This window comes from Lygodium microphyllum, chromosome 24, assembly GCF_053477565.2.
Source record: "Lygodium microphyllum isolate KBCC chromosome 24, Lygodium_microphyllum_v1.1.10, whole genome shotgun sequence".
NCBI classification, from domain to species: Eukaryota; Viridiplantae; Streptophyta; class Polypodiopsida; order Schizaeales; family Lygodiaceae; genus Lygodium; species Lygodium microphyllum.
The window spans coordinates 123,968,364-124,112,542 of record NC_141158.1 but is presented as its reverse complement, the minus strand read 5'-3'; the positions used below and the strand labels follow the sequence as shown (position 1 = coordinate 124,112,542).

Here is a 144,179-nt window from a genome sequence, read left to right as displayed (position 1 = left end):
AAGATGCGTTCACATGGAAAATCATCCCATTTACGAGAATTGTTTCAAAAATTAATAACTTGAGACCCGTCTGTCGGAACAGGGGTTGGTAAGAAGGAAAAATAGGTAGTTCGAAGAGACGAACAGGAGTGTAAGGTTGTATTGGGATTTGAGTGAACATAGGGTACGTTCACATGAAAAGAAGTGCAAAACCAAGAATAAGGACAACCGGTCAAGAAACAACCCCGAGGATAGGGTAAAATAGAACGAAAGGATTGTGAAGGGACCCCATCAGGGTAAAATGAAATGATGGCATGGATGCATGATCAGAACAGGGTATATGCATGGGGGTATGCAACATAGACGCGCATGGACGCGTCCCTACACTTAAGACCTTAGCAAGAAAGGTAAGCCAAACTTCAAGAACCTAGTACCTTACATCAGACCAACTACAGCATCCCCACACTTAAGACATAACCGGTACTGAGAAACAGAACTTGTAGGGTTAGAAAAACTTGGCCCATATTGTCGAGGAGGAATGTCGACTATCGAGGTTGCGTCTGGTGGCGTCGTCGACTGCAGGAGATAACAAGGTATCTTCACAGTACTCGTCCAACATCCATTGTGGCAGGGACCAAGCAGCAGCACCTAGGAAGGTAGCTGGTTGAAGGAATCAGGAAATTCGGCAATGGCGAGGGATATTGCACTCAACTCACAATCTCGCAAATGGAATGAAAGAACAATCACTCACCCCATTACTAGCATCACTCGAGGAAATAATAATGAAAACCTAGAGCTCACACCCGGTTCAGGAATCAACAAGGGGATGGTGTGAAGAGAGTATGCCAAGGTGCATAATTGATGGTGCATTAGTGTGTCCAACCCGTCTAGCATAGGTGCAAGGAGAAAGGCCAGGGCGCCTTGTAGTGTAGTGTATAGAACAGAATGACGTGTCATGTGTTAATAGCAGAGACCCAACCCGTAGGTGCATAGGGAAACGAGAATGTACCTGACTCCAAAGGTCGTAACGTCTCTCAATCCTCACCTCTCGGTAAGTCACACTCAGCCCACCCTCTGTCCCACTCTCTATTGATAGATACAGAAGGCAGCCCATTCCTGAAACCCATTGATGTAATCCTCACGGTCACTTGTGCAGAGGTTGTATGCCTTGTGCGCATTTGATGGTGCAACAGTGCATCCCACCCTGTGTCGGCATACAGTGCAAGGAGGAAGGCTAGTGAGCCTTATGGTGAGTGCACACAAATAGATTGTGCTTTGTGCATTGAGAGGCCCATCCCGTGCGTGCAACACTCCATTCACACATCTCACCTTTCATTTGTTTGGAAGGAAAAAACTGGTCACTCCCCCCACCCTTTATCTCACTCTCAGATGGATACAGAGGGCAGCCCATGCTCACATCCCCATCCTGTTAGGATGAAAGCTCGCATCACTCCAGGTGTTGGTGATGAAGATCATGTCGACTGTTGTTGTCATCAGGATCTTGAGGAGGAGGCGTACCCAGGAAGGGCAGACGAACTGATATTACAGAGACAGCGCACCAAGAGAGGTAGATTCAAATTACTTGTTGAAGAGGTTCTGCTGGTGAGGCAACTATCCTGAACTGTGGGGTGTTACCACCTTTTCCACAATCAACTTCCCGCCAAGGATGTTTCCACCTTTTCTTGGATCGAGGCCTATTATGACAGGGAATTTCTTCCTTTTCTCCCATAACTGTTTTGCTTGTTTTTTCTTTTTCTTTTTCTCTTTTTCCTTTTCTTTTTTTCCTTTTTTTTTCTTTTGTTTTTTTTTAATTAAGAAAGAGAATGGTAGAAATACCATATATCAGGACCAACCTCGCCATCGTTGTTGGATCAGACGAGAAGAGAACAATGTCGGGTTGAGATGTTTCTGTGAGGCGGTAGTAGAACGAGACCGCCTCATGAGGAGACTCATAAGGGCTATTAAAAGCACGACAAGAAGGACGGTGCGACACCCAAAAGGAAAGGGGTAGATCGACTGTGAATGTCAAGATTCCCAGGGAGGGAAGTACTTCTTCACGTGATAGCCATTGATGAGGAAAGGATCATCAGAGGCATCAACGGTCTGCACCTAAACATAGCCATTAGGATTGACAACAAGTACCTTGTATAGGCCCATCCACCATTGCTGAAGCTTGCCAGGAAACTTGTCAAATCTCGAATCATAGGCTAGAACAAGATCACCTTCTTTGAACTCCTTGTGCTTGATGAAAATGTCATGATAGGCCTTGCGTCATGCTTGAATGGTTTCCATGCACTGTAGGGCCATCTGTCGTATCTCATCCAAGCATTCTAAGAACAAGAGACAACGTTGCAATGACTCACTATCTCCCAAGGGTTCTTTAACTGCCACTCGCAAAGAGGGTAATTCCAGTTCAACAGGGAAGACAGGTTCTGTACCATACACTAGCTGGAAAGGGGTTTGTCATGTTGCTACCTTATGGAAGATTCTGTACGCCCAGAGGGCCTCTGTAAGTCAATCATCCTAGTCGCGACGATGTGTGGCAATCGTTCTTGTCAGAATCGAGCAAAGGATGCGATTGGTGACTTCAACTTGGACGTTAGCTCTAGAATAATAGGGAATGGACTTGCGATGACGGATCTTATATAGTTCCGTTAGCTCTTCCATAATTTTGCTAAAGAAATGAGTACCTCTGTCACTTACCAGCTCAAGGGGACCACCAAAACGGGTGATAATATTCTCGTACATGAACAGGGCTACATTGTTACCATTGTCCCGCTTCAGGGATTTAGCTTCACACCACTTTGTGACATAATCTGTACATACTAAGATGTATCTATTCTGCTTCCGTCTGGTGGGTGGATCAATGGGACCCACAAAATCAATCCCCCACTTCTCGAATGGCTTTAGGGGAAGAATGGGTTGCAGTGGCATGGCACTTGTTTTGGTGGGTTTCCCCATTCACTGACAAGCATCACATCTCTTACAGTAATCATATGCATCCTTATGGAGGGTCGGGCATCAGTATCCTACTAACAAAGCCTTCTTGGCTATCGCTTCTCCTGCGAAGTGTCCACCACATGGTTCGTCATGGCATGCTTTCAATACTATGCCGATTTCATCCCCTGCAACACATCTTCGCAACACTTCATCTTTGCCTCTCTTGTATAAGGCATCGTCTAGCAAGGTGTAGGGGGTTGATTCTAGCAGAAGCTTCTTCTTCTCATGGCTTGAGATGCCAGGAGGATATTGTTGAGTTGCTAGGAGATTGGCTATGTCTGCATACCAGGGAGTAATTGTTTCAACTAGAAACAAAGAAGCATCAGGAAGGTCTGGATCATCCTGTTCCTCTTCTTTCGTTTGAGGTATCCATGACTGATGATCAGCTAGGACATGGGAACGGCCAGGCTTAGTGACCACTTCAAAGTCGAACTCCTGGAATAAGAGCAACCATCTCATCAGTCGTCCTTTAACATCTGCTTTGTTCATCAGGAAGGACAGGGCCTCATGATCCACATAGAACTTGAAGCGCGTTGACAATAGATAGTGTCGAAACTTCTCCAGTGCAAACACCATTGCCAAGCACTCAAGTTCTGTCACTGTATAGTTACGTTCCCAATTAGTGACCTTTTGGCTTGCATAATATATTGGTTGATCTAATTTAGAGGGGTCCTTTTGACATAGGATAGCACCTAGCCCTTCAACAGATGCATGATGTGCACATGGAACTTCTTCGTCCAATCAGGAGGTTGTAAAATTGGTGCTTAGATCAGGCACTGTTTTAGGGCATTAAAGGCTTCTTCACAGACATCAGTCCAAAGGAAATCAACTTCTTTCCTTAGGAGCTTGTGCAGAGGGGCTGCCTTGGTTGCAAAATGTGCAATAAATCTTCTGTAGTAGCCCACATGGCCAAGAAATCCTCTCAATTGCTTGAGGTTTGTTGGTGCTGTTAAGGCGGCAATCTTTTCTATCTTTGCCAGGTCTATTGCAATCCCTTGTGTAGAGACAATATGGCCCAATAGAACTCCTGAGGAGACGCCAAAGACACATTTGTCGAGATTGAGAGAAATTGCATACTCACGGCATCTGTCAAAACATTGCTCTAGGTATAGACACAGAAGTCATCAAGATACACCTCGATGAAATCATGCAGATGATTCTGGAAGGTAGCCATCATTACTCATTGGAAGGTGGCAAGAGCATTACAGAGCCCAAATGGCATCACTCTGTACGCATAGGTCCCCCATTCTGTGGTGAAGGTTGTTTTAGATTGGTCCTCTTCTGCGATTTGGACTTGGTTATATCCACTGAATCCATCCAAGAGGGAATACAGCTCATGGCCTGCCACTATGTCCAACAGTTGGTCTGTAAAAGGGATAGGAAAATGATCCTTCTTCATCTTCGAATTGAGCTTTTGAAAGTCGACACATATTCAAAGTTTCCCGTTCTTCTTAGGTACTACCAGAATGGGCGAAACCCATTACAGGATAAATGAACTCTGCTTCAAGAAGTTTCAAAAATTCGGCCTTCACCAGAGCGGAGTAATTAGGATTCATACGCCTTTGTCTTTGCCTTACAGGTTTGGCGTCGGGCTCTAGGTTAATGCGATGCTGGCATACTGTGGGGTCAATCCCTTTTAGATCTTTATATGACCAACCAACCACGTCTAAGTTCTCTTTGAGTAGGTCTCGCATGACCACTAATTCTTCTTCTAGAAGATTGAGACCCACTTTCAGATGATGTTCAGTACCATTAGTATCCAAGAACGTTACTTTCCTTTCACCTTTCACTTCACGGATTGCTTCTGGATAGAGGTCTGACTCTTTCACGAGAGTAGTATCCTCATCTGATGTTCTGCTAGAACCAGTGTCCTCCTTCTGAATAGATGACTCATTTGTCTGTTTAGGTTTGCTGGAAAGGTATTAGAGCTTTGTTTGCTTCTGTGTTGGTAGTGATTTCTTCTGGACTTAGGGATTCGTCTTCCAAGGATGCGTCTAGGAATGTCACATAGCATGGACCTTCTAGAGGTCATGACTCTGGGGGCTTTGGCTTCTGTTGACAAGGGGCATCATCATCATCTTTTCTCTGGACTGAACGGTAAGGGTGACAGGAGCCACTGGTGAACTTAATTTTTATGCCTTTAATCCATTGCTTATACAGTACTTTGTGGTCCATTGATCAACCCGAGCGGCACCATGGTCATTCCATCCAGTACCCTGAGATATTCGGCCTCTAAGGTCTCTATAGGGACATCAACAAGATCATCCTCTATCAAAGGGAATTCTTTATATGCACTTTTATAACGTGCTTCATTTTCTTCCTCATCATTTTCATTCTCTTCCTCTGGAGGCTCTGTCTCTACTTCTGTAGAGGCTCTGCAGGAGAAGAACAGATCTTCTTCCTCTGCATTTGCTTCTGCTTCTGTTACAACTTCTGACTCTGCTTCTGGCTCTGGCTCTGGCTCTCTTACTATCTCTATAACTGTCTCTGTATCCGCTCTGTCTCTGCTCTATAGCCGCTCTATATCTGCTCTGCCTCTGTACTGTCTCTACTCTGTAATTGTGACTATCATGTAACAGGGAGAATAGGACATCCATGCTTCTATTTCACTATCAGAGGTGATTTTCAAAGTTAATTCTAGTTGAGGCAGGAGATATTCACACATGGACAAGGATTTTACATCCCGTAGCAGTTGGCTTACAGTGCCCACCGTTAGGGATTGTGCATCTATTTTCTTATGAAAGATCTGCTTAACAGCCTCTTCCTCTCCTGATGTACCATATGTTACCTTGTTAGAGGAGTCAGTTATGACTTCAATGGATGTGGATCCATTGCCTTTTTGCGATCCATACAACTTTAACACCGCTTTGTTGGGTCCTCTGCCTAGGGTTAGGGTTCCTTTGAACCAGTCCGTCCAGGCTCTTGCTTCAAAAAGCCAAGGTCTTCCCAATAGCAGAGGGTATGAGGTCCCATAAGAATTTGGTTTGACCACCAGGTATGTTAGTCAATAGTCTCTTCTTGCAAGGGTTTTTTTAACGTATGGGAGGATGCCCAACGGTTTGACTCTGCTTTGGTCTACCGATCTGATAAGCCACTCTGTAGGTTGAATTCCTTGCAACCCTAAATCCTTCATTGTGACATCCGTCATTATGTTTACTGATGAGCCTCCATCAATCAATGCATCTGAAATAAAGCATCCTTCTATCCATACACTAATCTCTGGGGTTCCGGGATCTAGGAAGGCATTTGCCACATCTACTTCCTTTACAGGCTCTGGGGCCTTATTGGTCTTGGTCGCTGTTGAAGGAGCGATCCTTAGTCCACGCCTTCTTGTCAAGATGCTTTTGAATCTCTTTCGACAACTGGGAGACAGCATCAACAACTGTTGGAATGTTAAGTTTGGTTTGAAAGTGTCTAGGTCTTTGACCAAGTCATAATCTTTGATAGGATCCACAGGCTTCTCCAGCCGGCTGGGGAATGGGACTGCACCCATTTTCATCTTTCCTTTTAATTCTAATAATTGCAACATCAGCACTTCTTCTATTTCTAGAAGTGCTTTTGTATCTTCTATCTCCTAGGCGTCTGATCCTGTCTCTAGGACTGTCTCTGTAACTCTTTGTGGCACTGTAGTGCTCTGTACTGCTCTATCCCTCTGTAGGTAGGTTAAACTTCACAGTCTTGGCAGGAGAATCATTTTCATTCTGAACCACTGGTTCTTTCTTCTTGGTGCGCATAACAGCAGCAACTTCCAACTCTACCAAATTGGAAGCACACTCTTGTACCTTCTGTTGGCTATCAGTGGCATTGGCCTTTAAAGGGGCTGGACTTGGACAGTCCTTTGCAGTGTGGCCTTCACCTTTGCATCGGCTGCATAAGGGCTTGTAATCCATAGATCATCTAGGGTTTGGACAATTTGGGGAGATATGTCACTTTTCTCCACACATATAACATTCCACCTCTGATCTCTGATCACCGCCAGATTGTCGTCCTCTGTAACTTTGAGAGGGAAACCTCCTTGGACCAAAATTAGGACCAAACTCCCTAGGCTTTGGTCCAATATCCTGTGTTGTCATTTTGGATTCTAGCAAGTTGAATCTTGCATTTTCATCCTTCTGTCTTCATTTATGCATCTCTTTCAGAGAGCAAATATCCTCTGTATGGTTCTTCCACAAACAGTAGGAACAGAAGGCTTCATGAATGGTTGGTTTTCGGGTACATTCAGTGGCTAAATGTCCTGCTTGATGACACTTTTTGCACCATCTATTAGAGTGCGTCACATCTCTTCCAGCTCCTGCAAGAGTGGATATATTGGCGGTATTCACCTTCAGCGTCTGTAGTTGCTCTGTAATCACATCCAAAAGCTCTTTCTTGATACTTGCAACTGAGTTGGATAAGTAGTCCTTCAGATTTTCACCTCCTGAAGTACTTGTAGTGGGATTTTGAAAAGCATCTATAATTACTGCATACACTCGTTGGGTCGATCTAGAAGTTCCTCTGTTCCTGGCTCTGATTCAGAGCTCCTGTTGAGGCTTGGGGTTGTTGATTCCAGTTGGTAGGATTCCACTGTTGTTGAGTTGCCATTGGAGGAATTGGTTGAGGCCACTCTTGTTGTGGTTGAACCATCATTTGAGGCACTGTCATCTCTGCGGTGACCACACTGGATTAGGTGCATTATACTGCGGCACTATTTGCATCTGGGGATAAAGGTAGGGAACTGTCCATGGGACTGCATTTGGTGGGTATACCATTCTAGGCATGGGAGGAGGTAAGTCTCCTCTTCATGGAGTCATTGACAGTCTTGCTTCAACTTCTGGTTGTAGGTCCCTGAGAAACACTCCTTTCTGGATACCTTCATCCAAATGATGGTTAGTCCAGGATGGATTCCATTCGCAAGTCATAAGCTTCTACTCTTTCTCCAGAGAACTGACTTAGGTTCATGAACTCCTCTCGCATCCGCTCTTCAAAACCTTCACGCCTGAATTTAGTGAGGAAAGCCAACTTCAGGTCATTCCATGTGCCAAAAGTTCCTGCTGCTTGTCTCTCATACCATCGAAACGCCGTGCCCTTGAAAGTGGCAGGGAATATTGCTAACCAATGCTCAAGGGTTCTGGCATTGTTAGCCACACATGCTACCATAAACTCTGCTACATGAAGATCAAGGTCTTCATTATACTCTCCCTTAAAAACTGGCAATGGGACTACATTTGCTGGCCTGTCATCAATATTTCCAGGACGAATCTAACTAGGAAGGGGACCTTGATTTGCCATGGGGACTTCTGTAAAGAGTGCTTTTAGGGCATCAAAGGAGGCTTCTGTTACAAGCTCGTTCTCAGCTTTGATTTTTTCCTTCTCTCTTCTCACGTACCTCTAGACTCGTTCTAACACTTGCCTCTTTATTGCGTCATTCACATCAGGGGATTGGCTTCAACCAATTGGTTTGGACTCAACAGGATAGTATCAAAGAGGACTTCAGTCTCTGGAGGATTCTCTGGCCAACATATCTTCTACTTCCTTCTTTTCAATGTCTTTGAATTCGGCTTTCAAACCCCTATAGAGGGGAAGATATTTTGTTATGAAAGTATTAAAACTCATTTTTCTTAGGATCGTTGTTGCGTCATTATAATAATGCCAGCTTCTAAGGGTTTCAACAGTGTATGTTGTGAAAAACACTCTATCTACCAACTTCTAGTGGATTGCTAATTGGACAAATAGAAGATTATCAGTGCACCAAGCATCCCATGTATCTTGCTATGCTGTTGAGCATCCATGAACAGATTCCAACTTTTTTCCTTCTTGTCTTCGTGAACCTCCACAGACCAAGACTGCTGAAGCTTCTTCACAATCTCCCACTTGATGATGTTTGGAAACTTCTCAATGAATGCCAAATCTTCCATGGATGGTCATTCTCTCTGTTTATGCTCTTTAGTTTGTTTCCAAACAGTTTTCCACCAAGATGCAAGTTTCTGCTGCATCAACAGGAAGAGGAAACAGTCCACCATATAGAGCATGCATCATGATGGTGATATGTTTCCGCCATTGTGGGATGAACTTCTTGTGGAAAGTGGCTTTGATTACGAGAAATTTCAACTCTTCAGTGGAAGAATGAACTTTGCAAACATCCATTGAATTCTCCTCTTCTTGGCAATGCCATTTTCTTCATTTTCAACCTCTTCAGATGCTTGTTGATGGCAAGTTTCCCCGGCTGTGCACCAAAAACATGGAGCCCCAAGAGGAACACCAAGGAAAAGGGAATTCTCTTGCAAGAAAATCTAGAGAGCCCGAATTATAGACACCTTTCAAAACACAACCTGAGATGCTGCAAATGATCTGCTTTCATGTGAAACACACATAAATCATCAAGGAAAACTCTCATAAAAGAAGTTAGGTAAGGGTCAAAAGTTCGTTGTGTAGCTTCCTAAAACTCAAAATGACCATTTTTCAAGCCAAAATTCATAACAATGTTGAGAAAAGCATCCCATTTAGTAATAAATGCTATTTTGTCCATATCAATAAGATGCATACATATTTTATTATATCCTAAAAATCCATCAATGAGACTATACATCTAGTCACCTGCTACATCATCCAATAAAGAGTCTATAAAAGGAAGTGGAAATGAATCTACAATTGTAGCAACATTGAGCTTCTTGTAATCCACACATGCCCAAATTTTACCACTATGGTCAAATCCCCACATATTGGTGTATTCCCAAGCAAATATATCTAGAAATTCCATGCATAATGCAAACAGCTACTCCTTCAAATCAAAATTCACAAAAATGTTGAGCTTAATGGGTTTGGGAATTTTAGTGAAACACAAATCTACTTCTTCCACTTCATCTTCTATAACACAGGCTAAATGCCACATCGTATGCTTTCCTATACTTCAATGATAGCCTTCTAAACCAATTCCTCTTGTTCATCAGCAATGGGGGACTGCTCTACAATCTGACTCTGTACATCATATTCCTGTAGTACAAATTTTTGTAGTTTTGGGGCCAATTCTTGAATGTTTTGATTAGTAGGGGATGCATGTACTTCAGGAATAGCAGTGTATTCACAAACTATCCTATCCACATCAATTTTAAAAACATGAACTATTGCAGGATTAGCTTGGAGTTCCTCATCATCTTCAACCTTAAGAGGTAAATTAATTGTTTGAGCACCCATGAGCTAGCAACTATACTAAACCAACATCTTGCCTTGCATACAAAGGTTAATTCCTTTACCATGGGGAATAATCACAAATCATGAACTCTAATCTTGTTTCATCTTGGCCACTTGAACCATGGTCTTGCAAGCATCATTTGATAAGAATCCTCAAAATCATCCATGCGCAAAACCACAAAACTCACCTTGAACTTCAGCCTTACAACCCTGATTATTTGATTCTTTAGGATGTCTAATGGTTGCAATCTCCATTGATGAGCCATCTTCACTTGAACTGGTGTTGGAGCAAACTCTACACATTTAGTAGATAAGTAGACTACTTCTGGAAGAATATCAATTAAGGATCCACCATCCAAAAGAACTTCATTAGACATCTTTTCCATATACTCAGCTTGAATCATAGGACCATATAGGTGAAAAAATCACATCAAGGGTGTATATCTAGAATACTATCCACATGCTACTCTAATGCCAACCTGATCTTTTGAACTTTAAAGGATTCTTGTTATAATTTTGTATCTACATTTTCCTCAAAGCTTGGCATCACTCTGCCTACTTGTTGAGGCGGATGGGCTATAGATAAGGTGCTCCTATGGACTGTCCTTCATTGCGATTCTTTGCTATTGGCATTCCTCTCTTAGCTCTATGCCTAAGCCATAGCTCACATTGCAACCCTATGAAATCCATGTGGACTCCACAATAGTGGCAAGCTCCTTGCTACCCCTTCCATTGGTGTTGAGCTCCAGGCCCACCATGCGGGTGTGTTTGAAAATCTTCGAGGTCCTCCAAACCCCCTCTACATCCTATTGTCTGGAGCAACTTGATGAACCACTACTGGTTTATGTACTCTGGCAGGTGGCTATGGATTTCTCATATTGGGATTATACCAACAAGTCTTGGCTTCATGGCCAACTTTGTTGCAAATCTAACAAACTTTCGTATATTTTTCTATTCCCAAAGACTCCTAAAGCTTTCAATTTCTTAGCTATCTTTTGATCCAATTCACTAATAAATTTCTTTTTGGAAGGAAATTTTGATTTAGAGGTTTTATGGGAGGATGTCTTACCTTTCGATTTCTTAGTATGCCTCTTTTTCTTTTTTGTTACATCTTCATCATCAGACTTTAAATCAAAATTGGAATATAAATCCCCACTTTTTGAATCAAACTCTACATCTCTATGTTTGTGGGAATTTCCAAGACCAAGCCAGTTTTCCACCCGTGTGGCTACCTAAATCAAAACATCTAATGTCTGATGTACTCCAATCTCCACATTGGCAATTGCCCCAAAAATATTTCTATTCATCCCCTTCAAAAAATAACGAGTTTGCATATCCAGAGGTAATTTGTTATTCTAATCTAACCTATTTGACCATTTTTAAACTGCTACACATAATCTTCCACGAGCATATTTTTTTGCTTGATTGATTTGATTTTTTCCAACACATCGCCTAGGGTTTTATCCCTACAAAACCATAATAGAAATTTACTTTTTAACTCATCATAAGATAATGGCTCAGACCATATACACTAAACCAATCCATAACTTTGCCTTGTAAGGTGGCTACCAATTGAGTTTTCTTTATTTGATCATTGAACAATGCATCACAACCACTTGATTTGATTTTTTCCAACACATCATCTGGGGTTTTATCCCTACGAAATCGTAATAGAAAAGTAGTTTTTAACTCATCATAAGATAATGATTCAAACCATATACACTAAGCCAATCCATAACTTTGCCTTGCAAGGTGGCTACCAATTGAGTTTTCTTTATTTGATCATTGAACAATGCATCACAACCACTTGCAACCCAACTAGTTTCAAACTTGCTACATGCCAATTTGGAACCTCCTTCTTTTGACCATAAAACTTGGTTTGCTTAACTACAAGATTTGGTTGAGCCATAGTATGAGGAACAAGTTTCTTAGGAGGTGGGGCTGGTAATGGGTTAATTTATAATCATCTCCTTGGATTAACAATTTGATTAAGAATGAGAGTGTTTAGGACAAGCTATTGAAGGCAAAATACATCAAGAGGTGTATGCATAAAAGAATTAACTAAATCCTCCAAACTTGGACCCTCTCCTGACAAACTTACATCTTCTACTTGCACCTCAGAATCTCATCGATGATTACTTCTTCCTATTGAGAATCCTCGAGCACGTTGTAATTCTTCCCAAGTTAGCCTGAGCACGGATCCATCTTACTCTGGAGTGTGTGAGGTTGACATTTGTTGTAAAGGGGAATTTCTCCATCATACACACACGCCAAGCGCACCCCTTGATGGGCTACAATTTCCATAACCACTAGTATTGTGCCCATGCACAATAGGACATTGTATGAGACTACATCAATGTGACAGAAATGCTCAGCATGTATCTATCCAATGCAAACAGAATAGGGTAGGATCGCCAAGTGTTTCTAGTCCTAGTACATCACTAACAAAATGTACATTGTAAAACTACAACAGAATAGAGAACTCTAAAACATCATGAACTACAAAATTCGAACAAGAATAGCAAAATCCTCACTTTCAACACAAGAAAACAATAGAAAAGATGGCACAGATTCTTTCTCTCATGATCCACCCAAAAACAAATGATATGATGTTTGAATAATTGATACTGTGTAGATACTAACAAACATCGAAGTTCATAGGACATCTAAAGTGCATTTATACCAAAAAGTACTAAGCTACAAGTCATGCATGTCTCGCCTAGATAGGCCAATGGTCAACAATCTTCTAAAGCCATGATGGATGAGATGCATATGCATCTAATGCTATTGCTGCTTGGGGGTGTGTTTCAGCCCATAGATGGCCTTATGTAGAAGGCATGCACGTGATTGTTAATGACTATCACAAGAAATAATGGTAGTCGGCTCTATAAGAAAGATAGTTTCTCATAGCCAAGAAAACACTCAAGAAATATTGAAAAGTCATTATCAAAGCAACCATAGCTAAAGAATATGTGAGTCATACCCCATATCCTTCATCTCAAAGCTCTTCTTGAGCTAAGTTTTCAAAGCATCCAACTCATCATGAGCTCTTCCAATAATCAACTTATCATCCACATAAAATACCAAGATAATAATGCTACCTTCACAAGGCTTCTTCGTGTAGAGACACAAATCCATATCATTGCGGGAGTAAAACTATGACTACATAAATGCATCAAACTTATGATACCATTCTCTAAGTGCCTACTTAAGACCATAAAGGCTCTTTCTCAACTTGCACACTAGGTGTTCCTTGTCGTTTTCCTAATAGCCCTTAGGCTGATGTATATAAGTCTCATCATGCAAGTCTCCATGTAAGAAATGCATCTTAATGTCCATCTACTAGAGATACAGATCTAAGTGAGCAACCAAGGGCCAACACCAAGTGTAGAGTAGTCATCTTGACTATAGGAAAAAGTACCTCATCAAAGTCAACACCATGCTCCTACTTAAAACCCTTAGCAACCAATCTAGCCTTATATGCTAGCTTGGGGCATCCAAGTTTACTCTTTAACTTGTAAACCCATTTGCATGGCAATGTATATTTTCCATTAGACAAAGGAATCAAATCCCATGTATGGTTTTTTTGTAATGAGTCATATTTGCATTTCCCTCTACCAAGAGTGACTATCACCTCTATGCATGGCCTTCTCATAAGTAAGGCGCTCACTAGAATCTATCACCATAACATAGTCCATGGAGGGCTCAATTTGATTAGGCTGACATCTATCTCTAGTACATCTAAAACAAGATGTGGGGCGTGTACATCCTGTCCAACATTATGATCATGGGCCACTAGAACACCAACAAGCTATCTAGCTAGCTGTAAAAAGAGACTCCTCCTAAAATATCACCTTGCATATCTCAACTACCTATTCGAGCTGCATATGCATCTTTTTCTCACGAAAGCCAACATCATGGCTACAAATGACATTTCTAGCCTACAAATCCCATAGGCAATAGCCCATCTCACCTACATCCCCATAACCAAGAAAGATGCATTTCACTAATTTAGAACAACGTATTGCATTTGTCCTTGGAAACATGGCAAAAAGCCTCACATCCAAAGATACAAAAATGAGCATATGAGAGAGGTTTTCTAGACCATATTTCCTCTACAACATTATAACCAATAGCACTGTATGGGGATCTATTTATAAAGTATACGACAATACTAGCTACCTTAGCCGTCCAAAAATACTGTGGTAAGCCTGCCTAACTAAGCATCTACCGACTCTCTCCTGAATCATCTTGTTCATGCACTTGGCAACACATTTTCGGAAAGGCTAGAAGGGGCAGTCAACTAATGCTTAATTCCCCTCTCATTGCAAAACAACTCAAAACCCTTAGAGATATTTTCAACTCCACTATCAAATCTTAGGCATTTCAACATATACCTAGATTAGCTCTCAACAAGAGAAAACCAACGCTAAAAGGTAGCCAATACATCTGATTTCTACTTTGTGGGATATACCTAGACCTTATGCAAATAATCATCAATGAAAGTCACAAAATATTTTGCATTACTTAGTGATTGATAGGACATGGGACCACATACATCAGAATGAAAAAGAGCTAGAGGCTCACTCATGCAACTAATGCCATACTTCTTATAAAAACTACACCCATAAAAATAATGATCACATGAATCAAAACATTTATAGTCAAGGGGTGGAAGATACTCCAAACGAGAAAGCATTTTTATTCCTTTTAAGGACATCTACCCAAGGCAATGGTGCCATAAAGATACATATGATATATCAACCATAGCCAAAGCATGGTCAATAGATGCAAATACAAGCAAGGGATAAAGGTTCTGATCTTGGCACCTTGGGCAAAGATAAGATTCCCATGGGTAATGTTTCACACAAAATCACCATAAGATACATGATATCTTGTATCATCCAACTATCCAACAAAGAGTAGGCTTTTGGTCAAATCTAAAGCATGGCATACATCATGCAAAACAAAATTGCTGCATGAAGTAAACTACAATCTAACATCACCAATGCCAATAATATCTAATGCTAAGTTATTTTCTAGTCTCGTAGAACTTATTATGTTGCAATAGGAATGAAACCAAACTCTATGCAAAGTAACATGGAAAGCTCTTGAATCAAGTAGCCAACATTGAGAAAAAGTGGATGAAGCATCAATCAACTCATAGTATCAAGAGAAGAAGCTGCCAATATGTAATTATCATCAAACTCAAGCTTCAAGTCATTTGTCTCCTCAATTTTCATGATGGACTTACTAGGATCATTGTTGTGATCATCAAACTTATCTTGCACTTTGCCCTTGCCTTTCTCATTACACATCATCACATGTCTTATCGTACTATGGCCTAATATGACCCTGCTTCTCATAGTAATGACATGTAAGAGAGGCCTGCTATGAGACTTACTACAAGATTGCCCCCGAGAGACTGAGACTTCTATGAGTCTCTACCACATTAGTCATTACCACTACATCATGTCTACCCCTAATAGTCAATGCATAAGAAGTATGGGATGTATCCACATTCTTTTGGGTTTATCTCTTTTATAGGTAAGGTACCCTCAACAACTTGGAGTTTCAAACCATCCTTAGGTATATTAGCATAGATGGGAGTATGAAAAGTGTCCCATGACTTGAGAAGTGTCAAAAGCAAGAACAAGAGAGGAAGATTATCCTTAAGCTCAATGCCCTACAAAGTCAACTAGCCAAAAATCAAGTGAAACTCAATCAAATGTGTAGATATACTAGTCCCTTCCTTCAAATGTGTAGATATACTAGTCCCTTCCTTCATGTGAAGAGCCATGAGTTGTTTCAACCAATACATATGTAAAACAAGACTTTGCTTGTTAAAGATTGCATATCTTTTTCCATAACTACCAAGAATTATCCTCATGTCCCACAATATTAAAATATTATACTCTTGGTTTTTAAAGACCTAACCTGCTTCTTTTGAACCAATCCCTACCATATCTGTATCTTCCAATAGGTGAAATTTGTGTCATCAAGCTTTTCAATATTGAAAACAATACTATCATTTGAAGAAACAACCATACTGACAATATATCAATGTAAAATCCAAGAGAATGTGTTGCTATAAGTGACTGCAAATCAATCCCTAAAACTCAACATAAACAAGGGCAAAATTGGAGGAAATACCAAAGAATAAAGTTGTCCATACCAACAACGGCAAGCAATAGATTGCCAAGTACAATGGCTACTCTCCAAGACAATGCTAAAATTTGTAATTACAACAATGCTAAAATAATGACAACAGTATATATCAATCCAATTGTGGGAAAATATCCAAGCAAGAAAGCTCCCACTACCAAGGATATTCGAGTAGCAACAACTAGGATACAAAGAACACAACTAGCAATGACAGTACCAAAGACTTTCATGAACTCAAATTGTCAATAAACTATATATCCCATAAGCATATACATTATTAACAAACTATTAATAGAGGTAAGTGCCAATTTTTAAAGCATGTGGAATCAAATCAACCCACAAGCATAGATAACTACATTCAATAGCATATAGCTATATAATAGCTTGCTCAATGATGTATTCTTCTTGTTTGAAGTGGATATGAGCTTATCTTCATCCTCTTTGGAAAGAAGAAAAGGGAATACACAAGACTTAGCATTGATCTCTCTCTTTAACTTCTTCATAGGGATGAGCTCCATTTGTTTATGATCCACCCCATGCAAAGTTACTTGTTGTCCACCTCAAGAAAATTCAATTAGCATTGAATTCAAATCCATGGTGAACCTTTCAACTATCTTCAACCAATAACAACATTGACTATGTTAATGGATACCATTTCTAAGGCTACAAGAATAGCTGGAATAGGACATGATAATGACAACTCAATAGGAGGGCATGGGCACACCATGACTAGCTTCAAAAGCTCCATTGGCAACTTGTACCCTTAATGGCACCTCCATATCCTTAAGCAGTAGATTTAGTCCATCTAAAGATTTTGTATTTACAAAACTATGTGTGTTGCCCATATCTACAAGAATCTGTGCAACTCTACCATTCACAAGGCAATTGAACCTAAGAGTATTTCAATCTCTACTACTTACCCATACATCATGAGAAATGATACACAATATAGAAGACCACCCAAATCAAAATGAAACCTATCCATAGGATCATAAAACTTGTCACTTGTAGCTTCTTTATCGACAAGACATCCAATTTCTATTATACGAGTAATCATCAATGAAGATGACAAAGAACTTGGCATCACCTAGCATGACTAACGGAACGTGAATTCATAGATATCCGAATGAACAAGAGCCAAATACTCACCTATGTGCTTCATGCGAGACTTCTTATGTATGCTATGGGGTTGCTTATCATATAAATAATGATCACAAGTCCCAAAATACTTATAGTTTAGGGATGGAAGATACTACAAACTAGTAAGCATTTTCATTCATTTCAAAGACATGTCCCCAAGGCGACGATACCAAAGAGATACATGTGACTTGCACCACATGTAACAACAAGATTCCTACATGTAATCATCTATGAGGAATCACAAAAGGAAATAGCATAACCTATATTATCCAAGGTACCAATAGAGATAATGCTCTTCGTGAGAGCTACTACTACCTATTGTAGATCATGAAGAGTAAACATGGCACCTGAACCAAAACTACAGTTGGACATCACCAATACCAACTATCTCCAATGCTAGGTCATTGCCTAAACTTACAAATCCAATCATACTACAATAGGAGTGAAACCACTCTCTATGAGGAGTCACATGAAAGGAAGCTCCTGGATCTATTATAACCAACACTGAGTTTATCCTAACAAATCGTCACTCAATTGTGAAGCATTCAAGGAAGAGCCTGCCAATATGAGATCATATGATACATTAAATTGCACCACCTTAATCTCCTCAATCTTGATGCTAGACTTGCTAGGCACAATGCTACAATCATCATTCTTGTCCTATACTTTACCCTTTCTCTTTTCCTTGTACTTGTCTTCGTGCACTCTATGGCATTGTGATCGAATATGACTTGGTTTCCCCACAATAATGACAAGTAAGATTAGACTTATGTGGCCATAAGACATTGCGAGACTGTCCATGTGTCCTAGACTAAGACCTTTGAGAGTCTCTACCATGGCCATTTCCATCCTACTGGCCTCTTGCAATCAATGTATGTGACATATGGGAAGCATTCACGTTCTTTCTATTCACCCCTTCTATCAAGAGGATACTCTCAACATCTTGCAATTTTATCCCGTCCTTAGTATATAGAGCTGTACAAAAAGTACCCCACAATTAAGGTAGAGTACTAAGTAGAAATAAAGGATGCAAAGTATCCTTGAACTCAATCTCTTGGAAGCTAAATGATTGATGATGGACTAAAACTCATTCAGGTGTGTAGACATAGAAGCCCCTTCCTTCATGCAAAGGTCCATCAAGTGTTTCAATCAATACATTTGAGATACAGGACTCTGCTTGTCATAAAGTTTACTAACCTGTGTCCAAAGCTCATATGCAATCTGATTTTCAGTACAAGATTGTAGTGAATCTACTTAAAGAGTGATAAAATGATTGTGGACTTGCATAGCTCGTCCAATTCGTCCCAATCCTCAATCACAATGTTTTTAGGTTTGGCACTCCCATTTTTGCACCTGCAATTTCTACACTAAAACCTACCACATCTAGGTCTTCCAATAGCTATAGTTGGTCCCATCTAGTTTCTAAATATTGAAGATAGCACTATCATGAGAACCACCAACCGTAATGAGGCCAAACAAGTACATAGAAGAGCAAAATAGGCTGCTAAAATATCCTGCAAATTAACCCCAATACCACTACTAAATCAAGCTAGAAACAAGAGGTACTGAAAAAATAATGAGCTGTCCACAAACTATGGTCAAGAAACTGTCAAGACAAGGTAACTGCTCTCATAAACAAAGTAGAGAACTGCAATTACATCATGCTGAAAATAGAGTAATGCAATAAGAAATCAAATCCAAGTATGACCTATCACTGATAAACTACAAGCTAGAATTACCAAAGATATCTTGGACAATGCAGAGTATGTACGAACAACTAGCAATCAGCAAACATGTGACAAGTATCCAAAGCTGTCAACCTCAAAGTGTTATTTTTGCTTTTAATTTTTATTGTCTTGCAATGAGAAATGTATCAAATGATTGAGGCAGTGGAGGTCGAGGGTATATCAAGTGGATGATGAGGCCTCTTAGGTCAGTGGTTTGTCGCCTTTGTATTTACCTGAAAGGAAAAGAAAAGTGCGCTACCTAGGGGGTGTGTCTACTTTACCGTGCAGTGTAATGTGCTCATGCTAGTGGAGCTAGGAGCTCGGTGAGCTTGGCTATTGTCCCACACTTGAGGACCCAGTTCATACATAAGGGAGATGCGATGGGTAAAGCTTAGGGAGACAAGTCTAACCATAGGCAAGTGTGACCTCCCTAGGTATGCCGTGCACTTGATGTGCCCTACGCATGAAGTGGGGAATCAAAATGGGGCTAGGGGGTTAGGGATGGAGCCGCCCGACCGAGGCCACCAGATGCACCTAACTTGAGGACCCCTAGGTGCAATGACTGTGGTGTTCATGTAGTGAGTTTCTTGCTTTCTCTTGTGATTTTCTTCTCTGTTTTCTTACTCTTTTCTTTTCCTCCTTTTTTTTAAAATTTTCTTTTTTCTTTTTCTTTTCTTTTCTTCTTCTTTTTTTAGTAACTAAGAAGTAATATTCATCATCATGGTCATGAGAAGAAGTTGGGGGCTTAAGGGACTTGCTAAGGAAGCCTTTTCCCTACATATATCCTTTTAGGTTCATTCTAACTTGGAGAGGAGTTGTGGACAAAAATCGGTGGTTGTACCTAGTGAAGTGGCTGTCGTTCGTCCTCTAAGAGGGCCATGCAAAAGGATGGTAAGAGGGCAACTTGCATCATCAACCTAGCCATGGCACAACTATCTATGCCAACATTAAGATCATAAAATAGGGGCAGGAGGCATTATTCTTGTGGTGTAGGATCCTATTTAAGTAGTACCCTAAGTAATCTAAGACAGTTACAAGTAGTGATAAAGGCGAGATCTAGGCAATAAGTAAACTCATTAAGAAAATGGGCAATCAAGTCCCGTAAGTCGTTCTCAGAGAAGGTCAGGGCGTCCTCTAGCTTGGTAGCATTTACATTGTATATTTTTGAGAAATCATATCTACCCTAGATGTCAAGGTTGAAGTCCACATGTACCCTTCTCGTATATGGCATGTGTGTGGGGTTATTTCTCTCGAAGGGTAGTGTCTTGCAAAATGACATCCAAGCATCCATGGTGCCATCCCAAACTCTCCTCCTCCACTTTGGTTGGGACTCATAGCTTAGGTTTAAAACTAAAGCCGATGGCTCATGGGGATCGTAATGATCATCAATATTGACAATATGAAATTGTAATGTCTAACAACAACCATTATGATAGATTACAAAGGCTCAAGTCCAAGCAAAATCAAATCATGATGTAGGAGATGAAGAGAACTAACCTTAGACGTAGGGCAGACTATATTGATCAAATGTAGCCACATTTTCATCTTCAAGCTCACCAAAAGGGTAGTCCACATGCTCAAAAGTTGCCAAGAATAAGAATCAAGTGGTCAATGAAGGGGGAAAAGCCATGTCAAGGAGGTAGGAGGCAAATACTTCCATGGAAGTTGAAGGAAAGCTTGGAGAAGAAGGGGAAAGTAAGGTTTCTTGAAAACTAGTCACATTTTTGTCTTTTCCAAACTTTGTCCAAGAACCACCAAAAATGAGCTTAAGAAAGGTCACAACCTACGGAAATGGCAGCATGACGACCACTTCTTCAAGTCTTCTTCTAGGAAGTTCCAAAGTAGTCATGCTTTACTCCAAGTCCCTGACTAGTCACAATTTGAATGAAACCAAACCCTCTAACTAAACCCTCAACTCCACTTACCTTTCTTTAATGTCCATGACTGAATTTCAACTAGAAAATGACCTTGTAATAAGATCAAAGCCATGCTTTAATACCAATGTAAGGAAGAGTGTTTCACATAGCCAAAAAATACTCAAGAAATATTGAAAAGCCATGATCAAAGCAACCATAGCTAATACTCAGGTTATTGTGCTGAAGAAATACAACAAGTAAAATGATATCTATGGTAGCAAGATACATGTCTCTTGTAATGGTGGAGCAAGATACTCACCCCTTAGCTATGGTGGGAGATCCAAGAATAGGAGTCCTCAAGAAGATGGTTTGATTAATGGCAAAAAGATAATGAGCCATGTTTTATCTCGGCTTTTTATACTATTTCCTAAGCACATGCCTTACAAGCTCATACATACTTCTTCTTTAGGGAAACCGCACAAGGATGTAGTCTTAATGTCTCCATGATGGAGATGTCATAAGAGATGAGTGTCCATCCAGTGAAGTCATTGATAGCATTGGGGAAAGGTTGAAGTATCATCTTGATCTAGAATTTCTTGGAAGCCTCTTGCTATAAGCCTTACCTTGTATTTCTCAACTATATTATCAATATTTAGTTTCTTCCTTAAGAACCAAGGCAAAAGAGGTATAAGACTCCATGTTTGGTTTTGAGTGAGAGATTTAACTTGTCACCCATGGCTACCTTCCAATGCTTAGCTTTAGGTCCTCTAAGTGCTTATTCAAAAGTAGGATTGTCTGCTACCTTTGCTAGAATATTGGCTTTCTCAAATCACAATATCTCAAAAAAAAGTTTAATCACACTAATAGTACTTCTAGGGAATTGTAACAAGGATGCAAGGTTGGCAAGATTGCATCTTCATATGTTTTGATGCTAAAAACATGGTGAGTAGCTCTTATGACAAAAAAGGGGAGTGCCGAGATCGGGGAATATCCCGACCCAAAGCACCAATTGGAAGTAGTGGATAAGGTCAAAGAGTGAGTGAGAGAAGCCCAAGAGTACCTCAAGGATTCCGAACCCATCATGGAAGACGAGATCGATGGGCTCTCTAGCATGAGCACATCAGTCTTGCCTACACGATTAAGATTGAGAGACACATCAGCACCCCATGTAGCATCGCAAGGACAAAGCCTAGGCACCACATGTAGATAAACCAGTTGAAGTCACTAGCAAAGGGGTGTAGAGCCTAACGAAAAGCAAGCAATTGGCAACCTGCTCATGACATTGATATCAGCCCCCTCTGTGACCCTACCTCTAGGAGAGCTGCTTAGGTAGAACTTGACGTTATGGCAAGGGTTGAAGTAGTGGGTAGAATGACATGACGAGCTTGGGGTGATTGACTTGCCTTACCATGACACAATAACACACATACCTCGTGAGCTTAACCTTGAACGCAGTGCCTAAGTCTTTGCATGTAAATGCTTTTTGGGAGGGCATAGAGATGCACATAGTCTTGCTTGTCAATGCATTAGGAGATGCTACAAGGAAGGGAATCGTAGATACGAGAGCTAGAGTCAGTGTGCTCAACCATGCAGTCAAGCTTGGAGTAACCAACTTGTGGAGATCGCCAGATTTAACGTGACACTGGCTAATGGAATGAAGGTTAGACCATTTGGAGTACTAGAAGATTGGCCCTTGAAGATAGAGGGAGTCCAGTTCTCAATGAACTTCGTAGTCATGAAGGGAGTGGACTATGACATCTTACTAGGCCAACCTTGGATGCGAAATGCACGAGTACAAGAATATTGGGGCAACGATCTAATATTCTTGGACAATAAATTGGAAGCCATGAGAGTTGAGATGGATACTTGGAAAACCATGCTAGTCGACCTAGATCCCATCTCTGATATTTTAAAAGAAGATTCACGAGTCAGTGAGTCGTACAGGCAACTAACAAAGTATATCCTTTGCCTCGAGGACGAGCGAGATTGGATATATGTGCTAGCTGGCATTGATCTACCATTCTCAGATGAAGAGGAGGATTATAAGCAAGCTGCCAAGGCAACCGGTGAGCCCCACAAAGTCACGCCATCTCAGCTGCCAAAGAGTAGGACCCCACCATCAGTACCACTCTGCATGATTTCCAGGAGCTCTGGTAATCAACCAACACTTATCCCCTTCCACATCCCATCTAACAGACTCAAACTCCAAGGCATTCTTGTATACTTGATGAGAGAGCTAGCTCGCAACACACCTACCAATCTCAAACCTCTCAAGGATCTCATGGACGAGCCAAAGTGGCAATGGACAAAAGTGCACGACTTGAACCTATTGTCATACAATTGGACACTAATCATGGATGAGAAAACGACTGAAAGCAAAAGCCTAAGAGATGAGAAGCAGTAAGAATACGATGATTTGGATGATGAGTACAAAGACTACTACTCTACTAATGAGGAAACTAATGTGTGAGTTACTCCACGATGGAGAGGGAAGGCCTGGCTATGGTGTTCGCTATGAAGAAGCTCCATCATTATCTTTTAACTACGCCCTTCACCTTCTTCGTTGACCATCAGGCTTTGCTTTATTTAGTCAAAAAACCTTGTGCTACAAGATACAAACTTCTTAAACTTGAGCAATCTATCTTTATAGTGATTCTTCAACAAATCACAATGTCTTACTCAATGAGGGCTTATTACTCTTGGTTACATGTACACCCACGAGTCTTTCTTGAACATTGCTCCTATCCATTGTCCATGAGTATCCTTTGTATTATGAACTTAGAAAGCCGCAATGGAATCCCAAGGATGCCATTGATGACTTGTAGATGCCATCATAATGATTCATCAAGAAGAAACTTGTAGTTATTGGGAGAAAGAAGGCATGGAGTTGATTGCAGGAAAGGGAGAAATGGTGGCTATGGAACACCAATTGACAATGGTGCTTTTGTGGCTATCACTATAGTTGTGGAATGAAAAAGGCATGGAAATATTTGATGGACGGATTCACAGAATGGAGAGAAGGAAGGCCAAAACAAGAAGCAGTTCTCAAAGGAACACACAAAAAAAGCTTGTCTCACCACATGAAATGAGTTTTTTTAGGAAAAGGGGGACCTTTTGGGAGAGGAGGGAAAAATTTCAACTTTTGCTCCCCTGGTTTTGGACACCCTATGGGTCCCATCTAGTATGGGGGATAAAGTTATCAAAGGTAAAAGTTGGGGGGAGGGGGAGGGGGAGTGGAGGTAGGGGAACAAGGCTATTTGTGGTGGGTCCAAGGGGAAAAAGGGAGTGGGTAAAATGTGCACACCACCCTCTCTCGATTTGGTCCATCCCAAATCTCTTATCATTAGGAGAGTCATTAATTATTAAGCTAAATGGCCCTTTTATAGTCCATATTTTCCCTAACATTTGTTCATAATATTAATAAAAATATATTAAACATCAATGACATCACCTCTTAATCCTCAGTCATCACAACCCACGTCTTCAAAGATCATTGTAGTCTATGGCTTCTCTCACTACCTCTCAAACTCACTTGTTCTAAGCTTGGTAGCTTACATATATCAAGTTACTCTAATTTTTTATTCTTCCCCAACAAATGCATTCACTAATCCTACATTTATGCTCTCCTTTGGCACTTTAGACCATGCCTTCCAACATCTCTTCCAAGAATTTACATGTAGAAAACTTGTCCTAAGCATCTCATCTAGCTTCTCTCATCCACTATTTTGCTAAGCCACTCACCTTCCTTACTCGGAGTCGTACTCGTCAACTTTTCAACCTCTTCAACTCAGTCACTCAAATATTTATGGCCCTATTAATTCCTCATCACTCATAACAAATAAATATGAAGTCTTCTCAAGGTTTTTTGAATGCAAGGAAGTGGTGGAAAATAGACCTGAGCCTACAAATCAAGGCCCTAAGGATTGATGATGGAGAAGAATACACCTCAAATTATTTGTCCAAGGACTATTGCAAGACTTTTGATATTTATCAAGAACTAAAAATTGATTATCGTCCACAATAGAATGGGATAATAGTAAGAAAGAATAGAACTCTTTTAAACATAGCAAGAGCAATTTTGTTAATGGCTTGTCTTAAATATTTTTGGGAAGAAGCTATAGCTAGTATTACCTATCTACAAAAGAGGTTTTGTTCTACTTCTCTTCATCATCCTATGAGTTATGGTTTGGCCACCCTCCTAATTTGTCTTATCATACAAATATTTAGGTCCGTAGCTTCTCTCAACAACACCAACTACAAATCCAAGTTTATCCCTAGAGCCACTCACTTTATTTTCTGGGATATGGGAAACCTTATATAGTCATACAATATATAGGTTGTTTGATCCCATGAGAAAAATCTTCATTTATGGTAGGAATGAAGTCTTTTATAGAGTAGATAACTTTTCTAGCTCATCTCAATCAATATGTTCTCATTCTTTCACCCTCTTTCCCATGACACCTTGGAATCTTCTTCATTTACCTCATCACCACTCTCTTCTCTCCACTACATGCAAAACCTTAGAGACATTCACATTATAGCCATCCCATGATATTATATCTAACCTTAAGGTTTCCAATAGCTCTTCATCATCCTTATTTACACAACAACAAGGGGTACCTATCTGCTTCCTACCATTTTCCAAGCTTGCATGGTATTGACCCCACAAGTCCCTCAACCATCGTCACTCTTGTCCTATGTAGCATGATGCAACATGCATTGGAAACCATCCCCGCCTCTCATGCAACATCCATCCCAGTCATGAGCAACTCCACACCTATAGTTAAATTGCAATAATAGCAACTCCACCTACATTTATGACTATTTTAGGGTCTCAATTTATTCCTTCTATGTTTAAGAAAGTTTCCTCCATCATGAGAGCAATACCATAGTACCGCACCATCTATTGCTTTGATTGTCAACAACATGTGTCCTTCATCATTGCCATTAACTTTTGTAGGAGCAAACGTTTCCGCTTCTTCTGCCTTCGTAACTTACTTCCCCTTGGGCATTGTGGCGGCACTATCTGTCTTGAGCATTATCTTCATTTCTACCCTTTTGTTCCTTCTCATACGGCTCTTCTTCCCTATTGAAGCTGTGTCAAGATTGTTAGACCTTAGTAATGAGATATCAGCCTGCTTCGTTTATGCTCGAGTTGTGACATTTAATGGGATTGGTGTGGCCTCACCATCGAGTGTCTCGACTCCAAATAGCCCCACAAGTACAGATGGCACAACTGCTGAACTAGTGGAAGGTTTTCGCCTAGGGCAATTGGCATACAAGTGTGTAATCCCAGACTCTGGACATCTCAAGTTGCCTTTGTCTCGATTGGCTTGCTCCCTTTCAGGGTAGTGAGATGAGATATGCCTTGGGTGACCGCAAGTCCCAGCATGCGATGGATTCTTGCTTTTGAGCTCCTAGACCTCTACCCCTTCCCCTGCCTAATGCCATCACTGGCACCAGCTTGAAATCCATCGAGTTGGGATTCCCCTCTTTCTCATATGAGATGTAAGGGTTCACGTTTGCTTCATCCTCATTCGGCTCCTCCATGTAATGTATCGAAGCATCACTCTCAGTGGATGGGTCACGATGGGTCCATGTGGTCTAGGGATGCATGTAGGATTGATGTCCATCCTTGGGACAACATCTGGCCTTGAGTCATTGTGGTTGTTGGGAGAGCTAATGGAGCTTCCATTCCGAAGTTAGCTATCTATTTCCTAGGTAGTGTGGATGATTGTATGATTGTAGGTACGAAGATCATCTTGGTAATCTGCAATACATCATACCGTGTCCAAATCTCCACAATTAGTGCATGGTCTTGACCTAGGATCCAAGCATTCAGTAAGGAGGTGGTTTTTTTCGCAATGCATGTAATGCATGTGAGGTCATGTGGGCCTTCTCCTCATCTCTTGAAGCTTAGCCAATTCTAGCTTCATGTCCACCAACTCTTAGCTCTCTGGTTGACGCCCTTTCCCTTGTCTTATGTGTTTTGGCTAGATCTAGGGTCGTGGTTCTAAAGCTTCTCTCCTTGAGCAGGTCATCCACACATATGGCTTCTTCAAAGACCCTAGCTAGCACTTCCCTTAGCAGGTTCGAGTTGCTCACCAAGGCCTTATAGAGCTCTTTGCTTCGGATTCCATTCATAAGTACGATGGAGACTGCTTGTTCATTAGGTCACTCTACTGTTGGGATTCTCTTGAAGAGACTCCGCACATGGGTGACGTAGTCTCAAAGATCCTCCTTATCCTTCTGACTGATATTCATCAACCTAACGATGAGGTTGTCGAAGTATCCTGCTTTAGAGAATCTCTTGATGAAGAGACTCGAGGTTATTAAAATCATTCCATTCGGCATTATCTAGGAGGCTAGTAAACCACGTCTATCCTTTGTCTCCTAAGCAAAGTCCAGCTTGTGCTTGGTTGAGCTAGGTCTATGAAGCCGTTCGCCTCACATACTTGCTCGAATTGCTCCACAAAGCCATGCAGGTCATTGCCAGGTGCCAGGTGATACTTGTTGAGTTGCTTGGCAACTGCATGTATTTTTATCTAGCTTTTAGAGTTTGGTGTGATTCCCAGTCCTGCTAGCAACATAGTCACCATGGCTTCTCTACTTTGCTCCACAACTATATTGTCTAAGAATCTCTTTGTGAGAAGCTTGCTCAGTATAAGATCAACCTCTCTCTCCCTCTTAGAATTTGGTCCTACCCTAGTTCTATTAGCAAGAGCTAAGATGCATTAGACCTCTCAGATTTCTATGTCTTGTCCTATAGCTAGGGCTTGGTTTCTATAGGGTATGGGGAGGTCAGAATTTGCCAAAAAGTGATGTTAGGTCTTCTTGTCCGATTTGCACATTTTTTTAATCTAATTTTCAGATTCGGATGTTCGATTTTGGGCTATCCGGTTCTTGATTGTCCAACTCCGATTCATCCAAATCGGACGGTCATACTTATAATTTTTTTGGGTTTTTTGATCCTAGATTGGTCAGGGTGCATTTGATTTTAAAAATCAGATGTCTTCAGGGTAGTCAAACAGTCTAATTATTTAGGAATCATACAATCCAAACGCGACAACAAAAACTAATGCAAACGTGTCAAAAATCTAGCGCGTTGCTCGTGATGCCTCGTCCTAGTCCCTAGCAAGCTCCATGATCAAACAACAAGGTGTCAGTGATCAAAACAATTGTTCTATGGAATACTTATTAGCCTTGACCATAACAATCAATTGATTTGATTACATGCCCATCAATAACAAAATGTAGTAATATTTTGTTACAACTTGCTATTTAGGTCTTCTCTGCACAACTGAGTCTAGGCTTGCTTTTTTATTTGATGATGAAATCTAGAATTTTGGTTGTTGCAAGTTCAATTTACTAACACTTACTAACCAACTAATTAGTCGTATTGTATGCAAATATTCAATGTAGAGTCTTTGCCATATGTAAAGGGCATACTTGAAAGACAAGACACAAAGGATAATATTTTGCATTACATGTAAATGAGTTTTATAAACATAGCAACATCGATGAAAGCATAATGAAATAATAGCACAACAATGGAACCCTAGGGGATGCACCTTATAAAACATGTAAGATACCCTTGAGTTCAAAAGAAAATGTATTTTATTTAGTAAAATTTACAATATTATATTTTACAAATTGGTTTTTTAATTACAATTTAAAAAAATTGTAAGTTTAATAAAGTTAAAGGCGTTATTTTATGGTCTTAGAGCATGTAAAGAAATGGTATTTCTTAATACCCTTTAAATGTATGTTATATCGTTGATTTCTTATAAGCGCACCCTCCGAGAATGGAACTAACACATATGTAGGTATTTTTGAGAGTTATGTTGATGAATCTTTTAGAGTTAGCAGCATGGGATGGTGGGACGATAAGAATATGGATAAGCAGTAACTACAAAATTGCACTCAACATATAACATTACAAGCGAGTAAATGGTGGAGCACTTATGCATGTGCATATTTATAGTAAGGACTTGCTATGATGAGAGCAATTTAAAGTCTTTGACATATATTAACTAATGGCACACTCAAAAGAAAAGACACGAATAATGATTAACCCTATTCCACAAATGAGTTTTAAAGACATAGCAACAAGGATGGAATATATAACCCTATGCCACATATGAGTTTTAAATATATAGCAACATGATAGGAGGCACAGTCAAAGCAAAGAGGTATAGTGATTTCTCTTTTGGACTTGGCAATGCATGTTCGAGCACTTTACGATTACTTATGATAGAATGTGAGTAGACAATAGACTCTATAAGTAACAAAAATCTTAAATTTTTACAATTGCTTATAAAGAAATATATGTTGAAATATGTTTACTATTCCTGGTGGAAAATTATTTGCATAGTTGCATGTAAGGATCTCCTATGGTGTATCTAATTTATTTCATGCATGTAGAAGTCGTACAAGTTGCATCTTTTAAGTGTTTTTGCAAAAATAAGCGAGTGTTGCTATGAGAAGGTGGGATGCTACTCCTACGAGGTGGGAGACAATACTTGAACACCATACTTCTACAGGCAAGTTGCACAAGTGTGGTATTCTTGCTTTCACTTATAGTAGCAACCATAAGTACTTTGATGGAGGGCTTGAGGACCATGCATAGATGTAGCTAGGTGTCAATAAGGGAGCCAAAGGTTGTTGCAACTTGGCATCAATGGGCTTATCATGGTGGATTAGATAGAAACTTGGTATCATTGTCCAATGTGAATTTTCTTTTTTCTTGAATATATAGGATGAGATAATATATTTAATCGTTTAACATGTTTATGCAATGCATATATACTCTACAACCACACACAAATGTACATAGACTATAAAAACACATGAACAATACATACACACATACACGTGTATACATGCACATGTATGTATATATACATGCATACATGCTTGTACACACATAAACATATATGAGTGAGAGAAAAAACTGAGAGAGAGCAAAGAGCAGAGGAGAGAGAATTGATATACACCTATAAAACATGCACACATACATACACTCATACACACACAGAGCATACGAAAAACAAGAAGAAAGAAAAAGAAAAAAAAAGTGTGCTTGTGTATCTATCATATATACGTGTGTATGACATAGAGAGAGAGAAAGAGAGAGAGAGAGAGAGAGAGGAAGAAGGATAATAAAATATAATTAATTTAGTATTCATATTAATTATAATATAATTATGAATATATACATAATAATTAGTATATGTGTATATTATTATAAATATATATATTATCATATTTAATAATAATAATAATATGATTAAATTATATATTAATCCAATAATATACGTATTAATTATAGTTATTTATATGTTAATATAATCGATTGTGTATTAATCAGTAGGCCATTAAATATTATATTATATATTTATAGTTAATATTTACATTGTGTTACATGTTAATACTTTATTATTATATATAAATATAATTTATTTACTCTATAAGTGTGTACGTGTGTGTGTGTGTGTGCGCGCGCTCATATTCATATGTGTATAATAATCAATATATGCTACAATATTATTATATGTATACATAGATACATAATAATTACTTTATATAATAATAATAAATATGTAAATAATTATACATATATTAACTCAATAATATATGTACTAATTAAAGTTACTAATTTATTAACATAATCGATGATATATTAATCATTAACTATTAATACTTTTATTAGTTATTAGTAAAAGATGTACACTTGTATTTCAATTAATATGTTATGCACATATATTTATGTATATATGTTATTAATTGAGAGAGAGAGAGAGAGAGAGAGAGAGAGAGAGAGAGAGAGAGAGAGAGAGAGAATAAGAATTAGAAGAAAAAGGTTGTCAAATTTATACATCATAGGCTCAATGTGTGAGGATATTATCCATGTCATGATAAGCTCAATGTGAATAGAAATCACCATTAAATGTGTTTGTCTTTGAGAAATGGTCATAAGGGTTCTTTGGAGATATAGTTTAGGCTTTATTGTATTAATGTTGGTCTTGCACTTCCCATATAACTATGAGTGCCACATCCATATATATTGCATTTTTGTGTATTGAACATTGTATTAGTCTAAGTTACCAAAGCTTTTGAAGTTCAGATTATGTTTTTTACATCAATCTTCCATGAACCCTCTTACCACTTGAAACGTGTTTTCAAGCTCCGTTGAGAACATAACACAAAGCATGGGAAGAATCTAGGCACAAAGCTTCTACTTTCCTTTAAGATATGAAATTCCCTCGAGTAATTAGTACACAATTGAAATCCTATCAATTTTGATTAAGCCTTTACTATAAAGATATGCATTGAAATGGCTTATAGGTTGCATCATGCTCTTCTTTTATAATGGACACATATAATATAGATGATACTTATGTGTACACATCGAAAAGATCCACAAGCACACTTGCACATGAATAGCATTCACATGTCCAAACACCTCTACATGCACACGTGCGTGCGCGCGCGCGCACACACAGAGCAACATCCACATGTGTACACAAGATACTATCGCATGCATATACAAAATACACATTTAAGCGACGTGAAATGTGAAATGTGCCCTTCTTATTTTTTGTGAGCATGACTGCTTCCCCTTGCTCTCAAATGTGAAGCGAGTGAGGCATAGCCTCACAAGCTTCACAAAGATTGCAAAATGCACAACACTCGATTAGTTGGCTTGAGTAACCTAAGAAAGAGCAAACGTAGTACTCACATCTAATGTTTACGAAAATTGAAGGTTTAATGTAAAATAAATTTCAAAATTTTCAAAAAAGCCTTTAAAATTTAAACAAAAATATTAAAAACTTTATCTTTTACAAATTTTGTAGTTATAAGAATAACAAATACATATAATTTGGTTTTGAAATTCCTCCGAAATTTTAAGTCAAAGGTTCTCTCGTATGTTATAAAAAATATTTTTCTTGAACGATGGTTGTCAAATGAGGCCCGATTTCCAAAAGCCAGGAGCTAGGGAATTTGGAAACTCTCGAGTCTCGACTCTCCAGCCTTTTAACTACTGAAGTTTGAGCCGTTTGGTAAACATGTTCCTTCTCCGTCGGTTTAAAAGAAGAGCACAAAAAAGTATATAATTGAAAAAGGAAAGTGGAAAATATTAATGTGATAAAAAGAAGAGAAATGCGGGCGGTGTGAAAGGAAAAGACCCATCAGCACGAGATTGAAATGCAACCTGAAGTTAAGGCACGTTGTACGAACTGCCCAGTCATTGCCACGTGGACGTTCAACGATGTGCACCCGCCACATCAAACCGGCGAGCTCTCGTCTCTCGAGTCTCGCTGTTGGTTGACTCAAGTGCCGAATCCCACGCTCGTCGCTAACACTCAATCTTAGTACATTGCAGCCGACAGCGAATTGGTCCATTCCCCAATCCCCAACTCACTTTCGCCCCGGCCCCCCGCGACCGACCCCCAATAAAAATATAAAAAGCAAAACGGGGGAAAAAGCACGTTTACGAAGCAAAAGAGGGGACCAGCCTTCCCTAAGCAAATAAGCTTGAAAAGATTGAGAGAGAGAGAGAAAAGTGAAGGAGAGAGGTCGCTCCTGCTGACTCGCACATATCATCTACATGGGCCGAGTGTAGTGGTGCCAGTGGCCAGGTACTAGTAATGTTGGGAGCAATGACTTGCTTACGTCTCCTCACCCATTAATGCCTGAGTCAAGTTGTAAACACAAGGACATGCGACTTTGGACTTGTGCCATGTCAATTAGCCTATGTCTATTGATGTATGCATGTCCCACCTCTTAGGTAATGGCTCTCAACAACCCACCCCGACTTAGTGACAATATCGTACAAAAGCTAAATCTCTTTTAGCCACTTAAACTTATGATACAAAAAAATTGAACCATATAAACCTTTTTATATGTTGGATTTTAAAAGACCTTGAAGCAATCTATCCTTCACTTCGAGAGTGTCACTCTATTGGCCCCTCATTTGTTGCTCTTTTGTGAGCCCCTTCATTTAGAACTAATTCTACCTAATAGAATTATCAAAATATACTTATTTTTAAACTTCTCACCATTCATTTTGGTCGTGCATTTGTAACCCTTCTTTTGGTGGGTGTTGCAACCCTCAAAATTTGTCTAATGTGAGATTGCATTAAAAGTAAAATGCAAAGGTGAGAAACCTCAGTCATCTTCAATAGCTATGCTTGTCTAAAGTTCTAGAAAATGCTTTGTAGACCTAAGCTTTTTCTTTGCTACTTTTAGAGCACACAAAACTAGGATTTCGAAATTCTCAAAAGAGATGGTTAGGGTGACATACAAAGTTGCGGCTCTAAAAGTCCGAAGTTCTTAAAAACCCAAATATGTTTGATGAAACGAGCTTGGATGATATGTCAAACTCAAAAAGACTCCTTGTTTATAGTACCATGATCTCCAAAAAGGGCAAGGTGTGATGGATTTGGTTTGAGAAGCTTACATTTCTTACCTAATGTCTAACCTTAATCCAAAGAGCTTTTGATTCTAGACAATACCAAAAAAGGTGTCAACATGTTCTTCCTTGCAATTGCACAAAGGGTGTAGGGGGAACTAGGTAATATCTTAGCCAACCTACCTCAAGCGAAAGCTTCTAGTCACAAAATGCCCAAGAACAATATTTAACTTGGTTAAGGGTGTGGCCTTCCAAGAATTTAGAACCCTCCTTCTTTATATTGCTTATGTTCCTAGTGGGAAGCACTTTTTCCACTTCTCCATAGGGTAAAAGAAAAAGGATGTCTTGAAATGCCACTGTCCTTGCTTTTCTTGCAAAACCACAACTTTTTCATTGATTTGTACCATAAGAATTGGGCGATGTGTTGCTCATTGTTGCAAACCAAAGAAGTGGGCTAGGAAAATTTTTTACTCTTTGGGACTTCATTTAGCCATTGGCACTCATTTGGCAATGAGATCCAATGTGTCTTTTAGTATGATAAGTCCTCTACCTTTCTTGAGTTAGCATACATAACATCTACCCAAATCCAATGACCCATATTGGTTGCTAGAACAAGTTTGGGTTTTTCTAAGCCTAGTCAAAGGCTTTTGAGTAGAACCGAATGCTTTTCTGCATGAAAGAGCCTCTATGGTAGTCAATCAGTCTTGCCCTTTTAGCCATATCAAAGAATCTCTTCAAAGTCACTACTAGCAAGTTAGTGAGATTAAAGTCCTTGAGGCTTAGTTTACACTTCTTTAAATGCTGGAGACCCTCCCACTTAAGGTACTTGCCAAATGGAGTTGAGGCAATTATCTAGCACTTAAGAATGATTGCCCAAGGTTGGGGGCACCCAACCTCTTCATTAAGGAGAAGATGAGGTGATCAACACATTCATTTAACTCCCCCAAGCCCAATTTACAATTAGAGGGTTCGGACTTGACTTATATCCCATTAGGTGCAATGCCAATTTAGCTTAGGGCTAGAGAAAATCACACAATTGGAGCAATGCTTAGACTAGCCTTTAGAACCATTAATTTGCTAATGAAGTTGATAGCCAAGTGGGTATCGGTACAAAACTTTTTCTTCAATTTGTAATTTTAGTGACTTGAAATGTCGCTTTGAGGAAACAACAACCCGAAGAGGGAATTCAAGATAACAAAGTACATAGCATGTTACTTTCTCTCTCTCCCCCCCCCCCCCCCCCCGCGGCCAAAAAAAAAATCCTCTCTCAAGAAAGTGATAATGATTCAGTGAAAGGTCCTCAACTTGAGAGATAGAGATATCTTATCGTATGTCTTATCGTATGTTGCTATATATTTTTGTATGGACATCTACGGATACCATACTTTTCCTTTATAGAAATAGCCATTTCAGGTAATCAAATCTCAAATTTTGTGCCAAATTTTCCAATATTAGGTGATCATTATGATTTTGGGGGCTTAAAAATGACGCTACTTTTCACTTGATTTGTTTAGAGACCCATATTTATAGCTTAAAAAGTGAAAATTCACCTAAAACAAAATCATTGGACATAGCCATGAGGAACGTGGTTGAAGGATAATTGCAAAATCCATTGAGAGGGATCACTCGGGTCAAAGAAGACAAGCTCAATTTTATTTTAGCTAATAAAACCAAAGAGATCAAAGGACTAATTGTATCTAGCAAGGCCTGTCTTGATGAATCTTTAGTTGCAACAATAGTGTTTGAGTTATCATCCAAAAAAAAAGATCACAAAAGGTGTTGTTTTGGGGAAATTGAAGACCTTTAATGACCTTTTAGTCCCCAACCTCCATAGAGGTGGGTTGCCTTCATGAACTAATCTCTTGGAAGGAAATTAGAGCAAAAAGTAGGCCATTCACAAACACATAGGCACTTGCATTGAGAAGAGAGTAGAGACCATCCTTGTTAGCCAAAAACCATTAAGTTAAGAATTAAGAGGATGAATACCAATCGATATAATCACAGGCTTCATCATCCAATGGATGGGACTTAACAACATTCCTCAAATTTGAGTAGTATGTTTGCCTTAGTCAACTCGTCAATGTGTAACAAGCTTTGCCCAATTTTCACTTTTTTTGCGGTTACATGTCAGTGTTGCCGAATTTGTGTAAGGCAAAATGATGATTTATATTATGACAATCATTGATATGAAATTCAATGCATAATTAGTGGGGCTTAAATAAAATCCATTTGTAATATAATAGCAATACTTTTAGGAAGGTGGAATGATATGCAAAAAGCAACATGGATAAGTTTCTCTCCTTTGCTAGAGGTTCAAGTTTAGCATGTTATCAGTCCTAATAAATTTTTTGTTCGCACTCCTCTCTATGATGGATTCAACTAGTTTGTCTCTAAGAGTGACCAAAAATTTACTTCCATGTTCATCTGTGATGGATCATAATTGATTTTTTTCCCAATATTGGCAACTATATGTGGGCTACATACTTAGATGTCATGTTTCAAGTTAGATTATGTTTTGTTAAGCATGGCCAATGATCTTGCTAGTTTATATCCATCCAAATAGAATAAACATATTCACCACATGTCCATGAATCTAGCTCAAGGTTTGAATGACATGCAATGTAACAATGACACAATGGGAAAGGTTTAATGGTATAAAAAAAGTGATTTGGTTAATAGTATTCCCTTTTACATTGTGCACATGAGGGATTGAACACCATCTCATAAAGAATCTTATCAATATCTTATGATGGGGGAGCTTGGATAGATGTATGGTGTGAGTGAGCAACCTAGGCTGATGTGTTGTCTCATAATTTGATTCTCAAATTCTATGTTTAGCAAATTAGCTCAAATTAGCATTGTTCTACTACCAAACATGTGCATGCTATAATATAACTTTAAAAAAGGGATAAAATTTTGCTTCCATGTTCATCTATAAAAATTTGCTTCCATGATCATGTGCAAAAAAGGAAAGTTTTATAATAACACCTCGAACGAAATTCCATATATAAAATACAAAGTATAATGCCTCAGGGTGGAAGAAGGTGCTAGAGTCACATGTCAGTGTAAAAGTATCTCTCCTCCTCCTTATTCACTCAAAGTTATGTACAGTCTCTTCCATCTCCCATGGAGTGTATGAATAAACAATCTTAGAGAGCACCTCTACAACATATAGATTTTGAAGATTGATAGCATGATGACAATGCTCCTCAATTGACCATACATACAAGCAATTTGGTGTGAGAGTCCTACTCAAGGGGTGGTCAGTGATAAGAAATGAGTGGCTCCCTTGAAAATCCTTGTACACAAAAGCTAGCCCTTCGTCAAGTTAGTGTCCCAAGTTGCCACCATAGTCTTAGTTGTGCCATGAAAGACTATCATGAGGGCTCTCCTTTGCACCTCACGAGCCATGGACTTAATCCATAAATAGTGCATTTGAGTGTCTTCTATCTCAAATGAGCCTTCCTATAAGCAAGTAGGTGTTGAATTGCTAGATTCATATGAGCTAGAAACTAGAAGAAGAGAAGAGTGAGATCTTCCTAGGTCTAAAGCTTTCATCCAATCTCCTGCGAAAGCCCATAAGAAAGGCATTGAAATCTAGAATGGATTAGTGCCATAAAATTTCAAAATTGCCAAGTGTCAGTGGGCTATACGTGCACATGGATACACAAGTAATTTCTAAGAAAATGATGGACTTGATGCATCAAACTAACACCGAAATAGGTGTAAAGTAGTTGGTTCTTTGCCACCCCAACTTGTGTTGTGTTCTATTAGGTAAGGCAATCATCATGCTAATCTTATGTTCATTGAGACACACACAATGCATTTACTGCAATCGTGTGTGAACCGACCTTAAGGTTTAGGGGGAGCCTTCCACAATTGACCAAACTAAAGGTTCCAGCTAAGCAGCTGGCCAAATGTGGAGCTGCTCGGGTGTATGTGTGTGTGTGTGCGTCTCTCTCTCTCTCTCTCTCTTTCTTTGTGCCCGTGTGCCGAGCTGCAATTCTCGTCTCATTTATTACCGTTCCCAGACACAATTCGTTCGTCCCTGCTTCCTGGTTGTGCTCGTCTTTCGACCTCCGATCTCTCTCCGTCTGTGCAGTTTCCTCTTGAAGTAACTCTAGGTCGTATTGGAGCCTAGGTTTTACTGGTCAGGCCATTGGTTCTCCTCTTTCTCTCTCTCTGTTCGTGTCTGTTCGTGTCTTTCGACGTTCATAGCTGGCCGCGATTTTTTTCTGCCTCTCCTAGGCATCCGGTAGATTTTTCACTCGGAGGCTATTTTCATGGATGCAACGAGGTGTTGATGGGTAAGGAGCCTCTCTTTGCATTTTCTTTTTGCCATGTTTATTCCTCTCAATTTCTCGTTCTACAGCTGCAACATTTCTTGCGTGGACATGCCTTTACAAGCTCTGTTTGAAGGCACTGGAATCGTGATTCTCATTCGTTTTCTCATCACGCTACCGGTGGCTTTTGATGCGTATTCAATAACTGTATCGATTCTAAATTTGAATGCATTCACGGAGTAGAGCTCACGGTGATCGGTAATGTTTTGATCAAAAGTCTCTCTCGTTCCTGTTTGTGTACTGCATTTAAGATCAGGAAAACTGATCTCGGTATTCAGCGTGCCATCACATGCGCAGAAGAAACAAACCGATCTGATGCTGGATGCTGCAAAAATTAAGGAATCACAAGCTCAGGTGATCAGAGTAATCTAGAAGGGGATGTCTTCTGTAGGGCGAAAATCAAATATGCACACTGTATGGTACTCTTGGGTGCAGTGGCAGGCGAAGCTTAGCATGATCAGGTTCGCAATATCTTAGCTTAGAGATGTTAAACAATGTGGATCAGATGCTCCTGGAACGAGTCCCTTCTCAATTGAAGCTTACAGTGCAGCTATTATAAAAATTTACTGAAATTGCCATTCATCTCTGGGCTACAGTTGCTGGGACGACAGATTTGTTGCAAGACAATGGGAAACAATCTTATAAGCCTGCATAGCAGCAGAGGGATAACTCAGGTATTTGTGCAATCTCAGAACTAGGCCTATGTTAAATCATTGTGCACAGCAAAGGATGCCACAGACTAAATTGAGAAAGCAGTTGTATCCTGCGCTGGGATTCACAGGTCTGAAAGTCTCCATGCAACTAGCATCTAGGGCAAGACTTAGCTGAAGAGCGTTCATATCCTGTCTGGATGGTAAGAGAATGTGACCAAGTGCATAAGGAACGTGCACAAGCTGGTGCTTCAACAGACTACTACAGTCTTCAGCATTATACAAGGCGTCCTCTGAGGGACTTGGGTCCTAGTTCACCGAGGTACCTATATGATATGCCCTCATACAAGCACCGCTAGGCAGAGAGAATATGGCACTATCTGTAGATAGTGCCACTATCTGTAGATAGTGCCTGCAGGGAGAGGTTACAATATTGGTGCCACACAGGGTGGCATGCATGAGAACGTAGTGTTTTCTGTAGATAGTGTCTGCAATGAGCCACACAGGGCAGAGTGCATGCATGTATATCTAGTGCCTGCAGGGAGAGGTTACAATATTGGTGCCACACAGGGTGGCATGCATGAGAACGTAGTGTTTTCTGTAGATAGTGTCTGCAATGAGCCATACAGGGCAGAGTGCATGCATGTATATCTGGGCAAATATGGTTGATAAAAGGCTGAAGCTCAAAGAAAGGCAGAGTGCAGCAAAGAATGCAAGATAAACTTGTACCTTAGAAATGGACCTTTGAAAGGCGTGAGTTTCCCATTCACTTCTCTGTGCAGTCAGCTGAGCATCTTCTTTGTTTGTGTTCACTCTCTTTCTTAAGCTTCCACACATAAGTACATCTCAACGGCATAGCAAACACATCTCTATTTTGTTCAAATATTTATACATATGCTTGCCTTTGGAAAAATCTTCAATGTCAAGTGTGGAGAACCCAATATCTCAACAAGTTGACATGAATTGGAGTATTTATTCTCCAGGCATGCGCATTACTTCATTTTCCTTACAAGAAGAGATATCTTTTCTTTCTTATAGACAACTTTGTGTTGCTTTTTGGTGGGGCCAGTGTCTAATCTAGGGCTTTGTGGAACTCACGTTCAGAAAATATAATGTTCCTGCATGCTCGATCAGGGGCAATTTTGACTGTCCAAGTATGCACTATGTTATTAAACAAGCAGGAAAGGTTTTTCCTGTTTAGAGTCCCAGCTGTTCCAATCACATTTGGGCCTATCCAAATTTCACGAAAATTTTTATTCTACCCGTCCACCTATTCATGTGTGTAAGGAAACGTAAGTTTCCCTTCAGAATTTTATTTAAAACTTAGGAAGAAATGAGCCTCCACAAACAAAAGAGGTATGAGGTGTGCAGTCACTCAAGCAAATGCACATGCATCGATTGATTGAAGTGTAGTGTGCATAAAGATGCATCGTTGTAGGCAACACAATCTAGATTAAAAGAATATGTCAATATAGTGGCCATGCGTCACTCAGAAAACCCCATGTTTAGATATTTGCAATATGTCCAATTAGAAAGGACCATTGAAGAAAAGATATGCCTATCTTGTTACTATTAAGTAGCCCCTCTTTCATATGTCGTTTATAAGAATGTGTGCCTTGTAGGAATTGGAGAATGAGGAGAGTGCAATTACTTGTATATAGACCCACACACCCGTACATTGTAGGTGGTAGGTACCCATCATTGTCACTGCATTTTTTAAAAAAAATAGTGACAAATAAAATAAGGTTATATATTGTGACTGTTGGGGTTTCCACACACCGGTCTCTCTTGCTTGAATCTCCATAGCTCTTGCACTTTTCTTACTTCTACTCGTGCTATCATCTTTTTCTCATCATTCAATTGGTATTAAAGAGGGCATTTGAGGAGCTTATTCATCAGTAACTTTAGCCTAGATTCAAAGCTTTAGCTCAAGGAACTATGATAGCTATTGTTTTTACCTTTTGAGGTACATATTGAGTCTTTCTTTCTCTTGGCTTGCTTTAACTTGCTCCAAGATACTTTAAGGACCTTCCAAGGGACACTTTTAGTATTGGTAGTAATTATTTGAGCTTCATTAGCTTCAGCCCTTGCCCCTACCAAGCATGCACAATTCTGTGTGGAGTTTTCAATCCTTGTTCTTCATGAACTTGTAGCTTTGGTTTACTCTCTGCTGCTCCTAGCTCTTGGGCAAACATCTTGGCTTTCTCTTCGGCATTCATGGTACCTACTTGAGTTCCCTCTTGAGTGGCATTTGTTAGTCATTGGGTGTAATACACACTAGACCTATTGTATACAAATTTGGGGTAGTATAGTTTCATTGCTTGGGACTCATTTATACTCACATACATTTCATATATTGATGTTGGACCATTGAAGGATGCTTCGAGCTTGCTTGGCTTAGATTTGATAGGGATTTTCATTGCGGTAACAATGTGGATAGCTATTTCACAGGGAAAATTTTTGCCTATTGTGTCTTGATGCTATTTGGGTATGCCGCATATATGTATTAGTGTTTGGCGTTAATGGTTGAGCTCGAATATGGTTATGACATGCTTTGCCATTTGGATTTGAGCTACATTTGATGTACTTGGGCTTTGGTTAGTTGCTTTGAGCTTCAACAATTACTCACTTATGGACATTGAAGATTCATTAGATACTTATTACTCTTGGATACATCTTTGATGTACTTGGGCTTTTCGGATGATGTGATACATATGCATTGAGCTTGGTTTGCTCACTTATAATTTCGGATTTGCTTCTAATGGGAGATATTAGTATGGTTCTTTGAGACAGTGGAACTCTCTTGACTTATATCTATGTTCCCTTGTATGCTACTTGATACAATTACTTCCGCATGTGGGTTGATTTGATTCCATATACTTTGGACACCGGTACTTATCTCTATCAACAGTTTGTCAATGATGTGTACATGCATATTGGTTATGTATTGAGCATTATTACTCTTTGCTTAGGATATTGTGCATTTGACAGATCTTTGCAGTTGCTCTTGAGATCTTTTACATGCATGATGCATATGGTCATGGGATATATTGTTTACTGGCACTTTGAGTTCGTGATATAAAGGCTAAGAGTGCATTGTTGCCTAGGAGGATCAACTGATGCTTGCCCAACTGATGTTCCTATCCCAAATGTATCTCAAATAGATAAAGTAACATCAACACTAGATGGTGTACGAGATATGTGAGAGGTTGATGCTATCACAAATGCAGTAGGATCGATGTCTGGTGCACGTGGTGCTCTTCTCACAGAAGACGAGGCTCGTAGCCCGGCATCCTTCTCTGTGAGCTCTCTTCTCTTCTTAGGGGTCACGTTAGGGCAATATTGCACCTCATATCCTTCAATGTGTAAGAAGTGAGCTCGAACTTTACTTGTTCCACTCGTGCACCGATATGGGCATAATTTACATATCCATGCGCGAGATCCTCCCCTGCTTCCGAGATGCTTAGCATGCACTTCATCCCACCAAGGCCATGTGTGAGGCCTCCTACTTTTTATGCCATGATGACCACCTCGACGAGAGTGGTTACCCCGTGCTTGGGATGTTGATGCCATGCGAATCTGAGATGACGAGAAAGATTAAAACAGGTTATATGAGAGAGAGAGAGAGAGAGAGAGAGAGAGAGAGAGAGAGAGAGAGAGAGAGAAGGGCGTTAGCTGGTTTCTAACTCAACGGGCCACGAGTGACAAGATGAGACTTGAAGCCCTCGTTTTTAAATCTAATGTGTTATCTTGCCTTTGCACAAACTATTTTAATCGCAAATGTCTGTCACGTTTCATATGGATAAGGCTTAAGCCTTTTAAGTTTAATAATAAACTTTCGTGAGTTGGCTGGTTGTCACAAATCCGTCCCAACCTTCCGTCCCAAACATGGCTTGGCGTCACATTTCCTGCTCCGCTCTATTGCTTTGTGATAGGTAGAAAAGTGACGTCACATCTGAAATTGATGTGTCCCGTCACAGATTTGCCTCAGGGATGGCGTCCTAACGTCCTAAGGGTTCGTCCCACCTGTTTCCTGTGACTATGGACAAATCACAAATTGATAAAGAACACAATTAGGGTCAAGGTAACTTTGAGATAATGAACATTGATAAAGATAATGAATGAATGAATGTTGAATATATAGCAAAGAAATATTGACCCTTCAACTCCCGTGTCTCTAGGAGCGGGGTAGAGAGTGAGCTTGAGAGTGTTGTACTTTGATGGACCCTGAAACACAACAAGTAGCCTTGAGAGATCTTTGTCAGCAACAAATGTAGCAGTGTGGAGCTGGATCAATGCTAGATGGGCGGCAAAGTGAAACCTTGAGAGATCTCAAATAGGGTGGTAATACTTGGCCAAGCACTTAATTACGACAATTAATTAAAGAGCATAAATTGAAATGCACACTTTACCTTAACAATCTTGGACATTGGACACTGTTTTGGCCTTAAAACTAGAGCCCCTTGCGGTATTTCTGCAACTTGAATTGCTAATGGATTGAGTATAAGCTAAGATTCCACAATCTCTTTTGCTGATCTAAAAGCCCCTTGTTGTACAAAGAATTAGCAAGCACTTCGGGCCAATTGGCCCTCGATTTTCACTCAGGATTGCACAAATGGGATCCGAACTAGGCAAATGTTGCCCCAAATCAAACGGGATGGGTTGGTATCTAAAATCTTTGATAATTCCTTGAATTTCAGTTGCTGATTTTAGTGTATGATGTCTTTGCTGGCAAGGGTCCCAAGGTGGTTGCTAAACCCTAATTTCTACTGAGAATTAGGGTTTACAGCAGAAATCTTACTACTGTCCACCAAATTTGACTGAGAACACCTTCAATTGATTGAGAAATTCTATGATACTCAGAAAATAGGCTGGAAAGATGAGAGATTGTTGAGGAGAGAGAAAATTTAGAGTTTCCCTACGAGAAATCCTTCAAAACTGCCGTCTCTTGTGAAATCACATAATCTCGTATAGTTTCCCTTCGTTATTTCCATTTTTGGTTTCAATTTCCAGCCCCCAAAAAGGCTTTTTAGGGTCTTTCGAGAGAGCTAAATCATCGCTCGAGAGACTTCAGTGGGTGAGACTCAAGACTGTTTGTGTCTATATATATGTTACCACCTATTCATTCATTACTGCTTCACACTTCTTTCATTCACTTCGTGAGACCATCATCTCTCTATCTTCTTTCCTTCCACCCTCTTTTTCCTTGTTGGCAGGCGCTAGTCTCCGGTATCCTTGGGTTGCGTTTATGGTGATAGTGGCATCTTTTCCAGGTTGTACTTCTTCTCATAGATAGGCAACAACTTTTAGGCGCCTTTCCCTTTGTGTTTGGTGCTCACCTACACCTGGCGTCACTTCTACTAGCTAGCATCACTCGCAACGACTAGCGTCAGCTCATTAGGTCGACATTTGTAGACTCAAAGTCTCCTCACCCTTCGACATTAGCCTGTTTGCTCCAGCCATCATTGGTCTTTATTCGTGCGTTGCAGATTCAGGGACTCTTCACCCTTGGATGGTAATCTCCTTGCTTCGAGTGACACCTCATCATTCTTGCGTTTGCAGACTCAGAGGATTCTTTGGTTGCTCTAGGGCATCTTTCGTGCTACGGCACATTGTATGAGATTCACTTTATTATTTCATTTCTTCATGATCTTGTTCGTTTGAGTTTCTCCTCTTCTCAATGTTTATTGTAGACACTTTGTGTATCTCCCTGCAAAGCCTACTCTTTGGTTGCTCAGTCATTTCTTAACATGGTACTAGTGCCAGAGGTGCTTAGTGAGCGGCAAAGATACTTGCATTGGAGAAGGCAAAGATAGGTTGCAGGTTCAACATCAACATTTGATTATTACTTTACTTCCTTCTTTTCCTACCCATCCTCCCTTTTACTTTTTTTTCACTCCGGTACCATGGCTTCTCTATCAACAAATAACCAGTCTACTAGGTACTCCTATTGTAGCAAGAAAGGTCACACCCCCGAAGATTGTCAACATCGATCTTCGCTTCCTATCCCCTTGGGGTGTGTGCGTCGTCCACAGGCACTCCTTGTGTTACTTTTCCTTTTTGAGCCATAGACGCTCAAGGCAATCAGATGCATTTGATGTGCACTAAGTCCTCATGAGTAGAGAGAGGCTCTAAGACCTCATGAGGTGATAAGTCCTCCTTGAGGCCACCACCCTGTGTGGAGGTTTCCCCCCCATATTTTTGGGTCTAGTGGCTTTCACGGCCTACATCTCCTTCAAGGTCCACTTCATTGAGAGCACACTATTGATCCCCACCCTTTGCTCACCTTGAACCTCCTTTTATCGCACCCTCTTCTACTTAGGTTTGAGAAGTTACTATGGGCGCTCTTTGGCTTCTGCTGCTTCTGAGCCTTGGCATGACTGACAATATTTCCTTCATCATCAAGGGAAGGTTGAAAAAGATGAAAGGAAGAGAGAGATTGTATTCGAAATTAAGTATGAGATACTATGGGTTCTTCCAGGTGTTGGAAAAGATCAACAATGTGGTGTTTCAACGGAAATTACCTCCACATTGGCAGATACATAGTGCCTTAGTTTATTGAGGCCTTTTCGTGGTGATGTGCTAGAGGATATGTCTACTGAAATTCAGCCCGAGGTTGAGGAGCTAGATGAGATTTTGGTACCTGAGAAGATCTTTGTACATAAGGAAAGAAAGGTTAGAGGTAAAGTTTCCAAGAGACATTTGGTGAAGTTTCAGAATCATTCACCAATGGATGTAAAATGGATGGAAGAGGATGACTTGGCAGACCATCCTCAATTGTTGCAGCTTTACCTAGATGCCTTTCAATTAGAGCCGACTTTAGTTCCTCAGGCTTAGTCAGGTTCAACAGAGTAGGGATCCATAATATTGTGATGCTCAAGGGGGAGGTAGCACTTCCACTCCTCCAATTATGGACAGCTCTTATATGTTGTGGATCTTGGATCCTTTCAACATACATCCAAGGTATTGTGTTGACAGTATATCTGCCATGGGGTCACTACTCAGTTTACTAGTCACTATGAGATGTATGCAAATGAGTATGGTTGTTACCGTGGCTCTGAAACTTTACTTGTGTATCAATTTGGGATTTGCTCATGATCAGTTGGGCATGAATTTTTGCCTTGGTTTTAAGATCAAGTTTTGATAAGTTTCAGTGTAGTTGTTGATCAGTTTGAGAATCATTTATTGTCACTTTTGAAATCAGTTTTGCATGAAATGTTAATCAGTTTTTGCAATCAATTTGCAATCAATTTGGGGTAACATTTGCAGCAGTTTGTAATCGGTTCTCAGATCAGCAAATGATCAGAATATGCACTGTTTTCAATGGTTTACAGTTGGTTCCATGGATAATAGCATGTTAGTAAATACCATTGGCAATTTCAGCCATGGTTTATGCTAGATTTGTCACGAGGATGTGAAATTTTAAGATGCTTTAGTCTTGTTGATAAATCTGATTAACTTATTAATCAAATGTGCAAGGTGGATTAGCACATGTGATGCACATGGCAATTATTTCATGGTAACAGGCCAAGGACTCTAAGGATGCAATGGGTGTTAAAAGCAAAAGTTGTGATAAGTTATGCCAGTTGGGCTTTGGGGGTCAGTTGGTGTTAGTTTTAACCCTAGCGTAGTTGTTTGGCTAATAAGTATCAATGATGACAGTAGGGATTAGAATTACCTATTTAATTAATGCTAGTCTAAGGGTCAACAAAGGTTGGGGCCTACTCTAGGTTGCAAATGGCTTAGCCAATTTAATTATCAATGGACACATTTAATTTTAGTAGGGTTTGAAAGGTTGAAATTAATTTTCAAGATGAATTAGTCTCGAAAATTAATTAAATGGGTGGATAATTTTGAAAAAGGGATTTAGAAGGTTGCCACCTAGCAAAAATGCCCATGCAAATCGAGAAAACGTTTTTTGGGACTGGCTCTTCGCCATTGCATCACATGTGCTAAACGACCTTGTATATTTGATTAATAACATAATTAAATGTTATCGGCAAGATTAAAGCATCTTAAAACTCACGTCCTTGTGACTGTTTCCCTTATTCATTTCCATTTTTAATTTCAATTTCTAGCCCCAAAACGGCTTTCTAGGGTCTTCTTAGAGAGTCACAGTGCTGCTCGAGATACTTTAGTGGGTAAGACTTTTGACATTGTTTATGCCTATACATACAACGCCACCCATTCATTTATCACCACTTCACATTTTTTTCACTTGCTTCATGAGACTGTCATCTCTCTCTCTTCTCTCCTTTCACCATCTCCTTTTCTATTGCTAGGTGCCAATCTCTAGCATCCTTGGGCTGCATTTATGGTGATGGTGGCATCTTCTCTATAGTTGGCGCTTCTTTCCACACGAAGGTAATAACCTCTAGGCACCTTCCCCCTTGCATTAGGTGCTCATCTACATCTGGTGTCAATCCAAACAGTTGGCATCAGCTCATCAGGCTTGTATTTGCAGACAAAGGCTCCTCACCCATTGACGGCAGTCTTCTTGCTCTAGGCATTACGAGTCTTCATCCCTGCTGCAGATTCAGAGGCTCCTCACCCTTCGATGGTAGTCTCCCTACTCTAGGCGACCCTTGATCATCCCTGCATTTGCAAACTTAGAGGCTTCTTCTGTAGTCTCCTTGCTCCAAGGCATCTTTCATGCTATGGCACCCTTGTATCAAATTCTCTTCATCATCTTGTTCATTTGATTCTCTCTCCTCTTCTTTTCTCAGTGTTTATTGTACCCACTCAGTGCTTCTCCTTGCAAACACTAGTCTCTTTGCTTGCTCAGTCATTTCTTGACACTTGCTACATTGGCCCTTACTTGATCAGCATTAAATGTTCTCTCTTGGAGCTTGGAGCTTGGAGCCTCAAATATGCTGTCATCTACCCATAAATGTTGTCACCTATTGTCCTTGGAGCATTTGATGTTGTTGCGTGATTGCTGAGGTCTCCCAACAACTATTGCGTGCCAATGGCCTCCTACGGCTCCCAAAACCGATCAACAATTACTTCCTCTCTCAGAGCTGGGCAATGAATTGAATGAGTCTCTCCCATCCCAAAACAATCTTCTCTCTCATTGCATGGGCATTTTTGCCAAGTGGTAGCCTTCTAATCTCATTTTCCAGTAATTTCTAGTCAATTATTTAATTTTCAAAATTAATTAATTTTGAAAATTAATTTCAGCCCCTCTAACCTTGCCCAAAATTAATTATGCTCATCCACAATTTGATTGGCTAGGCCATTTGCAACCTAAAGTTGTCCCTAGTCTTAATTGGCCCTTAGATTGACATTAATTAATTAATTAATACTTGGTTCCTAGTGTCACCACTTACACTTAATGGCTAATTAACTTTCCCAGGGCCAAAACTAATATCAATTGACATCCAAAACCCATGTGGCATAACTTGTCACAACTTTTACCTTTGACACCCACTACCTTCTCGGGGTCCTTAGCTTGTTGCCATGAAATAACTACCATGTGCAACACATGTGCCTTACAACATTGCATGTTTGATTATTGAATTAATCAAATGTTACTTACTAGTAAGAGTAGAGCATCTAAAAAATTTCACGTCTCTATGATAGATATCCCCCTTAAAGTCCTATCGTCCTTGATTGCAGTGCATTGTGCAAAAGCAAAAGTATATTGCATTGGAATTTCCATAAGGCATCATGTCACAACATTGGCCACTACTGTCTAAGTATGTATATATGTCCAAAACTTGCTACCATGTGCGGGATAGTTATTTCACAGTGTGGGATCTAGGACCCCCAAGATATCAATTGTTGGTGTTGAAGGCAAAAGTTGTAATAAGTTATACTTGATAGGTACTAGGTGGTACATGGTGTTAGAATTTGGCCTAGAACATTTAATTAGCCAGAAGCGTCAATGGTGACACTAGAGAATTTACATTAATTAATTCATGCAAGTTTTGAGGCTAACGAGTGCTCATGATTATTTGATTGATAAATTGGCCTAGCCAATTTAATTGTTGGCCAGTTGAATTAATTTTTTAAGCCATAAAAAATATTAAATTAATTTTTAAAATTGATATTTTGAAAATTTATTTAATAAAGCTGGATAATATTGAAAATTGGATTTGGAAGGCTGCCACTTGGCAAAACTTGCCCATACAAGTGAGGAAAGCTTGGTGGTAGATTGAGAGAGGGGGAGTCATTTTTGAGGTGATTCAGCTTTGAAAGAGGCTATAGAAGCATGTCACTAGTAGTTCTGTCCCTTTTGCAGTCACTAGGAGTACTATCAACAGGAGGTGACAATAGCCCAAGGCCCTTGGACGGCAGGGGGCAGCTGAGCAAGGGAATTTGTGGCCAGGCAACAGCACCTTGGTTGTAGGTGAGAGCTCCAAAGGTTGTTAGATTAGAGCAGTTGCAAAGATCAGCCTGTTCTTCATGGCAAAAGTCCAAATCTTCTCTCTCCTCAGCATTCTCTCTTATCCCCTAGCCTATTCTCATTTTTCCGTGGCAAATTTCAATATATTCTTAGAATTTAGAGCCTAGAGAGTTGAAATTCAGTCATTGAAATTAGGGATTTTGTCACGAGGACGTGAAAATTTGATGCTTTGCTTATGTTTAATTGACATTTGATTAAAGGATTAATCAAATATGCAATTAAAAGATGCACATGTGTTGCACATGTGAGGTTCAAGCTACTTTTTCACAGTTGAAGGCTGAAGGACCCTGTGAAAAAGATGGGTGTCAAAGGCAAAAGTTGTAACAAGTTACACTTGTTAGATTCTAGGTGAATTTTGGTGTCAGTTTGCCTCGAGGACCATTAATTGGCAATTAAGTGTCAGTGTGGTGACACTAGGGACTAGACATTAATTAATGGATTAATGCTTGTCCAAGGGTCAATTAATGCATGGGACCACTTTGTGTTGCAAATGGCCTAGCCAATTAATTTTTGGATGGGCAAGGTCAATTTTCTGGGCATGGATTAAGGGCTGAATTAATTAAATGACTGGAAATTGCTGAAAATGGATTAAGAAAGCTGCCACTTGGCAAAACTGTCCCATACTCTAACACAAAAGCACAAATAACAATCGTATGACAAAGCACAGACTGATAAAAGAACACAGTTAGGGTTAGGGTAACTCAGAGACAATGAACACAGAAAATAAGTGAAGTGATATAACTGCTAAATATACAATGCTCATGCAGTAAGTATACTATGCAGTGAATGAATACTGAACCTTGAAATCGTGTATCTCAAGGATCAAGGCAGGGGTAATGAGCTGGAGAGCGTGTCGTAATTTGAACAGATCCCGAATCTCAGTAAGGCAGCCTCCAGATGTTGAACACCGGCAAACGCAGCAGCGAGAAGCTGGATCTGATGTAGACGGCAGTGAGGAGAGAGAAAGAGTAAAAACATAGGCTGCAGGAGAGAGAAATACTAAAAACGCAGGCAAGATATCTTGTAGGAGAGAGAAAAACTAAAAACGTAGGCAGGACAGCCTGCAGGAGAGAAAAAGCTACCAAACGCAGGCTGGACAGCCTGGTGACAGCTTGAGGACAGCCTGCAGAAGCTGGGCAACAGTTGGAGGAGAGAGAAAACTGCCAAACGCAGGCTGCAGATGACGTGGCAGGCAGTACGGCAGCAGGTCTGTGCAGGAACAGCAGTTGCCTGGTTGGGATCAGTTCCAAAGTACGAGAAGAGGGCTGGAAATCAGGTGCCAACTGATGTAGACAATGATGGACAACTTCGGTTGAGATGTCCTCCGCCAAGGGGTGTGGGTAGCAAGCTGAAACACCTAAAATCTGCAAAGACGAGATTTGTTTGAATGGAGGTTAGCATACGTATTTATAGAAAGTTTTGGCCCTCCCAAGTGGGTTTGTGCTTATGGGACATAGAAACTCTCTAGGATCGCATTTCTTTTAAATAGACAAGGTTTCTTCTTTAATTAAGCAAGTTGTGGTGCTGTTTAAGTAAAGTTAATAAATTTTTAGCTCAACAACTACCACCCTCTTTGAGGAGGATGGCTGGTTTCAACTAGGTTGTGCCTCGCCATGAGTAATAACTTGACTAGTTTGAGAGTCTATGGCCTTGATTGCGGTTCCCCCCAAGGTGGGAGACATAATTTACATGGTCAATTGAAGTGAGATCTCGGCCCTCGTTAGTATCAAACTTGACCCGACCTACACCATGGATCTTGACTGAGAAGTTGTTCCCATATTAGATGTTCTACGTTGTAGGGGCTAGGGAGACAAAAATGTCCTAGATGGGAGTCATGTGATGGGTGGCTTGACTATCCATAATCCAAACATGTGAAGATATGCTCAATCGGGTAGAGTGGGCCTTAGCGCTTGCCTCATTAGGAGGTAACTTTCAAATATGGACTAAGCTCGAATCCTCTAATGTTTGTATCTCTAGGATCGGGGAAGATAGTATGAGTTGGAGAGAGTGTCATACTTTGATGGATCGCGAAACAAAACAAATAGCCTCCAAAGATGTACTGTAGCAGCAAACGCAGCAGTGTGGAGCTGGGTCAAGGTCAATGGGCAATAAACAATGGAATTTGGTTAGGAAGGAGGAGGTGATACAAGATAGGGTTGAGTGGTAGGCAACTGTCATGAGGACATGAAATTTTGTTTGCTTTATTTAACATTTGGATTAATTTTTAATCAAATGGTTTATTTATGTGTTGTACATGTGAAGTACAATAGAGATTATTTCATATTTATGAGCCAAGGACTCGAGAAAATCAATCGATGTCAAAGGCAAAACTTGTCTAAAGGAATGTTGCATAGGTACTAGGTGGTATCTGGTGCCAGAAATTGGCCTAAGACATTTTATTAGCCATAAGTGTTAGTTGGTGACACTAGGGATTTTGCATTTAATGGTACTCAATGCCAATCCGGGGGCTAAAGAAGACTTGGGAACACTTGGGAGATGAATTGGCCTAGCCAATTTAATTGTTGGTTGGTCAGACTAATTTTTTGGGTATTAAAATAATCATATTAAATTTAACTTAAGAATTTTAAAGCTGAAATTTAATTTAACAATGTAGATATTGTTGGAAAATGGGATTAGAAGGCCGTCACTTGGCAAAACTTGCAAATGTAAGTGGGAAAGACGTTTTTAGAGAGAGAGAGAGAGAGAGAGAGAGAGAGAGAGAGAGAGAGAGAGAGAGAGAGAGAGAGAGTCATTCTAGCCTTGTGCAAATTGAGAGAGATAGAGAGAACGTTGCCATAGTTGCTACAATAGTTGACATGCCATTTCTAGCTAGCAAGAGATCCTCTGGGAGCTGGTGACATGACGTGAAGAGACAACAGTTTGAGGGTTGTTTCAACCAAACAAACATCATATCCGGTGTGTTCCATCAATGGAGATAGATTTCATGGTTGTCTAGACATGACTGTAGTTGATTTCTTCCATTTTATTGCGACGGAAGTCTGCATTTTCTCTCTCAGTTTCTAGCTATTTTGCAGCCTTGCTCCGAAGATCTTAGGATTCCAATCCGTGAAACTTGAGATGTTGTATTTGTCTTTGTTGTAAACCCTAATTTATAGTATAAATTAGGTTTTGACAGCAATCTCAGTCAGTGTGCTAGGAGATCGAAGCTTCAAAACTTGAATTTTCAGGTCTAATAATTAATTTTTAGCAATATTTAAGTGAAAAACCAGCCAACATTTGAATTTCCGCCAAATTTCATTTCTCAGGGAGTCAGTGAAGGCCAATAGCCCGAGCAAATCAAGGGGCAAATCAAATTGAAGACTTGTTGGTCATTATTGAACGCAAGGGGCTTTTGGGTTGCGAAGGGGATTGAAGGAATCCCATTGCATTCAAATTCAATTGCATCTAACGATAAATAAATACCGAAAGGGGTGCCAATTTTAGGGCCAATAGGTTGTCCAATATCCAGTATTGATTGGTAAACGTTTGTGTTTCAGTGTTTCATTAATTATTGCTTGCTGTAATAAAGTTATAATCAGGTTATTTACCACCCCTCCATGGAAGGGAGGCTGGTTTCAGCAGCTTGTCTATTTATGGATGGATGGGTCCTCCCAAGTTAGGGTTTGGCTGATGGGACATAGACACTCTCTAGGATCATGTATCTTCTTAACAAAAGTTTGGTACTCTTGACTTTTGGGCCTGGAATTAAGAGCTAATTAGTTTATAATGCAGTTTCTAGCTCAACATGCTAGGGTTTGCATAGAGAAAACATAGAACGTATGATCACAACTAAAATACAAGGGCTTAGTAGAATCTGATGAATGAATTAATGGTGAATATGAATGTGTGGAGAAGACAATACAAATGAGATGGTCAAGGATCGGAAATGTCCAACGATGATTGACTCTTCTGGGTATAGGCTGAGGGAGAGTGTTGGAGAGTGACTTCCTCCATGTACAGATCCTGAGTGCAGAAAATTGAAATACCATCAAATATTGAGTAAATGAAGTAGACTGGAGCTGAGGGTGATGCCATGCAGCAGTGGAGGGCCAGCTAGGGTGGAATATGACTGAATATCTGATGACAAAGGTGAAGGATCTGTAGGAAGTGTTGGAACCACGAAATGCAGGTTGCTGATTATGAAGACAACAAACATGGAGTAGCAAGTTGCCATTCCCCATGGAGTAGAGGAGGCTAATTGACATGAAAACAGCAAAATGTGGGTCTAGACAGCTGTGTGGCAGAAAACACTGCTATTGCAGCCTTAGGGCAGCAAAGGGCAGCAAAACGCTAATGTCTGTGGCAGAAACACAGCCTGCAGCAACCAATATTGAGTCAGAGCAGCGACATCATGTTCAAATGGCATTCAGTAACAATGCTGTATAGGCTGAACCAATGGCAAAACGGTAAAGAGTGCTTTAGACAGTCATAAATGGGATGCCGTATGAAAAGGTCCCAAAATGGGTGGTGAGGAGTCTAAACAGGGAGACGATTATAATGCTAAGATTTGCTTGCAGTCCAAACATCATTCCATAGCTTCTAGTAGTGGCACATCAGTTGGCAGCATCTGCGAAAACTTTCCCATGTGTGTTGTGATTGTGTTTATTCAGTTTGATATAATACTCAATTATTATATGTGGGTAACAATTATTATAAAACTTTCCCATGTGTGTTGTGATTGTCTCTATTCAGTTTTTGCACAAAGGAGCATTATGATATAATACTCAATTATTATATACGGGCAACAATTAAAGGTGTGCACCTCCCTATGTGTGACCATCTACATCGTGCCTACAGCATTTTGACAATATTGAGCATTCATTCTTTTCAGCATTGGTGCATGTTTCTGAAGGTATGTGTGGAGACTATTCACTGGCACTTTTACTTTCATCAGTTGTACTAGTAATGCTTCTATCATGACTGAGGTGAATCCTTCCCTTCTTATATCCTCGCTAGTCTTTTGTTATTTGTTGATGGCTACTGGTTTGGATTATTTGGTAAATTGTTTGAGCTTTTATATCAAGATGATTAATATATTAAGGCCCTGAATTCAAAGCAAGGTGCGATTATAGTCAGAGAAAGTGTTCTAAATGTGGATCTGATGGAATGCTTTGCAGGGATGGAGTGTATTAAAAATGTCATGATAACATGTTGCAGTGCCTCGAGGGCTTGAAGTATGTCTTTGAGTCCTGCCTAGTTTGTCTAGATTCCAATGAAGTAAAGTATCCATCTTTCATTGAGCACCCAGAGATCATTGCAAGGGAGACAATCTGTAAGTCTTTGCAAACCTGAATTTACATGCCTTCCAGCTTGACATTGTTTATGTTCATTGTTATGAAAGTGGGCAATCTGAAAGTGTATTGAAACTGGTATGTATGTTACACAACTCATGTTGTTTTACAAATTGGGCTAGAGGATAAAGAGGGTGGCCTTCTTTTACTAGGGCTGATACTCGAGGAGTTACCTCCTATTACAAGTGTGCTTTACGAGGATTTGTTTTGTGGTATTTTGTATTCACAGAGTGGTAACTGGAGTGTTGATTGTATTTGTGTTATTATGTAATTAACATAACAGTAATGGGAGTGATATTAGTTTATTCAGGCTATGCATCATGGCTTACATAAGCATCTCCTAAATTGGGAAAAGTATGGGCTAGGTGTGATTTAGATGCGATGTGAATGTCATGATCATCATGAATGAAGATTGTGGTTTTAGATTTGTCATTGCAGTAGTGATGGCCAATATCCACAAATGTGCATTCCTAGTGGTGTACTTCATTAGAGTCAGTGAAACTAGCATTCTTTCTTGGGAAGGGTGGTAATAACCAGATCAATCAATAATTACAGCAAGCTATTAATTCACATAAACTAAAATGCACACTTTACCACTTTAATCTTGGACAATGGACAACCAGTCGGCCCCGAAATTGGTGCCCCTTTTGCAATATTTCTTTATCTTGAATTGCAATTGGATGAAGTACACTTGAGGTTCCTTCGATCTCCTAGGATATCCAATGGCCTCTTGTTATAAAAAATGACCAGCAAGCCTTCAAACCAATTTGCCCCTTGGTTTGCTTAGGGATTGGCCTTCACTTTTCTCCTTGAGAGAGAAATTTAGTCCCAAATTCAATATTGGTTGATTGGCCTTTTGAATCTCTCTATAATCTTTCGATTTTAGCTGTTGGAATTCAAGTACTAGGCCCTAATTTTGAGCATGCTTCTCTAGGTGGTGGTCAAACCCTAATTTTTGCCCTAAATTAGGGTTTTGGCAACAATTTCTGCAATTTCTTTTCTAACTCAAAGTTGGAAATAGTTGAGAACTATTGAGGGATTGCTAATAGGTGAGAAGGGAAGCTAAGGTGAGAGTAAATGCTGTTTTTGTTCGTGAGAAAGTACTTCAACCAGCTGCTGTCCACTGTAAAACAATAATAAATGCTGTTGTCCAGCAGCCTGGAGGCTCCAAATGGCTATTGCCCTGCTCTTGCTGATCTTGCATGCTGCTGCTCATTGTCTAGATGTTGTTACTTGCTTGTAGAGCTTCCTCGGGTGGTTGAAACAGACCATGAACAATTGGCGGTTGCAGTCGTAGCACTCTCCTCTCTCTCTCTCTAGCCTCTACAAGCCTTTGAATGGTTGGAATGACCTTTACCTTGCCCCAAAATAGTTTTCACCCACTTTGTATGGGAAGTTTTGCCAAGTGGTAGCCTTTTAATCCCATTTTCCGGAATTATTCAGCTTATTAAGTTAATTTTCAGAATGTTAAATTTGAAAATTGATTTAGTAATTATTTTAGTGCCCCTAAAAAATACTCTAATGAACTAACTATTAAATTGGCTAGGACAAGTTTCTCTCCCAAGTATCCTTGAGTAGCTATTAGCCCCTACATTTGCATCAATTAATTAATTAATACATAATCTCTAATGTCACCATTGACATTAATGGCCAATAAATTGGTCTATGTGAAAATTTGATATCGGGTAACTTGCACCTCACATGCGTAAGTCACATTTATACATTTGATTAACTCTTTAATCAAATGCTAAGCAAGGCATCAAAATTTCGCGTGGTCATGACAGTTTCACATTTGATTAGCTCTTTAATTAAATGCTAAGCAAGGCATAAAAATTTCACGTCCTCATGATGGTAAGCAAGCATTTCTCATTTCCTCGTTTTTTTTTTGGGGGGGGGGGGTTTGTAAGCAAGCATTTTATAAGATGGAACACGATGCCCAATGGCCCAAAAGAAGAAAAAAGAAGAGGAAACGAAAAATCTAGAAAAGCAGTAGGTTGAGAGACTCCCATATTTTCAAGAAGGTCTTGGTTCTTGTTGTATGGCAAGTAGGACTTGAATGCCTGATTGATGTTACATTCCCGAAGGGTTGCACCTTGTGAGTGATTCTTCCTTCTTATGAAAGACTAACGTGCACAAACTTTTTCATAGAAAAGAGAGAAAATTTTTTGGTTTTTGGGGGGAAACCTTGTTTTATGAAGGAAAGGGATTTGTGTTCAATTACAGGGTTTGGTTGTCATTTTTCTCTTCAAGATTCCTGTATATAACCAGAGTTGAACACACTCCAAGACCATGCATGTTGGAAGATGCTTTAACATTGGCAGGAAGTTTAAGGGAAGTGTGCAGCTTGCAGGAATTCTTAGCTTGGGTATTGTTTTAATTAGCCGCTCGGTTGCATGCAGTCAGTGTTAGTGAGGTGGAGGCATTATATGAGTTGTTTAAAAAGATTAGCAGTGCTGGAGATGATGATGGTGTAATAAATCAGGTATTTTCTTCTCTGCAATGATCAATCAATGTAGTTATAATTACAGCCCTTTCTGAACATCTTATAAATGTGCCAAAAGTTTGATTTTTTGATAATTGTATGTTTCAATCTTGTCAGTAGCCTTTGTAAGCCTGTGTTTTGGTGCTCATTTTTTAAAAAAAGTTTTTTCTTTGTTTGGTGGCTGGTTGATGTATGCTTACCCTGCACATTGTGCCTTTTTTTGCGTTAGTTTGCTAAGGACTTACTGGTATCAGCTACATTTGTGATCACTAGCAATGCTGACTTGTGTGTGTCTAAACATTGTCATGCTAAATTGATCATTGTTTCAAATATTTGGTAAACACATTGAGGTTTTCATTTTCGACACCTCTGCAGGAGAAATTTCAATTAGCTCTGTTCAAAACTGGGAAAAAGGAGAGCTGGTTTGCAGATCGGGTAAGCTTTCACCTGCTGACTTTGTTGGCATGCATCTGATTACTCTTTTGTTTTTTGCCTCTCTGTTTTTGTGTTTATTTTTGTTTTTTGGGATGTTCCAATCTGTTGTGGGAAGAACAGCTTGAGCTTTTATTCCATGAAAACATTCCCCCTTTTGTCAAGCAACACGTTTCCTTGTTGAATATTAGATAGAGTGAGATCCGAGTGGGGTGATGGAAAGGCCATTAAAGCCAGAAGGGTTACATCATATATCTTAAACATAACTATTGACATGATGATGGCAGCTTTTAAAAATTTTAACAATCCTTTTTAAAACTATGGGTGCCAGCCCACGCAAAGAACTTGGGCTTCATTGCACTCAAAGTTAAACTCTGTCTTCTTTTCCTTTTAACATTTATTGGCCAAGCTGAAATTTTTGTCTACTATAGTAGATGTGTTATCTTAGTCTAGGGGCATGGTCACACTTATGTTCTCACTTTTAGACTTAACTCTCCATGAACTGGTCATTTTTGATGCATCAAATTTGATTGTTCATCTTTAGTCTCATTGGCTTTTGAATTAAGCTGCCTTTTGCACAACTTGAGTCTTGTTGCGTACATTGCACTCAAAGTTAAACTCTGTCTTCTTTTCCTTTTAACATTTATCGGCCAAGCTGAAATTTTTGTCTACTATAGTAGATGTGTTATCTTAGTCTAGGGGCATGGTCACACTTATGTTCTCACTTTTAGACTTAACTCTCCATGAACTGGTCATTTTCGATGCATCAAATTTGATTGTTCATCTTTAGTCTCATTGGCTTTTGAATTAAGCTGCCTTTTGCACAACTTGAGTCTTGTTGCGTACATGCTTTGGAGAGCCACAAAGCCTTTTTACACGGTTTTCTCTAAACTTGGAGGCTGTGCTATATCTAAGTACCCTTTCAAAGCAATTCAGAAAGTACTACTAAACTTGGACTATTCCAGTGGAAACATGATCAAGTTTTAAGAAACCAACATTTTGGTAGGGCTTTAAAGGTTAAAAGTCTGGGAAGCCCATTAATTTTAAAGTTGGGCAGCTAAAAATGAAACTTTGGACAGGCCATTTAATTTTAAAGTTGGGCGGCTAAAAATGAAACTTTGCACAGGCCATCTAATATTAACAGAGAGCCACAAAGCCTTTTTACACGGTTTTCTCTAAACTTGGAGGCTGTGCTATATCTAAGTACCCTTTCAAAGCAATTCGGAAAGTACTACTAAACTTGGACTATTCCAGTGGAAACATGATCAAGTTTTAAGAAACCAACATTTTGGTAGGGCTTTAAAGGTTAAAAGTCTGGGAAGCCCATTAATTTTAAAGTTGGGCAGCTAAAAATGAAACTTTGCACAGGCCATTTAATTTTAAAGTTGGGCGGCTAAAAATGAAACTTTGCACAGGCCATTTAATTTTAAAGTTGGGCGGCTAAAAATGAAACTTTGCACAGGCCATTTAATTTTAAAGTTGGGCGGCTAAAAATGAAACTTTGCACAGGCCATCTAATATTAACAGAAATATTATTTTAAATTGAACATAAGATTTTGCATGTCTTTGGGGAAAGTAGTAGCTGCCATTTTTATCTCCGTCTCTCTTATTTAGGCTGCACCAAGCTGAGATAGCCATTTTGGGCTGAGAAGAAGGCTGAGAGAATCCATTCTAAAGGTGAGGAGATAATTTTTAATTACTGTGGATTGAGGAGTAGGAATTGGACCTGCAATCCCATGCATTTGGAATATCTTGACAGCATTGTGGCCAATAAGGAAGCTTTTTGGCACTAGGAAGTTGGAACATCATCATTTTGCTGATTTTGATCTGCTGTGTGCCATCTTTTACTGGCAAGGAATATATTGAATTGGGCCTGTCTTGGTTTGCATGTTGCAATGAATATGCCTTTTCTTGTGTAGACATCAGATTGGGATGAGGTCAGTTTGCTGCTGTGCATGTGCTTGGAGTTGTCAACTTGGGCACGCATGCAAATTGCAATGCTTACAAGCCATGCAATAATGGAAATGCATGTTGATTTTGATTAGAATCCAAGTGTGACAGTTTTAAATCGCATGAAAGTCTACCGTTGGTGAGAGCAACAATGGGCTGAGGTATCATGGGCAAAGCTGGATTGAATTGGAAGAGCATGCACTATGGATTCAGGGGCAAAATAGGGACCAATTTGTTGCTTTTTCTCAACCAAAAAAATCTAATTAGTTGAACATTCAGATTTTGTAATCCCTTTCAAATGGCTTCATCAATAAAAAATACATGGCAAGGGGTCCTAGGTTTGTGGCTAATTGGTGTTATTTCTTCGATGTGGGATCATTCTAGCTCCACATTGGTGAGTCTATTGTTTTAATTTCAAATTTGTTCATTGTGCTCAAAAGTTGGATAGGACAATTAGGCAACATCAAGGATTCAGAGTGCTATTCAGAGCTTCTTTTGTTAGAGCCAATATTTGTACAAATCCCTATTTTATTGTTGTATTAAAGATTTGAGGATCTCTTTTACCTTTCTTGAGTTGAGAAGTCTGAGTCGAGAGTTGGTATCAAAGGCAACACTTGATGGTAGGTGAGGAGGGATGGGATCTAAGAAGTTACAAATTTTTACTATCTTTTCAATAGCAAGTTGGAGGTTTTTTTTTTTTTTTTTTTTTGGACCATGGTTGCATTGTACAAAGATACTTTATGCACAGATCTTGCAATGTGAGTGGAGCAATGAAGGCAACATGTGTGGAGGTTGTGTCTCTTCTCCAAAAACTTACTATTCTCCAGAATCAAATGACTTTCTCTTGCTTGATAGTCTCTTGGCTTTGAGGGGAGGTTGCTGTGACAGGTGGCGGGGTGCATGGAGCATAGGTGGGAGCGTTTCGAGCGGTTGATGATCCTAGATTCAACACATGAAAAATTTAGTATGGTTGGCTCATTGAACTAGCAATGAGAGGCTAGTGTGGTTCAAGTGTACCTACTGTCACGGGGACGTGAAATTTTAAGATGCTTTAAGCTTACGGATAACATTTGATTAAGTTATTAATCAAATGTGGAAGGTTGTTTAGCAGATGTGATGCACGTAGCAGTTATTTTATGCTAACAAGCCAAGGACCCTAACGATGCATGGATGTCAAAGGCAAAAGTTGTGATAAGTTATGTTGACTCAGCTTTGACCCTAGGAAAGTTATTTGGTCAATAAGTGTTTGTGGTGACACTAGGGACTAGCATTAATTAATTAATTAATGCAAGTCTAAGGGTCAAGAGAGGTTGGGGACCACTCCATGTTCCAAATGGCTTAGCCAATTTAATTATGGATGGGCACATTTAATTTTGGGTAGAGTCAAAAGGGCTGAAATTAAATTTTAAGGATTATTTAATTTTGAGAATTAATTAAATGGCTGGATAATATTGAAAAATGGGTTTAGAAGGTTGTCCCTTGGTAGAAATTACCATGCAAACTGAGAAAACGTTTGTGGGGGACTGGTTCTCAGCGATTTAGTTAGTTTACAGCCTGGGAGAGAGAAAGAGGGGGGGAGCTGTTGGTCCATTTTTTGATCAAAGAACATCAATTTGCTGCAGAGGACAGCCATCTGGGGGTGGCAGCAGGCAAGGGACAACAGGGAGACACCCTCTAGGGGCTGGCAACAACATTGCTGATGAGGTGACAGCATTTTGGAGGTGCTTGGTAGTAGGTTATTGCATCAAATACAGATTGGAGAAGGCAGCAGGCAGATTTTAGGGTTTTATCGTGAGGAAAATCAGATCTCTCTCTCATCTTGGCTTTCTCTCACCTTGTCCAATATTTTCTCATATGATCTCAGCATTTCTCACCCATTTTGAGCAAATCTTAGCCATATCTGGTGGATGGTAAGAGGATTTCTGCTGTAAACCCTGAATTTCTGCAGAAATTAGGGTTTGACACCACCTTGCGACCTTGTCAATAGGAATAGGTATCATACACTGAATTCAGCACTTGAAATTTTTGTAATTGTCAGGGAATTCAGTATCAGCCAATTCATTGTAAATTGGGGCAGCATTTGGCCAGCTTGTGGTTCCAATTGTGCAAGTCTTGGGTGAAAAGGCAAGGGGCAAATGGCTTGAGTTACTTGTTGATTGTTATTATAGCAAGGGGCTTTCGGAACAACAAGGGCATTTGCATTAAAAGATAAAGAAATATTGAAAGGGGCATTGATTTTGGGGCGTGCACGGTGTCCAATGTCCAAGACTAAAGTGGTAAAGTGTGCATTTTCAGTTTATGTGAATTTTACGCTTGTTGTAATTAGTGCTTAATCAAGTTATTTACCACCCTATCCAAAGAGGAAGGTTGGTTGCACCTCCGCTAACTTCATAGAGAGGATTGATGCAGGGTGGAAGCACTTAACTACCTCTACTTATGTTTCCAATGCCCTCAATCCTTCTCCATTGAGTGCCTTTAGGCCACTTTGAGCATTTCCAATTGTCTCATGCATGTATCCCTAACCATTCAGTGGATCTTCGCATCTCTCTCACACCAAGAAGAAACAAGCGACGATGGTGAAGAAATTAAACATTGTGAAGTTCAAGGGCTAGTAAAAAAGGGATATTGTCTACATTGGTCTGGCAAATAGAAGGATCTAAGATTCTTCATGTCTAGAAGACTCTTTAGGATGAAACAACTCTCTGGTGGGAGTTATATCTAAAATCACATGTAGTGAGTACTTGGGCCGAGATGTGTTTGGTCATTCTTCAACACTTTACTAAGATGGACTACAAATTGTAGGAAAGGAGTGGTAGTCCTATAGGAAGAAACAAGAGGAGGATGTGGACACTTCCTTCACTTGCTTCACCAATTTCTTATTAATGTATCCCTTTCCCATTATCAAGGATGAGATAAATTCTAAGTTTTTGGATACCTTGCACACCACCATTTTAGTTGATATGGAGACTCAATGACTATAACTTATGCAATAGGCCATGGAGTTGGCTATTAGCTATGAGAAGTGTAAAAAGATGGGTCAATTCAATCAATCCATTGTTGCTAAATTCGAAGAGAAGGGCAAGTCTAGGAGTAGTGGGGGAGATCCTTCCAAAAAGGCAACTGTTTCAAAGGAGCAAAATAAACTAAAAGGAAAAGAACAAGTGTTTCACGTGTAAGCAGATGGGGTATACAACCTGTAATTTTCCTAAGAAGCTTGAGCTTAAAGAATGAAACTTCCAAGGTAGTAGGAGTCAAGCCCTAATTTACAATGAATGGGCTGGCCTTTGAATTCCTTGACAATTACATAGATTTCAGGTGCTGAGTTTAGTGTTTGGTGCCTTCTCCTATTGGCATGGGTCTCGAGGTGGTTGTGAAACCCTAATTTTTGCAAAAATTTAGGGTTTACAGCAGAAATTCTCCTATTATCCACCAAATTTGGCCGAGTATCTACTAAAAATGGTTGAGACATGTTGAGATCTTTTGAGAAATTATTGGAGAAGGTGAGAGAAAGCCAAGATAAGAGAGAAATTTGATTTTCTTTGTGGGTAAACTCTAAAAGTTACTTGTTGCCTACTCCAGCCTGCATTTAATGCAATTACCTACTGCCAAGCATCTCCAAAATGCTGTCACTAGCCCTTGGAAGGTGTCTCCTTGCTGTCTCTACCTGTTGAGGTTTCCAGATGGTTGTCTTATGCAACAAATTGTGGTTATCTGATCAAAAAATGGACCAGAAGTTCCCTCTCTTTCTCTCTCTCTCCTGGGTTGTAAATTAACTGAATGGCTGAGACCCAGCCCCCTAAAACGTTTTCTTAGTTTGAATGGGCATTTTTGCCAAATGGTAGTCTTCTAAACCCATCTTTCAACATTATCCAACCTCTACCTGTTGAGGCTTCCAGATGGCTGTCTTATGCAACAAATTGCGGTATTGTGATCAGAAAACGAACCAGAAGTTCCCTCTTGCTCTCTCTCTCTCTCTCTCTCTCTCCCCCCCCTAGGCTGTAAATTAACTGAATGGTTGAGACCCAACCCCCTAAAATGTTTTCTCAGTTTGAATGGGCATTTTTGCCAAGTGGTAGTATTCTAAACCAATCTTTCAGCATTATCCAACCATTTAATTAGTTTTCAGAATTAAATAATCTTGAAAATTAATTTCAACCTTTTTGACCTTTCCCAAAATTAAATGTATCTATCCATAATTAAATCGGCTAGGCCATTTGTAACTTGGAGTGGTTGGGATAGCTAGATGTCATTCAATTTGATATGGGAGCTATACATCATTATATCCACTTCTAGGATTGTTAAGGTTCTACATCTTCCAAAGGATAGGTTCGAAACATGAAAACCATCATGTATTGGTTTTGAAGGGATGAAATCTCAAATTACTCAAATCCTTGAGAAATTATAGATTAAGATAGGGGACTATGGAGATAATGAGAACTTTGTCATAGGAGATGTATCATCTGAGCCATTGTGATATTGTAATGGATACCTTGGTATAGAAAAGTAGATTCAGCCATTGATTGGAATCAAAGTAAATTTCTTTAAAATGTAAAAATGTATCTTTTGATGTGAGAGACGAATGAAACTATATTCCCATATTATTCCATGTACGAATTTCTAAAGCAATGAAAAATCTATTTCCTTATATTTAATTTTCGTTACGGATTCTAATAAAAAATTTGGAGCTAGAGAGTTCATCTTCGGTATGAATGAGGAGTGAATAAGTTTCTTAAAGGAGCATGAAGGTTGTTTTGTTGATGTTTCACCTTGTGAGTAGTCACTAGAAGGGCCAAAATATCATCACATCAACGTCACTTGTAGGAGCTCACCTCCAAATAAGTCATCTTTTTGTGTGATCCAAACACAATAAGAGGATATTATGAAATAGACAAACAAGCTTTTGGAAAAAGGTTTGATAAGTGCTAGTTTATCACCTTTTTGCTCTTGTTACGGGGATGTGAAATTTTGAGATAATCTAATCTTGCTGATAGAGGCCAAGGATCGCGAGGATGCAGTGGGTGTTGAATGCAAAAGTTGTGATAAGTTATGTCAACTAGGATTTGGTGGTCAGTTGGTGTCAGTTTTGACCCTAGGATAATTGTTTGGCCAATAAGTGCTAATGGTGCACTAGGGACTAGCATCAATAAATTAATTAATGCTAGTCTAAGTATTAGTAGAGGTTGCGAACCACTCTAAGTTGCACATTTAATTTTGGGTAGGGTTAGAAGGGTTGAAACTAATTTTCAAAAAATTCTAAAAATTAAATAAATGGTGGAATAATGCTAAAAAATGGGTTTAGAAAAAGCCATGCAAATTGAAAAAACGTTTTCGGTGGTTGGGTGTCATCCATCAAGTTCATTAACAACTTGAGAGAGAGAGAGAGAGAGAGAGAGAGATCTATTGGTCCATTTTCTGATTAGAGAACAAACAATTTGCTGTAGAACACAACCATTTGGAGGCATTAGTAGGGAGGGGACAGGAGGAAGAAGGGTTGTCATGTTTGATAGTGTCTGATTAGTATAATGCGATGCTAGTATGGTACTAATCGGACTAATAAATCTTGGACCTATGTTCGATGAAAGAAAACATACATATAATTTTAAGTCTATGCTTAATGTTTGGACTTAAAAGTTATAACATAAACTTAGAGATTCAAGTCAAAAGTGCAATAGAGAGTTGAAATAAGACTCGAGTCAAGACTCAAGAGTATAGTATGCTGCATGAATAATGAAACCGACAACTTTATTATGAGCTAGATTTGCAATCTCATATAAAAAGTATGCAAAAATGGATTGAGATAGCCATTATCCATGGCTCAATCCGAATCAAAATATATGATTGCTCTAGGAGCTCATATCACTCTCGGCATCGAAGGTGGAAGCATCCTCATCGCCGCTTGAGGAGCCATCATTCTCCTCAACAAAATCACCCTCACTAATGACATTGCTATTGTCATGATACTTCGGCTCTCTAAGCTGTATGTGAGAGGCAGTGATAGGTATGTTCTCTTGGGCCGAACTAGGAGTATTTCTCGAGCCACTTCCACACCTTGTGTAGAATTTAAGGGCCCCACGAGCATCATGGGAAGCCGATGTGGATGCCGAAGTGGAAGCTCCATTGCTACGTTGTGAGGGCGAACAACAATACGGGCGCCGTGTACACAAGTGCGAGAGGGCCGCCGCTCTATCTCCTCGAGCTTCAAGTAAAGCTTCCTAAAGATTTGCTTCTCCTCTAAGTCTCTCTTGCGAGTCACACTTTTAAGTATGTAGCGAAGAGCTTGAGTGAATCCACATTTATCTATACATTTAAAGGATGAAAAACTTAGATTAATCAAATGAAACTTCTCTAAATATATTTCACAATCTGTGAATAAAGTTATGAACTACAAAGTATAAAAATTGGATATATGATACTTGTCTTTCCATAGACATCTTATGCATGTTACGTAGCATGTGTCAAGCTTATTATGAATTTTGGTGTGCACGAGGGAATAGGCGGATCAATTCCTCTCACATGCACCCAACGAACAATCCTAAACCATGTGAAGAAAATAGTTTAAACTTTAAACTTGCAAGTTGTAACTAGAATTAAATGAAAAAAGAGAAGGGATTTTTAAATTTGTGCAAGAATGCATAAGGCCACTCTTTGGAGGTGGGGCAATTGGTAGCCAAATGACCCCCACCAAAAAAGGGGCTTCACCAACAATTCCCACTTCCAACAAATGGTAGATTGAAAGCGGTGCCCCTTTGATTGCTATAATTGATGAGCTTTTGGAGGAAGGCACCATGGTGCCCTTCCGTCAAACCCTTTGGAAAAAAGGCATCACGATCAGTAAGGACATTGACATCCATGAAGAGAGAAGGTTTTTTGAAGTTGGGATGCAAGAGTATTGCAAACCCATGTATGGGTTGCTTCATTCACTCCCATCTTTCTTTATGAAAAAGAGAATATCATCTCTTTTAGGGATGGTATTGAAGATATCACGACAATAGGTATAAGATGATAGAGATTGAGAGGGAGAATTAGAGGTGAAATTTGAAAAGAGAGTGACACAATATGAATTATAGATTCTAAAACAAAAAAAAGGCATGAATCATTTTAAAAAATAAAAATAAAAACAATACCATAAAAAAGAGGTCTCCCCATCTAAGATGGTCGATGATTGTATTTCCTTGATCACATGCGCCATAAGATGATAGAGGAGGCCAATAGTAGCCCGCTCCATGTCCATCATGCGAAGCACCTTGTAGATGGGAGTGATGGCAATAACAATGCCTCTTACATCCATCCAAAATTCCTCCTTTAAGCAAAGCCTTTGAACAGCCTTTGCTTCCACTTGGCTTGATGTGGACACCCCTTCAAGCCATTGCTTAGATTCATCTGACATGACCGTTTTTTGTACCTTATTGCGAACATCATAGAGATGCTCAAGGAGAAGCCACCTAACTGTAAACCAAGTTTTCAAGGTCTTCTTCAACTCGAAGTCTGAGTAAAAGCGATAAATTGCAAGAACTCGGATGTTGGAGTTGACAAAGCCAACAATTGTGCAAGCATTGTTGACAATCCAGGCGACCCACTCCAACTTGGCTATATCTTTCATAAGTAGATCTAGACAATGTGTAGCGCATGGTGTCTATACTATGGAAAAAAACTCGGCCTCAAGTTTTCGCCCCATAGATGCACAATTTGAGGTGTTGTCCGTGACAACTTGCACCACATTTTGTGGCCCAACCTACAAGATTATACATGATGAAATTAGAATAAATTTGGGAGGCTAAAAGAAAAGAGAGATTACAAAATAATAACGGATTCAGAAGCATTACCTCAATGATGGCTTGCTGTATGTGCCGATACATGAACGAGCCCGTGGTTCTCCTTGCCCTTGTGCCTGCATCCATCGCTTGTAGGAAGTATGTGCTAAGTGGGCAAGAGACAAGGATGTTAATGATTCCCCTTTTTTTTGCGGTCACTCCATCCATCGGATAGTATAGAGCATCCATACTTCGCCCAACAAACTTGCTATTTCAAGCAAAGCCTTTGAATGGCCTTTGCTTCCACTTGGCTTGATGTGGACTGAGTCCCTTCAAGCCTCTCCTTAAACTCATCTGACATGACCGTTTTTTGTAGCTTATTGCGAATGTCATAGAGATGCTTGAGAAAAAGCCGCATGACCGCAAATTGAGTCTTCGAGGGCTTCTTCAACACCAAGTCCGAGTATGAGCAAGAAATTGCAAGAACTCGGACCTTGGAGTTGACAAAGCCAATGATTGTGCAAGCATTGTTGACAATCCTCGCGACCCACTCCAGCTTGCCTATATCTTGCCTAAGTAGATCTAGACAATATGTGGCATTTCTTTGTTGTTACTCTATCCATAGGATAGAATAGAGCATCCATACTTCGCCCAACCGGCACACATAGACTCAAGGGACTTATCAATCCTCTCTCTCTCTCCTCATCGAGTTCCTCGGTACACATATCATTGTATGTGACACCGTACCATCCCTTGCATGGACCAATGGTGGCAATGGCTTTCACCATCCGCTTCCATCGATGCACTTTGAGAATATGGAAAGAGAGATTGCACTCAATTATGGTGTGTGCAATCTTTGTTTCCGCTTGCCTTTGCCTCTCCTTGAGAAAGGAGAGAGGACTGGAAACTTGCCTTGTTGGTTGGCCAAGAGGGGCTTGTCCCCTGGGCATAGGTCCACCACTCGAATGGCTTTTTCTAGATGGGATAGAAGAGGCCCCTCCAATAGAGGAAACCGAGACAGTTGAAGAGGGATTGTCTTCCACATCGAGACATCATGATCGGGAGAGATCGCCTTCTCAATTACCCTTGGAAGGCCTTTGCATCGCTTCAATGGCAAGTATTTTCGACGACAATCTTCATAGACATCGTCAGGAATACCAGGGCATGGTGTGGCCTCCCCTCCTAATTTGCAAAGGTGGATTAGAAGGCGAGTGACGGATGAGATTTTGAGCTTTGGGCAATACTTGCATTGCCACTTGCAAGTGTTGGATTTCTCCTTCACTTATTTGAACTAGGCACAATGCAAGTGAAAGGCCTCAAGGAGAGGGGTTGCCATTGATGATGTATAGAGAGAGCCTAAAGGGTTACGGGTGGAGTGTGAGATGATTGAAGAAAGGAGTGGAAAGGGTAGAGAGCTTGAGGGAGTAGAGAGAGGCTAGAGCTTGATGGAGGAGGAGGTTGGAAGGGTTGAGAGGTTAAGGGAGGACTCGAGGAGAGCTTGAGAGTAGGAAGGATGGAGAGCTTGAAAGGAGGAGGAGGGGTGAACTTGAAAGGATGAATGAGATGGTGGGGAGGGGAGATTTTTATAGAAAGGCAAGAGTGTTTTGGGGCTTAGGGTTGAGAGAGAGAGAGAGAGAGAGAGAGAGAGAGAGAGAGAGAGAGAGAGAGATTTCAAATTCTCTAATTTGTAGGGTGGGGGAGAGGATGGTTGCATTGTGCCATTCATTGTGTGTATATGAGAGAGAGGGATGGATGAGATTTGAATGATGAGAGAGGGAGACGGAAGGAGAGAGAGTTTTTAAACTTGTTAGTTTAAAATTTTAATATTTAATCTTTTCTCTTAGAGTCTTTCTGTGAGAGAAAGAAAAGAATAGAGAGAAAGAAAAGAAGAATAGAGAAGATTCAAGAAAGAAAAGGAGTGGGGTTTTTTGAGGTGAGGTGAGGTGGGGCGGGTGGAGCAGGGTTTTTTAAGGGGGGGATGAGCCGTGTCGTTGGGGGGGGGGTGTGCCATGTCGTGGGTGGGGCTTGTATGGAGTGGGGTTTTTTGAGGGGGAGGGGGGGGGGGGGGGGTGCCATGGTTTTCCTTCTGGACTGCACTTGATGGGACAGAACAAGCAATGATTTGGAGGCTGGCAGACTGTGTCACATTGAGTCTTGGGGACAGTTGTAGGAGGCAATTTGCAGTTGTCAACTGGCAAGCTGCATCAGATTGGGAACATGTATAGGCAACTTCACAGACAAATAACATGGCTGTAGCCGGCGTTTAAAACTCAGCTGGTTTTAGTCAAGTGATGAGCAGGCTGAGATGATCTGCATGACAAGAGATTCTTGGTAGTCAAGTAGGGCTGAAGGTGCGTGAGAGATGCCCAAACACATGCTTTGATTCTTATCAAGAGGTAGGTTATTCCACACATTTGGTCATGCAACATGGCCAATGATGCTTGGGATAAACTTGCTTCTTTGTATTAGGTGCAGAAATCGGCTTGTGTAGCCTACTTGTGTAACCAGCTTGAGATGGAGCACGTGATAGAGGGTGATTCAGCGGATGTCCACGTTACATGAGTAAAGGATATAACAAAGCAGCTTGCAAACATTGATGAGATGATTCCTAATGTTTTTCTTGTTTCTACAGTCTTGGTTGGCCTACTTGAGTCTTATTAGAGTTTTGCCGCTACACTTTGCTTGTGTGCAAAAGGAGATGCTGATGCATACACTTTTGATGCCTTGGTGTCATTATTATTATAAGAGGAGCAATTGTTAGGAGGATGTGTATCTTTAATGCTTAGCTTTGGTATTATTAAGTTGTGCATATATGAACTGCAAGTCAGTGAAGTCATGGTGACAACCTAAGTAACCCCAAGTGAACATTGGGTGACATTGGCAAAAGCTGTATAAAGGTATGCTAGACAAGTACTTGTGGGTACTTGGTGTTAGTTTAGATCTAGGCCGTTGATTGGGCCATTTAATGTCGAGTGTGACATTGTGGGACATGCATTAATGATTAATTAATAAATTAATGCTAGGCCAAGGCCAATTACCATTGGGACCATTGAATGTCCCATGAGGACTAGCATGTTAATTGTGAATGTGCACTAGCTAGTTCTTGGGCAGGGTCTTTAATTATCAGAATCTAAATTCTGAAAACAAAATAATTAAAGTTGAAAATTACAATTAGAATGCTGCCAAGTGGCAAAAGAGGTTGCCACTTGTCAAATTTACCCATGCAAGCTAAGAGAAGGCTATTTGGGGATTGGTGTTGAGCTAAGAAATGCATTACATTCTAAGTAGCCTCTTAAACATCCCCAAATCATGCTTATTTAATGAAAAATGCAGAAATTGTGTATGCTTTGAGAGAGTTTCAATGAAGTCCTAATTTGGGAGGGTTCATCCACATCTATAAATACATAGGCTGCCCCCATTCAGTCTTCATCCTTTTGTGCAAATTTCTCACTCTATGGTGCAGATTTTACTGTCGAGCCATCACCGATTGCAGCCCATCACTATCGAGCCCTAGGCGCGGCCGTTTCCAGCCATTACCCTTTTGTTTGGAGGTCTCCATTTGCTGCATCATCATAGCACCCAAACAACTTGTGTTTTCAGCATCTGGTTCTAGGTGATAGGATATTGCCTTCTCTCCCACCAGGTGACTGTTGAAATACTTGTGTTTTTGCTGTCCAATAGGCTGCCTACATTAGCAAAAAACTCTCCTATTGTTTCCTGATAGTTCTCTGCCTTGGGTGATCAGTCTTTAGGTTTCTCTAGTGGTACACTGATGCGTTTGCTAGATTTCAGCCTGTGATTGTTGTGTTTTGGTGACCAGCATGATGCCCTTCATTATTCAGCACTCTCATCTCCAAGTGGTGGTTACAATACTTGGGATTCGTCTCCGATGGACATGACTCTTGGACACTATTGATGTGCTCTACCCTTGAGTACTCTGCATGCTTTTCATCCATTTACATTTTTCATTTACTTGAGAGTTGTGTTCTTTCTCTCACCTCCTACTTTTATTTATTTTTGTGTTTGAGTTTTGAGTTTTGCACGTTTGTGTCTATATTGTTGTGTTTCTCTCGTGGTCATACACTCTTGTGTTTCCTTAGTGCAAACCCTAGCAACTACTCCATAGTTTTCTTCACATGGTATGAGAGTCGATGCTCTTGTAAAGATTATCATGCGAATATTGTGGAGTGCTAGGTTTTGTGCGAGGCACACGAACGACTCATAACCAAATCACAATGTCTTAGTCACCTTTTTCTTGGGATCCCATGATGTCTTATTAGGCTTCTCCATCACTGGAAATTGTGAGGAGGCATTATGGACTCCGCGAGGAAGACGACACCCCACCTTTACCTTCACCTTCACCTTATTTGGTTTCCTTGTTCTAGATTTTAGTCTCATATTATATTTCTTTCTTTTTCATTCCAAAACCTTGGATTACACTCCACATGGGTATTCTCTACATTGGGAGTTGAAACTCTAGTTTCCACTCTTAACACATTCTCATTCTCCATTCCATACACTGTTCTACTAGTTCACATCACGATGCATTGCTATAGGATATGCTACCCTTTAACACCATCCACTCACTCTTATCGCCTCTTTGCACCATGGGGCTTCGTTATAGGGAATCCCACTTTTTAACATGGTTCCCTTCACGTTCTTGCCAGTGAGCACATCATTTCTCCTTGGGGCTGCTGTGATGAGCATTCTTTGAGCTCTCAGATTCAAGGATTTCCATCCTCTGCTTATATTGTGTCATCACACTTTATGTGGGTCACTCCTATGTAGGGATTCCCATTCTCTACTCCATGTGCCCCTCTCTCTCCACCATGGATTCCCCTTCTTCAGAAGGAACCAAAGAAACAAAACCCATTTGGCAACAACTTCCTAAGAAGAATAGGTTTTGCCTACATTGCTCGAGATCGGGTCATTTGGACAAGGAGTGTCGTACCCAGGCCTATGTTCTTCCTCCTAAGATACCTCAACAAATCGTTGCGATTGCCTCCATTAGGGCTAGGCATCTTGCTATTGTCACATCTGCTCCTTCGGACCTAGCAGCTGCTAAGTTGTTGGATGTGTAGTATGTGGACAACCTCAGTGGAAAGTTTTTTTCTATACTCTTGAGGGACTGACTGATTGGATTGTGAGTATTGATCCCATTGCTCTTTACGCATCCACCTCCCTTTAGGACTGCCTCCCCACCTCTCTAGGTTTTTTATTGGGTGGCAAAGACATGCATTGGGCCCATAGAGTGTTGTCCTTAGATTTTCATTCTTATGTTTTTCCGTTGCATTCACACACACACACACACACACACACACACACACACACACACACATTTGCATCCTTGCATTGTTTCTTCGGTTAGTTTTTCATTTTCCTTTGTTTTGTCGTTTGAAGTTGATTCCTGTGCTTGTAGATCTTCATCTCTTTTGTAGGGTTTTGTTTTCAGTGTAGGGCTAATATGTAGGTTTGCATCAGTTCTACCTAGGCTAGAGACTTGGGATGTGTGTCATTCAATTCATAGTTTCATCATCCTAGGAGTTTTGCTATTTTTCCAACACAGAGGCTTCCCCTTCTGAGGTTATTGCACTATGTGTCATACGGTTAGCTCATTATGCATATGGCAATAACCATGGCCACTCTTTCATTCTTTTTGTAGATGACTTTGCCAATGCCTTGATATAGGAGGATGTTCCCTGCCACTTTTTCCATTTCCCTCTAAATTATATGTTGATGTCAATGCAATCTTGATACCCTATTAAGAGAAGAAGTAATGAGCCTCATTTGCATCAAGCTCCCCTCTATCTACACTGATCTTACCTATATAGCCATAGTGACAAGACTTTTTCCAATATAAATTTGCATGCACTTGTTGTCTTAATGCTCAAGGCTCTCTCTTCCACCTAATTAGTCAAATATGTGTGCACAAGCACGATATATCTCATCTGCCAAAGTCTTGTAGGCATGGTAAAAAAATCAACCACCCACTTATAATGAGTTGATAAAGGATAAGTTGGCTACCAACAATCTTTGTGCTTCACTGATGAATATATCTGGCAAGTACAACATGATTTAATCAACTTTGAAACAAATTTATACAATTATTTGATATTGTTTTGGGCGACCTGTCTTGCCCAGTTCAACCTATTGATGTGATGAATAACAATTCTGTGATTAATGATGGTCCATTATTTGAACAATGGAAAATTGATCATAGTGATTGGATTCGTCATGACAAAGCGGCTCCTCGTTATATATTGTCTGCACTTCGTGACTCACTTATATTGGATGTCTTTCATCTGGAAACCTCTCATGCTATTTGGAAGTATCTTATCTCAACGTCTGACAAGAAATCGGTCACCAAAATTTTATATCTCCAAACTTGTTTGAAGAATCTTCAATATAAGGTTGGTACTTCTATGCACTCTCATATCAAGGCTTTTAAAGATATTATCAATCAGCTTGGTGCTGCCGGCGCTCCTGTTACTAAAAATCAGATTGTTACTCAACTTCTTCATACCATCAAAGATCCTTTATATGACAATGTCATCAATATTTTGTCTAACAAGGATGATATCCACTTTGACAAAGCATGTATATCTCTTATTGAATATTCTCAACGTCATGAGCATCATTTGAAAAAATCTGATGCTGTTTTGGTCACTCGCGAACGAAGGGATTTTGATGCTACTTTTATTGCTCGCAAGCGTCACGCTTCACGTTTTCAGCAGGGTGGACGCCCTAATCAAGGTAGTAAATCTTCTCATTTTGCTTATCCTAACAAACATTGCTCTTATTGTGATAAGAAAGGCCATGTGGCTTCTTATTGCTCGGCACGTCAATATGATGAGGAGCATGGAGTTACTACAAAGCAACCTCGCTCGCCCAAAAGTTTTCCTCCTTGTGATTATTGTGCACATACAGATCATCCATCTCGTCATTGTTATAAATGCAGATATGATGAAGAACGTTCTCGAGCTTATATTGTTCAACAAACTACAACTGATGATGATCATGCTCATCAGGAGCTCAATTCCGTCCATCATGATATCTCTCTAGAAAAGGTACTTCATGTTCATGATGGTTCTCTATTCATCGTTGATTTAGGTGCCACTGGAAACATGACATACCAATCGCAGTGGCTTCACAATTATCATTCTCTTCCTATCAAGAAGTTTGTTTACCTTGCGGATGATACGAGTTGTCAAGTCAAAGGAGTGGGTGATTTATATCTGGGGACTATTTCATCCACTAGAATATTAAGAGTTCTTCATGTTCCAGATTTGCAAAGAGATCTTCTTTCTGTTGCTCGTCTAGTTGATCTTGGTTTGTTTGTTGGCTTTGATCATAATCAATGTCGTATAGAGAAAGACGGGCATACTATAGCAGTGGCTTCATGGTAATCTATTTGAGCTATCATTGAACGATACAGTTGCAAATGTTGTTACTGCCCCTGGAGATGCACATTGCAAATTATGGCATCAACGATTTGCACACTCCGAGTTTGCCAAAATTCTTGATCTTCATCATCATGGTCTTGTGCAAGGTATGGATCTTAAATCTCATCCACGTATGGGAATATGTGAGTACTGTGCACTTGGAAAACACCATCGTTCGCCTTTCCACACTTCTACTTCATCACATTCCTGTGCTCTCTTGGATTTGGTTCATACCGATATTTGCGGTCCTTTTCCTACCTCAAAGTCTCAATATCGATATTTTATAACTTTCATTGATGATTTCTCACGGTACACACATGTCTATCTTCTTCGACACAAGTCTGAGGCTTTATCTATATTTAAACAATACAAGATATGTAATATTTCTATTGATAATATTTCTAAAACTGTGTGATACTCATGCAAGGGAATGCCGTCATTGAATAACCGGACGGTGCGATTATACAAACTCTATTTAGCATAAACATAGGAACCGAATATCCTCATATGAACCTCCTCTTCGGAGGAGGTCAAGAGGATAAGGATTAAATTATGACATCTCTCTTGATGCTATCATGGCGGTGCTTTCTATCTTGTTCTTCCAATTGGGATGCTTCCTTACATCATGGTTCTTGGTACCACATGAAGACCGACATTTGGCTCCTCTTCCTTCTTTGGCATTGACATCCAAAGTTGAGAGGGGTTTCCTATGTTTCTTGGTATTCTATAGGTTTTGGTACTTGTCTCTCAACATTGGCGTTTCATGCCCTATTGTATCTCCTCCGTTTGCATTGCATGATTTCATTATCTTTGGAAAGGGGGCTTGGGCAAGTGAACAGTTTGCCCGTGAGGGACATTGTCCAACTGGCACCTGCTGCATGTGCATTTCACATGATGTAGCATATTCACTATGCAAAGTATCACTAGATGGATCCTAAGCTGTTTCCATCGGCGGTTAGCACGCCACACCACGGTTACTTCATCACCTTCACTCTTCATTGATACCCTCGAGTGGATGGATAGCTTGTTTGTTTTGTGATAGGTTGGACCTAACCACTTCTACTCATTCTCTGTCTTGTATGGTATAGTTACTTGATTAATCAACTGCAAATAATCTCTTAACACACAATTTTTAATTGAAAAAAAACAACAAAATAAAGTTCAATATGGTTCCTTTTGCCAATGCAGGACTTGGTAGGCCATTGGGAAGCCGATCCGTACTCTTTTTTTGACGCCGTTCTCTCTTGGGTGACCACTTGGACTCTCTTGGTAAGATAACCATCGCCTTTGTATTCTTAGTATGCCGGTGGGTAGCCACCGTGCATCCCTTTGTCCAATACCCTTGCTACTTTGGGATGGGACGCCTTGGGCAAACATGGGTTGACCTTTCTTTCCAGACCTGTTTTGGGCTTGAGAGGGAACGTTGAGCAAAGAAGTGCATTACATGATGATTACTCTCTTAAATAGCCCCAAAACATACTTATTTAATGAAAAATGCAGAAATGGTTCGCGATTCGAGAGTGTTTTATTGAAACCCTAATTTGGGAGGGTCCATCCATAACTATAAATAGACAGGCTGCCCCGATTCAATCTTTATCCTTTTGTGCATGTTTCTCACTCTACCGTACAGATTTCAGCCACAACCACTTGTCATTTGTTGTCCAGCCATCACCAATTCTAGCCCATCACTATCCAGCTCTAGGCTGTCTATTTTCAGCCATCACGGTGTTGTTTGGAGGTCTCCATCCACCATGTCATCATAGCACCTAATTAGCTCATATTTTCAGCATCTGGTGCCAGGTGACAAGTTGCTGCCATCTCTCCCACTAGGCAACCGTTGCAATACTTGTGTTTTTGCTGTTGAGCAGGCTGTCTACATCAACAAACGTCTCTCGTGTTGTTGCTTGATAAAACTTTGCCTCAGCTGATCGAATTTTAGCCTTCTTTGGTAGTGCACTGCTGCCCTTACTAGATTTCAGCCTCTAACTATTATGTTCTGGTGACCACTGTGCTGCCCTTCATTATTTAACACTCCTAGCTTCCAAGTGTCTTGTTTTGGTGACCAACCTGCTGCCCTTTATTACTTAGCACTCTCTCATCTCTGACTAATCATTTCTTAATGCCCTATGCCCTAATTCTAGAGGAACTCTCTAGGGTTGGAACTCTTGCTACAATGATTTCAATGCCGAGTATCCTCTCATAGAAATGGCTAAAGAGGAGGCAGTGAAGCACCCAAGCTATTAGAGATTATTAAGAGAGGTTTTCGTTAAGGATTCAAATCCAAAACTCAAGACTAAGTATCAAGATTTTTCCATAAAGGAGGAGCTTGCCTATTTCATGACAAGACTATGTATTTCTGCAAGTTAGGAACTCAAAAGAAAAATAATATGGGAAGCTCACGATTCTCCACATTTTCGGGTCATCTTGGTTATGCTAGGACTCTTAATACTTAGAGTACTTGGGATTTGTCTCTGGTGGATGTCACTTTGACCCTATTGCTCTGCCCTTGGATACCCTATACACTTTTTATTCATTTATAGTTTTTATTTACTACAAAGTTGTGTTCTTTTTCTCTCCTCCTACTTGTGTTTGTTTTTGTATATGAGTTTTGAGTTTTGCTTTTAAGGTTTGAGTTTTGCACATCTATATTTGTATTGTTGTGCTTTTGTTATGGTCGTACACTCTGTGTTTCCTTGGTTCAAATTCTAGCAGCTACTGCATAGTTTTCTTCATAGTTGGTTGAGGGTCATTCCATCCATTTTGAAGCTTGACGAGAGTGAGGAGATATGAGACGGGTTGCTACAACAAGCATCAGTTAAAATAAGCCAATTCTGCTCGAGAGAGGTGGCTGATCATACGCTGATAGGATAAGATTACTAAGTTTCCTGTAAGTGCTGGAAACGAATGTGAGGATGAGAATACTTTGAACTTAACCAACTCTATCAATTATCACCATGAGAATTGAGAGAGAGAGAGAGAGAGAGAGAGAGAGAGAGAGAGAGAGAGAGAGGGGGAGAGAGGACACCATGTTCTCCCCCTATATAGAAATTTATTGAAATAGACCATGGATACCAAAAGTGTCCAAACCATCTACAAAAGAGTTGATTTGCTGCAATTCTGAAAATTAGGATCTCTAATTTCAGGAAACTAAGGGTAATAAGCTGATTTTTTTTCTTTAGTGCTTGGATTAGTTCAATGAGAATACAAAGTAGAGCTTGAAATTTAGTATGAGAGCTTATTTCAATGAAAAGAGAGACCTCCAATATATAGATGTGGGGCTTGGGTGCTCAAATGTGGAAAGTAGAGGCTATACATAGGAAATATTTACTGAAAATGAGAAGTGTAGGGATACATCTTTTCGAAATATCACATGTTTTATTTTCGAAACCACATGTCACTTTTCTAAAGAAAGAAGCTTTCAAATCTTATACTCTAAAATCTCTCTAATGGTTAAGATTTTGAGATAGCTGGTGAAGACAAAATTGTTACTTGCAAAATTTTGAAGCCCTTGATGTAAACAAAATTTCCATTTAAGCAATTTTCAAAAACAGTAATCTCCTAAATTTTACGAGTTGCCACATTAGCTTTTGGAAAGCTTCATTATATGGATTCACCGGTTTATGATTTGTTTCTTTGATCATGAGTATCTGATTTTACTTTCTGAAACCACTCATTATATAGACTTCTAGTCAATGCGACTTTTTGAGTGCAAAAGTCTTAGTCATCTGATCTTTTTGGTCAATCTGACCGCTCGACTAAATTTTTTTTTCTCTTGGGGATCTCATCAATGACGATCGAAGTATAGTTATAGGGCATTCTAGCCATTTGTCACCCTTAAATTAAAATATGAACATTTAATCATATATGTTTTTAATCAATGTGACTATCTGAGTGTAAAAGTCTTAGTTATCTGATCCTTCTGGCTAATCTGACCGCTCGACTAAATTTTTTTATTTCTCTTGGAGATCTTGTTAATGATGAATGAAGTATAATTATAGGGTATTCTAGCTATTTGCTACTTTTAATAGAAAGATGAACATTTAATCGTATTTTGAAATACTTAAATAATACAAATCGCCTTTGAAACTAGTACATAAGCATCAAATTAATTTGAAATCATTTGAGCCAATATGTCGTGGTAATAATTAATATAGAAAATGTTTGTTACCTCTCTTCCTCTCGAAATCTGTCTTTCCTCAAGATGTTGCTTGAAGTATTTCTGATTGTATAGCTTCTTTATAAATTGCAAGTATTTTTGGATAGTCTTTAAAATACTCTTATAGTATCCATTTATAATGTAAATAAGAGTAATTTTTAAATTTCAAAAGAATTTTTAAAAAAATATTTCTTCGTCGTTTTTTGATTATATAAAAGACTATTTGCTCTAGATGAAGTATCTCCACTTATTCATCTACTTCAGGTGGATCCTCTATTATAGGTTCGAACGGTGATGTCCTTTACAAGGCCTCAGAAGATGGATATAAAAAGTATTGTGAAATTTTCAATATTCTAGAAGTTATAACTCGTAACAAATATCATTAATCTTTTCAGTGCCTTGAAATGATCCATAATTTGTTGTTGTGAGATTAGTGACTTGGGATGAAGGCTTGTTAGAGTTTCTTAGATGAGCTTTGTTAAATGTCAATCACATGCAATCTCCTTCTTGTAAAATCATTTGTCTTCGATACTTATCTTTTACTTTCTTTTGTTTTTCTTGAGATCTTTGGATCGCTCGTTTAACTTAGGCAAATGTTATATTCACATTACAAACGAACTCATCGGCATGAAATATCATCTCCTTGATTTTGAGAATAGATAATAAAAGTGGTTTTTCATATATAATCTTAAATGGTGCTTTACCTATAGAAATATGAACTGTGTTGTTATAGACATATTTTATCAAAGACAAATACTTTTTTCATTTTTGGTTAGCTTCATGGCAATAGCACTTCAACATATCCAATATTGTGAGATTGACTATCTCACTTTGACTATCTATTTGAGAATGATAAAAAAAAGGAAAGGTAAGCTTTGTATCCAAATTTTTAAAAAGAGCTCACTAAAGGAGATTAGTGATTCATAGATCTATATCACCGACAATGGATTGTGGTAACCCATGATACTTAAAGATTTGTTGAATCAATATTCTAGCGATATGTTGAGACTTCATAGTCTTACTGATTGGAATAAAATGAGTATGCTTACAAAACTTGTGAATAATAGTTCATATGCTATCATTGTCGTTTGCTAATTCTGGCAAGCCAAAAATAAAATCTATAGCAATGTTTTCCCAAGGTTGGGTCGAAATTGGTAATGGTTGTAAAAGCTGCCCTCTGTAGGCTTTCAGAAATTAAACTTAATCTTTTGGTACACAAGTCATTCTTTGATAAATTGCTCAATGTCTCGTCGAAGGCTTAGCCAAAAGAAATACATTTCAAGTGTCTTGGTTGTGGCCACAATATCACGATGAGCCATACAAGGAGTTGCATGATATTCTTCCATTACTTTCGGCCTAATATCTTTAGTAACACATAACTTATTTTCCATTAAAAGAAATCCAACTTTCATAAGATAAGAGTTTATACTTTTACCAAGTTGTAAACTCTTCCAAATGATTTTAAAATTTTCATCAGAAGCATACATGTTCCTTATACACGTGAAATTTGTATGATAAATCATGGACACTGCATGAATTTGAGATCTTATTGACAAGGCATTGACTATCTTGTTTTACTTTCCAGGAATGTGTAGTATTTGAAAGTTAAATTGAGCTAAATAATTGGCCCATCGAATATGCTTTTCAGAAATCTTTGGTTGGTTGAGAAAATGTCTCAAACTATCATGGTGTGTCTTGATGAGAAATTATCCATCGAAAAGATAGTGTTTTCAATCTTTTGAAGCTTGAACGATAGCCATTAACTCCTTTTCATAGGTAGTAGCATTTCTTTCTGCATTTTGTAATCTTTTGTTGCTTGCATAAGCACATGTATGATCTTCTTGGTTTAAGATTGTACCAATGCAGTCTCTTGAAGTATCAAATTCTACAAAGAAAGATCTCGACAAATAGCTTCAACAATTTGAGGATGGATATAATGATATAGAGTCTCTATATCAAAATGAATGAGAACAGATTGATTAGCAATCTTATTCAAAGCCATAAAAAGCTTCATTTCCTTTGATGGAATTTTATCATATTGCAAGTATTCCTTAGATACAACATTTGCTTGAGTTGTCTTTTAGGGCTAGTTTTCCTTCTATGCCTCATTAGGGCATTGACCGGCTATATGTGCTTTTTCTTCACAAGAGAAACATGGTCATTCTCTTGTATGTTCTGCTAATTGTTGATATATTAGCTTCTCCTAGGATGACAAAGGTGATGTATCTCCATTCTTATGTTTTGGTTCTTGTTTATCTGACTTCTTTTGGTCACACATCGTGGTCTTCGTTCATTGTGATTTTTTTTTTTTTTTTGAGTCTTTACCAAACATCCATGGCATATGCAATCCTTCAGCTTCTAGGATCCCATCTTGGGTTGCTTGCAAAGTATCGGGCTTTGTCATCTTGACAGCTCGTCGTACCGTCGGATGTAATCCACAGATAAACTTTCTCATCTCCATATTGGAAGGAACTTAATATTATTAAGAGATGTAAATTTAAGAGAAACAATTGCAAATGTGTTGATATATGTTTCAACATTGTCTCCATGGCTTTGCTTCAGTTCATCCCATTCTTGTTGTATATTGGTTTCAAAGGATGAAGGCAGAAACTTTTTGTTGAATATCTCCTTAAACTCTTTCCAAGACTTGGTTTACTTTTTTTCTTGAACAACTTTGAGCCACCAATTTAAAGCAACATGCTTCATATGCATTTTAACGATCGTAGTTTTTGATTTTTCTATATAATCTTTACCATCAAAAGCTATATTAAATTGCCGAGTAAAACACGTGCTTTGTTAGAATCTCTCTTACCATAGAAAATGTCAAACTTGACGCTCTCCTCTCTAGGCTTGAAGTCTCTTTTAGCATCGTTTTCCTTTGCTAAAAGGATCTTTGGAGAATTAGCTACCATGGAAATAGTTAGTTATTTGACTCTCTCCATGCTCTTATCCATGGAGGGATTCTTGGGATAAGAGGAGGTAGCTTGTGTGTGATGAGACTTTGAAGTCACTGCTTGGGTGGATCCTCGAATGATAGGTGATATATTATCTTTCGTAGACTTGGTTGCACAATAACATTGATACCTTTTATATTGAGATAGGCCTTCGTAGTTGTAATACCATCTATTTCAAGAGCTTTCTCAGTAAGGAAGTCTTCAAAGACCTTTGCTTCAGCCCTTCTCTCCATGAAATCTTGAATTTTTGAATCGGCTTTCAATTCCTTGTGTCTTTGTATCTTCTCATAATTAAAGAAGCATGTAGATACAGGGTGTCGAGAACCTTCCGGTTGTTCACCAAATTACTCATCTTTGCCTATTGATATGGTGTAAAAATTGGGTCCAAAGATCTTGTCACCCAGAAATGTTCTTGTAAAGAAGAGGTTCTTGCTCCGATACCAATGGAAGTGCGGGGAAAAACGTGAGAATGACATTACTTTGAAGCTAACCAACTTGATCAATTATCATTATGAAATTGGGGGGAGAGAGGGAGAGAGAGAGAGAGAGAGAGAGGGAGGGAGGGAGGGAGGGAGGGAGAGAGAGAGAGATGACGCTGAGAGAGAAACCGGCTCCTCCCCCTTTTCAAAAATTTATTGAAACAAAACCACAGGTACCAAGTGCGTGAACCATATACACAAGGGTTGATTTATTGCAATTGTGAAAACTAGATTTTTGAAATCTTAATTTCTGCAAACTTCGAGCAGCAAGTTGATTCTCTTTTTTAGTGCTTGAATTAGGTCAAGCTAAGTAAAAATTGTTTCTTGGATGAGAGATAGATAGGAGAGTACATAGCATGCGGCTGAAATTTCAGCACAAAAGCTTGTTTCAGATGAAAAGAGAGACCTTCAATATATAGGTGTGGAGCTTGGGTGCTCTAAAGTGAAAAGTAGAGGCTACAAGTGATAAGTGTTTGCTAAAAATAACAAGTGTAGGGACACTTGTATTTTCAAAATGACACATGTTCTCTTTTAGATGCCACATGTCACTTTTCTAGAGAAAGAAACTTTCAAACCTTCTACTCTAAAAATCTCTTAAATGGTTAAGAATTTGAGATAGCTCTTGTAGAAAGAATTGTTCATTGCAAAATTCTTGAGCCTTTGATGCGAATAAAATTTCAATTTGAGCAACTTTTAAAAATAGTAATCTTCTAAATTTTAGGAGTTCTTAAATTTAGCTTTTGGAGAGTTCATTATATAGGTTCACTGGTTTATGACTCGTTTTCGATCATGAGTATCCGATTTCACTTTTGAAACTAGTCATTATATATTGGATATCTCGTCAATGACGATCCAAGTATAATTATAGGACGTTTTGGCCATTGGCTACCCTGAAATAGAAAGATAAACGTTTAATCATATTTTGAAAAACTTAAATAATACAAATCGCCTTTCACAGTACATGAGCATTAAATTAATTTGGAATCATTGAGCCAATATGTCTTGGTAATAATTGATATACAAGATTTGTTACAGAGTGGGAGGAAAGGTCTCCGAATAATCTATGCTATATATTTGTGGAGAACCTTACACTACAAGGTAAGTCTTGTATTAGTCCTTCAAATCCACATGGTCTCGATGACTTTCTTGTGGCTTGGATAATCCACCAAAGTCAAGTCTCATTTTGGTTAATGCTCGCACACTTCTTTTCGCCTCCTGCCATTAGGGATGCTTTTTGCTAACTGTTCGGGTCAGGATATGCTATATAATTTGCCGTTAGGACAAATACAAAGGAAACACTAGGTGCAATTCACGAAGAACCTGTAGGGTGCTTTAGAGTGGAATTCGATGGAAGGATTTCCAAATCTTGCTAGTAATAGTGAGGTAGTGTGTCTTACAAAGGGGCCGTGGGTACTTAAGACTCTATAGGTGGATTGAGAGTGAGTAGTAGACCCAGCTCAGTAGACAACACTATATTGGATGGGGAAGTAGGAGGCATCGACTCAAAGGCCAATGCAATGCTATGTATAATATTTCTCTCTTAAAAGGCGTCTCTTTGAACAATTACCTTATTTATCTGAGGATTGAACATACAATAGGTTTTGCCTTGAAAGAATAGCCTACAAAAATCAAGAGATTAGTTTGAGGAGTGAGCTCTTGTATCTTATCATCAAGAGTGTGTGCATAAGCATGACATACAAAGATTCTAAAGTGGGAATGGACGGGTCGAGTGCCAGAATCGCCTTGAAGGGAGTCCTCTGAGGAGATTGTTATAGTTGGGCATTGGTTGAGGATGTGTACTGAAGTGTTAATAGCCTTGACCTAAAGGTGCTTAGGAAGCTCTATTGCAAACCAAACGACATAGAGGGTGCCATGTTCATTGTTGTTCAGTTTCGACACTCTACTACTTCATTCCGAGAGAAGTAGTTGGTAGAGGTGAGCTAGCATGGCCATGCTCTTGCAAAAGCTCGGTGAACTCGTGGGAGATAAACTCACCACTAGATTCACTTCTTATACATTCTACTCGACAACTGGTATGATTATATACATGGAGCATCCATGATGAGAAATAGGTGGAGTGTCAGATTTAGGTTTTAGAAAATACATCCACATGTTTCTAGAAAAACCATCTTTAAAAAAAAAAATTACAATATACCATTAAGGGGGGCAATGGATGTCATCTCGCAAGAATCAAAATGAATCAATTTGAGAGGTGCCTTAGCTCTTATGTGTGGTCTATTGAGAAAATGGAGTGTAGTTGTCATGAGGACATGCATTTTTAAAATCTCACTTAACATGTGGATTAATTTTTAATCACATGGTTAAGTAAATGTTGCACATGTGAGGTGTAATTGGGATTAGAGTAAAATTTACGAGCCCGAGACTCTAGAAAATCACGGGATGTCAAAGGTAAAAGTTGCTATAAGTTATGTCGCATAGGTACTTGGTGGTATCTGGTGCCAGTTGTTGGCCGAGGTCATTAATAGGTTTTTGGTGCCAATTGTTGGTGAGACTAAAGAAGTGGCGTTTAATGGTACCTAACGCCAATCTGATGGTCAAAGATGGCATAGAGACTCTTGGGAATGGAAGTTGCCTAGCCAATTTAATTATTGGCCAGTCAGATTATTTTCCAAGGCACTGTTGTCATGAGGACATGTATTTTTAAAACCTCACTTAACATGTGGATTAATTTTTAATCACATGGTTAAGTAAAAGTTGCATATGTGAGATGTAATTGGGGTTAGAGTAAATTTATGAGGCCGGGACCCGAGGAAATCACGGGATGTCAAAGGCAAAAACTATAAGTTATGCCACACAGGTACTTGGTGGTATCCTGTGCCAGTTGGTTGCCTAGGTCATTCATTTGGTCATAAGTGTTAGTTGGTGATACTAGAGAAGTTGCATTTAATGGTACTTAACGCCAATCTGATGGTCAAAGACGGTGCAAAGATACTTGGGAATGGAAGTTGTCTAGCCAATTTAATTATTGGTCAGCAAGATTATTTTTAGGATATCGAAATAATTATTAGATTAATTTTCAGTATTTAAAGACTGAAAATTAATATTTAATTATGGATAATGTTGGAAAAACCATTTGATAATGTTGGAAAAACCATTTGGGAAGGCTGCCACTTGTCGAAAATGTCCATGCAAGATTGAAAAACGTCTTTAGAGATTGGAGAGAGGCATTTTTAGTGTATTTAGCTTATAAGAAGAGAGAGGGAGGAGACGCTGCTGGTCTGATTTGCAGCCATTGGAGGACCTTCTGAGGCAGCCAGGGGCAAGAGAAGACCAATCAACAATAGTTGATAGCACCTACAAGTTGTTGAGACAGGGCAGCAGCAGCAAATGATTGATTTTCTTCAGTTCTTTGCATCTACAAGGTGTTGTGGTAGGGCAGTGGTTGCATTTGATTGATTTTTAGTCATTCTTCGCGACAAAACTCTGAATTTTCTCTTTCTACAGCTTTCTCTCTCATCTCGCCATTTCACAGCCTTGCTCTGAATCAGTATTTGGACCCTTGGAGGCTGAGAAATTGCAAATTTTTCTGCTGTAAATCTAATTTACAGTAGAAATTAGGGTTTAGCAACAACCTCGGAAAGCATGCAAGAAATTGGAAGCTCCAAGACTTGAATTTTTTAGGGCTGAAGGTGAATTTAAGCTAAATATAGGTGGAGGACTAACCAACCATTGAATTTGGGGCATTTCCATCGTCTATGAAGTGGGTGAAGGCTAGTTAAGTGCCTGAATCAAGGGGCAAAATAGATTGAAGACTTGCTGGTCACTTTGGATAGTAAGGGGAGTTTGGATTGCGAAGGGGATGGGGAGAATCCCATTGTAAATCAACTTTTTCTTCAATAAAGCTAAAGAAATACCGAAAGGGCACCAATTTTGGTGTCAATCAGATGTGTATTGTCCAAGATCGGTAGGTAAATTTGTATTTTCAGATTTGCATTAATTGTTTGCTGATGTAATTAAGTTGTAATTAGGGATTTACTACCCATCCATGGAAGGAAGGCTGGTTACAATAGTAATGTTTCCCTAGTTGACAAGTTGGATGGACATTCTTGGACAATTTAAGACGGGGAAGGCCCCTATTATGTCATGGCTAAGAAAGTGGGTCAGCATGTAAAGGCCACTAGGCTGTGCCTTGCTATGAGTAATCGTTAAACTAGTTTGAGAGTTTATGACCTTGAGTGTGGTTACTGTACAAAAAATTGCTCAGCCAAATCGGCAAAGGTCTTGAATGTGCAACATGTTCACCTCAAGAAACCTGGCACGATCTAGCCACTATCCTTGTTTTTGGTTGCCACCATCTTCTTTTCCTTGCTAGGGTTTACTAGACTGAGGGGTTGGGGTCCTAGTCTTTTGTTATGGTTATGTACCTCTTGCCTTTGATTGACACTAATTGTTAAAATGGCCAACCTTTTGACAATGTTAACAATATTGGTTTTTCTTTGGTACATTTTGCACCCTGTTTTAAGAATGATTGGGAGTACCCTTTGTCTCACTAGATTGGTTTTGGATTTAAGTTTGGTTTAGGTTTTGTATTTGGTTTTGTTTTTGTCCTCCTTGTTGCCCCTTTTGAGAAGAGAATAACAAGAGGTCCCTCTACGGAGGAAGCATTATGAAATTGATTGAATAATAGAGAGCGTAATGCTGTTACGGGGGCATGAAATTTTGAGATACTCTAATGTTGCTAATAACATTCGATTAAGATAATAATTTTATGTGCAATGTTTCTTAGCACATGTGTTGCATATGGTAGTTATATCATGGTAACATGCCGTGGATCTCAAGGATGCAATGGGTGCCAAAGGCAAAAGTTTTAATAAGTTATGTCTGATAGGTACTAGGTGGTACTTAGTGTTAGTTTTAGGCCTAGATCAATTTATTGGCCACTAATGTTAGGGGTGACACTAGAGACTAGGCATTAATTAATTAATTAATGCTAGTTTAGGGGTCAATAATTGTTGAGTGATACTTGGAAGACAAATTGAACTAGCCAATTTAAATACTGGTTGGTAAAATTAATTTTTTGAGTACTAGAATAATTATTAAATTCATTTTTAAAATCAATATTATGAAAATTAATTTAGTAAGTTGGATAATACTGAAAAATGGGATTAAAAGGTTGCTACTCAGCAAAACTTGCCCATGCAAGTGGGGAAAACGTCTTCAGGGGTTGGAGAGAGAAGAAGGCTGTTGAAGGATAGCAAGGAGAGGGTCCTGATGTGATTTGCAGCCACTAGGGATTAGTCCTATAACATGTGATAGTAGTTTGGGGCCCTCTAAGAGAGGTGACAGTAACCCAAGATCCTCTTGATGCAAATGATAGCGTATAGGTGGGGGCAACAATTTTTTTAGTGGTCCTAAGCAGTAGGTGACTGCTTGCATGACTGTTTGAGCAAGGTAATATCAATTATTTAGCATTTCTTACGATGAAACGCTGAAATTTCTCTCTCTATCGCATTGTCTCTTATTCCCTTGACATCTCTCAAGTTATCTCAGCATTTTTCAGCAGTTTGATCCATCAAAGGAAGAGATTTCAGTCAATCTCTTCTGTAAACCCTAATTTACAGTAGAAATTAGGGTTTTGGCAACCGCCTCAAGATGCATGCTCAAGATTGAGGAGCTAGGATTTCAATTCGAGGAGCTGAAATTGAGGAATTTCAGTGAGATTGAAGAGGGGAGCCAAGTAGTTCAAAGTTGGGGCTGAATTTGTCTTTCAAGGAGCAGGGTGACGACTAATCCCTAGACAGACTAAGGGGCAAATTGTTTTGGAGACTGGCAGGTCAATTTTGATAGCAAGAGGTACTTGGATTAGTGGAGGAGATTAGAAGATCTTAGTTGTACTCCCATTTGCAATATAAGATAAGGAAATATCGTAAGGGGTGCTAGTTTCGGGGCTAACCGGGTATCTATTGTCCAAGATTGCTAAGGTAATGTGTGCACTTTAATTGATGTGAAATCTATGCTTACTATAGTTAGTGTTAAATTAGGTTATTTATCACCGTATCCAAGGAGGAAGGTTGGTCTGATGGTTCCATTGCTTGGATGTCATCAAAATTTTTAAATTGGTGGAGTGGAGGTGCTTGATCTTGGACATGGCACGCAACATGGGCAACAAATTGAGAATGAGGAAATTCGACAAGAGATGAGTCCTTCTAGGCCTTTAAAAGTTGATGAATAGCAAGAGGAAGAGCAACTTGATGATTAGTTTAAAGATAAACTTAGGACAACATAGCTGAAATGTCTATGGAATTGGCAAATGATCCTCAATTCATGCACTTTTTGAACCCATTAAAGGAGGATATCAAAGGCAAGAAGAGGAAATCGTCTTCAAGAGCTTCGGGACAACAAGATGCACAAAAGGAAGAGCCAATACATCAACGTGATGTCCTAAATGTGGGTTGTGAGCATAAGCAAATGATGCAAGTGGACACAATTGATGCATTTTCAAGGCCAACTTGGAAGTGTCAATCCAATACTTTTTGGACAGCAAGGCATGCATGGTGGTGGAACTAGTTTCTATGCTATGGTGGGTGAGGGACCGCATATGGGGATGTATGGCACTACTCCTTATAGTACGCAACAACCAATGCATGGTGTGCAGGGCCCAATGTGTCCGGGAATGGCTGGTAATATGCGTAACCCCATGTGTAACAATGTTGGCATGATGTTGGGGCACAAAGTGGCAAGTTTGGCAATGCATATATGCAGCCCATTGTGTTCGGACTCAATAGTATTAATGCTGGTCATGCAAATGCTCCATGTAGTGTTGGCCACGAGGGAAAATGTAGCTAGTAACTCATGCAGTGTATGGAAAAATGTATCTTGGTATGGGTGGTAGTATGCAAATTCCCATGCACAGTCACATTGCAATGTTTCCTAATGCATTTGATGCTCTTAGCATGTCGGGTGAACATGAGGGGCTAGTCAATTGGATGCAATGTTGTGCATTAGTTAAGTTGAAATTGCAATAATTTGAAAGTATAAAGCATTGCAATGCTTAAGGTGAAGAAAGGCCTACAACCTAGTGGAGATTTCGAGACAAGTAAAGTTGGAGATAAAGTCTCCATATGCTTCTCGGTGAAGCTTCAACATTGTTTCACCAATAGATGCAAAGTGGATGGAAAAGGATGACTTGGTAGACCATCCTCAGTTGTTGCAGCTTTACCTAGATGCGTTTTAGTTTTAGTTGACTTTAGTTCGGGCTCTTTGATCGGTTTGAGAATCGTTTACGGTCACTTTTGAGATTGGTTTTGCATGAGTTTTTACATTAGCTACTAATTAATTTTTACAATCAATTTGTGATGAACATGGACAACAGCATGTTAGTAAATACCGTTGACAATTTTAGCTATGGTTTTTTTCTATGGTTGATAGCTAGAACAATTCAGAAATATGAGTTATGGATGCATCCAATGGGTTTCTAGCAACAGTGATGGGCTAATTTTTAATATTATCTGATGTTTATGGTGATTGGAAACTTTCAGTAAGGTTTGGGGCATGTGGCATAGTTAGAGGCATATGGCATGGTTAGACAATAGTTGCTAAAGTTGTGTCTATGATCACAGTTGTCAGGAGTTTCGGAAATGGCGAAACAGGAAACGGGTTTCAGAGTCGTGAAATGGAGTTTCGGCCTTAGTCTGAAATGGTAAAATGGGAATGCAAGAAATATAGCTATAAAAATAAAAATATATATAGTCATAAATATAAAAAAATATGCGATGCAATAACACCACTTAAGTGTTGAACCTCTACATCAAAACACTTAAATTTCTCAACAATATAACATAAGAAATAGAAGAGAATTAAGATTTGACAATTTTAAAGTATACTCGAATCATGATTGAATTTAAGACAATAAATTGTAACTTGTGATAGACAGTAAACTCAGGATTGAACACTAAAAAATGAATAGTTGTAGACTCATATTATCTCATATAGAGTCAAAAAAAAGAGTACTAATGAGTTGTAACTTAGTAAACAATGCATGGAAAAGAAATACAACTATGATGTATGGTGTATGGTGTATCGTAGCATTTGATGAGTTGTGAGTTATCTAAATGCTATTGAACCATAAGCAAGTCTGCAAAGTACAAGTCTATGAATCATCATATCATGATGTGTCATCTAATGACTGATGAGAGTCATTGTGCATCGTTCAAAGCAATCTCTGTCTTGGCCTCCTCAGGGCTATTAGCAAGAGCACTAGTACTACTACTAGAGAAAGAGGAGGCATCATCATCATCATCAGCTACTGAAGTTGTAGAGGTAGAAGCAACTCCATGTTGAAGTTGAGATCCTCTCGCTCTAGCTGATGTACGCCTGGACCGTGTTTGATGTGTAGGTGTAGGCATCTCATTATATAACATATTGTAAATGTCTATCTCCTCCTGTGGAATGATAGGAATGTCCCTTACCTTCTCTATGTCAATCTTACTATATTTATTTGCTTTGGCTCAAGTGTATAACTTGAATTCTCAATCAAGCACAAGTTACAATGGCAAAAATCCAATCTATCAAGCTGAGCAGTCTTCAACTTATTTTTCTTTTTGGTGTGAAACAATGCCTACATGATGCTGCAATTTCTCTCAGCAAGAGCACTGCCACAATCTTGCGAGAGAACACGAATAGCCATCATTTTTTACCAAATTCCAAAAAAAAAAGTTATGTTGGTCGCCAAACCTAGAGAGGATGAAATTGCATGGTTATGATTCATTATGTGGATGATATGCTAGTCACCAAACCTAGAGAGGATAAAATTGCAGATTTTAAGGCTGATTTGAAACATGCTTTATTCGATGTATGTTCTTACATAGAAAAATATTGCAAACTTTTTCACCAAAGCATTACCATGTGAGAAGTCTGAGGCTTTTCGAGAGTCCTTGAAGTTATTATCCTTTGGTGATTGATCTTTCTTGTACTTCATCATATTGACACTATAGGGGGGTGTTAGAATTTGCAATTTCTAGGTAGTGTCCAATGTAATTTGTGTACTATGGACACTTAACAAAATGTCAATGTGGGGTGTGTACTCGTAGTGTCCAAAAGGACATTAACGGAGTGACAATAGGCTATAGAGTAAATAAATCTAACTCTAGTTAGTTGAAGGAAGTGTGGTTAGGTTAACTTTAAATCTAAATCTTAGTTGTATTGTCGTTCAGCTCACATACTGTCACAATCTATTGTCTCTTGTTTCTTTCTTCTCCATAGCTAGCAGCTTGCATCTCAAACTGTCGCTATCTATTGTCTCTTGTTTCTCTCTTCTCCATAGCTAGCAGCTTGCATCTCAAAAGCATTTGATTAAGTGTTAATCAAAATTTTAAATATAAGATGCACATGTGATGTGTAAGTTAGTTATTTCACAATGACAAGCCAAGGATCTTAAGAAGTTAGTGGGTGTTAAAGGCAAAAGTTGTAATAAGTTATCCTTGATAGGTCCTTGATGGTACCTGGTGTTAGATTTTGGCCTGGAAGGTTTTATTAGTGACTAATGTCAATGGTGACATTAGAAACTAGAAATTAAGCAATTAATTAATGCTAGATTATAGTCTAATAAATACTTAGGATTATTGTCACGCGAACATAAAATTTTATTGCTTTACTTAGCATTTGATTTAAGGTTTATGAAATGTGCAATTGTGACTTCACATGTGAGATGCAAGTTAATTATTTCTCAATGTGGCACTCATGAGCGTGAGATATTAGTTTGTCAATGGTGGCATTAGAGACTAGGCATTAATTAATTAATTAATGCTAGTCTAAGGGCCAATAACTTCTCAGGGATACTTGGAGACAAATTGGCCTAGCCAATTCAATTATTGGTTGGTAAAATTAATTTTTTGAGCCCTAGAATACCTATTGAATCAATTTTTAAAATATATATTTTGAAAATTAATATTAAGAGTTAGATAATGTTGAAAAAATGGGATTAGAAGTTTGTCACTTGGAAAAACTTGCGCATGTAAGTGGGAGAAATGTTTTGGGGAGTTGGTGAAAGTCTATTCTAGCCATGAGGGACTACTCTTACAATAGATGACAATAGTTTGGAGCCCTTTAGTTGTAGGTGACAGCAACCCAAGCTCTTCTAGTGCATATGATGATACATAGGAGGTGGCTGTAGCCTTTCTGATTCTCCTAAGTTGTAGATGGTAGCTTGTATGGATGTTTGAGCAGGGCAACAACAAATTTTCAGCCTTTTACATAATGCAACTCCGAAATTTTTGTCTACAACATTTTCTCTCATTCTCTAGTCATCCTAACTTATCTGAGCAAACCATTTGAGTCATCGAATGTGGAGATATTGGAAAATCTCTACTGTAAATCTTAATTTACAGCTGAAATTCGGATTTTGAGAGCTTCCTTCAGATGCATGCTTTGAATTGAGTGCGTAGGACTTAAATTCCAAGAGCTAAAATTGAGAAATTTCAAGGAGATTGAAGAGGCCATTTGGCCAATATCAAATTTGGGGTTAAATTTATCTTTCAAGGAGTATGTTAAAGGCCAATACCCAAGCAAACTAAAACCAGCCTTCCTCCTCGGATAGGGTGGTAAATAACCTGATTAAGCACTGTTTACAACAATTAACAAATTCACACAACTGAAATGCACACTTCACCATGTAATCTTGACATTGGATACCTTGTTGGTTCCAAAACTGGCACCCCTTTTGGTATTTATTTAACTTAATTAAAGAAATTGATGTAGAATGGGATTCTTCCAATCCCTTTCGGTATCCCAACTTTCCTTGCTGTTCAAAATGACCAGCAAGTTTTCAATCTGATTTGCCCTTTGATTCGGGCAGTCAATTGGCCTTTACTTGCTTTGATGGAGATGGAAAATGCCTCGAATTCATTGATTTGTTGGTCCCTCCACTTGAATTTGACTAAAAACAACTTCAGCCCTATTGAATCCTACTGCAGATTGGGTTTTATAGTAGAGAAATGTGAAATTTCTCAGCCTCTGGTGATGTCAATGCTGTAATCTTCGAATCAAGGTTGTGGAAAGGATGGGAGATGAGAGAGAATGCTGAGGAGAGAGAAAATGCAGACTTTCTTTGCGAAGAACTAAGGAAGGTTGTAGATGCTATCACTTGTTGATTGGTCTTGTTGTACCCCTGGCTATCTCAGAAGGTCCTTCAATGGCTGCAAATCAGACGCAGCATCTCGTCTTCCTCTCTTGCAGGCTGAATATACTAAAATGCCTCTCTCCAGTCTCTAAAGACGTTTTTCAGTCTTGCGTGGGCATTTTTGACAAGTGGCGGCCTTTCAAATGGTTTTTCTAGTATTATCAATAATTAAATATTAATTTTTAGTTTTTAGATACTGAAAATTAATGCAATAATTATTTCGGTGTCCTGAAAAAATAATATGACTGGCCAATAATTAAAGTGGCTAGGCAACTTTCATTCTCGAGTCTTTGCACCATCTTTGACCATTAGATTGGCGTTAAGTACCTATAAACACCACTTCTCTAGTGTCACTAATTGACACTTATGGCCAAATGAATGACCTAGGCTAACAATTGGCACCAAATACCACCAAGTACTTGTGCGGCATAACTTATAGCAACTTTTGCCTTTGACATCCCGTGATTTTCTCGAGTCCTGGGCTTGTAAATTTACTCTAAACCTAGTTACGCCTCACATGTGCAAGATTTACTTAACCATGCGATTAAAAATGAATCCACATGTTAAGTGAGGTTTCAAGAATACATGTTCTCATGACAATCCTCCCTCTTAAAATCCTTGCAATCATCCTCGATTGCATGGTCAAATGCATCAAAAGCAAAATAGTGGATTGGAATTTCCACAAGGCATCATAGTTAACACAAGGTTGCGCATTGTTGCTCAACCGTTCCATATGCCCAATACATGTTGAAAATTATTAGTCAATCATAACATAACATAAGACTCACAAAGAATCTTAAAAACATTGCTAGATTATTATGTGACGTGTCTATTTCTCATGAGCTCAACTCATGTGGCAAAACTGAATCATAGCATAGCATAGCCAAGCGTAAACCATGGCTAAAACATCAATGGCATCATAACATATGTTGTCGTCCATTAAAACATATGTAAACCATTGAAAACTGAGTATAATTTGATCATAAGCTGATCATTGGCTGATCCGAGAATTGGTCACAAACTGCAATAAATGTGACCCCAAACTGATTACAAACTCGTTGCAAAAATTGACTATCAATCAATGCCAAAGATGACACAAGACTGATCCCAAAAGTGACCATAAATGGTTCTTAAGCTAACAAAAAATTGATTTGAAACTGATCAGAATTTTGTCTCAAAATTGAGGCAAAATTCATGCCAAATTGATCATAAGTTGATGCAAAAGTATAGTTTCAGTGCTCCGTTGAAACTCATACTTATCTCTATACATGTCATAGTGACTAGTACACTAAGTAGTGACCTCATGGAAAACATACTATTAGCGCAAGACCTTGGATGCATGCTGAATATATCCGAGATCCACTACGTACGAGAGCTGTCCATAACCAGAGGAGTGGAAGTGCTACCTCTCCCTTGAGCATCAGGCAATACTCCAGACCCTTGCTTTGCTAAACCTTACGGAGCTCAAACTAAAGTCGGCTCTAACTCAAAAGGATGTAGATAAAGCTGCAACAATTGAGGATGATCTGCCAAGTTATCCTCTTCCATCCATTTGGCATCCATTGGTAAATAATTCTGAAATTTCACTAAGTATCTCCTGGAAATTTTACCTTTCATCTTTCTTTCCTTATGTGGCAAAATTTTCTCGGGTACCAAAATCTCATCCAGCTCCTCAACCTCCGGCTGAATTTCAACAGACATATCCTCTGACACATCACCATGAAAAGGCCTCAACAAACTGACATGAAAGGCATTGTGTATCCGCCAATGTGGAGGTAATTTCAGCCAACATACCACATCCCTGATCTTCTCCAACACCTGGAAGGGCCCATAGTATCTCATACTCAACTTTGGTCAATCTTTCTTCTCCTTTCATCTTTTTCAGCCTTGCCTTTTCCAAACACAGTAATACATAATCACCGTTTGCAAATTGCAAAGCACGTCTGTGGTGATCAGCTGCCCTCTTTTGATTTTCTTGCGATCTTTGAAGAGCATATTTTATCTTTGCATAGGCTACATCCGAGTTTCCGACATAACAATCAGCCTCAAAGATCTTATTCTTAGTTTGCAGAATAGGTGGTATCTTCTTGCCACCCTCAACCACCTCAAATGGAGCTTTGCCCATAGAACTATGCAGTGTGTTGTTGTAAGCAAATTCAATTAAGGGCAAATACTGTTTCCATTGTGTCTTGTGGTTTGAAACATAGCACCTCAAAAGATCTAACACAGTGGAATTTACTTCTTAGACCAACCATCTTTCTACGGATGGAAGGATAATGAGAATTTCAACGTGGTACCCATATTCTCAAACAACCCCTTTCAAAATAAACTGGTCATTCGAGGGTCTCGATCACTAATGATCGACTTTGGTATACCATGATACTTAAAGATGTGTTGCAAAAACAATTGTGCCATATGATCAACCTTTATTTTTTTCCTCACCGGAATGAAATTGGCTTATTTGCTGAATCCGCAAATGAAAGTCCATATCCCATCATTCCCTGTAGGTGTCTTAGGAAGCTAAAAATAAAGCCCATTGTAATGCTCTGCCAAGGCCTGTCTAAGATAGGCAAGGCTTGCAACAAACCTGGCATCTTTTGCCTATCATGCTTTACCTTCTTGCATACGATGCATGTCTTAACGAATTATTCTACATCATGCCTCAAAGCTGGTCAATAAAAAAAATGCTCCACTGTCTTGACCATAGCATCAATACCTTTGTGTCGTGCATACGGAGGAGCATAACTTTTAGTGATAACTCTAGGCCTTAATTGCTTTGTGATACATAGTCGTCCATGCATCATCAGAAATCCATCTCTTAGCACAAAGTATTCATGCCTTTGGCCATTGCAAAGCCGATCATGCACATTAGCAAAGTTTGAATTAGCAACATATTGCTATTTCATGGCATCCAACTCAGTGTGATAAACCATGCTGATGGTTGAAATTTGTGGCTTACGTGATAGTGCATTAGCTCAACATTCTTACATTTCTTAGCATTCATCTTATTCCAAGCTGTCATGATGTCCATCTCAAAGGTACTTGTCAACCAATTTGATGCAACTATTTTGTTGAATTGTATCCATGTTGACGTTGCTCTACCTTGCATCAAAAGAGTGGACCACCATTGTAATGCATTCCCTTTCAAAAAAGTGGCTACCTTTCGAATCTTTGAGGATTTCGTAAAGTTCCCCCTTGAATAGGCTACATTAAACTGCTGAACGAAAGCCAAAGCTTTTAGCCTACCTTGTACACGATCGAAGGACTCAAACTTTATTGCTTTTTCATCCTCATCATAGTCTTTTGTTGCCCCTTTGGGTGTCAAGTTGTCGTACATTGGTTGCTGCTAAAAGGATGCATTTGTTGAATTTACATCAAAACCAACGCTTAAATGGAGCATTTGCATGACCAACATTCATTCTTTGAGCCCCATAAGCATTTGGGGGTATAAATGCAGCACTAGACATGCTACTTTGTGTCCCATGCATCAAGCCAATGTTGCCATACATAGGGTTTTGCATATTTCTAGTCATACTCGAATACATTAGGCCTTGCACATCATGCATTGGTTGCTGCATACCATAGGTATTTGTGCCATACATTCATGTATGTGGTCCTTGTCCAACCATAGCATGAAAAATCATGCTTCCATCAAAATATCATGGTTGACCCATCATAGCATGCATGCCCGGCTGTCCCAAATCTGTTGGATTGGCACTTCCGTGATGGCCTTGCATTTGCATTCCTTGCCTCGTAGGTACCAACTGTTTTATTCCATTAGCATCTTTGGGAGCTTCAAATAAAGGGTTTGACATTATCTTCGATGCATCTTGCTGTAGCGAAGGTGTAGAAGACATCTTCTTCTTCTTGCCTTTGCTGTCCTTCTTTGAAGCATTTAAAAATTTGGTAAATTGAGGATCCTTTGCCAATTCAGCAAAGGAACTTGCTGCTGTCCTCATTCGATTTTTGAACTAGTCATCGAATTCCTCTTCACTTTGCTGGTCTTCAACCTCCTTATGCCCTGAAGACCGTGCATCTTACCTAACAACAAGATTTTCAGCTTTTTGTCCATTGTCTAAGCCTTGTCCAAGGTCAGACATTGCATTTTCTTCATTCCCATGTGAATGTTCATAGTGAGAGACATCATCACTGCTTGAGTCCATCTCACTGTATGAAGACATATTGTTGTAATTTCTCAGAGTGAAAAACAGTAGTGTGACTCAAGTCTACCAAATCAAGGGATTGAGTGGTGTCCCGTCATCGGAACCATGAAACCAACCTTCCTTCTCGGATAGGGTGGTACATAACTTGATTAAGCACTATGTACAACAATATACAAATTCACATAACTGAAATGCACACTTTACCATATAATCTTGGACATTGGGCACCCTGTTCGCTCCAAAATTGGCGTCTTTTTCGGTATTTATTTAACTTAATTAAAAAACTTGATGTACAATGAGATTCTCCCAATCCCTTTCCGTATTTCAACTTCCCTTGCTGTCCAAAATGACCAGCAAGTCTTCAATCTGATTTACCTCTTGATTCGGGCAGTCAATTGGCCTTCACTTGCTTTGGTGGAGATGGAAAATGCCCCGAATTCATTGATTTGCTGGTCCCTCCACTTGAATTTGATAAAAAAACAACTTCATTCCTGTTGAATCTAAGTCATGGAATTTTCAAATTTTGGCACGCTTCTTGGGGCTATTGCTAAACCCTAAATCCTACCGCAGGATAGGGTTTATAGTAGAGAAATCTGAAATTTCTTAGCCTCTGGTGATGTCAATGCAGTAATCTTTGAATCAAGGTCGTGGAAATATTGGGAGATGAGAGAGAATGCTGAGGAGAGGAAAATGCGGACTTTCTTCGCAAACAACTGAGAAAAATTTGTTATCTATTGCTGCTGCCTTGTCTCAACAACTTGTAGATGCAAAGAACTAAAGAAAATCTGTCATTTATTGCTATTCCCTATCTTAACAGGCTTTAGATGCTATCACTTGTTGTTGATTGGTCTTCTTCTATCCCTATCTGCCTCAAAAGGTTCTCCAATGGTTGTAAATCAGACCAGCATTATCTCTTTTTCCTCTCTTGCAGGTTGAATACACTAAAATGTCTCTTTCCAGTCTCTAAAGACGTTTTTTAGTCTTGTGTGGGCATTTTTGACAAGTGCCAGTCTTCCAAATGGTTTTTCTAGCATTATCAATAATTAAATATTAAATTTTAGTCTTTAAATACCAAAAATTAATCCAATAATTATCTCGGTGCCTTGAAAAAATAATATGATTGACCAATAATTAAATTCGCTAGGCAACTTTCATTCCCGAGTCTTTGCGCCATCTTTGACCATTAGATTGGTGTTAAGTACCATTAAATACCACTTCTCTAGTGTCACCAACTGACAGTTATGGGCAAATGCATGACCTAGGCCAACAATTGGCACCAAATGCCACCAAGTACCTATACGGCATAACTTATAGCAACTTTTACCTTTGACATCTCGTGATTTCCTCAGACCTTGGGCTCGTAAATTTACTCTAAACCCAGTTAGACCTCACATGTGTAAGATTTACTTAACCATGTGATTAAAAATGAATCCACATGTTAAGCGAGGTTTCAAGAATTCGTGTCCTCATGACACAAAGAAAGGGGTAAATTGGTTTGAATGCTTGCTGGTTAGTTTTAATAGCAAGAGGCACTTGGATTAGCTGAGGAGATTAAAGAATTTTTGTTGTACTCCATGCGTTTGCAATAAAGGCTAAAGAAATACTGCAAAGGGTGCTAGTTTTTGGACCAATAGTTTGTCCATTGTCCTAGATTAAAGTGGTAAAGTATGCATTTTCAGTATATGTCCACGAATTTTAGGTCTTGATTTTAGTGTAAGATGCATTCTCCTGTTGGCATAGGTCCCAAGGTGGCTATCAAACCCTAATTTTTCCAAAAATTCAAGGTTTACAGAGAAATTAGGGTTTACAGCAAAAATCTTTTTGCTGTCCAAAAAATGTGGTTGAGATCAATTGAGAATTGTTGAGCTCTTTTAAGAAATTATTGGAGAAGGTGAGAGAAAGTCAAGATGAGAGATGTGTTTTTCTTCGCGAGAAAATCCTTAAATGTGCTAGCTGCCTGCTCTAGCGTGCACTTTATATAGTCGCCTATTGCCAAGCATCTCCAAAATGCTATGACCTCGTTCAGCAATGTTATTGTCAACCCTTGGAAGGTGTCTTATTGTTGTCCCTTGCTTGGTGAGGCCCTTAGATGGTTGTCTTCTGTAGCAAATCATTGGTCTCTCATCAGAAAATGAACTAGCAACTCTCTCTCTCTCTCTCTCTCTCTCTCCCCCCTAGCCCCCAAAAGCGTTTCTTAGTTTACATGTGCATTTTTTCCTAGCAGCCTTCTAAATGCACTTTTCAGCATTATCCGGCCATTTAATTAAATTTCACAATTAAATTATCTTGAAATTAATTTCAGCCCTTTTGACCTTGCCCAAAATTAAATGTGCCTATCCATAATTAAATTGGCTTGGCCATTTGCAACCCGGAGTGGTTCTCGACCTTTGTTGACCCTTAGATTGGCATTAATTAATTAATTAATTAATGCTAGTCCCTAGTCTCAGCAATGATAATTATTGGGCAAATAATTGCCCTAGGGTCAAAATTGGCACCAACTAACCCCCAAAGCCTAGCTGGCATAAGTTATCACAACTTTTACCTTTAACACCCATTGCATCCTCAGGGTCCTTGCTTGTTACCACAAAATAACTACCATGTGCATCACATTAGCTAAACAACCTTGCACATTTAATTGATAACTTAATCAAATGTTATCGGCAAGATTAAAGCATCTTAAAAATTTACGTCCCATGACACACATAAACTGAAATACAAATATTCCCAATTCTTCGTGGATAGTTGACACCTGGTTGGCCTGAAGAACTGGCGCTCCTTGCGGTATTTCTTTATCTTGTATTGCTATAAGGTTGAAATACATTGAGATATAGGCTGATGTACTTCAATCTTCGATACACTCTGTGTCATAAAATGACCAGCATTGATTGCACTTAATTTGCTTCTCCATTGTGCAACATTCTGGCCTCAAATTGTGTCACAATTTCTTGCATGCGGGCCACAATAATTGGTGAATGGGCTAACCGTTGGTTCAGCTGTGATTTCGATAATTGGGCATGGATTTCGAGGTGGTTGTGTGGACCCTAATTTCTGGTATAAATTAGGGTTTGAGCAGCAATTTTTGCAATTGCTCTTCACCCAAAGCTGGAAATGGCTGAGAACTTGAGGGATTGTTAAGAGGATGAGAAAAGAAACTGTAGAGAGAGAACTTTCTCAATTGCGTTGCGAGAAGGTGCCCAAATCAGCTGCTGTCCTGATTTGGGACAGCAAAAATATTATTACCTACTAGTAGTCCTTGAAGGCTTAAGAAGGCTGTGGCTACCCCAGATTGCTGTTGCCTGCTGCTGATTACTCTTTGGTAGCAGTTGCTGTTGCTGATCACCCTGTTCTGGTTGGAAATGTGATATTCCTGCTGGTTCCTGCTGTGGCAGCAGTTTCCCAGCTTCACTCCTCTCTTTCTCCACATCCACAATGCAGTGAATGGCTGGAATGACCCTCATCCAGCCCTTAAACAGCCCTTATCTAGTTTGCATGGGAATTTTTGACAACTGCCAGCCCATTTTGCCACAGATAAAAAATCTATTGCAGACAGCACCTACAGTGATAAAGGCTAATTATACAAAATGGTAGATCTATCATTATTACAGTTGACACGAATGATTGGTTGGGCCATTGGATAGGGTGATGAGGAAGGACATGGGTATGCTGTAAGATTTGGAAGTAAAGTGCCAAATCAACATCAAAGAATGTATCCATAATCAAAAGAGAGTTGTGGAGAGTGGACATCATTGAATTGTGATAAAGTATATTGTACTAGAGCTCCAGTTATTGTAGAGACAGATTGCGGTTCTTAGCATGAGCAGTAGTTGTTTCACTCTTGAGATTGCTATGTTTCGTTGGATTTTGCCTATATGAAGTCCTTGAATCTGAAGTTTTGACTCATAGCAGGTAAAGACAATCCAATGGGTTGATACACTTTCAAGGGTGAGTTATGAGGATGAGGAAGATATGGTTGCAGATAATTTTGAAGGTGAAGAGATAGCACTTGACTATGTATGTTATATCTCTTAAGTTGAGACTTTTCCAGAGGAGTTGTATGAGGGTGAATGGCTGAAAATTGGACAATACTTAAAGTACTTTGACAAGAAAGAAATGGTGGACCGATTTAGACTATAAGAGGATACAAAGGAAACAATATGGATATTTCTTATAGAAACATCCTAAGCATAAAAAAGTTACCCAATTGCGAGTAGTAAGTGACAAAGGCACTCAATTGGAAATTATGAAGTATGAGAGCTTATGGGCTGGTCATTGAGGAGTTTGGGCTAGATTTGAGAAGATAAAAGATAGATTAGTAGCTTTGCAAAAGTAATTTCTAGTTTTAACTAATTACTAATCAAAATTTAATTTTTGAAAATTAATTAATCATTCTTTTGACCCTACCCAAGAATTGACAGTCCCTATGCCCAATTAATGTGCTAACCCCCATGGGACATGTAATGTCCCAACATTAATTAGCCTTGAACTTGGCATTAATTTTTTAATTAATGCCTAGTCCCTCTAATGCCACCATTGGACATTTAATGCCCAATTAATGACCTAGACGAAAATTGACATCAAACACCCACATGTACTTGTTCGGCATAACTATTTACAACTTTTGTCAATGTCACCCCTTGATCACCGGGGTTACTAAGGTCTCATTGTCACTTAATTGACTTGCATTTCAGATGTGCACAACTTAATAATGCCAAAGCTAAGCATTAAAATTACACGCCCCTTTGACATACTAAACATTGGCAAGCGATTACTTATATCTTTCACCATCTTAAAAGGCACTCAGATATCGGGTCTTTTCTATCCGAACGCCACTTCTTTTTGCTTGCACGCATTCACAATTAGTGATTGGTCCAAATGTTTTGACATGTAGGTGTGCACTAGGGGTAATTGTTTAATGCTTGGTGATTCATGTATCTCTTGGGTGAGCAAGAAGTAGTCTACATTGGCCACATCTAGCTATGAAGTTGAATATAATTTCGTATTTATAGCTACATTGGAATGTGTATGGTTCATATGCCTTTTGGTTGATCTTAGTGTGGGAGAGTACTTACCTACTCCTATCTATATTGATAGTTAGAGTGCCATGGCAGTTGCAAGGAATCTAGTTTTTTCTTGCTCACACTAGCACATTAAGGTGCATCGTCATTATGTTATAGAGAGGCTCCATGTTGGGGAGATTGACTTGGTTTATGTCCCTACATAGAACAACTTGGTAGATGTGTCTACAAGAGCATCTAGAGAGAAGTTTGAAGTCTCTCACAAGGCTTTAGGCTTACCACTATTTGGGGATTATTTTGCTGATAACAAAGTACATCTCACCACGGGAATGTGCTACTAGCCCATAAATGGATCTCCTGTGGCTATCACTCCATCCATCTACGATTAGAGTCACACCATGGCCTGCCCAAAGCATCTTCGTATCCTTTGTAGCCTACTCAACCTTGCATCTCTCCCTCTCCAAGAGAGTAGTACATAAGTGCTTTGATGATGGTGGCATGTAAGTAGGGCCATATTCGGCAACCTTCTTCAGCATTTTCTTGAAGAACTTTGACCTAATTGATTATTAAACACAATACACATCATGATTTCAGATTTCACACATATAGCATGGGATACAAACTTCAAAGATCAAAATAAGGATTAATAATTAAAAATTAAAAATTAGTAAATAAACAACAAACATTTATGATTTCACAAATTTTACCTCGCAGTATGAAAGGTAATATGATCTGCATAGAAAAAGTGAGTGATAGCAGCATCAGTCTCCTCCTGCGGATCCCATGAATCCTTAAGGGTACTTTGTCGCCATATGCGAGGTACATCAAAAGTAGATGCTTCAACCTTCAATACTCTTTGGACATGGGAGGATGAGGGTGTAGTCATAGTTGTTATCGGAGAGGGTGCAATTGATGCCTCTCATATAATGCATGTGGCGGGATCAATAGGCACATGTTGCCTCAATCGAGCCAAGGCATCCTGATTTGTTTCACGGAGCTGGAGCTCTTACCTATTCTCAGGCATCATTTGTGTGCATAAGTGCACCTGTTTTCCTTCCTCTCCCAAGAAACGAGCGTGCACCTTATCAGCCCCACTTGTGCACCCATAAGGACATAGGTTGTACGTCCATTGACAAGCTCCTCCACCACGATCAGGGCACTTAGCGTTCACTTCATCATCCCACCATGACCAATCTCTAGGTGCATTGCGTCAAGTACGGCCTTGGGAGGAACTAGCCGCAGCCATTTATAATTTTTGTAATGAGCGGGCTGCCAAGTAGTGGGCTGAAGCCTCAGAGAGAGAGAGAGAGAGAGAGAGAGAGAGAGAGAGAGAGAGAGAGAGAGAGGCTCGAGCACACTGAGCAGTCTGCAGGCAGGGCCCAGGCACCAGGCAGCATGGCAGCTGGCTGCCTGACGGGGGTGGGCAGAGTTGCAGACAGAGCTAGAGATGCGGGCGACTGGTCCAGATTCCAAACCAGCGAACGGGCATGCGACCAATAAGTGCCTGCTGGAATGTTCCGTTACCAACATGGAACAGCCCTGCTGAATGTTCCAAGCAGGGAATGTTGGGACATGGTGCGCAGGGAATGTTCCGACTGCAAGGATCGTGATTTCCACTCCAGTCCATTACGGGATGGTGTTCCCATGTTCCAAGATGCTATTCCGCCTGTTCCATGTGGCTATGGCATGTGCTTGCTGCTGAATCCTAACGTAATAGTAGTCTCTCTATACTTATCTTCTCCTTTGGGATTCATGTTCTTGTCCGTACTTTTTCACTTAAGAATGGGGCTTTCTCTTTTGCCCTCATCCAATATTGTAAATTTCATTTTCCATTTTGCCTCTTGGCACATCTGGGTTCTCATTATGCTTCCCCAAAGCATTGTCAAGAGTGGGTGTTGTGAGTGTTCAGCTCCACTTGGGGTACACCCATAATTAGGAACAGATGCCTTTTATGGTTGGTTCTTTTATGTCTGCCCAGGTATGTGTTATCGATTGATGTCTCACTTCCGTTCTATTTTTGGGACTCAACTGGTGATTCCATTGTACAGTGACAGCTGAGCACACTTTGTACATTCCTCTGTTCATTATACGTAGATGATTCAAGTTTCTTTTCACTCCTCAAGCTCATACTTTCTGCCCAGGACTTCTCCAATCAAGAGTAGTTATTAAGATATCAACTCCATCTTGGGCATATCCCATCCTTTGGCCCTTTACAGTGGCCACCCATACGTGTCTTAGACACACTCCTTTACTTCATTTCCTCTTAACACGACATTCTTGGTTATTTCCTTGTCTCCTGCAATCAGTTGTACTTCCATATAGTTATGAGTTTGTGAAAGAGAGAGAGTGACAGAGAGTTTGCTCTTTTTCAGTTTCTTTCATTCTGTTGCAGGTTTTCGATTTGCTTGATAGCAACCACAACGGAGCTCTTGAGTTTGAAGATTTTGTGAAGTCACTTTCAATTTTTCATCCAAACGCTTCTTTGGAGGATAAAATAGACTGTACGTATTCTACTCTTCATGTTATTCTTTTGGTAATGATTTACTTGAATTGTAGCAAGAAATGCCTTTACATTTTGGAACTCACCTATGGTGATTGCATGCATACTAGCAACCAATCCTTCTGTATATTCAAAGTTGTTTGTTTTACGTGCATCAAAAGACATGTTTTCACAAAAGGAAATGTTTTCATTTCAGTTGTGTGGGTTGCAAGCATTTTAGTGGGTAGAGATGTGATTACCTGGTAATTTGGGGAAACATATTCATATGCATGCATATGCAAAAGATGCCTACAATCACATGCACACTGATGATGTATGGAGAGAGGGTCATGGGTGGAGGGTGAGATGATTCAAGAAAGGAGTGGAGAGGATAGAGAGGCTGAAAGAGTAGAGAGCTTGAGGTAGTAGAGAGAAGGCTAGAACTTGATGGAGGAGGAACTTGGAAGGGTGATCTCTTGCATTCTAGCAACCAATGCCTCTAATTCAAATGTGTTTCTATTATATGCATCAAAAGACTGGTGCTTTCAGAAAGGGAAATGTTTTTGTTTGAAACGTTGCGTGGGCTGGAACCTTTTTAGTTAGCGAAACATATTTACATGTGCAGATGCCTATAATCACATGCACATCCATCCACACTCATTGCACACACACACTCACCAACACACCACACCTCCACTCCCACCCACAGGACTCCCATTTTTTTTGGGGGAGGGGGTAAAACCAAATTTCTATCACCCATTTGTAGCCATCCCATTGTGAGGCACACCAAGTAGGGTCTGAGATACATTCATGAAAAGTGTGAAATTCTGGAAGGAGAAGATCTCTAAGGTCACAAACCAGATTGTCCTTCTTTTGTTCTTGTAATCTATACGAGGCTCTGAAGGGAGATCATAACCCAAATTGCCTCTCTTTTCTCTTGTAATCTATATGAGGCAATATTGCAGATGCTGAAGATCCCTGAACCTATATGGCAAAAAAAAATTTGTTTCTTTGGAAAATCTATTTCCTGAGATTTTTCTTCTCATTTTCAAGAATGAGTTTCGTTTATATTCTTGATTACATAATACAATAAGAATAAGTTGATACACGAATCTGTATGCTTCCGTATTGCAAATCATGCTTGGTGACATGACTTCCCTTTTGTCCAACATAACGGAAAACAATTGTGCTGAACCGCAGTATAAGTGGAAAGCATTCTTGTATGCCTGCAATAAATGTGTATACTGTGACCCTCTTGGTGTAATGCTGCTGTGGATACATGGGCAAAGATTACTAGATGTGGTCTAAAGTGGAGGACAAGGTGTGTGCCTGATATCAACTTCAGAAGATTTGAGAGCCAGATGCAGTTGGATGGGAATTGCGAGGAACTGTGCGTGGCCAGATGGCATTGGATGGATGCCACTGGTTGTTGATTGTAGCACAGGCTGACAAGCCACAGATGATGCAGATACTGAGCTGCAGATACTGTATGGAACAGCAAGCTATAAACATTGTTTTGGGGGCCTTTTTCTCTTTCTGTGTTGTGTAATCCCTTATTTTGACAGCCTTGTACTATAGTCTCCAGTCAGAGATGGAGTGGACAGGGGTATCGCATATGATATCAAAGCTAAAGGTCAACTTAGGACACAGGATTCTCGCCAAGTAGTTCTTAGGATAGGGCCATATTCTCGATTATGGTTGCGACCTCCACCCGTTATCCACATTCACCCAAATGTCATCATTGCATGAGGTCACAGGGCTGTCTTCATTCTTGTACTTTTCTGCTTGAAGCTTGCAAGCAGCAAGAGATTGGGAATGGTGCACATGATTGGACATGTGACAAGTGATGGACAGCTTGTGTGTGCCTGTTTTGGCATACTGTGGGCAACATAGTAAGTTGAACACTTGAGAGCATCGCCATGGAGTTGGCAGCTGCAAATTCCTTCTTGGCAAAGAAAGAGGCACAAAAGATGAACAGCTTGGACTATACTGTGGAGTTGACAATCACCTCAAAGAAATGGTTGTAGCAGCAGGACCTAAAAGAAGTTGGGAGTTACGAATCCTATCTTGGCAAAAGTGGAGGCATAGAAGTCAAGCACCTTGGAGCATGCTGTGGGGTTGGCAATCACTGTGAAGTAATGAGTGTGGCAGCAGCACCCCAGAGGCTCAGTGCTGTGGAATGAATATTGAAGGACAGGAAGTGAGACTCAAAGCTGAGTGAGGAGTTGGAGTTAGGAAATACATTTGCAGGCAGTGTGCTAGCGAGTACCGGGTACCTGAAGAAGGACAAGGGTGATGAAAGCAAAGCTCCTGCATAGGCCACTGAGACAAGGCGTTGGGAGCTCTAAAGTCTTTCGTCAGCTCTGAAATCTTTTTGTCCCTCTCTTTTCTCTCTTGTTCATTCCACTTGAAAGGCTTGGCCACCAACATCTGCATCTTCTCTTGTTTGGTTTTGTGGACTTTATGGATTCCAGTTAGGGACACCATGACTTCGAGGTCGTGCACTTAACTTGGCTATCAGCTTTATTGCTAGATTGCAACCAATTGAGCAGGCTGTACACGAGATCACATCGTCTCTGTGAGCCAGTTTGAATACTTCACCATAGTTGGGATTAACATACGCAGAAGTAATCCTCACAAAATTTTTTTGCATCAGGGGTCGTGATACTCAGAGGTGGCATTTGGTTGCTTCTTGGTAGGTCCACAGCACGAAACTTGATACTCAGAGGCAGCCATGCTGATGAGAAGAGTACACCAAAGTTCAGGTAGACATGGTCGACCTTTACAGTCCAGAGAGGTAAAGTCAATATGGGAGAAGTAAACTATGGTTATAATTTTGGCTCTTAGTTTCTTTCTGTTTGTTATTATGACAATATTTATTTCTGTTATTAAAACTTTGTCTCCATCATGCTTTGGCAATTAATTTCTTTCTGTCAATTAGTATAATTACATCTGTATTATAATTTGAACTGGCTTTCAGAAATGTTTCTTGTTTTGGTGATTTTGCTAGTTGATTTCAATGGGCTATTTGATTTGCCGGTTTATTTCAATGGGATAAAGGGGCTGCTTTTTTCATTAGAAGTTTTGGAGTGCTTGTAGAGCTTAGAACTGGCATGTTTGAGGTGTTGAACATGAAATATTCTGATCAAACTGCTGAAGGACCTCTTGACTGGCTTTGCGCTTCCTGACCTATACCTACGTGGTCTAATGTTTGGACAGTTGCTTGTTGGTCTAATCTTTCTGGGAGAAATATTCCGGTCTTCTACTGGATTGATTAGTTTAACTACCCTTGCGATTTTTTCTTTTGCAGTTTCTTTTCGGTTGTATGATTTGAATCAACAAGGTTTTATAGGGCGAGAAGAGGTGAGTTCTGAACTTGGAGAGTCAGCATTTCAACTGACTATACTCTACATTTTTGGTATGGCATATACATGTTGTGTGTTCACCACCTTGCATGCATGACATATGTAAGTGACACCCTGTGCAAGAAACATTTTACATTTTTGGAAACTTGTAAATCACACAGTAAAACTTGGAGTCCTTGCTCAAGGAAAGAAACTTCAGTGGTAAAAATTGATTGCTTTCCCTTCCTCTCTCCACCCCTCACTCCTCCCCCTTTCCTAACTCAAGACCTTTCTTTGTTTTACACACCAGGTAGGTATGTGCATTGTGCATGTTATTACCATGGTGATTGAGCTTACTTGAAAAAACTAAGGGGCTTCAGCTGCAAAGTTAATGAGATAAGAGTTGATAAAGTCTGTGTTATGCTTGTATATGATGGCTCCCCTTTAATGTGTGCTTGTATAATATTGACAATGCAACTGGATCCCACATCACACAGAAACAAGCTATGGATTTTTATGTTTTAGTGTATGCCTTTAACAGTATTAGTACATACTGAAAATTACCTGAGACTGATTAGTAGCTTCCCTGAAAAGCTTTAGTGGAGATTTGGATGAAGCAACTTTGAGTTTTGAGTTTTAACATGTGAACTGCAGGTGAAATACATGGTTTTGACTACTCTTGCGGAGTCTGGTATGAGCCTCTCTGATGACGTGATTGAGAGTATTCTCGACAAGGTATGTGACCACTTAAAAACATATGTTCAAGCAGTACCTGAGTGCCAGATAACTCTTTATTAAGCATCTAGTAGAGACTTAGTATTTTGACAAATGAAAGGTGTGCCACTGGAAGATTTTTTAGTGTGTCCTATGATGTGTATGTAGGTGCAGCCTTTTATGCGGTTTGGTGTTTCTAGTAGTATCTGAGCGTATGTATGCTCAAATGTAGTATGTAATCATGGGATCAGAGGAATTTTTGTGGAAAGAAACTTACGTGGCCAGTATTGGCCAGACCTGCAAAGGAAGGAGCCGTTTTAGCTTTGCACAGAAACTTGACTTGCAGAAACTACTCATAGAGATCTTGTTAGTTTCAACTTCAGTCTCCTATGCTGGTTTATCTGCTTCGAGAATGCTGTTATATACTTGTTAGGTTCGGATTTGCTGGCTACTGTAAAGATTCTATGCATGCATTGTTGGCTTGTCTTAGTATTCTAGTCATAAATTTGTCAATAAATGTCTTGCTTGCTTGAGTTTTGTTACCATGTTTCCGACCACGTTACCACAGCACAGAGGAGCGGAAACTGGGAATAAGGAAAAAGAGCAAAAAAGGCGCAAGAGCAAAAAAGGCGCCTTGACTGGCAATCGATCCCTAAAAAATTCAAATATTCGGACACGACTCTCGAGAGGCTTCGGTGTTGGGCCACGGCAATAAAAGAGGAAAAGGCGCACCATTAAAATATGGGAGCGCTCCCAAATCTGTGTAAAAGAGCGCCAGGCTCGCTCCTGTGCAAAGTGTATGCATTAGTGGGAATAGGGTAAATTAGAATGGTGGGAAATGGGAAAGAGGGCCTAGGCTACGGCTGGCCATGTAAAAAAGGAAAAGGGGATGACCGTCTGAAAGGGATTCAGGGTTTTGTATATAAAGTTGAAAAATGAATGAGAAGCTCATTCTTTGGTGTGTGGCAAAAGGAGTCCTCTTCTTCTTCTCTTCTTCTCTCCTTCTTGCTTGTGTGTGCTTTTGAGGGAGGGAGTGTGAGAGTGTGAGGGAGTGAGTGTATGTGAGGGTGAGGGATCAAGAGGGTGAAGCTCTTCACCACCTCCTCTCCTCTTCTTCTCTTCTCTTCCCTTCTCTTCTCTTGCGCGCGTGGCTATGGAGGATGGAGCTTGGAGATGGAGGAGGCTTAAGGATGCTTGCGTTAGCATCAAGGATCGTGGAGCTACCGGAGTGCAAGAGAGAGGAGGGTACTCGATCGAGCATTAAGGTAAGCTCACTACACTCGTAGGATCGACGGTGCGTCGGCTAGGTGAGAGAGAGCCATTAGAACTCGCTTGAAACGCTTGAAAGAATAAGCGGTCTGTGGGTCTTGGCGGTTGAGCGAAAGCTCCCACATTTTGGTTCCGTTGTGCCGGGACCAACGGATTCAAGCTTGACCACTTACGCGTCTCACATCGAGCATCGAAGTAGGGTATTCATCCCCGAAACGGAGCTTGAGATAGGTAGGAAGTTGGGTGTTTTTAATCTTCGGAACAAGTAAGTATTTTGGACATTTTGGTTGTTTGATAATTGGAAAGCATGGAGAATCTATTCGAGTTTTTTGCCTTCGATTTTTGTTGCATTTAGCGTAGGTTAGAGCTAGGAGATCGAACCGGAAAAGGGTAGGGTTCATTGTTTCGAAACAGGGAAAAAAACAGAGAAAAAGTCATGCAAATGCGCAAAATGCTTGCTAGTGAGGACTAAGATCGACAAGAGAGGGATCAGGGGTGTCAACGCCACAGCTGGGAGGGCATATAAGAACTGGGAGGCCAAAAGAGAACTCATTTGTGCCATTTTAGTGTGAGAGAAAGAGAGAGAGAGAGAGAGCTAGAAAGCCCCAAGCCATGTGATTCGATCGCAGCACCGACGCACTCACCGATCCATTCAGGTATATGAATCCCTCCCTCAAACCCCCTAGATGGTATCTGGAGGTGTGTGCTTGTAATGGTTGAGTAAATCATAAGAACCGGGCAAGATCGGCATCGTGCTGTTTCCGTCGCGCCGTTTTCGGCCCGTCCGAGCTATTGCTTCTGGGCTGAGGCCTAGAATCGGCCTTCGGTTCCTTGCCATTCGGCCACTCGGCCGAAACCCTAGTCGGCACTCGGACCATTCGAGTGAACCCGTACGAGTGACCCTCCTCGGACCGTCCGAGCCAGAACTTTTTGACCACGTGGCACATTCAGCCTTGTGCCATTTGGCCCGTCCGAGCGACCCGTCCGAATTCCAAAATCAAAACTCGGCCACACTTGGGATTCGACCCTCGGCCAACTGCGGTCCGACCTATCTGAATTAGCTTGTCCGAATCGGCCAAACCGGCCATTCGGTCCATCTGAGTAAAAATCGTCCGAGCTAGATTTGGAGATTCGGCCCTTGACCCCATGCCATTCGGCCCGTCCGAGTGACCCACTCGGACCTTGTAATTCGGGCGAATGCAGCTTTTTGTCAAAGTTGTCAGAAATTTGACCTGATCGGCAAACGTGCATTAGCGCAACTTGTCGAAACCCTTCGGGCATTCAGAACTTTATTTTGGCACTTGGGATAAGAGAAATTGTAGTATACAGCCGCTTAGCGGTGGGCGGTAGACAGTTGAGGGATCCACGGACTAGAATGCAAGCCGTTGAACTACGAAGACTTAATCGATTAGAAGTGAATAAGGAAACAAACAAGGAACCCTAAACCCTGACTAAACGACCGGAAAATGGATCTACAAGCCTATTAGGCCAGAAACGAGCGAGAGTGAGTGGGGCGCCGAGGAATTGCTTGCTACACTCACATTGAATTTTGCACTTGAAGTACACTTAAGAAAACTGAAAACCTGATTGGGCACAAGTGCACGAGGAACGACACACTCATCGAGTGGCGGTAAATTAAGAATTGTATTTAGTAATTAAGGGAACTCACTCAGATAAATCGCTCAAGGAATCCACCAATAGGAGAGGACCTAGGACGTAGATAGACACGTAAAGCGTAGAAGAGAACCAAGCGAGGAGCGGCAACAACAAGGACCTATCACGACTAGTTAACCTGATTGACAGCGCAGCGAGGCACAATAATTCGACCATGATGAAGGAAGGCTCAGACCATCGGTTTACCGAGGAGCTCGATGTGAGCACATTCCTAGATGCTATACAGCAGATGGTGAGTAGTTGCGACGCGCATGTCCGGTACGAGCACCGTGGCAGAACGGCAGATGCAATCATTGCAAACCTAGAGGAGGAGAGAAGGCTAGCCCGCAAGGCATTGCAAGGCATAGCCGAGTATAATAGGGATCAACAAGACAGGAGCCTGAGGCAAAGCATGGAGCTGCATGAGGTGCAGCGAGTGCTAAACTTGGCTGGCCGAAACCGTACGGATCAGGAAAGAGCACTAAAGGGAGACTTGACGCTGAGCGAGCTCCTCATGAAACGGCTGCTCGATAACACTGCAGTAGAGCAGAATACCACTGCACTAGCGACGTCGCTGCTTCTAGGGTTAGGGGTAAACCAGGGCTCAAAGAGCCAAGCCAAAATACTGATTGCCGCCAAGCAACTCGACAAGCACCAGCCACATGACGATCCGTACAGCTTTGTCGAGCAGTTTGAGCAAGTTTGCGAATCCAATGGCCTCAACGACCAGACTCAACGTTCGCAAGCATTCGAACTTTGCTTAAGCGATAAGGGTAGGACGGTATACAAGCGTGGATGCCATAGAACGAGCCAACTTCAATAACCTCAAGGATCTCTTCGTCAAGAGGTTTGGCGAGCCTGGATACTCTGACAACCTACTAGTATGCTTGATGAACGTCAAACAGGAGGGCATCCGCGACTATGTGACCCACGTGAGAAGCCTCTTTAAAAGAATCCCCTTAGGCGAGCGAGCGACTGACAGGGCAGTATCGACTGTATTCATTAGCGGAATTCGAGATGAGGAGTTATATAAGGCACTGGCAGGCAACTCAAGCTTGCAGCAAGACGTGGTGGCGAGGGTTTTTGAGGAAGCCATTAGAGTCGATGACCAGCTGAAAGAGCGGATCTCCAGGAGCTCAAATCTAGAAGAAACCAACCCGCGGAGTCTAGAGAGAACGCAAGCCTCTAGTGAGCGGTCGAACCCATCACCCCAAGATAAGGGGAAAGCCATCGAGACAGACCAAGGCGTGGCGGAGGTTAAGATGGAATTAACCAAGATACAGGACATGCTGAGACGACCAACTCGCCCGCACATCCAGTGCGTGTACTGTGGAGGAAACCACTTGCCGGTCGAGTGTCAAGACCCTAGATCAAGACCTTGCACCAACTGCGGAAGGTTCGGCCACGATGCTGCACAATGCAGACTACCAAGAAGGTTTCCATACTCGCAACCCTACGGCCAGCCTTATCTAGCTAACAGGCGGTAGCCATTCTTCGGAAGGAGAGCCCCATTGGCTCTACCCGCGCCTAACGATATGAAACCCGCCGTCCCTAGAATGGACATAAATCCCCCTGGCATTCCTTGACCGCCTGGTCCTTATGTGACCCACCCACCAAGCGACGCTCCAGTTCATTACGTGGAGGAGCCAAATGATGAAGAGACCTACATATACCCTTACGTCTCGCATGACGACGAGGGTAATGTGGTCCTCATGGATTATCGACCTGTGCCGGTGATGGCGTTGGGAAGAGGACGGGGTAGAGGCCTAGGAGGGCAACCACAGGATCCAGTCACTTGTTGGACTTGCGGACACCCCGGTCATGTCTCATCACGTTGTCCTGAAAGAGAGCATCAAAACAGGGACAAGGCTGATCAAAGGTGCGCAGAGTGTGGAATCACCCATCTTTTCGTTGATTGCCCAAAGTAGAAGCTGTCCTCTAGCGCAGCTAATTTGCCATCAGTTCCATTAGGGCTGTTTGGTGTCGAGAACCCCGATGGGGAGGCCACACCTATTCCCTTACGAGTTATGACCCGAGCCCAAACCAAGCAGGCCGGCATCTCTCTGCCAGGACCTAGCAACCTGGATGCAGCCTCAATAGGGAAGAAAAGCCGCAGGCGGAAAAAGAAGAGATCAGACGCTAAGGTCGCATTGAAGACTGAGAGTGCTACGACTTTAACTGCTGGGAAGAAAGTCTCAGACGCAAAGGCAGAGACTTCAGTCCTTAAGACAGCCGAAAAGGGAAGCACTAAGATAGGGGAATACTCGCACCCCAAGTGACAATTGGAGGCCATAGAAAAGGTGAAGGAATGGGTGAGGGAGGCTCAACAACATCTCAAAGATGCGGAACCCATCACGGAGGACGAGATCGATGATCTCTCCAGCATAAGCACACCAATGTCACCGCCTCAACCTAAGTCGGCCGAGGCTACTATGCCACAAACAGTGCCACTAGGACCAAGCCTAGACGCAACAAAGTTGCAGATCAGCCGCGGCCGTTGGTCCGGACAGTCTAGGTTAAAGGAGGGACGAGTATTTAGCAATCTCCTGACCACACTAGTGACCACCCCTGTAACATTTGGCCTGGGAGATCTGCTTAAGCAGCACCTGCCCTATGGCAAGACCTTAGGTAGTGGGTTGAGGGCTCACAAGAGCAGGTCACGGTAGACCCTCTAGACCAGGATGCAGAAACACAATTGCCCAGCCTCACGCTGCACTCTGTACCTAAATCTTTGCACGTCAACGCCTTTTGGGAAGGCTCTGAGATGCTCGCAGTCCTGCCGGTCCTAGCCATGGGTGACGCAACAAGGAAGGGAATCGTAGACACGGGAGCCGGGGTTAGTGTGCTTAGCCACGCGGTGCTGCAAACTTGGGGAAACCCGCCTGTTGAAGCTGCTAGGTTTAACGTCACGCTAGCAAACGGTACGAGAGTTAAACCATTCGGGGTCCTGAAAAATTGGCCAGTGAAGATCACAGGAGTCCAGTTCTCCGTTGACTTTATAGTCATGAAGGGAGTGGACTATGATGTCCTATTAGGCCGACCCTGGATGCGCAACGCTAGAGTCATCGAAGATTGGGGTCACGGCTTGATCTTCCTTGGCAATAGAACTAACGCCGTACGAATAGAAATGGACACTTGGAAGACCTCACCAGTCGACCTGGACGCCATCTCTGCTATGCTCAAAGGGAACACTCAGGTCAGGAAGCCCTATGAGTCCTTGACCAAGTATATCCCATACCCAGACGATGAGCGGGATTGGATGCACGTTCTCGCTACAATTGACCTGCTGTTCTCTGACCAGGAGGCATATGAGCAAGCCATCAAAACGGTCGGCAAGGCAAACGGAACACTTCCTACGCCACTCTACATGATGGCAGCAAGCCCCCATGGAGGGCCTGAGCCTGTTACCTTCCAAGTGTCTTTCAACAAAAGGAAACTACAGGGAATACTGGAGTACTTAACGGACCGGCTTCCAGGCAACTCAGCCGCCAACTTCAAGCCGCTACAGGACCTCGTGGAGGAGTCCGAGTGGAAGTGGACCAGGGTGCATGAGCTGAACCTCAAGTATAACTGGGCCTTGGTCCCCGACCAACGAGAAGAGATAGAGCAAGCCTTGGGAGACGATGAGCAGTCGAGTGATAAAGATTCCAGTGATGAATACGAAGACTGCCAATCCTTCGGTGATGAAAGTGAGGGTGAAGTGGATACCATAGAGTATGACACTGAAGGACGAGAAATTGAGCATATACGGGTAGATGCCAAGCCGCAGAAAAAACAGGCCATGAGAATGGACCAAGGAGTCATGTGTATGAAATGTGATTGTGATTGGTTGGAATGCATAGGAGCCGTAGACCTTGAGTAAGCCGGCCTAGCCCAACCAAGAACGACATCAATGCTTAGAACCGAATCGCCATCTGAACTGCGGCTACCAGGGGAGACCACCTCTTCTAGTGAAAATGGAGGGATTAACTCTGAATCGGAAGTTACTTCTGATAGTGACCCAGAAATCCCTAGGCCACCCATGACCAGACGCACAAAGGGGGACTTACCTGTCTACCTGAGGCGCAGACGGTTGCGGCAGGATGAGGCAAAGTGTCCCAAGGATGCACGATCGGAGGAACAAAGGAAGCCGCAAGACCTCCCTAAATGCTTCACTAAATTCAAAAAAGGGGATAGGGTAGTGGTTCTGCTAGGTGCCAAGCGCCAAGGGCAAACGAGCGAACCAATTGAAGGGCCAGCCAAGGTCAAGGAGGTAAACCTAGCCCTGGAAAGGGAAGTACCCCGACCGGTGTTCATTGCCGAGGACTTGATTGCTGAAGAAGAGTTCAGTCTTGTCGCTCTTTTGCGGGAATACATAGACGTATTTGCTTGGTCCTTAGATGAGCTACGAGGGGTAGATCCGAGTGTTGTGACTCACAACATACCCATGACGTCGGATGCAACGCCGGTCAAGCAGCGACTGTACCCCATGAATCCAAAGCACGCTCATGGTGTCAAGGAGGAAATCGACAAGCTGATCAGAGCTGGATTCATTTACGAAATTGAGCACACAGACTGGGTGTCACCCATAGTCATTGTGATGAAGAAAAACGGCAAGATTCGAGTGTGCGTCAATTACAAGAAGGTGAACGCTGCTACAAAGAGAGACAACTACCCCTTGCCGTACACTGAGCACATGCTTGAGAGAGTGGCAAGTAAGGAAGTCTACAGTTTCCTGGATGGCTTCTCGGGGTACAACCAGGTGCAAGTGCATCCTGCAGACAGGCACAAGACCGCCTTTGCCACTGAGTGGGGCGTCTTTGCGTACGTAGTCATGCCCTTTGGGCTAACCAATGCCCCCGCCACCTTTCAACGCCTTATGTGCACCATATTCAAGGACATGCTTCGTAAGGAGTTGGAGGTCTTTGTTGATGACCTGTGTGTCCATTCGACCTGGATTGAACATCTAGACAAACTCCGCACGGTCTTTGAACGGTGTCGCTTATATCGCCTCTCCTTGAACCCCTTGAAATGTCAGTTTTGGGTGAAGCACGGATGTATCTTAGGACACGTAGTGTCGAAGAACGGCATTGCCACGGACTTCTCGAAGGTCAGGGTTATCGTTGACCTTCCACCCCCAAGTAATTACAAGGGAGTTTAATGCTTCTTAGGTCACACAGGAGATTATCGGCGGTTTGTATTGAACTACGCGCCGATCGCTAGGCCATTGTACAAGCTACTAATCGTCTTCGAGTGGACCGAAGCATGCCAACGGGCGTACGAACAATTGAAAAAGGCTCTAACGACGGCACCGATTCTACGAGCCCGGGACTGGACCACTACCTTCCACGTACACATTGACGCCTCTAAGTTTGCCGTAGTAGTGTTTTGCCAACCGGGTGAGTATAACTTGGACTACTTGGTGAGCTTCGCTAGCAGGCAACTCACTGAGACGGAGATGAATTATTCAACAACAGAAAGGGAGGGACTAGCCATGGTGTTTGCCGTGAAGAAATTCCGGCACTATCTACTGGCCACACCTTTCATTTTCTTCGTGGACCATCAAGCCCTGCTCTACTTGGTAAACAAACCTTGTGCTATAGGACGCATAGCTCGATGGCTCCTCCTGCTCCTAGAGTTCGATTTCTCCGTGGTGGTACGAAAGGGAAAACAGTATTACATGGCTGATCACATGTCTCGTATACCCACAGGAGAAGCAGTTGGACAAGGCATCATTGACGAGTTACTTGACGCCCACTTATTCCACCTGTCCAGAGAGAGACCTATTTAAGGCTGATTTGACGCCATACTGGGCAGATGACATAGTCCAAGTGCTCGAGCACGGACTACCTGAGCGACCAATAGAAAATGCACGACTTAGGTGCTTGATATTGAAGCTCCAGCCCTATTAGCTGATTGCAGGCCAACTCTATAGGTTGGGGCAAGACGGATTGCTTCGAAGGTGTGTGTGTGAACATGAGATGCATGATGTGCTCTCAGAAGCGCACAGCGGCATTGCAGGTGGACGCTTTAGCGGAGACACGACAGCATGGAAGGTACTGCAGTCTCAACTATAGTGGCCCACACTTTTCCGTGACGCCAAGCGATTTATCAAGCATTGTGATGAGTGCCAGCGGGCAAATGTTCTGATTTGTAAGGATCAAATGGAGTTAACCCCAATTATTGCTCGCCAACCCTTTGAAAAATGGGGAATTGACTTCATAGGACCAATAAGCCCCGCAGCGCAGTACTCGCAAGCCAAGTACATCGTAGTGGCCACGGATTACCTCACGAAATGGGCAGAGGCAAGAGCAACATGAAAAAACGACGCTAGAACGACTGCCAAGTTCTTATGAGAGCAAGTGATCTCGCGCTTCGGTTGCCCCATCGAACTGGTTAGCGACCAAGGCACACACTTTATCAACGAAGTGATAGCACATCTCCTATCCACCTTTCTTATCATCCATCGCAAATCCTTGTCATGCTACCCTCAGGCTAATGGCCAGGCAGAATCGACTAACAAAATTTTTATTAACATCCCGACTAAGGTGGTCTTAGCCTCGAGAAGCGACTGGGACAACAAGTTGATGGCAGCCTTGTGGGCCTACCGCACAGCTTAGAAAACAACCATCAGTCAAACCCCCTTTAGGCTGACCTATGGCACTGAAGCAATTCTATCGGTAGAATTCTTTGTCCCTAGCCTTAGAATAGTACTCCAAGAACGATGGGAAGGGAAGAAAGCATGGACGCAACGCATGACCAAGGTGGAATGCCTGTCAGAGACTCGTCTCCTAGCCACCCACGCGCTCATTTGCGAGAAGGCTCGACGAAAGATGTGGTTTGACAAGCATGTCAAGCAGCGAGACTTCGAATAAGGAGATCTTGTTCTACTATACTTAGTGAAAGGACACAAACAGAAGATGTTCCGAGGACTAGGCCCTTTTAGGGTACGCATGATTGGTAGAACCGGGAATGTTGAGCTGGAGACACTTGACGGTGAAGGAGTAGGCTTTTTTAACGGCAGCCGCGTGAAGTAGTACTATCCTCCTTCCTATCCATTACATGAGCCACCCATGCTAGAAGCCCCATTGAACGTTCGAATGGCAACTGTAACTGACCTTACGGATCAGGACGAGGAAGCAGTGGCACCGGCGTATCTACGAATCACAGTCACAGCAGGCGCGGTGTATTCTTTCAACGCCTTGATTGATGAAGGGGCCGACTACAACATCTTGACGCATGACCATTGGACACGCATTGGTCAACCGACGCTACAGCCCACTAATGCCAACCTTACCCCGTTTGGGGGTGCTGCCTATTCACTCCTAGGGAAGTGCAAGGCACTTGTTTCCATCGAGATTGAAAGTTTACTAGCCTTCTTCCATGTGTTGCCTAACACTAAAGAAGCCGGTAATGTGTCACTATTGGGTCGCACCTTTAAGAAGCTTACGCACTGTAATGTGGATTACAACCTAAACCGCATTCATCTTGGTATCGGCAGTACCCGTATAGTAACGACTTTTAGCAAGGGCTGTTATGATTTCTCCACCATCACGACGCCATCGGTAGAAACCCCTAGGACCACGCCCCAGACCCAGTCTAAACGGGAGAAACCTGTGGCTTCGTGCCACGCACTCGACCCCAGGCCCAAATCCACCAAGAATGCTCACAAGGCCAAGGAGCCCAGACTTATGTGGGTGCCAAAACGGCAGGAACTGCATTCGGGTACACCACCCAAACGGGACCCTAACCGCCAGAAACATCAGCCGTTCTGGCCTAGGAGGCAGTATAGACGCTATTGCCATAGACAAACAACCATGCTGCGATGGATTCGTAAGGATATCTTGCGGACACAAGGATACTACGAAGGCAACCCCTGGATTTGGGTGCCTAAAAATGGCCGGCTAAAAAGCTCATCTACAAGTGATATCGCCCTAGAAAGGAAGGCTTGCACACGGGGTAACCAGCACATAATCAGCACGCCATTGCCAGCAACGGCTAGTAAGCCTCAACTCATCTATCGACCAAAGCAAACGACACAAGCCTTAAACCTGCTTAATCCAGAGGGCTTAAAAAGCCCTATGACTGCTCACTCAGAACCCAGCCCAACCCCCAGGCCCCCAGAGATTCTTGCAGCACCTCAATGTGCTTCTGCGTACAAAGCCCAACCTGTGACACTGCAGAAGGAGTCACCACTGTCCAGTCCAGTTGCACCATCCCCACCAGCAGGTCTTAGACCCTCGTACGCGGTCCGACCTTTCCTCTCCTTGGCTAACGACCTTACCGCGACCTCTGGGGATAACTTAATAACCTGCATCAAGATGTTGGATGACACTTTCACCACATTCGTTAGAAGCTATGAGAGGCTAGACCTAGGCTTGCTTGACAGAACCCTTGCTTCTCAGGTTCGTGCATTACCGTGCACATGGGAGGAATACGAACTTATAACTACTAAATCCCCCAAGATCGCTGCAGAACTCATAGCTAACGATGAAATCTCAAAGAAGCAAGCCGAGCTCAGTGTAATGAAAGCAATCAACCATGGAATGAAATCTAACTGAAATTGAAAATTAACTAAGTTACAACAAAGAATTAACAAATCTATTGCACCAAGACATCCTCATCATGTATTAATGGTTGGGGATTCAAGAATACATGACGGCCATGGCTGAGTGCTTCATAGGCTAAGAAGAAGCTAACTCCAAGAAAATGGTAAAGCCAAGATTATTGAATGATCAAAAGATGTCTTGCCTTTGGCCTCTAGTCCCTTTTATTCTAACCCTCTTCCAAACTTAAGGGCTGTTCACACATGTACACATAGGCTAGGGCTAAATTTACAAAGGCTGGAATTAATCCAAGGTGCAAATATTAATGTTGTATTTTCCTTCATGACAAACCATCCCGTCCTGAAGATGGTTTTGTCCTCAAAACCAAGAAGTAATGGACTAAATCCAAGTCAAGGATGATAGTAATCATGCCCATTCATCTTCCCAATGATAAGAAAGCACTGTCCATGAAAAGAAGACCTTTTTGCATGCCAAACTGTGAGAAAACTGGCTGCTGTCCAAACAGGGCTGATTCACTAAAACTGCCATAACTTTTGATATATTGGTTCAAATAAGGTGTATGAGGTGTAGAAACGAAGTATACACTCCCAAGCATCACCCCATAACATCAGAATCAAATTTTGATGAAGTTAGGACAGTTTTATTATCTGCAGAAATTTCATACAGCAAGCTGTCTCTGCACAGTCACTGCATACTACATCATATATCATCCTGTAATAACCAAGGAAAGTTACTGACATAAGTGGATGGTTGCCAAGAAGACTCTTCAATGGGCAAATTCTTCCACTTAACGAGATACTCAATGAGAGTACGATTTCTGAGAACTTTCTCTCTCTTTCCAATAATGCTTTCAGGTTCATATATGATCAGTCCTGTCTCATCCAATGGTGGTAACTCTTCCAATACTTGTACATCAGGCCCAACATACTTCTTCAGCTGTGAAATATGGAATACATCATGTATTCTAGTGGAAGATGGTAGCTGAAGTTTATAAGCAAGCTCTCCAATTTTGTCCAAAATCAAGTATGGCCCATAAAACCTATGAGCAAGCTTGTTGTTCCCACCCTTTAATGAAGCATAATGCGTCTTGGGCACTTTGAGAAATACCCAATCTCCAACCTTGAAGTCTAAATGTCTTCTTTTCTCATCAGCGTAGACCTTCATTACGTCTTGTGTTTTGCTTATGCTGTCCTTGCATTGCCTCATGAGCAACTCCATTCTTTCCAACTCTTCCTTTGCTTGTGGGTTGATGTCTTCATGGAATAAAACTGATGGAAGTTGGACTTTATACCCATAAAGAGCTTCAAACGGAGACATCCCAATGCTCATGTGATGCGTGTTATTATAGCAAAATTCAGCAAGGTGGATCCAACGATCCCATGAAGCTTGTGTGTCATGACAATAATGCCTAAGGTACACTTCCACCCAATGATTAACTCTCTCCGTTTGCCCATCAGTCTGAGGGTGATAGGCCATGCTAGGAGTGAGGAAAGTACCCATAGAGGAGAATAGACTTTTCCAGAAGTTGCCCATAAATTTCGAATCACGGTCTGATACTATTCTCATAGGCATACCATGTAGTTTGAACACACCTTCCATAAATTGCTCGGTGACTTGCCTTGCTGAATATTGGACTTTAGTTGGGATAAAGTGGGCTGATTTGGTCAATCTATCAACTACCACATAGATACTTTTCCATCCATGACTGGTAGTAGGCAATCCCGTTATGAAATCCATGGAAATATCTGTCCATTTACCCGTAGGTATGGGTAAAGGCTGAAGTAAGCCAGTTGGTAATAGAGTGGAATCCTTATTCTACTGACACTCCAAGCACTGAGATACATACTCTTTAACGTCTTTCCATAGACCTTTCCAATAGAAGCTTTGATGAACTCTATCAAACGTCTTGAAAAGGCCCAAGTGACCAGCCATTGGCGATGAATGCATCTCTTGAAGCACCTTCAGCTTGAATTTACTGCTGGGAATCAAGTACACTTTACCCTTAAACCATAAGAGGCCATTATGCACTTTAAAATTAGGAAATTCAGCACCACATTCTTGTTGTAATTTCTGTAAAATATGGGCAGCATGCTCATCAAGCACATATTCCTCTTGAATGTCTTCAATCCAATCCTTATAGATGGTAGACATAGTAGATAGACTGCATGCCCACATTCTTGATAACGCATCAGCCACCACATTATCCTTGCCAGCCATGTATGATATTTCAAAATCATATGATTGCAAAGTGGCCAACCATCTCTTTTGCTTGGGAGAAAGATTGGGCTGCGAGAGAAAATATCTCAAGACCCTATGATCGCTTTTGACTTTGAAGTGTGTCCCATAGAGGTAGTGGTGCCATTTCTTGATTGCATGTAAGATAGCAAGCATCTCCTGCTCATAAACATGCATCTCTCTCTCTTTGTCATCAAATTTTCTGCTCTCAAATGCAATGACACCATGCTCCTGTACCAAAATTGCTCCCAAACCTCTACCACTGGCATCTGCATAAATGGTAAAAGTCTTGGAGAAGTCAGGGCAAACTAGTATGGGTGCTGAAACAAGCAATTCTTTCAGCTCATTAAAGCTCTTGTCAGCGATCTCATCCCAAAAGGCCTCCTTTTTCAGCCGATCGGTAAGAGGAGCTGCAACATGAGCATAGTTCTTCATAAACCGTCGGTAAAAGGATGACAAACCAAGGAAACCTCTTAATGAAGTGGCATTGGTTGGTGTAGGCCATTCTTTGACGCACTGAACCTTCTTAGGATACACTTTGATTCCATCTTCTCCCACTATATGACCCAAGTACTCCACTTCCTTTGTCATAAAAGAGCATTTAGTGGCCTTGGCAAACAGTTTGTGTATCCTCAATATGTCAAAGACCTCTTTTACATGCTGCAAATGGTCTTCTTTATTCTTGCTATAGATCAAAATGTCATCAAAGAATACCAAAACTGTTTTAAAGAGCAATGGCTGAAGTATCTTATTCATGAGAGACTGGAATGTGGCTGGAGCATTTGATAACCCAAAAAGCATAACCATAAACTGATAAAGACCCCTCTCCGTCCTGAAGGCTGTTTTGAATTCATCCCCTTCCTTCATGCGTATTTGATGATATCCCGATCTCAAGTCAATTTTGGAGAACACCTTGGCATCCTTCAATTCATCTAAGAGATCATCTATTCTAGGTATTGGATACCTATTCTTGATAGTGACCTTGTTGAGATCGCGGTAATCAATGCACATTCGAAAGGAGCCATCTTTCTTCTTCACAAGAAGGACTGGAGAAGCAAAAGGTGATTGGCTTGCCTTAATGAGACCCATTTCCAAAAGCTCTTTGACTTGGCGTTCTACCTCTTCTCTTTCCACTTTGGAGAGGCGATATGGTGGTTTGTTGATGGGCTTTGTATTGGGCAGCAAGTCAATGGGATGATCTACTTCTCTTTTGGGAGGAAGAGAGGTAGGTGGTTGAAAAATATCATCATATTCTTTCAGCAAATTACAAAGACATGGGTCCATATTGTTGGTAGGAGAAGAGGGCTGATCCTCTTCAATCTCGGAAAGAAGAATGGTGAACATACATGCCTTTGCATTTATCTCTTTCTTAACTTTCTTGGGGCTGATCATCTCCATTCTTTTCTTTTCAGCTCCATGTAGTGTTACTTATTGTCCACACCATTTAAACTCCATTTCCATGTTGTTGAGATCCATGGTAAATCTGCCCAAAGATTTCAGCCATTTGTAGCCAAGTATTATAGCAATGGGACCCATTTCTAATGCAATTAGGCTCACTGATGTAGTGCACAATGGGGAAAGGGTGATAGGTACATTTGGACAGCATTGATTGCTCATCTCAAAATTTCTATTTGCCACTTGGATTTTGAGTGATGTAGGCATTTCATGCATATTCAATTTCAGCCCATTGAGTGACTTAGCATTAATGAAGCTATGTGTACTTCCCGTATCTATGAGTATATGAGCGGTCATTCCCTTGATTTGACCTTTAAGGCGTAGGGTATTATCCCCTCTTGAACCACTCCATGCATCACTTGATATGGCACATAGCAATGGATGTAAATCGGTCCATGAATCATCCAAATAATGACCACCCGGGTCGAAAGGAAACCCATCCATCGGATCATAGAACTCATCATGGCCATTCTCTTCATTTTCATGCGCCTCTTCTTGAGTTGTTGTGACATCAAGCTGAGCCAAGCTTCCTTCAATAGATTCAACATCGGAATCATCCTCGATGATCATGCTAATCTTCATATTTTTGGCCTTGCATTTGGACTTATGATCGGGTGACCATTTCTCTCCACATTTGTAGCATAGACCTTTAGCATACATATCTTTGAGCTTGTCATTCGATACATGTTTGCCTTGAGTAGGGGCTGAAGTTTTGGCATTTATATCAGTCCTCTTTCCATCAAATCTATTTTCAGCATTAGGTCTGAAATTACTGCTTTGTTTTGACCCAAACACAGTAGGAAAAGTGGGTATCTTGCTGTAGGTATTGCTGAAAGTATTTGATGGCTTCCCAATATGCTGAAAATCAGTTTTAGCATGCCCATAATGGCTTGATGTCCTTGGGAACTGCGTAGGCTAAAAAGAATGCCCTGTTTTTGGCTGAAAACCCTTGTATTTCTGCCCATAACGTTCAGCCAATTGAATGGCAGCTTGTAGGGATGTAGGATTCATGGCTCCAACTTCAGAAGAAAGAATAGGTTCCAAACCAAATATGTATTTATTCAACTTGGCACTATCGGAAACCCCATGAACATACATCGAGAGGTTCAAAAACTGATTTGAGTACTCTCTAACCGAGAGACCACGTTGCTTAAGTGCATACCACTTTTTCTCTAATCGCTCTTTTTCAATAGGAGAAACAAAGACTTCAATCATAGCATTTTTCAATGCATCCCAAGACAAGAAGTCATGTCCCATCCTCGCCATATATCTCCACCAAGTGTGAGGGTAGCCTTCTAGATGAAGGGCTGCAAATTTTACTTTGGCATTCTCGGGCCTTGGGTAAAGGGAAAAATACATCTCTAACTTGTCAAACCACTCCTCCAACTCCGTGGGTGAAGGGTTCTCTCCCTTAAAGTTTGAGATAATTATTTTTTCCTTGGACTCTCTCTCGTATTGAGGAGGTTGTCCATTAGTGTGCTGCTGCCCACTATGGTGTTGTGGCCCAAAAGAATTGCCAAAAGGTCCTTGCCTAGGATATTCATTATTTCCATGCCCTTGTGCATAAGGAGTTTGCTGTCCATAATGCATACCATGACTTTGTGGCTGGAAACAATGTCCTTGAGGCTGAAAGTATGTGTTGCTCACATTGGGAGGTTGTCCATGCATAGGTGAGTTGAAAGGTGGTTGCTGCCCATTATTTTGCTGATTCCAACCATGATTTAACATGGGACTTGGCCTATTGGGCTGCACTTGAGTAGAGAAATTATGTTGTGGCTGTCCAAAAGCATTTGGGGCTGAATTCACATGTCCATGTGGCTGCCCATACGAGTTTGGGGCTGAATTAACATGCCCTTGCTTATAGCCACCAACATTTGCTTGAGGGTAAAATTGCTTGTAGAAAGAGTTGCACCCATGGATGTCTTCATCATGCTTTGAGTTTGTTTGCACTCTTTCTTGAAGATCCTGCCCATGTGGCTGAAAGTGACCCTTTTGTTGATGGAATTGTGGCTGAAGTGAAGTGGGATGAACAAAATCCTTAGCTTTAGATGATTCTCCAACTTCAAATTGACCTACCACCTTAGGAGTAGGTGGTTTAGGTGGTTCTTCAGCCCTATGAGGATGTGGGATATTAAGACCAGCTGTAGGCAACATTTTCTCACCAAGAAGTGCTACAAGCTTGTCAATACCCAACCTCATACCCTCGAAATTTGATTTCATATCCTTTATGTCATTTGACAATTGTTGAAAACTGTTTGAATTCATTGAGATATGAGACGTCTCTATGGGTTGATTGGTAGGGGAGTGGGTGGAACTTGCATCGACCTCATCGTTCTCATAATGCATTCGGTAAATGGCATCTTGAGAAGTGTCATGTTCACCCCTTTCCTGTTGATGTTCATCCCTTTCCTGTTGATATTCCTTCAATTCTTCATTGATAGTATCCAAAACAGGGTCTCTCTTCTTATTCCTAGCCATGGGTTGATTTCTGTCCTGAATTTCCTGCAGTAGAAGAACTTGATTATCTTCACTTCTAGAGCTCCAAATTACGAGGTCTTTGGCTCTGTTCAAAGCTTGAAGAGCCCTCTATCCAACGATCTATCAAGTGTAGAAAATGGATGAGTACATAAATTTCTGTAAGGGATTTTCTGTTGCTGTCTGAAAATTCCTGCAGGCAGTGAATACCCTGTTCTAGTCAATTAATGGCTTGTACCATCAATACCAAGCATGTATCGACTTCATAACCCTGTAGGAGAGTCTCATACGTCTGCCCATACTGAAAATGACCTCTGTAACCAGTAAAATGGCTGTCTAACTCAATGTAGACTGCAATCTTTAATGAGGGTATGTATACATACTCTGTTCCAAACTTTAATGCTGAACCATAGTGTCTTTACTATAGGATGCATACATTTTACTGTAGCCATATGTCTTCATACATTTGCCATACATTCATGAGTACCATACATTTGCCAATATCTCAAGAACTCACTGCCCATAACTCATGCTGTAGGCTGATTTCAAGTGCCTTTGAGATTTGTACCTGTACCTAAACTTGAAAATACGTGGGATCCGAGACCCGAGGGGTTTGCAAAGTTCCCTCTCGGGCCGGGTTGCGCTCCCCTTCAGGGTCCTCGTCGGTAGGGGAGGGTCACCTCTCTTTTGTCCTACCGACTCGGCCGGCATCCACTTTTCCTCGTGGGCAAGTACATGGCAAGTGAATTCTAGCTCTAAAAATCAGTATGATATGCATGGAATAGGAATGAAATACAATTTCCTTTCATTTGCCCTTTTCATGATATGCAAGATTGGAATTGAAAAGGCTGAAATGTAAATGAGAAATGGAGAGGTATTTACCTCAGCAGTGACTCACTGCTTACAAAGCTTTTCTCACTTACCAATTGGGTAATGATTTTCTTATGATCAAGAGGCAAAATAGGCAATCAATTTCATGTCAGGGTTAGGCAATAAAGATTGAGTAATGAAGCTCAAGAAATTACTGATTTCAGTGAATGAAAGTAGATGGGTAATGCTCATTCTTTAAGGAAAAGTTTGAGACATTTAGAGATGGCCATTTCAGTAAATTGAAGAGGTTTAATAAAGACAATGACTGACATAACCTATAGGCTTCATGTAATGCATTAAGCTATGAATGAAAGCTTCATTAATCCTCTTATTTCTCTTCAACAATTGGAAATGAGATCAGCAATTGGATGTAAAGAGAAATTAAGAGTGATTAGAGTACCTCATTTGATTGATTGGAGAAGAGTATTGTTGATGGAATGACCTTCGATCCATAATGCTTGACATAGGTGAGTTGAGCTTGATAATCCTTCTAAAATCAGTCCAAGAGATCTTCAATTTTCAAGAATAATCCCTTCCTTGATAAGCTTCAGCTTCATTAATCCCATGAAAGCTCCATGACTCCATGAATGCTCCAAATGAGGGTTGATGAAGACCAATTACCTTCTCTACTTGAAGTAGGTTGCAATAGGTAATAGAGAGGCCTTCAATGTGTTCAAGAGATCCCGAAATTTGAGAGGGAATGCCAAAATTTAATGGCATGAAAGCTTCATGCTGTCCATTGAACACCTAGACCTCCATTGGCTTCAATCTCCTTCAATGTCAGTCAATGTTGATGGATTCTTGAGGGAAAATGGTTGAGGAAGCTTCAGAGGTGCTTTGCCCACAAAAGCCCCATGAATTGCTTTAAAAATTTCAGGAATCTTTAATGCTGTCCCAAACTGTTATACATAGAGTTTGCAATCTCCATATCCAAGCTCCATCAAAGCTTCAAGCTTCAAGATCAATCATTGTTGGTAGTAGGATGTATGTAGAAGCCTCAGGGAGTTTAATAGAGCAAAAACCCTTTGATCTTGATGAAGAAATTTAAGAAATTCGAGTGCTGTCCAAAACTGTCATAAAACTCCATACCTAAGATTTGAGAAAGCTCCCACCTTCCAAAAGGAGTGAAAGATCAAGTAGAAGATGATGTATACTCATAGTTGCACTTCATTTGATCATCCCATGAAGAGTACAAGCTCTGATTGCCTCACGTTTGCTGATCAAGAAGGGGGGGGGGGGGGGCTGTAAAAACAGCGCAAACTGCTGCTGTACATCCTCTTACATCACGTGATGAAAACGTGGTGGATATGAAGCATGTAGGTACTCAATAGGTAGCTTAAGACCCATACTACACTCTTACATAAGCCATTTGAGCATTAGAGGTCGTGGGAAGAAGATCTGAGAAGAAATGTCCATGGCAGTTTGTATGGCAGCTTGAAGGAATGAGGAAAGAGAAGAAGAAACCCTTCCTTCTCAAAAGTAACCACAGTCAAAGTGTCCTGTAACCATTAGTTTGTCCACTTACCCCAATTTTTGGCTCAGATCTTGATCACGTCCTGCTATTTTGGCTGGAGCCCTCCATTTCTTCCATTATTAATGCCAAGAATCACCATCTTCATCCCTGTTTGTAGCAGACTTTCACATGTAACTCCGGTTTGACGCCTTCATGTCCTGTCAAGTCCTGTCACTCAAATTCCTAACTATGGTTTGCTCTCTCTAGCCTAGGAAACTGAATCTAGTACTTGAAAATAACTTCTGCAAGGATCTAAGCTATGGCTTCGATACCAATGTAATGAAAGCAATCAACCATGGAATGAAATCTAACTGAAATTGAAAATTAACTAAGCTACAACAAAGAATTAACAAATCTATTGCACCAAGACATCCTCATTATGTATTAATGGTTGGGGATTCAAGAATACATGACGGCCATGGCTGAGTGCTTCATAGGCTAAGAAGAAGCTAACTCCAAGAAAATGGTAAAGCCAAGATTATTGAATGATCAAAAGATGTCTTGCCTTTGGTCTCTAGTCTCTTTTATTCTAACCCTCTTCCAAACTTAAGGGCTGTTCACACATGTATACATAGGCTAGGGCTAAATTTACAAAGGGCTGGAATTAATCCAAGGTGCAAATATTAATGTTGTATTTTCCTTTATGACACTCAGACGCCTAGTCACTTCATATCGAAAGCCTCCCCGCTTTGTTCCTGAACACGAGATGCACGAGCTCATGGAGATGGCAAGCTCGCCCTCCACGTTCTTACAGCAATGGTTTGCTCTGCGAATCCAATGGGAGAAAAAAGGTTGCCGAATAATGACCAATGCTAAGCAACGCAGGGCAATTAAAACCAGGGCAATTAAAACCATTGAGTACGACCCCACTTATGTGGCACCCATCTCATTTAGGGTTTTGGCCATCACCTGCAATCAGCAATTGGACGACCATGTGCTCGCCCACCCCTATATTGACCAATTCCTCACCAAAGAGGAATTACATGTCGCCAACCGCCTTAATACTGGGGATCTCTTTCATGATGTCTTGACCTACATCTCCCAGGTCTCTATCCAACCGGCTGCTCTCGATTGTCATGCGCAAATGGAATACAACCCACGATTCTACACGTGGCTTCTTCACACGCAAATTCCTACCCCAATAGCACCAACGCCACCCTTTAACTCCCAATCCTAGGAAGGATTCTTCTATCAGCCGGAAGAAAGGTGGTATGTACGTGGGAAACCCGGTAAAAAGAAAAGTGGGAAATACGGTGGAAGGAATTAGATAGGAAATGAATAAAAATGAGGTATGGTAAAGTAAAAGTAGTGAAAGACATAAGCATTAGTATGAGAAAAATGGCTTCCAAAAATTCAGTTAAGAGTTTAAAAACAGCAAAGTGCTATATGGAAAACACTAACGGAAGTTATGAATTGTGGCAGGAGCAGAAAATGTCGCAGCAAGACCGCGCCCATCGACTCCCATTCACTGACGAGGAAAGAGAGCTATATTGCATCCGATTGCAAAACCGCGCCTTCGGCCAGCTGAAGTTCTGAACCATCCACAACATCGGAGATGTGGTGGCGAAGGAGGAGGCAGCCAGAAGGGTGGTGGAACAGTGCAACCTGTCAAAATATATTGAAAAATTATCGCAGGAGCTTGATCACTTCAAATGCGTGGAATTCTTCAGGACATACAATTCGTACCAAGAAGCGGGCACTGTAACAGAAGGCCGAGGAGAGGGCGCAAAGAAGGTACCGGTCCGACTGGACCCATTCCTGGTGGAAAAAGCTCTGGGATTGGCACTTAGGATAGAAAGGCGGCAAAAAAGGGATGTTTACGCCTTGCTAAAAATGAAGAAGGAAGAGGTACTTACAAACGACGGCATAAGCATCCAAGACATCCCCAACACTGACGCCATGCTGCAGGCCAAGTTGGTGCACGTGCTCTTCTCCAGCCAACGATACAACTCCTTAATGCATCGGATTAGTGTGCCCATGCTGGAGAATGTAGCGGCCCACACTCTAGATGAGGTGGATTGGAATGGCTACGTGCGGAAGACTATTCGATCAAGTGGCCAAAGCACTAGCCCCGGAAAGTGCACCAACAGGAGATTCTCCTGCTTCTTAGGTGACGGAAAGGAAGAAAGCCTCCTCCAAGGCCTCTTTCATCAGCTACGGAGGAGTCTTAACTGCACTAATTCAGAAGGCAGTAAAGGCAGCACAAGAGCCGGAGGAGGGAGAAGGAGAAACGCCGGAGAAGTCGCTCCCTCGACAGGACAAAGACAGGTCCACCGATAGAACAGAAACAGAAGAAGGGGAATGACCAACTAGTAAGAGGGCAATCAGGTCAACGAAGAAAAAGGCGGCGCAGGGGAAGAAAAAGGGTGATGAAGGCAGGAAGAAAGAAAGAGAGGACTTGGAAAGGGCAAAGAAGGAATCCCTGAAAGAAGCAAAAGAGAGAGAGAGGATGAAAAAGCAGGAGCAGAGGGAAAGTGAGGAGTTGCAGAAAGCCAAGGAGGCATCCAAACAAGAAGCTGAAGCAGAGAAAAGGAGGGAAAAAGAACAAAAAGGGAAAAAGCAGGAGCAGAAGAAAAGGCAGGAGGAAAGGAAGAGGAAAGTGGAGGAAGAAGAGGAGGAGTTGCGAAGGAAAGAGGAGGAGGACCTGGCGGAGGCCACACGACGGTCCATCGAACAGCAGTGCCGAGCGGACGAACTAAGGAACCTAAGCCCATGCAGAGAGAAGGGGCCTGGATCCAGCACACAGGTGCTAGAATTCGTGCCACCCCCAGTCTCCGAAGGCAAAGGCAAGGCTCTGCTTCATCCGATCCCTACCCTCCTGGTATCTCCCGCGGAATTCACCACTGTCACCCCCACCATCCCCACCAGCGCAGATGTGTCGAATTTTGTGGCGTGGATGCAGTATTTTATCAACAAAGAAATGGGCCAGGGACGGAGCACGGAAACTATGGCCACATGACAGAAAAGGCCAGCCGCAGATGCAGAGTCCAGACAGGAACCCAAAAAGCAAAAAGTCGAAGCCTCCACCTCGCCTATTCACGCAACGATGATGCCACCGGCTAATTACGACGAATACGTCGCCGAGCTACTCTTCTAGTTGGAGAGAGCGAAGGAGGAACGCAAAACAGCCGTGGCTGAGTTGGCAGCCGAGAAGGAAACCATGGCCGCCTTCCAGTTGGACAAGACAAGAATGGTAGCCTTGCAACAGCATGAAATTGCAGAGCTGAAACAGGAACTGAAGGCTAGGGATGAGAGGGAGGAACATTGGAGGCAGTTACTCGAGAATGAGAAGCAAGAGTTAGTAAACATGCAAAGAGGGCACAAGCTTCTCATAGGGCAGTACCAGGAGCTTGCTGCAAAAGCTGCTAAGGTGGATGCACTCAGGGAGGAGCTGAGTGCTAGGGACGAAGAAAGGCAACGAGGCATGGAGGAGCAGGAGGAGGAGCTCAAGCGCCTAACAGATCAGTTGACCTCTGAACGACAAGAATAAGAGAGGCTGGTCAGGGAACTAGAGGATTATGGACAGAAAATCATGATGTTGACCTTGAGACAAGGGGAAGGTCTGGAAGTGATGAACAAGAGGGCAGAGGAGTGGGCCGCGCATAACGAGAGAAGGGTAAAGACACTGGCGCGCCGCCTTGCTTTAACAGAAAAAGAGAAAATCATTGCGGAGAGCAAGGCAGAGGCAGCCCAAGTGGCCTTCAGCGCTCAACAAAAGATCTTCCTCGACACCATCTTGGACGCCACCCACACAGTACAAGGAGAGTCGCTGGAAGCAGTACAGAGGAAGCTTGGCATGGCGAGAAGAGCTCTACATGCTGGACTACAGATGCCACCACTGCCGGCGGAGGTGAGGCTGAGTCTGGAGGAACATCGGAAATACCTAACGAGAGCCGGCCTAACCCCCTAGGAAATAGATGCCCTCGGGTTCGAGGAGGAAGCAGTGCACGTAGAACGGCAGGGGGAAGAAGCCGAGCTGGAAATCGATGTGAATCGCTTCAGGGAAGATGTGGTCCCACAACCCCCCTTGCCACAGGCCCAAGATTCACCACAAGCAGACCCAGCTGCAGAAAGAAAAGCCATCTCTAAAGAAAGGCGAAAAAAACTGGTGGAGGAGGCTAGACAAAAGCTGAGAGCCAAACCAGCCGTGCTACCGTCCGCGCCTCTCCCTCCGTGCCCAGATGATCTCCGGGCAGGATTCCATACAGAACTGGTGGTGTGGGAGGTGCAGGAACTAGCAAAGGAGCCATTCTCCTTCAGTTTCCTCCTACCCAACAGTCTGCGGAGGGTCCTGCCCCTCAAAGTGATGGATGAGGTGATCGTGGTCGGTGGCCGGCTGGAGAAAAGATGGCTGGAAGAGCAGGAAAAGACCCCAACCTCTTGGGGCACCGAAGCGGCCGACTACTGGCACGATAAAGTTTTTGAGATCCCCTACACTGTACAAAACTATAGGGATCAACCCCTGTGGAGGAGACGAGTATGCGACATAAGCATGCTCGCCTGGATGGCTTTTTGTAATACCTTGCCGTTCGAGCGGAACGACCCTACTTATATGGCGTACCCTCGAAGGGTAGGCGTAGATTTTGATGCCACCCTCGTCCTGCTATTTTGGCTGGAGCCCTCCATTTCTTCCATTATTAATGCCAAGAATCACCATCTTCATCCCTGTTTGTAGCAGACTTTCACATGTAACTCCGGTTTGACGCCTTCATGTCCTGTCAAGTCCTGTCACTCAAATTCCTAACTATGGTTTGCTCTCTCTAGCCTAGGAAACTGAATCTAGTACTTGAAAATAACTTCTGCAAGGATCTAAGCTATGGCTTCGATACCAATGTAATGAAAGCAATCAACCATGGAATGAAATCTAACTGAAATTGAAAATTAACTAAGCTACAACAAAGAATTAACAAATCTATTGCACCGAGACATCCTCATTATGTATTAATGGTTGGGGATTCAAGAATACATGACGGCCATGGCTGAGTGCTTCATAGGCTAAGAAGAAGCTAACTCCAAGAAAATGGTAAAGCCAAGATTATTGAATGATCAAAAGATGTCTTGCCTTTGGCCTCTAGTCCCTTTTATTCTAACCCTCTTCCAAACTTAAGGGCTGTTCACACATGTATACATAGGCTAGGGCTAAATTTACAAAGGGCTGGAATTAATCCAAGGTGCAAATATTAATGTTGTATTTTCCTTCATGACACTCAGACGCCTAGTCACTTCATATCGAAAGCCTCCCCGCTCTGTTCCTGAACACGAGATGCACGAGCTCATGGAGATGGCAAGCTCGCCCTCCACGTTCTTACAGCAATGGTTTGCTCTGCGAATCCAATGGGAGAAAAAAGGTTGCCGAATAATGACCAATGCTAAGCAACGCAGGGCAATTAAAACCAGGGCAATTAAAACCATTGAGTACGACCCCACTTATGTGGCACCCATCTCATTTAGGGTTTTGGCCATCACCTGCAATCAGCAATTGGACGACCATGTGCTCGCCCACCCCTATATTGACCAATTCCTCACCAAAGAGGAATTACATGTCGCCAACCGCCTTAATACTGGGGATCTCTTTCATGATGTCTTGACCTACATCTCCCAGGTCTCTATCCAACCGGCTGCTCTCGATTGTCATGCGCAAATGGAATACAACCCACGATTCTACACGTGGCTTCTTCACACGCAAATTCCTACCCCAATAGCACCAACGCCACCCTTTAACTCCCAATCCTAGGAAGGATTCTTCTATCAGCCGGAAGAAAGGTGGTATGTACGTGGGAAACCCGGTAAAAAGAAAAGTGGGAAATACGGTGGAAGGAATTAGATAGGAAATGAATAAAAATGAGGTATGGTAAAGTAAAAGTAGTGAAAGACATAAGCATTAGTATGAGAAAAATGGCTTCCAAAAATTCAGTTAAGAGTTTAAAAACAGCAAAGTGCTATATGGAAAACACTAACGGAAGTTATGAATTGTGGCAGGAGCAGAAAATGTCGCAGCAAGACCGCGCCCATCGACTCCCATTCACTGACGAGGAAAGAGAGCTATATTGCATCCGATTGCAAAACCGCGCCTTCGGCCAGCTGAAGTTCTGAACCATCCACAACATCGGAGATGTGGTGGCGAAGGAGGAGGCAGCCAGAAGGGTGGTGGAACAGTGCAACTTGTCAAAATATATTGAAAAATTATCGCAGGAGCTTGATCACTTCAAATGCGTGGAATTCTTCAGGACATACAATTCGTACCAAGAAGCGGGCACTGTAACAGAAGGCCGAGGAGAGGGCGCAAAGAAGGTACCGGTCCGACTGGACCCATTCCTGGTGGAAAAAGCTCTGGGATTGGCACTTAGGATAGAAAGGCGGCAAAAAAGGGATGTTTACGCCTTGCTAAAAATGAAGAAGGAAGAGGTACTTACAAACGACGGCATAAGCATCCAAGACATCCCCAACACTGACGCCATGCTGCAGGCCAAGTTGGTGCACGTGCTCTTCTCCAGCCAACGATACAACTCCTTAATGCATCGGATTAGTGTGCCCATGCTGGAGAATGTAGCGGCCCACACTCTAGATGAGGTGGATTGGAATGGCTACGTGCGGAAGACTATTCGATCAAGTGGCCAAAGCACTAGCCCCGGAAAGTGCACCAACAGGAGATTCTCCTGCTTCTTAGGTGACGGAAAGGAAGAAAGCCTCCTCCAAGGCCTCTTTCATCGGCTACGGAGGAGTCTTAACTGCACTAATTCAGAAGGCCCGAGGACCTTCAGATCCAAGGCACAAATCTGGCCCGAGGACCTTCAGATCCAAGGCACAAATCTGCAATCAAAGCCAAGGGGTTCATGCCAAACTGAGTTCAAGGGGTTTTTACCAGAGTAAATTCCCCCACACCATCATTGGATTGTTTCAAGCGCTTCTCCTACTCACAAGACGACGGGCTACAACCGTGTGACAGATGCCGAGTGTCTCCATGGAGCTTACCATACGCCGGACTCGCTCCGGGTCATCATCCCTAACCACCCACCTACATGTTCCGCCTACCAGCCGACCTAACGTGCTAACCTTGTCCCACCGCAGTGCCATGGGACTGGCACTTGGCTAGGAGGGGGGTAATGTTACCATGTTTCCGACCACGTTACCGCAGCACAGAGGAGCGGAAACTAGAAGAAGGAAAAAGAGCAAAAAAGGCGCCTTGACTGGCAACCAATCCTTGAAAAATTCAAATATGCGGACATGACTCGCTAACCTTGTCCCACCGCAGTGCCATGGGACTGGCACTTGGCTAGGAGGGGGGTAATGTTACCATGTTTCCGACCACGTTACCGCAGCACAGAGGAGCGGAAACTGGAAGAAGGAAAAAGAGCAAAAAAGGCGCCTTGACTGGCAACCAATCCTTGAAAAATTCAAATATGCGGACATGACTCTCAAGAGGCTTCGGTGTTGGGCCACGGCAATAAAAGAGGAAAAGGCACACCATTAAAATATGGGAGCGCTCCCAAATTTGTGTAAAAGAGTGCCAGGCTCACTCCTGTTCAAAGTGTATACATTAGTGGGAATAGGGTAAATTAGAATGGTGGGAAATGGGAAAGAGGGCTTAGGCTACGGCCGGCTATGTAAAAAAGGAAAAGGGATGACCGCCGGAAAGGGATTTAGAGTTTTGTATATAAAGTTGAAAAATGAATGAGAAGCTAATTCTTTGGTGTGTGGCAAAAGAAGTCATCTTCTTCTTCTCTTCTCTCATTCTTACTTGTGTGTGCTTTTGAGAGAGGGAGTGTGAGTGTGAGGGAGTGAGTGTGTGTGAGGGTGAGAGATCAAGAGGGTGAAGCTCTTCACCACCTCCTCTCCTCTTCTTCTCTTCTCTTCCCTTCTCTTCTCTTGCGCGCGCGGCTATGGAGGATGGAGCTTGGAGATGGAGGAGGCTTGAGGATGCTTGCGCTAGCATCAAGGATCGTGGAGCTACCGGAGTGCAAGAGAGAGGAGGGTACTCGATCGAGCATCAAAGTAAGCTCACTACACTCGTAGGATCGACGATGCGTCGGTTAGGTGAGAGAGAGCCATTAGAGCTCGCTTGAAACGCTTGAAAGAATAAGCGGTCCGCGGGTCTTGGCGGTTGAGCGAAAGCTCCCACAAGTTTGATGAGTGCCATGTTGAGTGGCTTAAAACATTTAGGCCCACTTCGCAAAGTTTATGACTATCTTATAATCTTCTTAGTGCTCAAGCTCTGTTACTTTTTTTCAAATTTCCAACATGTGAATGCTGCATCCATACATGTTCAGACTCCCTTGCAGTTAGTGGGCAAAGAACTGTTCATGGGAATAAGGATTCGTTTGTGCTTGTGTGCTACCTTAGCCTTTCCTGGTCATTGAGTCATCATGTGGTGTATACCAATTTAAATTCTAATATGCAATCAGTGAATCCCAACCTAAGAACAGGAAAGTGATTTATTGCATTAAGTGAACACTTTGCTCTTCAAGTGCCTGTTCATGCTGGTGCATCCAACAATATGGAGGCAGTGAAAGGACACGTTTACAAGGGTTGGGAGACTGAGCTTTCTGCAGTTCTAAAGCTTAGAAACCTGGATAAGTGGTGGCTTCAAGAATGGGAAGGGGCTGAATAAATAAATGGCCTTGCTATTGTCTGAGAATGTGATAAATCATTTCACGTAAACATGCCTTTGCACTACTTGGGCCCTACAACAATGGTATCATGGGCCTTCTAAAGGAGAATGCTCAGGCTTCCAAACATGGACCAAAATTGACCTTAATGTTTGTTAGTTTTTGAAAGTCCTGTGATCAGCAACACAGGAGTCTGTACAGTGGATAAGGAAACGAATGCTATAGAATTGTTGAGTAGTTGTACTTGCTGTCAAGAAGCTCCGGGTCCTTGCAAAATTCCTCACAAGAAAGTTGTTACTTGCCTGTTTTCATGAGTAAAATAGGCATTTACTTTTAAACCTTGCTCTTCTTCTCAGACTTCCATCTTGTCTTCAGTCCTTGGCATGTTCCTGCTGACAAATTTTCTATTTCAGTTCTCCACAAGTTAAGTTCTAGTTTCTTTAGCAATGTTGTTGTTCTCTAACTTATCCAGAAATTTTATGAAGCAGTTGATTCATATTCAGATGTTTATGGTACAAAGGATTGAGGTTGATTAGATTCTTCTTCCAGACGTTTGAAGAGGCTGATTTGAAGCAAGATGGGAAGATTGACAAAGAAGAATGGAAGAATTTGGTCCAGCAGCATCCTTCTTTACTGAAGAATATGACTCTTCATTACTTAAAGTAAGACTTCTTCATAGCAGGAGTAAATGTGACAGTTAGTTATTTTGTTCAGTTCATTTGGTTTTGTTCGTTGTAACTCCTGGAAAGAATTGGATGTACATGCACTTGTCTGGGACTTTGTTGGCAGTTTTGCTCAGGGAAACTGTTGGTGATAGGTGATAGATTTTAATCTACTTCTTGCTACGTTTGAATAATTGTTTTAATTTAACAGCAATGCCTTTACAGGGATATTACAACTTCTTTTCCGAGCTTCGTGTTTCATTCTCAAGTGGAGGACAGCTGATCAAGTGGATGGCTCTCTGTGAAATATTTATCTTCTTCTGGTTATCAGAGATAATTCATTCTTTTATTATTCATTTGTGATTTTTTATCACTCTGGATCCAAAAGTGTGGAGAAAAGGCATCTGGTCTTGGCTTTCGGAACTTCGAGGATATTTCTCTTGGTCTTCATGATTATTAAAGCATTGAAGGAGTGGGCTGAAGTCACTAAGGGCAGAGTATGGAGCATGGGGAGTGCAAAGCTTTTGGATTACATGGAGACCATGCATCCCAGGTGGTGCGGATAAGAGAGAAGCTGGACGTATGCATCAGTGATGACATGGATGCATGTTTTTTATGCTGTAAAAGCTTATCTGTAATTACTGTTGTAGTGTTTATTGCAAAGCACAGTACGTTCTTTGCAATGCAATTTTGTTTGAGTTTTGAGCTAGAGTTCCACAAGGTGGTCTTTTGATAGTTTGGAGAGGCCTTGGAATTCTCGTTTTTGATATTGGAAACTTGATTTGGACGAACTGCAGAGATGTGTCTTTGTATTAAATTCCTGCTGTGATGGAGAAGGCAGCACTATTGCAGCTTTCATGGCAGTCAAGGGGTACAAGTAAATTAATGGGCAGATTGCATGCATCAAACTTTATCATGCGTAGCAAAACCTAAGTCCCGTTGGAGTGAAAATCCAGTTCAAACTGCCTTCTTGACGTGAATGGTGAAGTGGATTGAATCAAGAAGTAAAACATTGGCAGATACCACGTGAAATCACTTGGCACTTGGCACATGCAGGTTAGAAGTAACGCGACAGTTGTGTTAGAAGCTGAAAAATCAAAACCACGACATGCAAGTCCTTGAGTGGTTTCAGTGACGACCTCATTGTAAGGTGGTTTTGCCTAGCCAATACAGACACACTTCATAATGCGTTCGGCCACAAACCAGGTGCAGATCTTAGATCAAATCCACGAACATTTGAGGAATGTGGTTTGAGTGGACTGATTGAACTTCTCTAAAGGTACAGCTGCTTCCATAGCCTTTAGGCTTCGAGGCATCAAATCCTTCACAACCACAAGAAATGCAAGAATCATATATCTTTGATATAAATTTTGTTAATTCATATTGTAAAAGAGTGAGCCAGGGAAGAGTGCAAAGGACAAAGTCTTAACAAGGAGAGAGTCGAGAAAGAGATGTGAGAAGTCATGGAAGTTAAGATAAAGATGTAAGTTGGAGAGACTTTGTATTAAGTGAATGGTAAGAAATAAAAGTCTCATACACTTTATATACCAACAAGTGTAGCTAGTATTCTACACATTATTATTATAATTTTCAACCTCTTAGGTTCTATTGATACTTGAATATTTTTGTTTCCAAAAACTAAAATTGGAACTTATTACAATGTATGATACAGAGCAAAATAGAGTGCTACACTTTCAACTATTACGAAGGATGAATTCATGAAAGTCCAAGAAAATTGAATAAATAAAGGAGTTATGATCAAGTATTTTGTATACATTAGCGAGGAATGAGAAAGTTAAAAACTTGATCATGAATTTTTTGCCAAATTAGATCTACATGTGGAATAATATGTTGTCTGTCGTAGATCTACATTGTGGTAAATTTGGTACAACTTTTTGCAAAGCTTCTTTTAGGTGTACTAAACTTCAAAATAGAACTCTTTTTTGAATACTTTCAGTATATGTATACTGTTGCTTGTTATTCATAATATTTAATAAAATCTACTTTAAAACAAGGAGTTGTTTGTAATCTATTTGAGCCAGAATTGGGCCATAAATGATTAGTCTTCAACTAAGATTGCTTCCTTGAGGTAAGGGAACTCCTCTATTACTCGAGTTGGTCTTGAAGAAACTTCTTCCAATGGTAATCCTTGTCATTTGATTAAATATTCTTTGATTGATTTTTATCTAGGCTGCTTGTCTCGTTGGTCAATGACCTTTTTAATCACATATTGAATGATATCCTCACTTATGGGTGGAAGCTTGTGAACATAGTCCATAGTAGATCTAATAAAGGTATTCGATTGTTTCACATGGAAGGCATTGTGAATCTTGATACATGAGAGAAGTGCTAACCAATATGCCAAGTCACCCACTCTTTAAAATCCTATAGGGTCCATAAAATCTATAAGTCAATTTAGTGTTGGAACCATCTTTAAGAGTGACATAATAAAACATGGGCACTTTCAAAAGCACTAAATCTCCTTTTTGAATCTATAAGTTTTGTCCTTCTGGATTAGCATCAAGCTCTATTTGATCCTTGGCTTTCTTTAGATACACTTTAGATAGTTGAAGGGGAACTTGTATGCTGTCCAATTTTTGCTTTCTTTTACGATTATCTTATAATCGAAAATGATTTTAGGAAGGGGTAATTTGTAGCTATAGAAAGGCTCAAAAGGTGGAACTCCTATGCGAGAATGAGTTGAATTGTTCATTAGGAAAAATCTAGACTCGGGTTTTGGGCCTTGTAAGAAATTTCATCTCAACATAGAGAGATGTAATTTAAAAAGCATTAAAAATGATAAAATAAAAAAATAAACATTTTGCATATTTTTTAAAACTATGAAAATTAGTATGTAGCCTTCAAGTTGTCACTTAGACTTGAGTAAGAGTCTAGAGATCAAAACTTGAAATTAAGTGCTTAATGCTCAAAATTTGATGGCTCATATCTATGGATTGATTGGGATTATTAGCATAGATTATTTTTGTCAAAATATAAGCCAAAAGACTATGTGAAGCCTTGAGTTGTGCCTGCTAAATTACGTTTTGAAACATTCCATATATAACCTCTCATTTTTCGAAAGAAACTTCACAACAAGCAACACAAGCTAGGATGACTGGGACCGAAACATCATAGATGGAGATGGGTGGTGTGGAATTTATAGGGATGGATGTAGCCAAATCAACGTTGCAAATGGAGATCGGTAGGGTGGAGTCAATAGGGTTGTGACGGCTAAATTAACATCACAAATAGAGATGTCTATGGTGAAATTGCTATCACAAGTAGACAAGGAAAATGACTCATTATGAAAGAGATGCAAGAGAGAGGTATATCAACTTTAAATTGAGTTTGAGCATGACTACAAGCTACTATCTAAGAAAAATAAACCATGTCTAATGTTTTTCACATCTAAAGAATTGTGTAAGTCATAAGGAAACAAGGATATAGATCTATGGACTGATGAAAAATTGTATCCAAAATATAATTCAATTAATTCTAGGCCTTTGTTCAGGGATATTACATCTTTAGTGAGCTTTGTTGGAGATGGCTATAATGGTCTCTTAGAATACACGCAACATTTGGATGCCATTAGCAATGTGTATGAGTTGAAAAGAGATTTGCTAGAAGGAAAACGTTTCCTTGAGCCTAACATTAGAGCAATGTGAGTACAAACTATAGAAAAAAAAGGAGACTATTTTAGAATAGGAGAAATAAAGAGATCAATTGAGGCTTAAAGAAACATTATTGGGAGTTTGCAAAGAGTATAAGAAACTTCGAAAATCTAAGATACGAAGTTATAAAACAACAGCATTAAGAAAATGATATACATAGTGAAAGTTACTTGTTATATCTTCTTTTATTTCATAAAGTATATGTGCAGTATTTTATAATAATTGAATATTTTGATTTTGAATGTAGAGATATCTTACAAACTAATAAATAGAAGATTTTGGGCATGGAGGCATTACTTGCGTACATTAAAATGCTTCTCAATAAGGAAGCTATCAAAGCAATATGAAGAACCCAAAATACCGAAAGATAACAAAACAAGAGATTGAGGTCTTCTTGAAAGGAGACCAAGTTGGTTTAAGTAATATGTAGGCCTCATTGGATGAGGGAGGTATGCCTAGCAAGTGATACATAGCTACTACAAAACCCTTTAATCAAAGATAAATGAATCCAATGTGCATGGATCAATATTGCCAAGCCCAACATCACCCCCAAAAGAATGTGAAAACAAGTGAATGACGAAGTTCAATAGGTCTTGTAAGTTCCATTCCACGTTGAGGATATGTACTAAAGGGGAGGCAATGGTTTATAACAAATACAACAATATATTTTACAACTTGGAGGTCTTATAGTCATACTTTGTTCAATTATTTGAGGTGATTCTAGATGAATGTGATGGTGTTCTAAAATTTATATAGCTTGATGAGTTTCGAATTGTGAATGACACAAAGTTGGAATGGATTACCATAACCCTAATGAATGGGACACTTGATCTAACACTCGAGGAAAAATCCAAAATGGTTTAAGTGTGCAATGTAAGAACAATATATTCTCTCTAGTGTCCTTTAAGGTAAGCAATATACATATATTGGAAGTTAAATTATGCTAATTGTATGGTTGTGTCATATGCTTGTAATAATATGTGTGTATTCTAGGTTATGTATGAGAATTTCAAAACCCTACATTGGATTTTCCATAACACGTATACCCCAAATCATTAGTGAACAAAGAAATAGGAAAACCTTGGATACAAATTCAATATCTTTGGCATCGAGCATGTCATTTGAAGACCTTAAAATGCATGTACAATATCTTGAAAGGAGCCAATTCGAAGAGCCTATGTATATATTAAATGTATGTTGTAAAGAAACTTGATAAAAAGTATTGGAGAAAGGCACTTAGGCATCTCAAAGATCTAGATTTTAGAGCAATTTTGGATATTTTCTTTTCTAGAGTCCCCAAGACCCACACAATGCGAAAGGGGCGGGGGGGTTTGCAAAAATCTCAAGGTCTCCCCTCTTGCATTATGTAGGCCACCCCCTAGGATCCACACAACATAAAGGGGGGACCTGTAAAAATCTCAACGACGTGCACAATGCGAAGAGGGGGGACCTGTAAAAATCTCAACGACCTGCACAATGCGAAGAGGGGGGACACAAAAATATTGAGCCTCCCCTTACGTTGTGTAGTTCACCGGTGAACCCAAACAATGTGGCCTAGGGGTTGGGGGATCTCGAGCACCCCTACCATTGTGCTACAATGAAAGTAGATGAAAAAATGATTAGGACAGAGGCTGTATCATCTTAGGAGAGAAAATACCTTTGATCGCTTAAGAGAGGGTGTGGGCACACACCACAAGCTAAGAGAGAGAGAGAGAGAGAGAGAGAGAGAGAGAGAGAGAGAGAGAGAGAGAGAGAGAGAGAGAGAGAGAGAGAGAGAGAGAGAGAGAGAGAGAGAGAGAGAGAGAGAGAGAGAGAGAGAGAGAGAGAGAGAGAGAGAGAGAGAGAGAGAGAGAGAGAGATAAGGAGAGAGACGAGGGAGATATCACGTGAGAAGAAATATTTCAATTTTATTGAATAGCTTTTAACTTAAAATTATTTCATCAGATGATATTTAATTTTTTTTAAAAAAAGCAAAAGTCATTGGATTGCACTTAAAACATTTTGTATAAGTCATAGACATGACCATTAGACTAGAAATAGAGTGATAGAACATATTTGTAAGAACAATGGAAATGAGAAATTAGAGTGAATGCACATCGGCTATGCTTGGAGAGTGTGGAAAAAATGTATAAAACAAGCTTGTGGTACAATGCATAACCACACTTTCAAGAGTGAAAAGTTCTCGTGCATGACTAACGCCATGGGACACAAGGTTGGGATTAGTGAAAGAAAGGGAGATACACCCCCATAGGAGAACAAAAGGTTTAGCTGTGAGAGCATGAGAGATCTTGTGTGAACAAGGGATAAGCCTCACATTTTTCCTTTATTTTTTGATTGTGTGCTTTAATATTCATTTAATTAATTTATTATTTTTTAAAAAGTGACATTTTCCTTTGTTAGGGAAACCTTTTAGGGTTTACCTTTTGTTAGTGACATTTTCCTTTGTTAGGGAAACCTTTTAGGGTTTACCCCCTTCTCTCCATCCTTGCGATTGCACGATCCCATTGCCTACACACCCCTGTGCATGTTGCCAACATGATGTCTTGTGTTCCTTTACCTTGCCATCACCACTGCAATACCACTTA

At 40.7% G+C, this 144,179-nt stretch overlaps 1 protein-coding gene and 1 pseudogene across 7 annotated transcripts; one reads left to right on the top strand and one right to left on the bottom strand.

Annotated features, from left to right (window-relative positions):
- Positions 1 to 37,414: 37,414 nt before the first annotated feature.
- Positions 37,415 to 138,770, top strand: LOC148015611 (calcineurin B-like protein 3). 7 transcript variants are annotated; one of them, XR_015688398.1, is made up of 12 exons: positions 37,415 to 37,756; positions 37,822 to 37,990; positions 38,090 to 38,146; positions 54,008 to 54,122; positions 56,541 to 56,623; positions 56,999 to 57,058; positions 104,495 to 104,603; positions 107,892 to 107,944; positions 108,580 to 108,660; positions 137,618 to 137,685; positions 137,811 to 137,923; positions 138,149 to 138,770. XR_015688398.1 is itself a non-coding variant. In XM_087665657.1 (11 exons), exons 3-11 carry the CDS (start codon positions 53,767 to 53,769, stop codon positions 138,204 to 138,206), a joined length of 681 nt encoding a protein of 226 aa, XP_087521783.1. In that variant the 5' UTR covers positions 37,417 to 37,756; positions 53,543 to 53,604; positions 53,703 to 53,766; the 3' UTR covers positions 138,207 to 138,770. The 7 variants fall into 7 exon arrangements, 6 of the variants coding, with proteins under 6 accessions (XP_087521784.1, XP_087521783.1, XP_087521781.1 ...); XM_087665657.1 differs by lacking the exons at positions 37,822 to 37,990; positions 38,090 to 38,146; positions 137,618 to 137,685 and adding exons at positions 53,543 to 53,604; positions 53,703 to 53,775 and having other exon boundaries at positions 37,417 to 37,756; XM_087665655.1 differs by lacking the exons at positions 37,822 to 37,990; positions 38,090 to 38,146; positions 137,618 to 137,685 and adding exons at positions 53,543 to 53,604; positions 53,703 to 53,775 and having other exon boundaries at positions 37,418 to 37,756; positions 53,968 to 54,122.
- LOC148015612 (uncharacterized) lies at positions 66,099 to 68,092 on the bottom strand (annotated as a pseudogene).
- Positions 138,771 to 144,179: the final 5,409 nt, after the last annotated feature.

Excerpts from the sequence above, each read along its gene's own strand:
- LOC148015611 (XM_087665653.1), top strand. The coding sequence starts at position 38,108 with ATGCTGGATGCTGCAAAAATTAAGGAATCACAAGCTCAG. Across the intron at positions 38,147-54,007 it reads TTAAGGAATCACAAGCTCAG|TGCCTCGAGGGCTTGAAGTA; the intron begins GTGATCAGAGTA and ends AACATGTTGCAG. Across the intron at positions 54,123-56,540 it reads CATTGCAAGGGAGACAATCT|TCAGTGTTAGTGAGGTGGAG; the intron begins GTAAGTCTTTGC and ends GGTTGCATGCAG.